Source organism: Malus sylvestris, chromosome 5 (genome assembly GCF_916048215.2).
Source record: "Malus sylvestris chromosome 5, drMalSylv7.2, whole genome shotgun sequence".
Classification (NCBI taxonomy): Eukaryota; Viridiplantae; Streptophyta; class Magnoliopsida; order Rosales; family Rosaceae; genus Malus; species Malus sylvestris.
In genome coordinates, this window is record NC_062264.1 from 19,711,613 (window position 1) to 19,853,476 (window position 141,864).

Genomic DNA, 141,864 nt, shown 5'->3' on the forward strand with positions numbered 1-141,864 from the left:
TGGCTTATCATGAACACCTCTAGAAAGTATTGTTATGTTTTTGATGATTTAGGCCATCGGTTGTGACGTTTACAAAGGTAATTTACTTATTGCTTGTGCTAAGAACTAATGTTTCTTTCTTTGTGACTTTAGGGTAAGGCGAGTGGTATCCACCTTCCAAGGCCAGGGATGAGAATCAATATGAATGCTAACATTGGGCGGGCTACCAATAGGCTAAGATGTAAGCCCTTTATTGGAGCCTGGCTCTGCAACTCAACCTATCTAGGAAGTGTGGATAACAAAATAGAAATCTCACTATCAACTGAATGTCTAGGACGCATAGCCCTCGACAAGGATAAAGAGGAGTTGTTTTGCCTTTGACTCATTAGCATGAAAGCGTCTAAGCTCCCACATAATTTCAAGAAGGTTCATTCTTACTCAAACACGAGAGATGGGTATTTAATGATAGAATTAGAATCAGTTTCAATTATAATATCAGTTGAACGAATAATTTTTGCATTTACGAATATGGATACAACTATTAGTTGATGGGGAACTTGTTACTTAGTGAGTATGATTATGAATAATCTCCGATAATTTACGATTTTGAATATAATTATTTTTTGTAGTTTTAGAGATGGATATGGCCTTTACTTCCCGAATTGTTGCCATGCCTAAATTGAGGAGTCAAGCTTCTGTTTATCCCCTGAAGTGCGTCGCTCCCCCTTCCCCAAACCTAGAACCTCTAAATCAATCTCACCTTCAGCCGCTGGCCCTTCCTCTTGGGTGAGGTCGGTAGCAACCCCATCTCCTCCTTCCTTTTTCCCCTTCTCTTTCTTCCCTAAACCCTATCTTCTTCCTTTTCTTTTTCTTTGGCCCTTGGTTTTCTGGTTGTTTTTCTTTGAGCTTGTCTCATTTTCCTTGAGTTTTGTCTCAACGTTTGGCAATCTTGTTGCAGATCTGAGTTTTATGCTTTTTCCTCCCCATATTGTTATTCCTAGCCACGAGCTTCTGCCCACTTGGTTCGGTTATTCTACCTTTCATGTTCTTCATCCATGGTTCGGTTGGAGGCATGCTTTGGGTTTTTGTGGTTGCTAAAGTGCATTTCACACTATTTGGTAGGATTATGGAAGCGCATTTTGCGCAGGGGCTTGTCCACCCCCATTTTCCGTTCACCATTTCAATTTGTTGGTTCTTCTTACCAGTGGCGGTGGTTTGGCAATGGTGGTGCAACTATTGGAAGCGGTTGATTCTTATGTCCAGATCTAGGGCTTTTGGTTTAGGCTTTATTTTGGGCTCACTTTTAGTGCTTGTTTCCCTTACTTTTGTAATGGGCCGCACTTTTACTGTGTTGTGGATTGTCTTCAGAATAGCCTTACTTTATATTAGTGTGTTTTATCTTTAGTGAAATTAGTTGTTTGACCAAAAAAAATAAAAAATAAAAACCTTCTGTTTATCCCTACCAATCTAGCGAACCAAAGTGGTCATTTTTTTAGGGCTCGTTTGGATGTTACTCTATAAAGCGCTTTTACTCACTCGCACTTTTTGATTGTTGCACTTTTAGTAGCGCTTCTATGAAGGAAGCAATTTTGTTGTTTGATATGCAACCAACTAAGTGGTTTTGTATTGTATAGAAGCGCTTTTATATTAAATAGAGTGTTTGGTTGTCAAATGAAAAAGCACTTTCATTATAATTCTCAATAATTTTTGCATAGTGCTTCCATTAGTGATGGCCATTTTAATGTTTTTTTAAGTGTAATGGTATTTTAAATATTACAAATTAAAAAGTAAGTATAATTTTGGAATTGAAAAAATGTCATTAAATGGGGCAAAGTGCTTCCCTTGTTTTCTCTGCATAGCACGTTTAGGAAGTTGCTTCTAAAAAATGCTTATTAGTACTTCTACTTCAAACTAAAAATACTTTTAAAATATTTTCCAAACGACTATTTTTAAAAAAATTGAAGCGCTTTTAATTATTAAGAAGCACTTTGGCTCTTTCAAAAACACAACCAAACAAACTAGACTTTTACAAAAACTACAAAACTACAATAAACCAAAAGGTCGAACTGTAGAGCGAAATAGCCCAGTGAAGGTAGAGGGCTTCAGTCAAGACGAGGACCCAAGAGCCCATGACGCTCGCAGCTCACCTTTGAACGAAAACACAAGCAAAACAAAGAAAGAAACAAATCAGCTCAATAAATGTGAAAAATCGCCATGAAAGTGAAAGCAAAGAGCTCCAGAGCAAAGTTGGGCTTACCCACCGTCTTCCTCCTTTGCTCCCTCTTCTTCTTCGCCGGTTTATTCATCTCCACCCTCCTCTCCCATGCCTCCGTCCCTCGCTCCGTCTCCAGAACTCTGGAATCCGAAGACGACGAAGATCACGGTCCAATGATGCCGGGCGACACCGGAGACAGCTTTATTCAGTCCATTCCATTCCAGGTGATCAGTAATCGCATTTTTTTTGCTTCATTCGATCAATTGGGGTTTTGGGTTTTTATTGGGTTTTTGGTGACATTGTTGAATTGAATCCTGCAGGTTTTGAGTTGGAGACCGCGGGCTCTGTATTTTCCGAGATTTGCAACTGCCGAGCAATGCGAAAGCGTGATTGAGATGGCGAAGACGAAGCTCCGGCCGTCCACACTGGCATTGCGAAAGGGAGAGACTGCTGAGAGCACAAAGGGGACTCGAACAAGGTATCTTTTTCTTTCGTTTTTCGTGTTGCTTATTGTCTAGATACGGTGAGCAGTTGAATATGTAAAAATTATAATGTGGTTTGTCAATCAGAAATTTTGAATCTTGTGTTTTGCAATTATGGCTATTGTTGTTTAGAAAGAGTAGAATGATTGAAAATGTAAGGGAGGAAAGAGAACGGGGCAAACTAATCCCAGCTGTTGGATAAGTTACGTTTTGGTAATCATAAAACTCTAGGGAAGAACAGCTTTTCAATTATTACTCCATTGTTGCACAATCCATAAGCATCTTCATTATCAAAAAGTATAATCTTTAGTTGTGTTCACTCGTCACGTTTTCTTTCCAAATTTGTTATTTATAGTGATTTTCCATGATAAGCAAGGCGGTTCCATTTACTCTATGTTATCACTGTTGGAGACGAATGGTGGAAAGATTGTCTACATGATTCATCTTATTCCATATAAGTTTGTCATCCTCGAATTTTATTGAAACCCGTGATCCAAATTCGTACAAGAAAATGACCTCATACTGTTTTGACAAGTGGGTACAAGGGTGATATGATGGGGTCATCATAATACTGTGATATGCATTAGATAATGCATTAATATGATTATTTTCTCCAGACAGAACTTTTTTGTACGTATTTAATAAGTTGAGATTATATGCTATTCTCCTAGTACTAATCTCAGGAGTCAGTACATGTTTTGTTCTGTAATTTGCTAAGTGAACTACAATATCATGAGTTCATGTTTTATGTTTTATCAAACTACCATTAACAATTTCAATAGTTATGCTAGAATAGCTTATTTGCAAGTATATCAAGACGGGATTGGGAAGAGGAATCTAATTTTGGATATGTCTTCTTTTTAATTTACCCTCATCAACTATTAAGGGCCTGCATCTTTGTAAAGTTTGTGAATTATCAGCTTTAAAGTTTCATGAAACCCGATCACAAGAAAAATTTCTGGCAACAAAGTTTTGGAAGATAATTGCTGAAAGGACCTTGCCACCTCACTTTCTTTACAATAACATTCTCATATCATCTTTCATCAAGTTATATGTTGTATGAATTTTTGGATATCTTATATAGCACACAATAAATCACCAGTGATTGGACTTTTTGGTGATGATCAGTGTTGTATATGCTAGTTTGAAGGTACTTTACAAAGATTTTTTTTTTCTTTTCACTTGTGAAATTAACTGTCAGTGTATACTTGATTATAGTTCAGGCACATTTATTAGTGCATCAGAAGATGATAGCGGAGTCCTGGATATTATTGAGGAAAAGATTGCCAGGGCTACAATGTTACCAAGAGTCCATGGCGAGGTATTTTTTTAATGATGTATTCTTCGGGGTAGGCATAAGTGTAAATTGGAATTTCAAAGCCATTAAGCAGATGGTTTTCATTGTCCATATAGGTTTTAAATGCTACAATTAGCAGTTTTTACAAAAAAAACCATTTATTTTCTTTTCGCACAGAGAAAATAGTGCATCTAATACTGTTTTTAGTTTCACAAATTTTTTATAATGTTAACCTTTCATTACAGGAAAATTCTAAATTAATCTGAGTAATGCGGCGATATCATCATATTGCAGGCATTCAACGTTTTGCGGTATGAGATTGGCCAGAAGTATGATTCACATTATGATGCATTCAATCCAACGGAATATGGTCAACAGAAAAGCCAAAGAGTACACACTTAACTAGCATTTCCTTCATGCAATACTTGCTGCAAATGTTTAGGGTTCTGATCGGTGTTATCATTTTCTACCCTGTTTTTTACTGGGAATTTCTTCCTGCCAATTAGAAGATCCCTGATATTTGATATGATAGTTTGCCTGTTTATGCACCTAATAATGACCCCCACCATCCAAAGAAATATACATATGTGAAAAAAGAACTAAGCAATTTTTCATCACAATTGTGGACCGGACAATAATCTATATAGTGGTATCCTGATAAGCAATATTCATGGACTTACTTGAACATTATGTCAAATTCACAACATGAATTTTTATTTGTACGAACAGTAACCTCTTTACTTCTGAAGAAATCAGTTGCGTTTGTCAACTTATGGGTTTTTTATATTCCGTCTTCGAAGGATAGATATTAGATGATATTTCTGTTAGTTCTTTTTTCTTGTTATTTCATTTGAGTACATCTGTTGCTTCAAAAATATCGGGGGAAGCACCTTGAACTGACATCCAAAATATTGAACATTTTATCATCATCTTTCTGTACTTGATTTGAGTAACTTGAAGGATGGCTGCAATTTCAGTTCTCTTTTCTTCAGCCCTTTAATAAGAACAACTTAGAAAACTTGTAGCATCATCCATTATTCTGATCACCAAGGCACCTAGCCTTCCATCATTCTATGACGGTGAAATTGCCATTTTATTTGAGCCTTGCCTTTCACAATCTCTGCCCTTATACTTACGAGAATTTGTTATAGACCCTTCTCTCGTAACCTTTACATCAGGCTAAAGCTATATGTGAAACAAATATATGATTATAGTTCAAGCAGAATTTGCAAATTGTTTTTTGAGTTCATGCTTTCATCTTTCTGTCAATGTTTTATCGCTTTTGCTTCTTTATTGAACCATTGATACTTAACTGTCACAACATCACACTCAATTTTGCAGTTTGCTTCCTTCTTGTTGTATCTATCCGATGTAGAAGAAGGTGGAGAAACCATGTTCCCTTATGAGGTAGGTTAGCAAATTTACGATATGTCTTCTATTTCTTTCAAATGTAAGTAGTATATATTGCATGTACTCATCCTATTGTTTAATTTGCAGAACGGTGCAGAGATGGGTTCGAGCTATGATTACAAGAAATGCATTGGTTTAAAAATTATGCCCAGGCAAGGGGATGGTCTTTTATTTTATTCAGTGTTTCCAAACGGCACAATTGATCCGGTAATTTACTTTATCATATCTTAAATCAAATTTCCAATGTTTATACAATTGATCTTTGTCACATACATATTATTTGAGGGAGGTGGCAGTAATTAGATATAAAGGATCAACAACTAATTAGGGCTTGAAAATTGGATGGCCATTTCGGTTTTCTTCTTTTCTGACTTGTTACTGACTTACTGGTGATTAAACAAAGAGTCTGTGGTGGTGCGTTCTCTCATCTTAAAATTATATGCAAATTGCAGACATCTCTTCACGGAAGCTGCCCGGTGATCAAAGGGGAAAAGTGGGTTGCAACAAAGTGGATTAGAAACCAAGAAGATATGGACTAAGAGTTGTTTCGGTAGCTGGTGGTTACAACCGTCCATAGCGTAGTCAATGCGGAACAGTGAACCGTGCTCTTGCCGTAGGCAGCACTAGGATTGCTCTTGGATGTACAGGCCGATGATCGGGTGCTGCTTAACTTGAAAACATGGCACTTGGGTTTTTTTGGGTCAATAACAATGGCATTTGTTATAGAAGTATGTTTGTGTAGCTTTGGAGCTAAATAATGAAAAACCTAAATGTAAAATTACTTTCTACTAAAAGCCAGCAGAAAGGCACTGCTTAATTAATGTTATTTGATGTCTACGCTTACCTCTTTCTTCCTTCTTTTCCTGCGCACAACAGCTATGAGGGTGAAAAGACCAAATTAGAATGAGGATAGTCTTTTACTGGTGAGTCATGACCAAAAGTTGCACCGATTCGGGGGGCAATTCGTGAATTTTACTAACAATACATGATTATATTTCATTCTGACATGCCATTCTTTATCTTAAGCAGCTCTACGCATCAAAAAGAAGGAAAAAGATAAGGTAATGAAAAGCACTTTGATTTGATTTTGAATTGAACAACCTTAGATTGCTTGTTTGAGTTCGAATTTAGGGGAATTCAATTTCATCATACTATCGCTTTTATTGTTCAATTATGCATGAGCTAGGATTTAACACTGCCTAATTAGGAGCTACTTATCTTTTATGCCTAAAACAAGGTTGGAGATTAAACAAAGGATTATGTCTCTCCAATAGAAAACGATGTCCTATAAACATTGCATAATATGGATTTAAGCCACATGCTAAGTTGGTTATAAGTAATTCAATTTTGATAAATGATTAAGGGTATATGTGCGATTGTATTATGTGTTTGATTAATGATTGCGGAGTTGGAAATGGTTTCTTGCTTATGTTTTTCTTTGGTATGTACTAAATTGGATGTTGGTTTGGTTATTTTCGATCTTTCCACGTGATTTTAATTTCCTTTCTTTTAATTTTCAATTCAATGTTGTCGTACAAAACAAAGAAGACGCCATTAACAGGGTTACGGATTTGGGTACTATAGTCGAACAAAACTTTATTTTTTGAACTTTGTACGTAAGTAAACATAAAACACTCTCTAGGATATGACCATAGTTTTTGAAATAAAATCCTTGAGTATTACGTACCAACATCCACAATTTTTGTCATGTAATATGTGAATATAAATAGCATCATATGGCTAAGGCATATACTAACATTCCCAATTTTGCTGACTTCTACTCCTTACACATGATTTTAAGGAACATCCGAAAACATGAATATAATATCATGTACTCTTGGCACATATATTTTTAAGAGTTTGTGCATCTTCAACAATGTGTCAAACCTCGCAGCAACGCGTAGGTACACTTGCTAGTGTACTCTAAATCATGAGTTGTTCATAAAAAATCGAAATTTTGATGTAGTGAAACCATATCAATGAGATTGCCAAGCATTTCAGTGACAATTAAAACATTAAAAAAAATAGATATAGGTCCAATAAATAACTATTTAACCCACTAATGCTATCGTTCTACTGAAATTATATATGTCGCTCAAAAATAATAAAATCATTCAAATTTTTTTCCGCTGCAACAGTGTCTTAAGAGTGAAATGTTGAAAAATCGATGTACGCTCCAACATCCATATTATGATGTGTTCGACTCATATCAACGAGACTAGAATGAAGTATTATAGCTCAAAAGTAGAGTTGTTACGTCCTTGAGTTTTAGCTCAAGTGGGGCGTGACGTGATGGGTGGTGCGAGATCAGAAATCATACATTCAAATTTCATGCAATTAACAAAAAACAAAATTGTGATTAAATGTGTGATTCCTCCACATCCAACTAGACCTAGTAGTTTTTGACATGACACGGTAACACGACACGAAAACGACACGAAAATAACGAGTTTTGGGTCAACACGATGACTTATCGGATCATTATCGGGTGACTTGTTAAGAACCTGTTAATAACGGGTTCTTAACGAGTATACACGCCGGTAACATGTGGGTAACCTGTTTCGACCTGTTAAGAAAAAAATTATTTTGATAATTTTAAAGTTTAATTATTAAAAGATTTATTATAAAATACAATAGCCATATTTATATATACAATATATTCTATTTTAAATATATAGTTTTGTATTATTATTCTATATAAGTTTAAAAAAAAAAGTTTTAGTCATTATTTATTTTTATTATGAGAGTTCCTTATTATTGGGTCATATTACCTGTTAATATTATCGGGTCGATTTCGTGTCAGGTCATTTTACCCGTTTATTTTAACGGGTGTTACACGACACGATCCGTTAAGATATTAGGTATGACACGAAAACGACACGAATACAGAAAACACGACACGAATGCCAGTTCTACATCCAACCACACACAAATACAAATAAATGACAGATTAAGGTAAAGCTGATATTAAAAGGACCGTTGGCGTTGGGGGCCAAAAGACACGCCCTGTAGACTGTAACGGCTACTTCCCATTTCGAAACAATAAACCCCTCCTCTTCGCAATCCCAAAACCAAAATCTTCACATCCATTTCTAATCGCCAAACAAAAACGCCAAAATATATTTCTCAATCTTCTCCCTGATCTCATAATTTTCTGCTCAAATTCTCGTCGGTTTCGACTCCGATTCTTGATCCCTGTTCGTCCCGGAGATCGTTGGCCATGGACCTCGGCTGCTTGGACTTGGGTTGCATCTCCGTGTCTGACAAGCACCGCGCTAAAGACGCCGTTCTTGACTCAGACAACAAAGAAAACGCCGCCGCCGAGCAGTTCTCCGCCAGCCCCAAGATCGGCAAGGTATAATTCTTCCGACTTCCCCGTTTGGATTCAAGACTCCATTACTGTCTTAGACTTGCTCCATTTTCTTGGATCCGATTGTTTCTGTCCACCGAATTCGCCCTTTGTGTTTGGAACTGAATTTTTTTTTGGATTTGAAACCCTAGAATCTTTAGCATGTAAGACTCGTGTTCGGCTTTGATTTGGGACTTTAATTGCTGGTTATCTAGAACCCTAAACCCTTGTGGGTTTTTTCTTCATTGTTGGGATTGAAGCCAATTGAATTTAAAAGCCCTAGAAATTGCTGTTTGTTTGAATTTTAGTGAATTCAAAATTTGACCCCAACCAGTGTTATTTTTTATTATCGTTGTTTTTTCCTCAGTGAAAACCAATAAATTATCCATTTCTGGTTATATTTACTTGGGTTTTTTTTTGCCAAATATTTACTTAGTTTGGCTATTTACTCCTTGTTTGGTGTCTCGGATTGGTATGGCCTAGGATAACTCACTAAATTCACTAAATCTTTAATGAAGAAACGGATGCCCACTTGCATACTTTGTCGAGGTGAAGGTAGAAGATGGATTGGCCATGAAGAAAATTCTCCATCGTAATCCTACCTTTTTGGTGGGGATTGGGTGGGACAAGATTTCTTCATGGCTAATCCATCTTCTACCTTCGCTCAGAGAAGATGTGCAACTTGGCATTCTTTTTTCATTCAACATTCATTAAATCGAATGTCCTATCGAAGCCATTCCTAGACACCAGCAAGGCATTCTGTTTTAGCCTTATTTTTATTTTTATTCAAATATCTTTACGTTCATTTGCTTAATTTCACTTGGCTTTCACTTGATAAGATATCTTTGTCATTACAATCATACCATGGATGTTGTTAAGAAAGACATAAATTTTTGTTTGGCAGAAGAGATGAAGTTGTTTTTTCATGCAGGAAAATCCTTGTAGGCTCTACCCTAATCTACATTTTGTGATGCTGAACATGCTTTTTTGTTTATTTAACTTGACATTTGAATATGTTGGCCTTTCTAGTTGGTGTTTGTGTTCTATGTTTGGATGTTCTTATGTGTTTATTTAGAGACCAAATAGCGATTTTTTATGAAGTCCTGTTGTTTTCGTTTTGTTTTGTTTTACATCCTTCTTTTCTTCATTGTTTGAATACTGCAGAATAGAAATTTGAAAGAGGCTAGCCTATCAACGCTGAATTCTGTTAACAAATCCACTGCACAAATTAAGAAGCCTTCTCATCGTAGAACCTCTCCTCTGAACTGGTTTCCGCGGAAAAAAGTGGACTCCTATCTTAAGAGGAAGATCAAAATGCTGCAGGTTTCGCTTCTCTTTCTCTCTTTAACAAACATCCGCATTTTATCTGGATTAATTTCCATGTTAATCAAAATACCGAATCATTGGCTTCTCACAGGAAGTAGATGGGATGAATTTAACTCTCGATCAGACTCTAGGTGATTCTAATCCACATTACTCAAAAGTCCTAAGGGAGAAAATGGCAGCAAAAGAAGCTGCACAAAAAGCAATGGAGGTACGAAAAGCAGCATTGGTGGAAGCATCTTGGTGTCGAATACTTAAAGCAGCAAGGTGATTGTTGGATGCATTGTAGACATGAATATTTGAACTTTAAGAGGTAGCTTCGTAATTACAACTTTTTGTATTTTGCATTTCAGGATCCAAAGCAAAGAAGCTGAAGCCCAGCTGTTGAAAGCAGATAAAGCTGCAGCTGAAGCTTTTGAAGAGGCAACTGCCGTGGGAGTTATCATGTATGACAAGCCAAATTGCCCTCGGAAGCCCTGTAAAATAGAAACATCCACTGTTAATGGCGGAGGTTCGACTACTCACACAGTCACAGCATCTTTTGAGACTGCATTTGAGGTGGATAAAGAAGTAGCTGCAGCTGTAAAGATTGCATTAGTACGGCTTGGAAACTGCCCATCTTTTGATAAAGATGAATTTAAAGAACTGCTTCGAAAGATTAGTGAGAACCCTGATACTGATATAGTTGAACTTGAAACTAATCATGAATTATCTGAGTTTACTTCAGAATGTGAATCAGAATCTGGATCAGAACTTGAAGCATTATCCCAGAAAGATAATATCATTTCCAAAGATTTGAATCAGAACGAGATGCCAGATTTAGAGGTAAGACAGAGGAAAAACAGAAGGCAGTCTTTTGGTAAGCTTAATATGGCAAAGATAGCAGACATGATGCTCGAGAGACTTCAATGTTTGCAAGAAGATGAACTCTCTTCTCTTGCCACTATAGTTGCTACTTGTGGTTTAAATGCTGCCTTAGCGGAAAGCAAGCTGCACGATCCCGGCTCTGCTGCTGAGACCCTTCCACAAAGAATAGCAGCGGCGAAGCCTGAGTACTTCAGAGATGGGCAGATCCGAAAGAAGCAACCTGTATCAGAACTCCCAAGTCTAGACAAGTTTTTGGTTAAGCACGTGACTAAGCTTGAAAGAGAAGTGCAAGAAGCCAAGAATAGAAGTAAGTCGAAGGAAGGAACTGCAGAGAATTCTAACAGAACTGCAGACGAAAAGGCCAATTCAGAAACCATTCCAGGCTTGGGAAGCATCCTTCTGAAGCATGGTTCAAAGTTTGAGAAGGAGATTGAAGAGGCGAAGAAAAATTCAAGAGGAGAATTTGAAATGCTTCAAAAGAATTCACAGAGCAACAAAATATCATCTGAAGCCATTCCTGACTTGGCAATTACACTAATTAAACATTCTTCGAAGCTTGAAAAGGAAGTTGAGGCGGCCAAGAAGAACTTTGTGAAAACATCTGCAATGAGTCACAAAAAAGAGAATGACTCAGAACTCCCCAGCCTTGATAAGTTCTTAGTGAAACATGTCTCAAGACTTGAGAAGGAAGTCCAAGAAGCAAAGAACAGAAGGCAAGCTGACCCACATGAAGGAGTTAGGTTCCCTTATTTGAAGAAGAAAGTTGAATCATCTACTTCGGTTGCACAACCAAAAGAAAAGGCTACTTCTTGTTCCGGGGAAGGATCGGTGGGGAAAGAAAATATCGACTTAAATAATGATGTCGAAGAGAATTCTACGATGGAGCAAAATGAAATTGAAGCTTCACTGCAGATTGGAGAAGTGAAACCTAGTGCAGGTGAAACAAAATCACTTCACAAGGCCGAAACTAAAGAGACTGAAGATAGTCTAGACAAGATCCTTCTCAAACCAATGCACAGGTTGGAAAGGGAGAAAATGCAAGCTTTGGAAATGGAAGACAATTATAAATTCGAAAAGAAAAAGGGAGGAAACAGCGATTCCCAATGTGAGAGCTTGGACAAAGTTTTGGTAAAACATGTTTCCAGACTGGAGAAAGAGAAGATAAAGTTCTGTGCAGAGGAAGAAGCAACTGAAGTGAAGAGAAGTAACGCAAAGCTGCAGTCACGTGCAGACGAAGCATTTGGTTTGGACCAAATTCTCATTAAACACAAATCAAGGCTCGAAAGAGAAAAGGATGCTGCTGCTCAGCAACCAGAAGACCAAGTTAGATACTCCGTCAGTCGTAAAGAAGCAATGGAGAGAGAACTGCAAGAACAATGGGGAGGTTTAAGCTTAGGAAACTCCCTGAGACCAAGAGAGAAGGCGGCTGCTGCTCAGCAACCAGAAGACCAAATTAAATTCTCTGTGGCTCGTAAAGAAGCAAGGGACCAAGAACTGCAAGAACAATGGGGTGGTTTAAGCTTAGGAAACTCCATGAGGCCACATGTTTCGAAACTAGAACGTGATAAGGTAAATTCTCCATTTCTTGTACTTATTGTGTTGTTTGCAATGCAATGCTTTGTTCCTGCAAAAAGAGAGTTTACATTCTGATTGTTTCGTGGGTATTTCCATTTCTGTGTAGGCCGCTTGGATCAAAGCTGAACAGGAGGAAAAGAGGCAAGACACGGTTTTCTCAGATTAAAGCCGGCGATTAGAAAAGGAGGGAAGATCTGAAGGAGATATTAGTAAATGCAATGTGAAATTTGTGAACCATGGTGCTCTTTATTTTCTGTTCAGTAATTTTCTTATGGCTTTCGCTATTTTGTATTGCAACGGGAGAATGAAATTTGTCTATGTAAAATGGTAAATCATTTGTTTGGTTCTTTGATTTTGGTAGATTGGAGTTGGATCCCCAAATTAAACCAACAGAATCAAGTTTCATCTATACACTCACTGATCATCCAATCTACGGTTGGATTTCATCTAAACACCGATCAACATTGGTTCCGATTGAATTTTAGAAAGTACGTGATCTCGAAACTACTGACATTGCCATAACTGATTGTCGATGACGCATCAACCATGTTCTAGTTTTGAAAGAGCAAGGAAAGAACCATTGGCAACAAAATGGACAGTAGAATCAACATTTTTAATCTTTACTGATCATAATTTGTACACGATACAGTTGAATTACAAAAGATGTTAAAAAAACACAGAGAGATGGTCATTACGGATGCTACCAAATGATCGACCAACAAACGGAATTCCGTTAGATTACTACCATTGTATTGCTCGAGTCACTAGACCCTCTCAAGCTCAGTGTTGTGCTTGTCCAATTGGTCTTTGAGCTCCTTTTTCCACCCTTGGATCAACCTTTCATGCTTCTTAATAATCTCAGTCTTTATCCTCAACTCCTCTTCCATTGCATCAATCTCCTGCAAAAATGAAAATGCGCATACATTAAGGAAACATTGATCGGTAGTCTAACAACAAGCTAAACAACATGGTCTGTAGATGACCTTTCTTAGTTGCTCAGCCTTCGTTGGCTGATCCTCACGTTGCAGACCGATGAAGTACAGTTGAAGCTTTTTGGCAGCTTCCATGAAGTCTCTGGCATGCCTCTCCACATCAACTGGAGTGGCAAAATAAACACCATTAGGAGAAATGCAAAAGAGAAAGGTAATAACCTTGGTGCACCGTCATTTTGTGTGGATTAGAAAAGATGCTTCAACTTCGTTCACTAATTTAGAGAGAGTGACAGTCATAAGGTTCGATAAAATGGATGAAATAACAAACTCTCCTTATACATTTGACTACTTGCACCTCAAACATCAGGTCATGTCAACCTGGTTACAAAAGTAAAATTAAAGATCCATGGATTTTGTAGCCAATGAAAAAGATGACTTTTTTCAGGTGGGTACACATGATTTACCGAAAACCATAACGAATAATTCTGAAACAACACAATATCAGATTAAAGGAACAGAGAGTTTCATTGAGAGAAGGATCTCAAGTACAGACAGTATTCTTGAACCTAATTTTTCCATCATAAGATATGAATTGAAGCTCTTGTGGCACTCATGAATGAATTTTACTACCTGGTACAATTATATTATGTCATCTTCAACTTCGTTCTTCCTCCATTGCTATTTCCAACTAAAAAGCAAACGCTGACACTTGGTTATCTGAGATTTGATTTCAACCATGGTTCTTAAATCGTAAACAAAATAAGAGTCTTCAAGCAAACAATTGTTCTCCATGCATCACAAATTTGAATAAACTACCTATCCTTCTCTTCCAATCACCCAACTCCTCTGTTGCAATACAACTTATGCCAAAGCTGATGCAAATAACTCCAAACCCTAGTGTGTTTAACCAGTTTAATGTTAATATTAATATATATACAATATTCTCCCCTAGGGCCAACAAAACGCATTCGATGTTATCTGATTCGGACCTGAGACATCACCACCAAGCTGATTAATGTAAAAGTGAGCTAAAACATTCAATCGAAACGAATATGAATGCACCCAAAAAGATACATTTAATCAACATAGCTTGAAAAAACCCTCAGAAGACATGTAGAGCTAGGGATTGGTACTAACTCTGATGAGAGGGGAAGGGAGAGCGGTCAATCGCTTGAAGCTCCTTAGCAGGCAAGCATGGAAGCAAAGCAGCCTCCAGCGCCATTACACACGAAACCATGTCTTCCCTCGGAGCCGTTGGAGATTGCATCTGTGCATCACTTTGCTGCTGCTGATCTACCACTTGTCTCTCAGCCATGTCAAAAAACAAAAAAACCGAAAAAATACCCAGTACCTGCAAAATACCCACAAACCAAAACATAAAGAATGAAGGAAATTGAAGCTGAATTAGATATGCAAATGCACTGATAAAAAAAAAAACCCAGAAAAAAAAATCAAATGCAAAACAATTTGAGCATCTGGATTGAACCAAACCAGCATGAAATTTCAATCTGTAGTTAAAAGTGTATGGCTTTTCCGAATCAATTAATCGTACAACTACGCTATAGTGAACTGAATCACCATAAAATAAATTCATAAACTTTAGGAAAAAAAAACCCCCAAATGCGTCTTCTCAATTAAAATTTCAGACAAATTGTTCGAAATTTGGTGTTACCTGTATAATTGGGTGAGACTGAAAGCTTCAATCAGAACTTGATACGACGAAACAGTCTCTAGTTTATGTGCTTTCCCTCCCTCCTCGGCTCCTCCTCCATTTTTCTCTGTAGCTGAAAATTTCCATCTTCTACCCTTTTTTGGGCCAAAACCCTAATTACAGATTCAGCAAGACCAGCCCAGAGAGAAAAAAAAAGTGAAAAGGCCCATCACACCAGCACTACAACCATGAGAATGTTTCGTTAAAACTTCCTAAACTAAAAGCACAAACTACAAGAGTCGAACGTTAAAAACTTCTATTTTAAAAGAAATATCACTAGATATAGTGTTAGTAACTATTCAAGTTTCACTTTTGTTTATTTCTTTTTCATTGGAATTTTACTTTAGTTACACAATGTGGCCCACTTTGGTGATTTTGTCAAATTTTTCGGTACGTTTCGATCATTTACTACACCTAACGTGATCATTTGACCCCCTAATTTGGTAGTACTAAAGCTGAGGAGTGACATAATTGGAGGACCAAAAAAGGAAAACATGGTAGAGAGAAGAGATCACATTGATGATTCCTTGTGGTTAGATCACATTGATTATCCTGGCTGAGACCATGCATCTCATAGTCATTGATCATATTGTATTTTGTCAATACCCCGTTTTCTATGGGGAACCCGTCGGACCCATAAAAATAGATGGTTGTGTCCGTTTGTCTCAAATGCGGCTGAAGCTAGCTCTTGTGGTCCTTGTTGTGAGAGGTTTTTCAATGTGTCCGTAACACGGAGTGGTACATTTATATTGTTGGTCAATCTGACTGAACGCACTAATAGGGTTTAGGGCAGTCTTTGAAACCACCCACCTTACCTCACGGTCAGGCAAACTTATTGGAACTTTGCTCAAAACAAGGGGCAGTACCAAACCAACAAATAAAGACGAAATGTCCAACTCTACTCAAGCCTTTGAGTGAAGAGGTGTTTCTGGAAGGACACTGGTCCTTAAAATCATATGCTATTTAAAGACATATTCTAAGTTTGTGACCCATAAATTATAAAAGGAAAATGCTTTATAACTCGATTATCTTTTTCTTTCTTTCCAAATTCTCACAGTGGAATTCATTTTTCTAGCCGGTCAAGATAATGAGCATATAAAACACATTGTGTCCATCTTAGACCCTTTCGTCCAAAAAAATGTGCTCATTCTCCTTTAGTTTAATCCCACGATAGAGAAGAAAGTACGACAGTTAAATTATCACCTATTATGAGGATCAAATAGTGGGTGATTACAATCTTCTTAAACCATGAGATCTAAGAGAACAAAACTGATATCAACATATAGTGTATACACTTGTGACGCGAAAGTTAACATGACGTAAGAAGGGAAATGATTTTTGCACACCTTTTTAGCCTCTTACACACCTTTGTTTAATGCTTCCGTTTGATATATTCAATCCGATGGCTTAAGTAAAAAAAACGTGTGTAAAAAATTGCGCGAAAGTCACATTTCTATTTTTGTAAAGAGATTCTTACGTGAAAGAGGTGGACAAATATAGTAAATTTGGGTTATGTAGCATTCAAAAATATAGTTACTCAAAAAGGAAAAGGAATATACTTGAAGTGTCTGTTGAAACTAGTTATTTCTAATTATCTTCAAATTACAGTTTCTACTTATGCTTTTACATTTGCGTGTGTTTAATTTTTTCTTCATATATATTGAATTGTGCAAAATTGTACTAACTCATTTGAAAGTGTTTTTACAATTGCTGAAAGCTCTTCGGTTGAAAATGTTTTTAGAATAAATTATTAGTAAAAATACAAATAAATCTCGGAAAAAAAACTTTAGTGATTTTGGAACAAAAAAAAATGCTTCATCTAAAAGCACTTCAAAATGATGCAATGGAGTAATTAGATGTGCGGTCAATGATCCAATAAACAAATATTCAACTATACACACCATTGCGTACTAGAAATAGAAAGTCTTCAAACTGTGATTTCAATAGAAAACTGATTTTTACACAACCTTTTAACTTTTTACAGAGCATTTTTATTTATCAAATAAAAACAACCAACAAAATTAAATGGAGTAATTAGGTTTTCATCCTTATTTTCACTACTCTATTGATTAAAACCTTATTACTTTTCAATTTTTTATCAAGGTCCTTTGTATTAATAATATCATTAATTATTTCAATAATAAAATATTTTTTATTTCTAAATATATTCATTTAATATTAAAAATATTACAATTAGTATATTTATATTTATGGCTAAATTTTTTATCATATATTTTTATTTTTAGTTTGTACCCATTTTTAATTTGCAACCCTTTTTTAATTTGTACCAATTTTCCTTTCAGTTTTAATTTGTACCCATATATTAATTTCTTTTTGTGCCCATATTTTTTAAAGTTTTATTTGTATTGTACCCATATTTTTTTATTTATTTGTACCCATTTTTATTTTTGCTAAATGTACCCATTTTGAAGAATGTATCCATGTTTTGATACAATAATTTTTTGGTTATTTTTTATGAATGTACCCATGTTTACACACACACACACAATAGTATATTTATATTTTAATATTTTTAATCCCACAAATTATGGTTTTTTATTTAAAATCTCATTACTATAAACAACTATAAATTTTAATTTTTAATTTAAAAAATATAGTAACGTACATAGAAATAAATTATCAATTAATTTCAGGGACTTGGATCAAAAATTGAAAACCAACAAGGTTTCAGTCAAAGACTATTCATAACTAGGGACCGCATCCAAAGTCTCCCAAATTAAATAGAGCCTATGTTCGCACACCCTTGTCAATAAGGGTTCTTCCAAGAGAAGATGCGAAGAAGTACAGCATCTAATCTTACGTGACATTCGGTTTAATAATGTATTTTTATGCGAAGAAAAACTTATACATAATGATGCATTGTTCAATAAAAACTTTAGATATCGGTAAACTCATTTTATGTAATTAATCTTCTAAAGTGACACCAGCTCAGCTAGGACTTGGTCTCACTCAATATCCCAGATTCCCGTCATGTGGACCCCACTCAACGCGGCAGGCAAGGCATTCAAAGTTTCCAAACTTTCAAGGACATCTCATCTTCCCCATTCCACAAGTCACAGACTTTCGCAGTAGTACACAAGTCAGCCATGACCATTGCATGAGTTTCCCACTTGCTTCCAATTGCCCGTCACATTTTTGGGAGTTTCTCTACTATGAATCCGCTCATAGCATAACATAAATTGCAATTTATGATCCTTGTATTATTAGTCATTTGATTCTGAACTAAAAATTCATTAACTAAGAATTTTGATTATGTTATGAGTTGGTTCATTCGTAAAATTTTACACATTTGTAAAATCTCTTATGATCTCTTCAAAAATTACACGTAGCGTGACTCGAATGATATTTCGTTACATGAAAATCTAACTCAGAACCTCTATGTTACTAGTCTAAAATTGTAAAAGACTTTAAACAGTATTATAATACTAGTCATAGCGCACACCACAAATCATATTTGACTTGACTACTTTTGGAACCAAACCCACTTCCTCTTCTTTCTCTTTGTTTTCGTTTTGTTTACTTGCCTCTCAAAGCTCTCTTCCCATTTCCTCTGCTTTTTCATTTCTCTCCAATGGCTCCTCTCTCCTTACTACCTTTCTCTCTCACCTTCCTCTTCTTTCTCTCTCCTGCGCTCTCCACAAACTCCGAAGGTACTTCCTCCTCCTACCCATCTTATAATATCTCTTCTGCGTTTCAAATTTCCCACCTTTTCCTCCACTGGGTTAATCTCTGTTTGGTTGCTGAGAAACTCTAAGGGGACAGAATCCGGGATGATTCCCCAAAACCCATGTCAGTTTTCACCTTCCAATTTCTTTTCCTGGTATTTTTCTGATTTAATTTTCTTTCAGGAAATGCTTTGCATGCCCTGAGAAGCAGATTCAACGATGTCAACAACGTTCTGCAGAGCTGGGATCCAACGCTGGTCAATCCCTGCACCTGGTTCCACGTTACCTGTGACTCCAACAACCATGTCATCCGATTGTAAGATTATTAGTTTCTTAATCTTTTTTTCTGGGTTTGTTTAAATTTTGATTTCATGATTTGGGTTTTTTTTTTTTTAATTGGCTCGATTAACTTTCTTGTTTTGGATTTCAGGGATTTGGGTAACTCTAACATTTCTGGGAGTTTGGGGCCAGAACTTGGGCAGCTGAAGCACCTGCAGTACTTGTATGCTTCCTCTTCTCATACCAAGTTTTTTCTTATGCTGTGTTTGGTTGCTCAGAAAATCTAGGAAAGAAAAAGTTTCCATGTTTGTACTGTTTTGAACTTTTAGAATTGTAGAAATTTCACTTATTAAACCTGATTAAGTGATTGTGGAAAAAAGATTGATCAAATTTTGACTTGATGAACATATTGGAGAAGTCAGAATTGATTGAGTGATTTTTTTTTAATTTCAGGGAACTTTATAGAAACGACATAAGTGGTAAAATCCCAGAGGAGTTGGGGAGCTTGAAAAGCCTTGTTAGCATGGATTTGTATGACAACAGGTTTGAAGGAGAAATCCCGAAATCTTTCGCCAATTTGAAGTCACTCAGATTTCTGTAAGTACTTTTAGATCGAGTTTCCATAACTTTTCAACATTGACTGTCTTTCACAGATTGTAACTAATTTGTATTGAATATGATTAAATTGATACGCAGGCGGCTTAACAACAACAAACTAACGGGATCTATCCCGAGGAAACTCGTTGGCCTCTCTGACCTCAAAGTTTTGTAAGTCCTAATTTTCAGAGAACTGGAAACGAAAAATCTGAAGTCTGAGTATATTGTTGTTTCTAAGATGATTTGTTTGGTATGTACTGTCTTACTAGCAGTTTTCTTATGCGATTTTATTGTGGCAGTGATGTTTCTAACAACGATCTGTGTGGAACAATTCCAGTTGATGGTCCATTTGGGGCTTTCCCAACGGAAAGGTATCACTTCTGTCACTCTCCTAGCTTTGATCCTCTCAATCATGTGCAGTAGGCACCGGGTTACATAACAAAGTGACCTAACATTGCTTGTTGCTTCCATTTTGCTAACTTACAGGAACCAATCATTGCCTGAAGAAACAAAGTATTTATAAATGAGTTTTGAGTTTCATAGTTGGTTGATATGATAGGTTTAGCCATCCGGGGGAGGCTATTGCTTCAGCCTTCGTCGAATGTGGCCATTGAAAATGTGTTGTGTGTCTAATAAGCATTACGCATTTTAGATGCTCTCTGAGAAAACCAAATATACATTAAAACCATGGCCATCGCATTCAGGTCCAAGATAATGAGACCAGATAGATGGTAAACGCTCGCCTAGACATGGTCTTAATGAGTTTGGATAATTTTAATGTTGCAGTTATATATTTATATCGCTAATCGATAGTTAGTCTTAGAGTGAGTCTGGAGTGTGGTAAGCATGATGATTTGAATGAATACTCATAAACTAAAATCTCAAACTCCACTCAAGATTATTTTACAGAAGTAGTTATATCAAGTTCTTTTCAGAAACTAAATTACTCATTTACGAATCTTGCTAGTTCTAACGTGTTTGCATCCTGATGTTCTGTTTCAGTTTTGAAAACAACAGACTTAACGGCCCCGAGCTGAAAGGGCTGGTATCCTACGACTTTGGGTGCTGAAGAAGAGGATGGAATTCGCAGATCATCCGTTAAAGAGACAGTAAACATTGTATGATAAAGAAGCAGCATCGTATCTCTAATTATGTTATGTATCTGAAAACAGTACACCCTTAATGTATGGATATGAAAGAAAACACAATTGCAAGCAAAAATAAAATGATTGTGAGATTGGAACCATCACTATTATCCCTCGTATTCATTTGTACGAAGCCACAGTATAACTTTTGGCAGAGTTTCTGTAAAGCAAAGCAGCTGCTGAGGCTATATAATACAAAAACCAATACTTGTATTGTTTAAAAGCGTTTTGGCAAGGTTTGTAGCTTAGTTGGTTAAGAATATTCTTTCTTACATTGTAAGTCCCAAGTTCAAATGTTTCTTCCTCAATATCGCTTGTATTAGGGTAACAAAATCTTGTCCTCATAATTTTCACCCTAAGCAAGAGCTGGATGAGCCACATGGGTTGTGTTCGGATTTACCAATTTATATTCATCTCGTGTCATTGCTAGTTCAAAATGCAAAACGATATGAATAAGTAATATAATAACACAGTAATTCATATTGTACATAAAAAATGGAGTTCTAATAAAAAAGACTTTCCACTATTCATTCTTAATCAAAAGAACATTTTATGTATGAAAAGTCTATAATGGGTCAAACTCTTTTCTTTATTTACTTTTATGCCATTATTTCATTATTGTTGCTATTTCATTATTGTAGCGGGGTCCACAATGATGTTGATATTTTTGTGTAACAATACATTATTTTGCATAATGCTATTCATCTTATGCTACTTTTGCTAATTTGTTGTCAGCTCTTCAAGCTTCCATCATATTGTCGATGTTATGTAGCTCTTCTTCTGTCAAATGGTTCCAGTACTGTTCATTTCCTTCTACCAGCTCTGCATCTCTCTCTCTCTATCTTCTTTTACTTTGTAGTACATTTCTGATGTTTCTTCTTTGAAATTTTAAGGCTTCCAATAGGGCTGATAATTGATCATTGTCTTGCTGTAAATATACATTTTTTCTTCTTCTGCTACTAATACCATATCATACCTAAAATCTTCAAAATCATCTAAGGCTAGCATTTGGATCCTTCGAAATTTTAGAATATTTTCATATGAAGGAGTTCACCTATGTGAGGAGATAGGGGATATTCTAAATGACTTTTCATTAATCATATTTATATGCCTAGCTTTCTCCTTATGCATATGTACATACCAATCTGGAGGACTACTAATAAAACTTATGCAAATTTCTTTCCATCTTTCTAATTGGGAGATATGGTTAATGAATATTTTATCAAGATAGCCAAACTCTAATAGTAAGGCTAGGGTAACTTCTACAACATTATGCTTTTTCTGATGCTCATAACTAAAATGTCATGGTATAAAATCTCTCATGTTAATCATGCCCACAGCTATGTTAACCTTTAGTTTACAAATACAATTCTCTGTACTATCACAAAGACATGGTGGATACATCTTTGTAATAATATCCATCATTGGTTTTAGATCAAAGATGGACTAATACAAAGTGCATTGTAACTATAATTGTAACTCTTTCATGGACTTTGATGCTCTGCTCAGGATCTCATTTTGCATATCTAGTGGCATTATTCTTAATTTTTCTTTTGAAATTTCTTTTAATAAAATATCATCTAATATTAAGTCTGAAGATATATTCCTAAGAAAACTTTCATATTTTTCTTGTTTTTCTTTGTCACTCAGAATCTGATGCTGCTCATTATTTTGATGTTGCTCCATTTCAATGTCTTCTTCTAAGAGCTCAATCTTAATTTCTTCTATGGGCTCATTAGCCTTTTGTTCTATGGGTTCAATAACCTCTTTTCCTTTATTCTTATGTTTGATCAATTTCTAAACCTATTTTCAATTTTCTTTTCAAGGTGTCACTTGCCTTTTGCTGCATTCTAAGAGATTGAAGTTCTTGGTTCATTTTGGTAAACTTACTAAGTAATGACTCATTGTCTCTAGAAATGGCTTGGAGTTTGTGTTCAAGAGAATGAATATATTGCTGGCTTTGATGGAAATTGAAGTTAAAACTATCAAACTCTTGTTCTAAGGTTCTAATTAATTTTTCATGACCTAGCCTCATGCTTGGTTGTTTGATTTGGATATTCCAAAAATTATCTAAGAGAACATGTTGCCTATCAGAAAGTCCTGGTGCTCTTGACCTATATCTCAGAGTTGGATTTCTGATTCCTTCAACAATATTGCCATTAAAGTTGAAAGTAGGTACTGGTGGTGATGCTGGTCTGCTTATGCTATTTTGGAATCCACTAAATGGTGGAGGTTGATGGTGCATCATTATGCTACTGAAATGTGCTTTTCTGCCTTGTGGTCTTGTGCTATTTGAGGATGATGGTCCACGATATTCCATACATGTTCAACAAATTAATCTTGATAAGATATCGGCTAATGTATTGTCATTACCTTTTATATGTTCAAAAATTGGTTTAAAATCATTTCCTGTAATTGAATCAACAAAATTAACCCATCTTCGGTCTGCCTGTTTATTAGCATGTATCTTGTTATAATGAGAAACTATATTTTGACAATCTGTTCTAATTGTAAATACTTCATTATGTAAAAATAAAGAGAATACTTCAAGTGAGTTAATTATTCCTAAAATTTCTAAATCTGTTGATGGTAATCTTGACTGTACATCACTAAATTTTCCTGATGAATATCTACAAACTTGCTCATCAGACTTTGGAGACTCCTTATGCTTTTTCTGGTATAATATACCTACCCATCCTAAGGATGAAGCATCTGTTTCAACTATCTTGTAACTATCATCTAATGGTAATGTTAATGGCTTAAGTTTAGTAATTTCTTCTTTTATATTTTGAACTAATTTAATATCTTCACTATTACAATATTTTTGTCCTATTTTGCTAGTTTTACTATGTAATACTGATATTTTTCTTCCTAAATCAGGGATTAAATTTCTTGCATAATTTAACAATCCTAAAAATGCTTGTAACTGTTTCTTATCTTCTAATTTGTTTGGAAATTCTAACACCGTTTTGGCTATATGATCTTGTAATTGTATTGTACCTGACTTGATATACATTCCTAAAAATTCTATATCTTACTTTTTTAATGCTATTTTATTTTTGCTAATCACAATTCCATTATTGATAAATTCTTGTAATACTATCTCTAAATAGTTCCTATGTTCATTTTTATTTTTACTATGTACTAAAATATCATCTACATAAACACTACAAAAATTATCATATTTTTTGAAAATTTGATCAATCTTTCTTTGAAAGATTGAAGGAGCATTTTTAAGTCCAAATGACATAACTAGCCACTCAAAATGTCATTCTGGACAAGTAAAAGATGTACACTCAATTGATTCTTCTGCTAATCGTATTTGCCAAAATCCTTATTTACAATCAAATTTACTAAAATATTTACTCTCTTGAATTAACTCCTTCATTATCGTTTGTCTCTGTCATTCTTTGTTGACTAAATATCTTGCCGACTCCCTTCTTGCTCGCTCTGCTTCAAGAATTCCCACCGCCTCATCAAAAGCTTCCTCCCTCTCGTCCTCCATGTCCACATCCACCTCCTCCACCCATTGGAGGTATCAGATCATTGAGATACAAATAACTAATTGGGAATTTTGGAAGCTAGAGCTAGGAGGGAGTCCGCGAGAAGAATGCATGCTTGGTTTGTTTTTTGTTTTTTTAAATTGAGGAGATAACGAGGAGTTAGCCCCATTTAAGGGTGGATAGGTGGGTGAACAACTGTTACGTTTCATGAATGACCAAAGAGAGGCCATAATATTTTCTGGGTGCAAATAATTTGAACATTTACCAATATGATTTATCATTGACTTAAAATTTACATGATGTGAAAATTATATTTTGTCTTGCGGGGTTTTCGATAATAAAAAAGTAATAATTTATTTTAGAAGTGTTTTTATATTTATTCTTAATAAATATCGTAACTATATCTTATATTCAAAACATCGAATCAAGATTGACTAGAATTTTTCTATTTCATCGTAAATTAAAATTGTTTTTCATAATCAGCTTAATTCAATCACTAAACGTATTACTTAAAAAGTTTAGCTCGCCCCAATGAAAGAACAAGTCTACTCATATCCACTCTCAAATCTCATAAACATTTACATATTCTTAAGCAGTTTCTCCAATCACTAAAAGAGTGGAAGAAGTTTGACAATGAGCGAGAATCACAAATGTACATCAACATAATATTGCACAATGTTCATAAAAATACAAAAAATAATAATAATAATAAAAATAAAACTCTAGGCCAGGAAGGCGAGTACAAACTTGATTTATAGAGTCGAGCAAACAGAATTGAGATTTGAACCCAAATAATTTCTAATATTTAAAACAAACTCCCCAAACTTGCCAACAAATTTACCAAAACGTCACTCCCTATATAACTCCCCACACGTCCCTCTTCCCTTTTTGTTAAAACCCCCTCTCTCCCTAAAACCCCCACGTCTCAGCTTCACAGGCTCCGCGGCCAAAAAAACCAACATCCGCCACCATGACGGCCGCTTTACGCCGGAGCACCAACCTCTCCCGCCTGTTACAGAAGAACTCCATCACCGACCCGATCGGAGACCCGAAGCTGCTCCAAACCCAAACGCAAACCCACTCCAAAGGCTACCTCCGCTTCCCTCATGTCTTCCGCAAAGCCAGAGACTACGACCTGTCCCCCTCTGTCTTCTCCTCCGCCTTCTCCTCCGCCAAGTCCTCCGTCGAAGCGCCGTCGGTCTCCAAGCTTGGGTTCGTGGGATGGTACCTGGGTATGATCCAGTCCCGCCCCGTTTTGACCAAGAGTGTCACCGCGGCGCTTATTTACACCGCCGCCGATTTGTCCTCCCAGGTGGGTCGAACTGTAGTTATATCTTCACTTTTGGGAATTTTGTAGTTACCCATTTCGTCAGTTTGGCTCTTGTATCTAATGAAGTAATGATCTTTATCAGACATTAGCAAAATCATCCCTTTCAGAATCTTATGATCTTGTAAGGACTGCGCGCATGGCTGGATATGGGATGCTGGTTTTGGGTCCGTCGCTGCATTTCTGGTTCAATTTCATGTCGAAATCTTACCCAAAACGGGATATGTTTTCGACATTGAAGAAAATGGCAATGGGGCAGGTGCTTTTTGGACCTACAATGACGTTTGCTTTCTTCTCCTTGAATGCTTGTCTACAAGGTATGCATAAAGCTTCTCTCTTAATGACACAATTTTTATGATGAATGATGCTTGTATGTTTGATTTTGTCGAAATATTGTATTTTTGCAAGTGTTTATGATGAATGGTGTGTGGTGTGTTAAATTTTGGGTATAACTTTGTTTAAGAAAGTTGAAGCTTCCGGGGTTGAATTAGGTGGAACTTAGACTAATTTGTCAATGATTGTGAACTAGGTTCTTTTAGATTTTATTCGGTGACAAAATCGTGATTGAGCCTGCTACACTTCGTAGTAGCAAGTTCCTTTGGTAATTGGCTCTCCGGTTCATATACTTGAGCATCACTTTGATGAAGAGTTCATCATAGGATGCTGAAACTGAAAGTAGCGGATTTTTGTAAACATATTGTGCAAGTCCAGTTATAGTTGACTATAAAAATGGTCTAGATGTACTGAGTTTCAATCTTGAGATTTTCGACATTTGAAACTTTGGGGACACAACCCCTGTTTGTAGGCAAGACTTTGATGCATAATGAATGTGTATAAACACCTCTCTATGTTAATTGATTCTTCAAAGAAAACCTTTAGTTGCTGATTAAGAAATTTACCTCTGTGAAGTTTGCAAATTAGAGTGAAGTTGTGCCTGCGGAGAGATGTGTGATACCGTTGGTGCTTCATATTAATGTCATATGGTCTAATAAGTTGTTACCATGATTGCCAATTCCAGGTGAAAATGGTGGAGAAATTGTTGCCCGCCTACAGCGAGACTTGTTCCCTACATTGTTAAATGGCGTTATGTACTGGCCAATATGTGATTTTATCACATTCAGATTCATTCCTGTCCATTTACAGGTACGTGGAAGTCTTTCTTTTGTCTTGGCCTTTATCAAATTTTTTTTGGATTTTGGATTTACGTGAAATTGAGAATACAAAACACGGGTTAAACCTGCATATTTGACAGGATCTGGAAACTAACTTGTGAACTTTGTTTCTGATGCTCACATATTGAACAGCCATTAGTGAGCAATGGATTTTCGTATCTGTGGACCATTTACATCACGTACATGGCAGGCCTGGAGAAAGCAGGCACAACGTCCTAGCTGATTGACTGTAGGCGCCTATTCTTTTTACTAGTCTCATCTTCAAGATTTAGACATGTCTCAACAAAACCTGCTTGGAAGTTGCTTGTGATGCCTTACACGGTGAACCTTCTGGATGCCTTTGCAGAAACGCAGGCATGACATCCACGGCCGAACCATGGTTGAAGCGCAGGCCATGAATCTCGCTCTCTTTATGAATTCTAGAATGAGCTACACTATTTATGAATTAGATTCATTGGTAATTACATTTAGATCGTGTTTTTCACCATACGTGTAAAACATTCAGACATTATGTATTTATGTTGTTGGGAAACTTTGAGGGTTTTGTATAAAGCAGTAGGTTGTTGAAGACGGTGGAAGTATCAATTACGAGTTTGTTTGGTCTGAAACAAACGACTGTAGGATTCAAAACTTCGGTTGGACATTACATTGGTCTTCCCGCTCTGTCAGCTGATATTATGCATGACAAGGATCTAGGGCAAGCAATTAAAGGTTTTCAGAACAGGTCGACAGACATGACGAAAGGCGTTTTTCCGGTTGGTCTTTGGTGAGTTTCTGATTCTTCATACAACTGGAGCTAAAAGAAACCCAAAACCTGAATACAGTCCTCAGCAGATTTGCTTTCAGGACTGTAAAACTAAAACCATGGGGTTAATGGAATGAGATGGGAAGATATGGAGACCAAGTAATGATAATATTGCCGTTTCCTCTGCTTAACTCGTAGTCTACTGCTGATTCCCTTGGAAATTTCTTCGATACTACGTGGCATTGAATGACACGGGAATGATAGTAGCATTGAAGCCACAACCGATTTCTTAAGTTTTTTAGACATATTTCCCCTCTACAGTCATGTATTCCCACATATTATCCAACTTTCGTTGAGATTGTTGCATTTCGAGAGAGAAAACATAACAAATAACTTTTATAACCAACACGAGACTTTTTTAGACGGAAAACTAGATGGACTAACAGAGAACATTAAGAAAGCAAAAATAACACCTATGACCGGCATGTGACCTTTTTTGACGGAAAATTGGATAGAATGTGATTAAACATGAGCGGAGGGGGGAAATTAACCATATAGTTCAAGGAGGAAACTCGACAAAATAAAAATTTAGAAGCAAATCGACAGTGCGATACAAGTTTAGAGAAGAAAGACGGTGCCTATACAGACGTGGAATGACCACAGGACAGAAGATTCAGACAGCAGATGGATTCTTACCCGATTTTGTTGCCGAAAAGTTCTTCTAAATAACAAACAAACAGATAACCAGAAGATCTTAGCATAGATCAGATTAATCATCATAGACAGCAGATATTCATTCCTAAGAATTAACAAGCGCCTTCGAAGGGAAAGGTCCCATAATCTGAGTTGGGAAACATGGTTTCTAAGCAACACATTCAAAGAGATGCATGATTTATATATAAGGCAACGAATCATGAGCTACCAGTGATGTTACAGCTTACTTCGAACAGTTTAATATGCTTGATATTCAAAACCTCACCTGCTACAAAACACAACGAGCTTGCAATCACTTTTCGATGAGCGTTCCTCGAGAAGAAGAAATTGAAGCAATCCCTCAACCAACGCAATGCCGATGAAGAGCCTTGCTGAAAAGCTGAGAGGAGCAATGATACAAGTTTGACCAAGCAGCAATGGACATAGAAGTAAGAACTACGTAACCTACATGGTCGGATTAATTCAACCTTGGTTGAGATTAATGCGATACAAACTCAAGTTGAGATTAATCAAAAACACAAGTTAAAAAAACATAAGCAAGAAAAGTAAATTATGTAGTATGTTATTTTTCCAACCGCAATAATTTGAACGCTGAATAACGCATTTTCTCATAACATGGTAATAATAAACAAGGGAGCTGAAACATTTTCCGTTGAAGAATTGTGCGAAAAATTCTTCACACTTTTGATGTCCTGCTTGTATCGAAAAGTTTACATACTATCATATTAACATGCCCCAACAATTATCAAGCCTACATCTAAACGCAACCTAAACCCAAAATTTCTCACATAATCTACAACTTATTCCCTATTCCAATGCTTCAAAAACTCCGTAAACAGGCAAAGGCTAAAAGTCGATAAGGTTAAAGAATTGACTCTAAACACTGAACTGTAAGTAAATGAGGGTGCAATTTCATGGCTCACGATCTCATCAATTGCTGATTGTGTATAAGGTTTTGCTCACTCTTCAGATGCACGCAAGACAATCTTCTCGAGCTGTATGGGCCAATCTACACCAAGCATTTTGGGATTTAGCTCCACTGATGCAGAAAAATCTGACATGGTTGCATAAGTAGATTTTGTTTCTCTTTGCATATGTCTCCCAATCAACATTCCATTTGAACCACTGTTGTACGGATATGAACCACCTAGTTGTTTTAAGTGATCACTGCCATGTCTTGTCCCGGCTAGCCGAATACAAGGTTCCATTAACCTCTTCAGATAAGCATCCAATCCATTATTCAAGAGGTTAGCACAGTCTACAGCGACAGTAATACCCTCCTTCTCCAACTTCCGCTCCAAACGACTTCTTAATGATCTGGCATCAGGTAGCTCACCACTGTTTTGACAGGTCAAAGGGTGGTAAGTGCTACATACTGATACATTAGGAAGAGCTTTACGTGATCCACCCAAATATATTCCGAGAGGAGCTGTTACTGGGCTTCTACTTTGAATAGCAGGGCTTCCTGCATCCTGTTCGACCTCTTCTCCATCTTCTACAGAGGCAACTTCAACAGGCGGCCTGCTTCCAAGAGAAAGCAATTCAGTAGCACTTTGCTGCTCTTGTGCTTTGGAAAAATGTTGGGACTTTCCATTTGGCCTCAAAGGACTTGGGCGGTCCTGAAACTTGCGTTCTCGATTAACTGGAGACAGGATATTGTGAGGGGATGGAGAAAATGCATCTGCATTAATCGAGTGAAGACCATCCTTCTGATAACCATTTGCTACTTTAACATTACGGGTACTTCCCTTTTTCCGAACACTGGTCAAGGGCGGAACTTTCGCGAGGCAGGCATTCTTGAGGATTGACTTAATAAGCAGGTTATGAAGATTGGCATTTTCCCTCCCAATAATCCGATTGCAAAACTTGTCAAATTCGCACTTACTAATCTTCGAACTAAACAATCTTCTCATCAGATCAAAGTATTTGCCAGCTCTCTGATGCCCAATCTTTTGGATAATTAGAGCTTTCAGCTCCAAAGTGTCGATACGAGAATAGCTCTGATTGGGCACCATTTTCCCCCCACTCCACTTCCCAGAATTCACCAAAACCAGATCCTCATCGAATCCTCGAATTCTCCAACAAAACCCAGATCACAGAACACATGATCTTCAATCGAAAACCTAAAACCGTAATTTTCAGACAATGCTTTCACCTGTATATTCACCAGAATTACAGCATCAGAAGCAAATTTCCCAATTTCTCAATCAAATTGAATAAGGGATATAAAATTTTGATCAAATTACTAAAATTAGAAAGAAAGAAATCATTGGGAACCAAACGTTGACCATTCAAGAGCTCACAAAAAATTACAAAAAAAAAAAAAAAAAAAAAACATTATATAGATCACAATATCTTCCTGAAATTCAAAATGTAGCAAGAAATATTAGCAGAAGCAAAAACGCAAACAAAATTAACAGATTTGAGCAACAATTTACTAAATGAAAGAAGCCCAGTTGAGATTTTGGAGTGAATTGAAAACCCAAGAAGCAAATTGACCAAAGAAGGATGAGAGAGAGAGAGAGAGAGCACCTGAGTCGAGCGTGGGTGAGGTTGGATGGAACCTGTGAGAGTTGTAGTGTGTTTTTTGGTGCTTTTGGTTTGTGTTTTCAATTTGGGAGATATTTCTGTTCTTGTTATAACAAGGACAGACCAAACAGGGACTAACAAGTAAAGGGCTTTGTGTGCTTTCCTTCCGAACCTTCTTTTCTGAAAAACAACGTGCGTTTTTCTGAGTTTGGGAACTCGGATGTGAAGAAGACTTGGTTAGGGGCTGTTTGCTTGCGCTCATTTTTGGATGTGGTAAAAGTTTGTAGGGGAATTTGGATAACTAACCATATTTTGTACCACAAAATGATTTGTAGCCTACTTTTTATTATTCTTACAAATTTAACCAAAAATGCATGCAAAAGTTCTACATTACCCCTCCCTTCTCCCTTGTATCTTAACTATCTTCCCCCTCTCTTTGACTCCCACCAGTCCACCACAGCCCCACCACCACACCGTTTCTGCTCCCAAATCCAATTAGGCTCTCAAAACTGATGCAAGGCAATATGTGCGTTGGAATGAAAAAATATGTAGAAAAACAAAAGGAGTAGCGAGAAGATTGCCCCATTATTGTCTGGTGTTAGCAATGTAAGCATATGTTTCCTTTTTCGCATAAATCGACCTTACTACATAGAAGGCTTTCCCAGGCTTGTCAAGATGCTACAAATCCAATTTTAAATAATCGAATACGAGCTTCCGGAAAAGAAGGTTTTTGTGATATACATGAATGTTAAAGAGTAGTCGTAAGGCCGTATAGGGAAGATGGGAGAATGAAAGAATTTGCAGTCCATAATTCAATACCTGAGACTGGCATTAGTCGTAGTGGGTGCGGCAGTGGTGGTGGATTTGGGAGAAGAGACGGGTGGTGTGGGAGCTAGGAAAGAGGGGGAAGAGACAAGGGAGAAGAGAGGAGGCAATTTAGAACTTTTGTATGAATTTTTGGTTAAATTTGTAAGAATAATAAAAAGTAGGCTAAAAATCATTTAGTGGTACAAAATATGGCTAGTTATCCAAATTTCTCAAGTTTGTAACCGTCGTAAAACTGAAAATTTTCGCATAAGATAAACTCATAATGAGCTTTTTCTTAACAATAAATTGTACGGAAGACTAACCAAAAATCCTCAAATACATCTATTTAATCATCAGGACATGCCACTTAGTACTACAATCTAGTATTATTTCTCTTCACTTGTTAATAAAGGGTCTTAGGCCACTTAGTACTACGATTTAGTGGTATTCTTTCTCACTTATAAGTAAGAAGTCTTATGTTCGATTTTCGCCAAAGGCAAATTTGAAACATATTATCACTAGTGTGAGGCTAAGCCCAACCCCTCTCCCTTAATGTAGATAATAGGACTGGGAAAAATCCCAAAAATCCCGAACCAAACCAAAAAAAATCCCAATCCCCAAACCAAAATTTCCAAAATTTTCTAGATGAAATACTGAACTGATCCCAAAATTTTGGTACAAGATTTGGTATTGCCTACTCCATCTTTTGGTAATCCCATGCCGAACCGAAAATAAATAAATAATATATATATATATATATATATATATATATATATATATATATATATTATACATTTGAATTGTTGCTAACTACTAGTAGCAATATAATTGGTGTGGTCTACAAGTAGTAACCATAGCCCCTTTATCATCACATCTGCTGGCACGAACCTCCGACAAATGTGTCTAATTCTTCAACACGAAAACAAAAAATTGTATTGTTAGTTTTTGTCACATCCTGGCTTGGGCCCCTACCACATCCCACGCTCGACTCCGCCGTAGCACGATATTGTCCGCTTTGGGCCCCGACCACGCCTTCACAGTTTTGTTTCTGGAAACTCACACGAGAACTTCCCAATTGGTCACCCATCATGACATTGCTCTTGCGTGAACTCACTTAACTTCGAAGTTCCGATGGAATCTGAAACCAGTGAGCTCCCAAAAAATCTTGTGCTAGGTAGATATGGAAATATGCATATAAGGCTTACATGATCCACTTCCCTGGGTAATGTGGGATGTTACAATCCATCCCCCTTAGGGCTCCGACGTCCTCGTCGGCACACATCCGGCCAGGGATTGGCTCTGATACCAAATTGTCACATCCCGACCCAGGCCCCCACCACATCCCGGGCTCGACTCCACCGTAGTACGATATTGTCCGTTTTGGGCCCCGACCACGCCCTCACGGTTTTGTTTCTGAGAACTCACACGAGAATTTCCTAGTGGGTCATCCATCATGGGATTGCTCTCGCACGAACTCGCTTAACTTCGAAGTTCCGATGGAACCTGAAGCCAGTGAGCTCCCAAAAGGCCTCGTGTTAGGTAGATATGAGAATATACATATAAGGCTTACAGGATCCACTCCCCTGAGCGATGTGGGATGTTACAGTTTTCAAACATATTTAGTTTGTAACTTATTTTTTTGCTTTTGGATTTGTTACTTATTTTATTTTGGTTGCATGTTAATTTAATTTGGTATGGATGATTGCTATTTCAATTTGTATGAAATTTAGGAATACCAAACCGTCTCAAAATACCGAAAATATTTTGGGAATCCCGAAAATTGGGAATACTGAAATTTTTGTTTGGTATTGGTCTTCAAATTCCTGTCCTGAAAATTTTCGATTTGGAATTCAGGATTCCATTTTCGGTTTGGGATCACATACCGAACCACCTCTATATAATATCGCTTGTTAAAAAAAAAAAAAATCATCAGAACATTGAAGTTTAAATATCGATTTCTTATGCCTTTATTATTGCTATAAACATTGATTTAATAGAGCGTAACCCTTAATGCTTATGTCCCAGTATGTATATTCATATCATATGGACAACGATTCAAATATGAAGCTACAATTGCACTACACGGTCCCATGCTAATCTGCCAATATATAGGTCTGTAGGTACACGGATGATCAATTTCAAGGCAAGAAGCAACTAACTCGAATTTAAAGAGAAGCAAGTGTTTTTTTTTTTTTTGGTTGAAAGCAACGATATTAGTTCATTGATAGTTCATTGATATAAGGTTCAGTACAAAATGATGATCCAAAACAGCAACAAAAACTTAGACATTGCTCTCAGCAAACAGAACATCAGTTATAACGTCTGGTGGTTCCTCGAACCACAAACAGTTGCTAGATAGTGAGCGAGAGACGGTGAGCAGCTTCATTATTCTGGCGTGTATAGGCAGCAGTAGCTTCAGTGATTGTGGACAAAAATGCTTTGGAATCTTCCACGATGTTACCAGAGATGGAGCTAGAATTTTCTTTTAGTGGGGGCAACCTGAAAATGAATTAAAAAAACCTTAGTATAGTATGACTTATAACCAATATGAAAATAGGGATGATTTCAAATGATAATGTATCACAATTCTAATGTTACAAAAATTTCAGTGTAGTAGTGAAAAGCGGCAAAGTGATAAGAAAAATATTAACACATAATTACGCAAGAGTGAGGTTTTTCGGTTTGAATGACAGAACAAGAGCACTTTTGCTCATATAATATTTGATATGGAGTATGCAGTATGAAAGTATGTTGGATACTAGGAACATATATTTTCTTCAAAAATAATACGTGCGTATTATATAATTGTAATCTGCAACTTAACAAACAAATCACTTAAGTGGGGTCATATGCCCTCAGTGAGCCTTCGTTGGCTCCGTCCTTAAATGTTACCAATTAAGGATCCATTGGCAAGGACATTGCACAATGCAGTGACAATCTGGAGTGCATCACTCTTAATAATGATGTCTTGATAGCCCCTCTTATTCGCCAGTAATAATTCAGTGTGTGTAAACGTGTGTGTGTGTATCAAAATCCATATTGAGGGTTGAAGAGCCCCTCCCTGTTCTGAATAGTTCTTCAAGTTTTACATTAAAATCCATTCCTTCAACTATAACCAGGATCAAATTTCCACCAACGGAGGCAATGACACACACACACACACACACATATATATATATATCCTGGAAGTCACATTGATTAAAGAGTTTTGTGGATTGATGTCAAGTTTCTTGTCCTTCAAGAAAAGAACCATGCTACGTACGTGAAACATCGTCTTGATTCAAGAAGGGTTTCTTCTATCAGCTTTTGTTTTTTATTTACGTGGGGGGAAGACGACACTCATAGTTCTTCAAGTTTGAGGATGTATTACCACTTATTAATCTTCACAGGAAAAGGGAAATTTTAAAGTTCAGATTCTGATCTTTTATTGTAGTCGGCGTAAAAAGTTGTTTATACATATTGCTTACACTAATTTTGTTGGAAAATATTAGTATTTAGGTTTATTTTAGTATTTGGGTTTTGCTTGTTAGTGTAGGATTTGGGCATAACCCATCCGAGTTAGGATTTCTTAGGTTTGATTCTCTATAAATAGAGCTTGTAATTTAGTTTGAGAAATAAATCATTCATAATGTAGCCTCTTGGGATTCTGTAGCCGTTTCGGCATTCTCATTTGTTTAATAATATTCATTTTATTTTGTAATTTTGTTCGTTGCGCACTTTGATATTCAACTAATTTGACTTACAATTTTCCGCGACGGGTTTTTATATTTTGCATCCCGGAATGCCAACATTAATATAAAGTTCAATCTCAAATTCAGTTTCCTTAGAAAATGTTATGTGCCCCAAGTCTTCTCTTAAAGTCTAAACCAAATACAATATGCAACTTGACACATTGTTTTTTTCATTGTATTACACACCGATTGCACTAATTAAATACACATTATATTGGTTTACGCATCGTGCTTTGACTCATGCAATCGTAAAGCTTCAAAATATATAGAGATTTACAGCTACTCTAACTTCAAGGCTTCTTCTTCGGACCTTAACTTGGAGGACTCTTGTTCTGTATCAACCGATGACAAGTCTGTGAGCAGGCCGACTGCAGCCTCGTCTGCACCTTCTTCATGCAAGTGTGAAACCGCGGAATGGCCATCCGGACAGTGAATGGGAGTCTCAGCAGGTTGTTCTCCATCGAAACGCACCCACTTTCTATCCTTTGCTTGAACTAAAAGAAGGTACAACAAAACCCCAAAGATAATTACAGCACCACTTACAAAGAAAGTCTTCAGAGAAGCCAAGCACATAACAAGAACAAGTAACAATGCAGGGGGCAGGCAAAGCATTGTTGCTCCGAATGTTTCGAAGGGAACTTTGTACGGTCTATGAAGGTCTGGCTTCTTCACTCTCAGTTTAATAAAAGCTGCGAACTCCAGAAGCATTCCTATGGCGTATAAGAAATTAAGAAATTCCAAGATTTCTTGAAAGCTCATCCACGACAAGAAGATAACTCCGGTAGCAGAGCACAAAATGCTAATGGTAGGTGTTCCATACTTTGACCTACAAGATAAGAGTTAAAGAAAACAATCAGCTCAGCGCTCATCCACTGTGCATCCAACTAAATTTGTAAGTAAAAGGTCGTTTTCTTTACAGAAGGATCCTTCAAAACAGGAGGTTGCAATTGCGATGTTCGAAAACAGCGGATTGGCTAAAACTGAACCAGTGAAGGGAGCGAAAGTGTACGAAAATGCAAACCTTGAAGCAAATATCGCAGGAAGCATTCCCATCTCACTCATCCCAAGAAGTTGAAAAGCATCACTACTCATTTCTGCTTCAAACAACCCCATGTTAGACATTGCAGCAGCGGCTTGAATCCACCACTTAAGCCAGACGCCACCTATCAACATCCCAACTTGTGCAAAATACCCATCAGTCCACTCACTAGATGCAGAGTTTAAAGCTCCAGTTCCGGCAAGAAGCGGAATCAAATACGAAGAAACAACCACAACTACAGCCCCAAGAAGCGCCTTCGGAAAAGTCTTACTGGGATTTTCGACCTCCCCTGCAAGTGTACTTGCCTTATCCCAATAATTCAGATTCCAAAACATGCTATTGAAGTATCCCCTCCATTCCACTTTCTTAAAATCTACAACTAGCCACTGCTTAACCCTTATCCTTGGAATTGAGATAATCGCCATTACAACAAATGGGCAAAGGGAGAAAACTGCAAGGGAAACAGCAGAGAACCCGACAATATGCAATCCGCGGTAATTCAAGTAAGTCAATGAGAAAGTTATCCCTAAAAGAGCTGGAATTCGAGCAACCATCCGGTTAAAAATAGGAAACGAATGCTTCAAGTAATCGAGGAACAGGACAGGGTAAAGAGCATTGTCCATAACCCCACTAAACCATTTCCAGAAACCCTCCTGGAAACCCCAGAAAGGACCAAAAGCTGCTGATATCCAAAGCACATATCCGCCATTTTCCGGGAAGCTTGTGGCCAGCTCAGCCGTCACTAAAGCTTCTGGGATGCTCCAAAGCAAAGGAAACACTAAGAAACCAAGCAGAGACAGAAGAGGGCCGCCACCGGCCCTGACGGAATCCTCCACTCCAAAAGGACCGCCAGAAACCTCATAGAAAATTAAAGCTATGAGAGGCAACAGTGTCAGCTTTGGACTTGTTTTTGCAGGTGCGTTCTTGGATTCACTGACCATTATTCCCTCTTCAGCCATCCACATACAGCAGAGGGGAAATACTTGAACTCACCCAATCTCAAACCACTTTAATTGATTCAATGAGCTGGGTTTTGCCTACAATTTGGATCTGATTACAATTCTACCAAAACCCATAACTAAAAACAATCAGATAAAGAAGTTGGATTTGATTTTTCTCAGGAAAAAGTACCTGTATTGATGGATTTTCCAATCTGGGTTTTGCATGCTTTTCACAGGTGAGGTTTCGGATCCGTATATTCTCTTCTGTTCTGCTTCTGGGAAATCAACCATGGCAGATTGGAGTCATGATGAAAATGTGGTCCTTGATTTGGGAATCCTCTCCGGATATCTTGCTTCAAAGCGCACGATAAAATGATCTGGATCTTTGAAATTTAATTTAACGGTAAAAAAAATAAAGAAATTAGTAAATAAAATTTAAAAATTATAATAATTTATTACTGTTTGATCAAATTTTAAAAGCTCAGATCACTTAAACTGTAAATTTTAAAGGAAAAGATCCGAAGATGATTTTTTTCTCTTGATTCGGGCCAAGTCAATGTTTGACTTTGGATGCGTTGCATGCGGTACGAGAGCTGTAGGGTGGGTCCCTGGCTCCAAACGCCATTGTCTAGGATTGCGTAAAGAATATGGCAAGGGAGGGAAGATACGGTGCGTGACGATGAGTGATGAACATTTGGTGTTTGGCTCCAAACGTGAGTGGAAAATGATCCTCGCCTGATCTTTTTTCTAGAAATTCTAAAGATTTCGTGATCTTTTTTATCGTATATCGTTATGATCAGTTTGTATTATATATTATTTATATTTAATATTAAATTTTGAATTTTGAAATGATTTCTGATCGCATGATATACGATGAACGGGTGAGATCACGGAATCCCTAAGATCCTTAGGAAAAGATCCAGCGAGGATCCTTTCCCAACGTGAGTTATGTTGATGTATTGTTGGGCCCTCTTAAGCGAGAGATTTTTTAGTATGATCGGCACACGAAGTAGTACATCATGTGTTATTATACAAATTGTGAGATTTGTGTGTTAAAAAATAAAATTTCTTATCACTTATATAAAAGTACGTGGTGTATCACTAGTGTTTCCGTCACAATGAAAAAATTTCTCCTCCTAAACGAAGAGGCATAGACCCCAAAGAAAGAGAAGACTTACATGACATGATCACATGATCATGGTAGCGTTTTGTATTAATAACATAAATATGTGTATTTTATTAGTAGAAATGTCACGTAGTGGTGTACTCGTTCAATATAAGTTATTTTAACAAAATAGCATAATTAGAATGTGAATGTATCAATTTCATTACCACCTTCACCAATTAGCACTACGTTTTATTTTCATCTTTACTTGTGAGTAGAAGTTTTATATTTAATTCATGATGCTTTAACATTTGAATTGAGTTCGATATTTGATACAAATTAACTACCCTATGCGGTTTGACTCTTCTACATCATCATAACTTTTATATTCGTGGTCAACAAATAAACAAACATCTTATATTTCAACAATATTGACACACATATGCTCAATTTTTTTTAACTTTCATTGTTCAAGAAAGAAATACAAATGGCTATCCAATTTGAGTTGATTTAGCACTCAAACTAATAATGTAGTTGAACGAAATAATTGTTGTTATTATCAATTCGTTTAGTCATTTTCTCATAAGTAGCAGTACTAAGCGCGTTAATTAAGTTTTTACATCGATTATATGGGAAACCAAAAACCTACCATATGGTTTGTATAAATTCGCAACTCCAATATCGTTGTATTTAGAAGAAAAATAAGGTTGGCGAACAAAAAAAAAAAAAAAAAAAAAGGGAACCCACCAAAAAAGAGCTGAAAGAAAAAGCCTACAAACAATAAGATCAACCTTATTTCCCGCCAAACATTGCCATGTCTGTGAAGATGTCGGAGCATCCATTCCATGCCCTGTTTCAAACTTTTTCAAAAGTCTCCAATTCGATTCAAACCCAACTCTATAATCTCATAGCCCAACCTCACAAGCCATCACCCACCGCCCAAAAAAGCCTTCTCTCCGCCTCTTCCTCCTCCTCCTCCAGAGTGGTAGCCTGGTCAGACAATGGCTCCGCCGATCATCCCGAAGCCAAAGACATCCTCAGCACGAAAAAGGTAATCTTGGTCGTTGGTATCCGGTACGCTCACTGATTTTGCAGCGTTTTGATTCTTAAAGACGCAGCCTTTATTGGGTTTCCTTGTTTGTGATCTTTGCTAGAGAGATGGGTAGTTCGCAAACTGTTTGATAAAAGTCCTGAAAGAGAGTCTAAAGAGTGAAATCCCATTTAAGTATGTTTTAGTTGGAGTATCATTCGGTGGATTGTGTGTGGATATTTAGGGTTCTGGTGAGGTTTTGTCTTTGCTTTCCAGCAACGTAGATTGGCTCATTTGTTGCCATGGGTAATGTGGTTTGACCTGCCCTTTTTTTTACAAGTGATATTATCTACACTAAGGGGGTGGGGGTGGGCTTAGCCTCACAATGAGTTAACAATAATGTGGTTTAAATTCACCTTTGGCAAGAATCGAACCTAAGACCTCTCACTTATAAGTGAACAAAAAAAAAATCACTAGACCGTAATACTAAGTGGCTTTTGAACATGCTGTTTAACTTGTAGCCCTTTAAATTGGAAGTGTTCTTTTATTGTTATTATCATCATTAGTTGTATAGGTTAAGCGAAAGATGTGGTTTTTTCGGAGAATGCATGCAGTTTGGGTTTGTTTATGGACCAATATCACAGTTAGGCTCTATGATATTTTCATTCCATTTTTTCTGTCAAAACCTACTTAGAATTCCAACACAAAAGCGCATTGTTCTTACATTTCAATCAATTTCTTATGTTCAGGTAAAATCTGCTGCTCCTTTGACGAAAGAAGAGCTTGGAAGATCTACTTGGACTTTTCTTCACACTCTTGCTGCTCAGGTAAAGGAAATAGTTTGTTTAGTAATTGTTTTGCAATGTTTGACGAAGTATAATTGCCACATTACTTGCTAAAAAAAACTGTTTGGCAGAAAATAACTTTTGTGTAACTGCTTCTTCTGCACTTGATCACAATGATATATTATGCTTCATGTAATTAAGTTGTTTAATGTGGATTAACTTCGGTAAGATTTTTTCAAAATTTTAGTATCCAGATAAACCGACAAGGCAACAGAAGAAGGATGTAAAGGAATTGGTAATTTACTCTCTACTCTCTCTCTCTCGTGCACACAATTAATTTCTGGCACTCCAGACTGAAGATTTATAAAAATATATGCACACTAAATCCTTAATTCTTTTGGACGGATTCTCGTCAGAATTCAAGGTAGGATGATGTAGACCGAAAAATGTTTGTCGTTTTGCAATTCAGTTTTTAAGTTTTCATTTGTAATACATGTCCTAGAGGTTGCACTTGGTGCGATGGCAAGTGCCTTCGCCCATAAGCGGTAGGTCTCGGGTTCGAGACTTGAGAGCAGCCTCTCCATAAATGGGGGTAAGGCTAGCCGACATTCACCTCTCCTAGACCCTGCGTAAAGCGGGAGCCTTGTGCACTGGGTACGACCTTTTATTTGTAATACATGTCCTGTTTTTTTTTTTTCTACGTTGGAATATCACAAGGAGCCTTGAGATAATATATTGTTTACTGGTGAAACGGATATTACACAATGTGCAAGAACTGGAGTAGGCAGTCTGAGCAGCTCATGTTGGTTGCATTTACCATGCAGATGTCAATATTATCACGAATGTACCCCTGCAAGGAATGTGCAGATCACTTTCAAGAAATTCTGAGGTTCACAATTTCATCTTTTACTCATCATCTTCGTTTTTCTCTAGTGTCCCGGAGTTCTCAACTACGTCATAGGGTAATTTCGTATCAAATATCTAAATGTGAGATTCAAATGCTGCACTCGTACAATCTCCAGATGCTCGTTTAGTATACTTTTGAACTTATAGATGTATATTTGGTGCATGTTTGGCAGATCAAATCCTGTACAGGCTGGATCACATGCCGAGTTCTCCCAATGGCTATGTCATGTGCATAATACGGTTAACAGAAGGTACGTTCTGCAGAAATCTTCCACTGTTCTGGTTCTGTAATCTGAGAAGCCTGATAATGTTGTAAATTATATTCGTTGAGATCTAATATGTGGAGATATTGATACAGCATTAACAAACCGATTTTCCCCTGTGAACGAGTTGATGCACGGTGGGGCAAGTTAGAGTGCGAACAGCGTGCTTGCGATCTGTTAGGAATTACCGGAAGTTTTGGTGACAACACATATTATTAAGTACTTTCTGGAGTAGATTTGAATGATTAGGGTTGATGCTATTCTTGCAGAAATCATTGATTGTAATCAACTTTCGTATAAAGAATTTCATGATTTGCAGATAATTTTTATATTGATATTCATAAGCAAAATCCTTCCTGCTATTATCATGCCGTGATGCGGAAAGAGTCAGACAAAGCGATATTCATCGAGCTTGATAACTTTACACGTCCAGATAAATTACAAGCTTTGTGTAATGAAGATCATCTGATACCATCTGCTCTTTCAAATAAGAAAACATAAGCAAACAAAACGAAGGTTGACTCTGAGAAGAGTACTGTGACATGCCCCGCCAGATATAAACACAGTTAGATTATGTCCCATGTCTGCTATTAAACCGTACGGAATGGTGGCGCCTCGCCGAATTTCAGAATGTAGGCAGTTTCATATACAGGCCGCAGTTGTGGGATCAGTTGCGCATCTAAATATGCATCACAGGAGAAACACCAGACAGATAGGTCACTGCACGAAATGTAAACCAAGACAGAAGAGGAATTTGTAAGAAATTAGACTATATAGAAGTAAAGAAAAAGACTTGAGGATGCCTAAGAAGAAAGGATTGGTAATTGTACCTATAGCTGAGAGCAAGACAATGGTTAGACTGCTGGTAATGCTGGAGCATGTGCTTGTTCACAAAGCGGCTGCAGAGGACGTCCTTACAGCACAAACATAACCAGTTCTCATTGGGATGCTGGCATCTAGTATAAACGAAAATTGTTCCGCAGATGTAAGATGCTAGGCATGATTCAGGAATCAGGCACTCGGACAACGTAAAGCATAAAGAATCAACCGAAGCATTCTACAGATCTTTGTAATTCAACAACTCGAAGATTCTATTGAATTAGAAAACTTAAAATGTTCTTTCGTTTGAAGTTCTCTTTCAATCAATGGCACTTACAATAAACAGAAGCATAAAGAATGATTGCTTTCGAACTAGGCCAAGATTGCTTTCGATTCCTATCACAACTAAGCAACCACGGTACAAAAAAACAAATTGGTGATATGATCTTGTATGATGTACACAAACTACAGTTGATTTAAACTAGCAGATCGTTGTGCTGTAGATGAGGCACCTCGATCAGCACACTTCCAACAATTAGCTAGGAATAACAATGCAGTTCCCTCCGCCAACCGAAACAATTAGCTAAGAATAACGATGCAACTCCCTCCGCCAACCGAAACAATTAGCTAAGAATAACGATGCAACTCCCTCCGCTAACCGATAAAAAAAGAATGTAAGATTCCTTGTGGGTAAGAATTATATAACTTTTATCTTATTTTTGCAAATCTTATGACAATCAATAGTAGCATTCATCCATATGTTTCAGAAACACCATACAAATTGAGAAAGCAGACCCTCAACCTTAAGGAGATGGATTATGTATATGCTAAGTAAAAATATTCAGTGATCAAAAGCTGAATCAAGAACTGGGTAAGATTGGCACGAATCCAACAACACACAATTAAAAAAGATTTGAATGAATTGACCAAAAAAAGAAGAAGAAGAATTGAATAGGAACCTGTTGCAGGCAGTATCAGGAGTGGGAATGTGAGCGAGATCAGACGACAGGGAAGCAAGGTGATCGCAAGATGTTCGGGCCTCGACCCAACCCGATTCAGCTCCATAAAATAAATCTTCCTCGTTTTCTAGAAATTGGTCCTCCTGATTCACATAATTGACAATAACCCTTTGTTTTAAATTTCAAAATAATCAAGATTTCGGGTTCAGCCAAAGCGTAAAGTGATCGATTTTACCTGCGCAGAAGAAGAACCAGCTTGGGCTGCCATGGATGAACACCGAGAGAGTCTCACTCTGGACAAAGTTGGGGACTTCTGCAAAATTTTTACTCCCAGGCCGCGGTTTATGTATTACCTTGGGTTAATTACAAGGGAGCTGCTGGACTCACACTATATTATAATCCCACCCCATATCTGGGGTTAATTACAAAATTTTCATCCTATTTTTTCACCCATATTATAATCTCCCTCACTATAAAGGTTAAAAAATTGAAAGGCCTAATCCGATAAATAGTCCCCGTGGTCATAAAGTATTCGGATGATAGCCCCTGTGGTAAAAAAATTCGGATTTAAACCCCTGTGGTCTAAGTCTGTTAGGATTTATGCTCTTCTGTTAAATAATGTTGACGTGACTGCCACATATATGCCACGTGGCTGCCAAATGTCTGCCACATGGCAAAAATAATAATTTTTTTTTTTTTAAAAACCTGAATTTTTACAAAAAAAAAAAAAAAAACCCAGAAGCTCCCCCCGCCCTCCGCCCGTTCCCCCCCCCCCCCCCCGCGCCGGACTTCTTCTTCTTCTTCTTCCCGCCGGAGACCAGCTCCCCCCCCCCCCCGCCGGAGCCCTCTCCCCGCGCGACCCTCCTCCCTCTCCTTCTTCCTTCTTCTTCTTCTTCCCGCCGGTCTCCCCGCGCGACTCCTCCCTCTCCCTCTTCCTTCTTCTTCTTCTTCTTCTTCTTCCCGCCGAAGACCAGCTCCCCCCTCGCCGAAGCCCTCTCCCCGCGCGACCCTCCTCCCTCTCCCTTTTCCTTCTTCTTCTTCTTCTTCTTCTTCTTCTTCTTGCATATCTGGGTTTTTTTTTTTTTTTTTGTAAAAATTCAGGTTTTAAAAAAAAAATTTAAAAATTATTATTTTTGCCACGTGGCAGACATTTGGCAGCCACGTGGCATATATGTGGCAGCCACATCAGCATTATTTAACAGAAGGGCATAAATCCTAACAGATTTAGACCACAGGAGTTTAAATCCGAATTTTTTTACCACAGGGGCTATCATCCGAATACCTTATGACCACGGGGACCATTTATCCGATTAGGCCAAATTGAAATGATATTTTCCCACTCACAATTATTCCTCAAATAATCTCTAATATAAATCTAAAGTTATAAACTTGTCTCTTAGAAAAAAGAGTATAACAAATAACATATAAAATTAAAATAAAGGACATGATCATGAGAATTTCATCTGTTTCATCAAACACAAAAAAATTTACATAATTGTTTCATAATAACATAAGAAAAATACATGATTGTTTCGTATTAAGAAAAAAGTTTTACATCACGTACTTTTTTTCCAGAGACCTAATACAAATTAAAGAAAACGTCTTGAAGCTTAAATTGCAAACAAGTCTTACAATAGATCAATCAACACATAGATAATTATAAATTGTGGACAAGCACCCCACCGACTTTAATTTTCATCAAGCTTCACGGTCTCTCTAGTTATGACAGTAAATCCTAGAATGGATATGAACTGTAGTATACGAGCAATGTACAGGGTAGTCCCTTCTAAAGACCATGGTTTACTATATCCTACCTTATTTGTGATAAATTCACTAGTAGAGTCCACTATATATGTAGATGCTAAATTTCTACCAGATTCATTTACCTGCAAGGAGAAAATGTAATAATAGGATTACATAAAAATAAAAAAGAATGAAAAAAGGAATAAGAACGACAACTTTGTTGATGAGTCCTGGTTGAAATGAGACTAATTTCCTAATTATCTTTGTTTTTTTCATACGGAGAAGTCTTCATTCAATTGAATTATCTAATCAATTTTGTAATCAAATTTCAATTGATTACCAACTTCAATGGAAAGGTAAATAAAATCTGTGCGAACAAGATTGTACTAATTTTTGTTTATTTTTCGAGATAAATATCATGAACATGCATAAGTAGACATGAAAAAGTTGAAATATATATATTGTTGTAGAACAGTGGATGTCCGCTCATGAGAATTAAATAATGGGCAAGTGGCCCTTCCATTGTCTACCAAAACTTGCTTCATACGATTCCTATTTTCTATATATATACAAAGCCCGCACAACACCAAGGTAGTTAGGAGTTCACGGGAAAGAAAGAGAGGAAGGAAGGAAGAGGAAGAGAGAGAATAGAGGAAGATGAGAGGAGATAATAGAGAGAGTTATCTTTGTACTCCTATTATTTCAAATTATAATGAAAGCACCACTGCTGCCCCGAGGACGTACTCCAGTCACACTGACTGTAGAGGAACCTCGTAAATTTTGTGTCTTGTTTCATTTATTCCACTGCACCCACAGTCGATTTTACAACATATATATGATTTTAAAATGTTTTTCTTACATCTTCAATGAAAACGACATATTCTACCTTTTCAATAGAAACATTGTTTCCTACGGAATTGGATCCTCTCCGAGGCAATGCCTCGAGATCCTCCTGACCAGACAACACGGACCATTGGATCAAAATTCAACGGCTACAAACAAGGTGGTCCCTCTAAAGTTATAATTATTGTAGCCGTTGGATTTCCTACCTCTTTCATTGTTAAGCTGTCTTCTACCAATTCAATGAAAACATCATTTTCCATCTCTTCAATGGAAACATCATCTTATATCTCTTCAATGGAAATGTCATCTTATATATCTTCCATGGAAACGTCATCTTCTACCTCTTAATGAAACCGTCATGTTCTAAGTTCATTTTCTTTTTACTTTCTTTATGTGAAAGGAGATAGAAAGATGAGGGTTTAAGAGAAGATAAATCGTTTATGAATAAAGGGCTGGAGTTAGAATCTCGCCCAACCTTTTAATTTTTTTAAAAAGATAAAGCAAAAAGATGGCGGGAGTTAGAATTGCTCCTATCCTATTTTTATTATATATCTCGAAAGGTCTTTATCAGTCATTTTACAAATGGGTGAACTTGTAATTAAAAATTGTTACGCCCCAATCCCGACATACATCCAAGATCGACACGTGACGTCACCAAGTATCTGTAAATCCAACAAACTCCGCCTCCGAGATATGTACAAAGCATAATTCAAGATTCAAATTGCGTAGTAATTTTCATATACTTTATGGCTGCATCTAACCTCCTCGTTAGACTCCCTATGTACCCTAAAAAGGGATCAAGTCATTCGTAGTTCACCATTCACTACACTCTGACGTTTATCATAGTACATTCAAGTAGAAAAGCATAGCATTCCTCAATCATTTATTAGAACTCGACAACCACGAAATTACTAGATCTAAAGCTGCATAACAAACCCACATATGACATTCCAGATTCTCATTCCATCCATCATATAAATCACTATGTTTTCAACATGATACCTCAATCCACAATGTGTAACATATTAAATAACCAACGAAGCATAGTATTATTCTCAAACCACATTGATTTACTAATCTATTCATAATAATAACAATCATATCCAACGTCACTCCACAATCACGTCAATTAATCAATTCCATGAATCAAAGATGCATGATATTAACGTCTGACTACATTAATCAATTAATGAAATAACATATCATTTCATGAATTTAATTAAAGAACTCTACATAATTCCCTACTTGGATTATAAGTAATAACATGGTAAATTTCATTTATATTCACAAGATCTAGTGTGGTTAATCCCCATTCACTCGAATCTAGGGTCGGACTAACTTTATGGAAATGAGCAAGAGTAGGGATTTCGGACCACTCAACGAATCCAACCAAAATATAATTGCCTATTGAAATGTACCAAGTACAACTAATCCTCATCACCCTTAGAATGCGTACGGTCCCCCATTGCGAATATACCAAGCAGAACCATAGGCATAATCTCACCGTATAGGCAGTGATCACCCATCATGGATATACCAAGCATGATCACCCCTGAATACGTATGGTCCCCCATCGCAAATATACCAAGCAAGACCACATCCTAATTCTAGGTAGTGATCACCCATCACGGATATACCAAGCATGATCACTCATAGAATACGTATAGTCCCTCATCGCAGATATACCAAGCATGATCACCCCTAACAGTCCCCTATTGTGGATATACCAAGCAAGACTGTATCCTATAGCTCTAGGTAGTGAACACCATTCGCAGATATACCAAGCATGATCACTCCTAGAATGCATATGGTCCCCCATCAAGGAAATACCAAACAGAACCATAAGCATAGTCTAATCGTGCATGCGGTGATCATCCATCGCGAATATACCAAGCATTATCACCCCTGAAATACGTATGGTCCCCTATCATGGATATACCAAGCAGGACCATCCATGTACCTCTGCTACATGGTGCAATTAGATCAACACACAATGCACTTACCTTTATCTTAACATCTATGATTTACATCGTAATCACTTACACTCTCAATTCCTGCTAATCACTAACTACCATGTCACACAAGCCTATATGTTCTACAGAACACTTCTAATAGGATTTTAGGCTCACAATGTCATAACAGTTAACATACATATCATTCATATTATCAAGAAGATAAATAAACACATATATAACACAATATGACGTCCCATACACGTAAACCGATGTATATACTATCTGGGATAACTCACTAACCAATATAGGCCCACTGAGTCCTACATAGTCTCTAGTAATATTTAAGATCAATTCATAGCATATTGACCAAAAGTCGAGTCTCTGTAAACAGTGGGGTACACAACCCTATACAAGTCAATCTGGAACATTCGTCCATGGATTTCCGATCCGTAATTTCCCAAGGGTCTCATTTATCTTCTAGAACAATATTCTAAAATTTTGGAACGATCCAACAGTCAGATCTCCGCCAATTGCTAGAATTTGGTTGCTATCAACGTTTGGTTTAACAAACTTAGAAATTCAATTTGGGAAGATCCGTACATCGGATTCCTAATCTGTCAGTTCATATGGTCCTCAAATATTACATACTATAACGTATTAAGGTTTGGTAACGATCCAACGGTCAGATCATCGAATCATATAATGATCAAGTGGCGGTAATATTTAATACTAGATTCAAACTATCGAACCACACCAAAGGGATATCAAAAATGAAATTAGAATGTTGAATTTTACTTAAAAAGGCAACAATGGCCCACTGACCATGCACCACCGCGGGTGGTGGTTTTCGGTGAAGGAAACCTCAAATTCCGACAAACTCTAAAATTCACCAAATTTTGCAAAAATGTACAACTCAATGAGAGGAACAATTTTCGTACCTGGGCCAAAGTCCATTTCGGCCGGGAAGACTCTTGAATTCACCTCGATCCGTCGAAACTCTAGAATTAGGTGTTCTTTGAATCGCTGCCAAATCGAACCCCGACTCTCCAACTGATGATTGGGCATGATTTACTAGAAGAGACGACCTGATTTGGCTATTTTTTCTCCTTCTCTCCTTTCCCTCCTTTTTTCTCTTTCTGATTGGTCACCCTCTCCCTTATTTTCTCTCTCGCATCTCTCATTTTCCCCTTTCTCTTGCTGCCACCTGGCAGCTTCTAATCATTTTATTTATTATTATTATTACTAGCATATGGGCACACACAAAGTGTGTAAGAAATTTTTTTATTTTTGTTTTGAAATAGAAGGAGAGAGGAAGAGAGTGAAAGAGAATGTGAGAGTGGGAAGTTTTATTTTTTTATTTTAATTTTTTTAATTAGAGATATGTTAGGATTACATGTATGTGAGGCTTTGAAAAAAAAAAGCAAAATTTGGTTGTATGAAATTACATTTCTACCCCATATTTCTTATTCATATTCTGTTTTAATTAGAGAGTTAAACTGGTAATTTCATAGGGTTTTGGTTAACAATGAGTGTTTTATTAATTAGTAGAGATTATATATATATATATATATATATATATATATATATATATTTTTTTTTTTTTCAAACACTAAAACGTCTCTAATTTCTTCATTTCAAGTCCGATTCGCAAACAGTTTTTGCATATGTGCTCGTAGGATCAAACTCTATCCAATTATACTTAGTGTGATCCCGTAAAGTCCATGATTTTTTAATGATTACTGACCAAAATTCAAACTTCGTAATTAGTTTAATTAAAATTTAAAGTTAATATAAATTCCCAAAAATAATATAAAATCTCCTTAATACAAATACGTAGTTTGCAATAGTGAAATCCAAGAACAGGATTTCACAAAAATTTTCATTAAAAATTGAGCGGGAAGATAAGACAATGAGGTGGGAATAAGAACATTCATTACACATTTGCACCTTGAAGTTTTAGAATAACTTTTGGTCTTGATATTTGATCCTTAAATATCTTTTTTCTACTCAAGTTAGTCCTTAAGCTTGTAAACACGGAAATTCCTGTGATGAACGAGACAAGCACACGTGTACAAAATAATATTTGTATTGATGATTTAGGGGTTACAATCTCTTCTACAAATTTAGCCTCTGATTCTATCTTTGTAACGGGTGGATTTGATGTTGTTGATCCAAAGGGCCGTTGGGCTTGATCTTGGGATAAACAATTGTGCGGATTTGTTGACGTCGTTGATCCAAAGGGCCGTCGGGGCTTGATCTAGGGATGAACGGATGATGAATGATGAAAACTTTCTTCAAGGGCCGTGGGGGGCTTGCTTTTGAATGAGGATTTGACGAAGAACGAAGAGAGCTTTCTTGATTCTTCGGGATTTGCTTGGGAGCTTTGGAGTTTCAAAGCTTCAAGGTTGTGGTGTGAGGTGAATTGGTTATGAATTGGTGTCCAAAAATGAATGCCTTGGCCTCCTATTTATAGAATTCCAAAACTTGATTTTCTTGGATTTAAATAATCAGATGAAATAAATCATTTCTGCCAGGTGTTGACACGTGTTCTAATTGATGACTTTTTCGATTTATTTTGATTTTTCGTTTAGTCACATGTTATGTGTAAAATTTATATGACACATAAACGTTGAAATTTTAATTATTGATCAACATTTATTTTACCGAAATTTCGATGTCTACAAATGCCCCCACTTTAAGGCGCGTCGTATACATGTGCTTGTCATGTGTAGAAGATGCGTTTTAAAGTCCTTTACTGCAGATGTTGATCCAAGGGCCGTTGAGGCTTGATTTTGAACTAGGTTGGTAATTTCTTCAAAGGCCGTTAAGGCTTGATCTTGAAGGTTGAAATTAGACCACAAGGAGCTTCATGTGGTAGATGATCTTTTACTTTGGTAGTGGGTGAATCGGCACGTATTTTGTCTTGTTGACTTTCCACAGCTTTGATCTTAAACTGGTTCGGAGGAGTTTCTGGTTTCCTCCAATTGTTGACCTTCCACAGGCTTATTCTTGAACTGGGTTGGAGGATTTTCTGGTTTCCTCCAATTGTTGACTTTCCACAGGCTTATTCTTGAACTGGGTTGGAGGATTTTTTGGTTTCCTCCAAAAGATTTTCCACCGACTTATTCTTGAACTGGATTTGATTCAAGGGTGGTGGACACTTGATCTTGAATTGGACTTGTGATTTCTTTAAGGGTTGTCGAGACTTGATCTTGACTTTGGCTGGAAGCTTCTTTAAAGGCTGTTGAGACTTTGATTCTTGAAGGTTGACTCGAACACATGGCAAGCAGTCATAAGGTGAAGGTGATGACCTGTTTCTTTGTTCAATCTTTCTAATTCACACCTGAGCAGTTTGGTCAACGATATGATCTTCAAGAGTGATGGGCACTTCTTCCAGTTGGTGACTTGATCTTTAAGGATTTTCGAGACTTTGCTCTTTGGCGATAGTGCCAGCGAAAGGTTGTTGAAGCTTCTCAAGCTCTTTGATTATAGCAACGATGGCAGGCTTGGATTTGACTTAGACCCATCCGTCTGGATTATGCAGTTCTGCCGAGAAGGGTGTTCTGCCATAATGATTTGTTCTGACTCATCGTGCTGCGTTTTTTTTTTCTTTGCTTTTTTCTTTCGCCTAGCCGAAGTGGTGTGCAACCTTTTGCCTTTAAATGGTCCTTCAGAGCATCACTTTTCAGCCACTCATCCATGCATGCTTGGCAGCTTCAGTGTAAAAAGCCAACACCATATCAACTGTTTTTTAAATATTTGCTGAGGAAATTTGAGATTCGTCAACAGTTGAAGATGAGTACTCAAGAGTAACGCTAGGTAAGCAACCAGGCAAAGGTTCCGGGCAATCAGTTCCTGATCGGACGTTTAATTTCAGGTTCCAACTGATTGCTTCCTTTCTCCTTGTTCTGCAGGCAAGAACAAGGGCAAAGGAAATGATAGGGAAAAAGCATGATATGAGATACCTTTGCTTTCAACCCCGATGATATGAGATACTTTTGCTTTTGAAGAAGTAGCGGATGATCAGCACATGTATTTGTTGAGCTTGTCTCCATATGCTTCGATGCATCATTTTCACTCGCCTCTTCTGTTCTCCCAGCAGATGTGGTATCTTCTCTAGAAACATAAGATGTTGAGATAATGGGTACTTCGAGAGCAGTGCTAGGTGAGCAATCAGGAATGGTTCCAAGCAGTCGGTTCCTTACCAGGAGCTTGAGTGGAGGTTCCAACATATTGCTTTCTTTATCCTTGTCTTTGTAGGTAAGAACAATGACAAAGGAAAGGACAGGGAGAAAGCATGCTATGAGATACTCTTGCTCTCAACCCCAGTGATATGAGATACATTTGCTCCGGTGTGACTTGGTTGAAGAGGCGTTTCCAGGGAGGAAGAAAACTGAGTGTGTCAAGAGGTTTTAGTTGAAGATGTATTCTTGGCAATGAAGAAGAGTTAGGCGTTTGTATTTTCAGGGAGGAAGAAAACTGAGTTTTGGTTGCGGATGCATTCGGCAAGGAAGAAGAGAAGTTGGATGTGTGTCTTGTTATAGAGGATGGAGGTCGAATTATATGGTGAGCTCCCAACAGCAAGTGGCAGGGTGGACGTGGCCTTGTCTCCCATGCTTTGTCGGCCAAAAGTCGGGTAGGTGGGTATGATGGACTCCACACGTTTTCAACTTTGTCAGTGCTCTCTGGCAAAGTTGCACGTGATAGCCAAAAGCTGAAACTGCGTCTGAAAAGTGTTGACGGATTTTACGCAGGAAAATCCGGGTTTTGAAATTTCGAGAGTGGCGTCTCTTCGATTTTTTTTTTTTTTTTTTGTGAACAAGTGGTTGTGTTGCCTCTTCTTTTTAAAGAGGTGTCAATTGCATTCAACATGCACACTTTGAAGATTGCCCGCCTTTGACAATTGTCTTTGCTGTATTTCTGAGATTTTACTCATTTCAACCATTTTCTTTTACCATCTTTTTGGAAATGGCTAACCCGTCTAACATTTGCTTAGATTTGAGTCTCAGCAGTGACGCAGGTGCACCGCGTCAGGGTAATATATAGCGCCCGTCCTTCTCATCTCCTAATGGCCCTTTTACAGTTAAAGACTCTGTAATGAGGGATGCGGCAACAACTACGGTTGTAGCTAAGAACCTCATCACTCCTAAATATAATAGGATACTTTCACGACGGTCTGATGAGTTAGCTGTTCGAGAGTCCCAGGCTCTCAATGTCCAGTGTGCGAACTCTGTTTCCAACATGGGTCAACGCTTACTTGTTCGAACTCACCAAGTTGAATCATTGACAGCCGAGGTGGCAGCTTTCAATCAAGTGATCAGACAGCTCAAGCACGATAATAGAGAGTTGCATGTGCTTGCAAATAATTATTCGACGAGCATGAAGAGGAAGCTTGATCAGTTGCTGGACTTCGAAGGTCGGATTCAAAGTGACAATCGGAGATTTGTGGATGTATTCTAGAGACACCTTTTGCCTTCGTCATCTAGAGTTCGACCAAGTATTGAGGCTCCAAATAATCCATCTCCAGTGCCTCCCTCTTCCAGGGTTCCGCCGAGTACTAAGGCTTCAAGTACTGAGGCTTCGCATAAGTGACATTTGTGAAGGCTCCCTTTTTTTATATATTTATTATTTAACAGTAGCTGACACTTTTTTTTAGTTGGCACTTTCTTTTTGTACATAATCATATTTTCCCAGTGCACCATTTAGGGTAGCTGGCACTTTCTTTTAGTTTGCACTTTGTAGCTGGCACTTTCTTTTAGTTGGCACTTTCTTTTTGTACACAATCATATTTTCCCAATGCACCATCCCATCACCTCTCATTTTGGTTTATCTTTTCCAGGCATGGGTGGTCGTTTGCACAATTTGCACAGTCACCTTATCACATTCTTTTGCTTATGTTGGTCAGTGATGCTTGAAAGATCATCATGGACTGCACAGTCACGGACCTGCATTTGAATAGTCACCGCATTTCATTTGCTTCTCAGAAGACCATTATTTATACATATATGGGATTGCTCATTTGCTTGTACACTCATTACACAGCTTCAGCCATTGCGTTGCTTGTTGCCTTGAATCGTCACTGCACAGATTTTTTTTATTTTTTTTTATTTATTTTAATTTTTTTTATGATATATATATATATATATATATATATATATATATATATATATATGTGCGCAGCATCGGACGAAGGGCGGCCACCTGCAGCGGGAAATGAGAAGTTGGAGGTACTGAGGCGGTGCAAAGTGTCGAGCTTCACGATCAGCTAGTCGTTTGACAGCGGTCGTTGAAGTTTTTTTATTTTTTCGATTCAAATGCAGCAGCAGAGGTAAGAAGATGAAGGAGGTATTTGGGTGTGAGTTGACAAACTTTGGTTTTGTCAATCACATTCAAAGGCAGCAGCCATGACGGAGGTGCAGAAGCAGCTAGAGCTTGAGGCAGAGTGTAAGGCGTCGAGCTTTATGACCGGCTAGTCGTTTGACGGCGGTTATTGAAGTTTCTTTGTCGATTTTGATCATGGTGGCCAAAGTGAAGATAAGGGACTCGCATGCTTGGATACATGAGCATGGAGGGCACAGACGGAAGTGCGTTGAGGGCTGAAGGAGAAGGCGAGGAGATAGAGGAAGAAGTTCCACCGTCACCACTTATGCTCCACGACTGCACAGAGTTGCTTACAATGTTTTTTTTTTTTTTTTTTTTCATTGAGACACTCTAAGCCTACTTTTCTAATTCCCAAAACAGAGAACTTGCTATGACTGCATCGTAACGTAGAAGAGGATCCCGCCATGAGTTATCTTTCTCGAAAGTCAAAACCAGTGCTGTCGTCTTCTTCTGTTCACTCAACTCAGTGGGGAAAAATTACTCATCAAGACCTTTAGGGTTGGTGATGAGGATGTTCCACAGAAAGCTGCAAGAAGAGGAACCCAGCAACCCACAGTTTCGCTTGAACTAGCTGTTTGGATTTTAAGATGCCGCCCTATTTGAACTCGCAACAGCACATCTTCACGTCAACCAGAGGTAGCACGACAAGCGGTTCCAGGCCTAACTTCATTCTCTTTCAGCACCTCGTAGCAGTGACTCACATGGACTCCAACCCCTCAAAGTTACTGAACCCTCACCAAAATCCAAATCCAGAAGAAAACAAGGTCTCTATCTTTGCATATGCGCTAATCCACCGGGCGCAGCAAAGGTTTCGAGGCTTGGAGACGGCGCAAATGATGGGTTCGAGATCTGGCTTCTGACTGCTATCAAGCACATTTTAAAACGCCAAGTGCGTCGGTTCAAGACGGAGAGTATGAAGCTTGAAGTTGTGGGTTGGGTTTAGTGGTGAGGTCTTGTCCTTGGTATGAGTGGCGGAACCGATTGGGCACAATGAGAAACACGTGATCGGGAAACAAGATTTGATCTTAGACTCGAGACGACGACGACGACTCTTTGTTGTGCTTGTTGTGGGCTGTGAATGACTCAAGTATCGAGTTGCTGGCGGTGGAGGTCGTGGTGTACCATGGCTGGTCACCTTGAAAACTTACGGCAGCCATATCGAAAGTTGCGGCAGGCAGAAGGCCCCCATGACGTTCTTGTTGGGCAAAAAGGGAGAAGGAGCTTGGCATCGAAACTCTCATGAAACTTTCGAAGCCATGGTGGTTGACAGCAGCTGTCAATTTTCCAAAGACATTTGCAGTGCTACAAAACCTAACGGAGATCCTACCAAAACGCAGCAGCTTCAGGTGCTGCGGATTTAGGGTTCGTTCTTAACCTTCTCTCTGAGAGGCGACTTAATCGCGTATAATCCGGATTTGGACGGGAACAGGGGAATCAAAGTCGTCAAATCGGACGGCTCAAATCGCTAGAATTTGATCAAGCTAGGGGTACTGGGCCGACTCGTGGCCTGTGGTGGGCTTGTTGGCGGATGAGTGCTTCTGAATCCAGATCTTGTGCGTCTGCAGGTCTTCCTTTTGTTTGTGGGTGACTCTACCACTTTCATGAGAGGAAGAAGATTGAGGTTGTGTAGGGTGTTGAGCTGCTGCGGCTGTTGTTCTCACGGCGTTGAAGAAGGATCTCGGAGAAGGTGAGAGGATGAGCATGGGAAGAAGATGTGGTGTGATGGGAGATCCAACTGGACCTAGCAGAAAGATTGAGGCCCGTGTCTTTGGAGGGACATGGCCTAGCATGGGCTTCGGCCTGGATTTGGAGGGAGAAGACCCAATTTTTGTTTTTGACGATGTTGATATCGACAAGGCTGCTGAGTGGGCTGCCTTCGGTATTTTATTTTATTTTATTTTTTCAACGGGACGGCTTCTTTTGATGGGCTTGCCACAGATTGGGTCTGGTGTTGCTTTGGGGTCCATATATATATATATATATATATTTGTTTCTCTTTTTCTTTTTCTTTTTTTTATTTTTTATAAATACATAATAACATATGTATTCATTTTTTTTTCAAAGAAACTGTAATTTAATTTTGTACAAAGAAAATTGCAAATAAATTTGTAATAAGATTGACCTTCATCAATGATACTTTAATAAAGCCTTTTTTTTTTTTGAATGTGACTGAACTCGAAATTGAATGCTCGAGTTACCTACGTACCCTTCCAAAGAAGAGATCAAGTCGAAACGTAGTTCAAATGAACGATGAATTTAGCAATGATTTTGATGATGATTTTGATGATGATTTTGCCATACACAGTTTATCCTCTTGTGGGCCATGAGCGTTTGTTGTCCCCTTTTATGCTCGTGCGGACAAGGAGCGTTTGGTGTCGGTTTGTTAAGCGATCCGGGAGAGTCCCTCGCAATCTTCATAGCAAGGAGCCTTGACCGAGTAGTTGAAGAAGTCTTCTGGGAAGAGGGCACGCATTGCGATGGGAATGGATGATCTTTGTGTCAAAGTTTCGTTATCTCCAACACTTTCACATTGTTCTGGAGGTTGACAGGAGCTGCTTTGCCCCCTTTCCCATTGGTGAACTTGTGGAAGAGACGGCTGCTGCTTGGAGAGGAGTTCCTAACAATCTTTATAGTAATGAGCCTTGACCGAGTGGCTGAATAATTTCTGAGGAATAAGAGATCGCGCATGGTCGATCTTTGTGTCAAAATTTCCTCATCTTCAACACTTTCACATTGCTTTGGAGGTTGACGAAAGTTGCTTGGCCCATTTTCCGATTGGTGCACTTGTGGAGAAGACATGTGCTTCTTGTGCCGTTTCTTCGGAGTGACATGAGTCCATCCTTCTTCATCACTTGGCTTGGAGCATGCCCCCAACGTTCGAGGTGAATACTTTGAGTCGAAAGAGCCAAAAGTGACGTCTTCCTGAGGGATTTCATATCCTTTGTCTTTTTGGATTTGTTGGCGTGAAGATTGGCCGGTGTGGATGATGGTGCGCCTTTTTACTTTCAGTGGTCCATTTGTGTCAACCTTCAAAGTTGCTTGGCGCTTCATCCTTGAAAGAATTGAGCTTCGAATATCGCCTTTTTCTGCTAGCCTGTCAAGCTTTTCTTCCTTTGATGTTGTTTCCCTATTTCCAGAAAACTTCATGTTGTCTTCAAGTCTTTCCAAAGCTGACTGACGAGGAGGAGAGCTAGCCGTGTTCCTTTGCTTCTTAGGTTTTGACAACCTTTCAAAAACAAAGCTTTGGGATGTTGGCCTGGTAAGCCTTTTGAAGACGGAGGTTCGGTTTTGACCACCAATGCGATCTAGTGCTGACGTTCTGGGTCTTGAACGATTCATCATATCGAAGACTGACGTCCGAGGGGCGGACTTAGGCTCCTCTTGATCTTGTTCGATGCTCACGCTGATGTGTTGAGTGCTAGCATTTTTTGCTTTGCTTGAAATCTTCACGAGTGCATTTGGTGGGAAGCCAAGTCCAGCTTTGTCATTGTCAACTCTGTAACCATGCTTCTTCAACTTCTTTTGAGTCTCAGTGAGGTCACGTTCTTTATTGTTGACAGCGTTTGAAACCTTCTTCCCAAGATTCGAAGAAAAAGCGAAGTCGTACCCAGCTTTTGACATGAGTTTGTAGGCGTTTGGATTAAAACCTTATTCGGTCCTCTTGGTTGGGAGAAAGCTTGGTTCCACCCCCTTTGGTAGAGCTTTTACGAAGCCTTGTGGTAATCTTGCAACCTTAGCGTTGCTTAGCTGTGTCAGAGGTAAACAACATTCGTCTTGAGCAACTTTACATTATCCATGTACCGTTGTGCATCGGCTTTGCTTGCTTCAGTTTCGAATGGGGATTGACCATTCTTTCTTCTTGACATCGGGATGTATTGGAAAATGGGTGTGTTTAGTCCATTTGAGGGCGTCCTACTCCCTTTGGTTGTTGCATGTTTAGCAAGCTCATCATCGTTCTTGCTTGAAGACGACATGGCTTCTTTTTCTTGCTTCTTGGGCATGGCTTGCCACTCCTGTTTTTTAGGTGTTACTTTGCCCGTGGATTTGATCTCTTTTGGAAGAGCTTCGATCACTATGTCTTCATCCATGTAGAACTTGGCGTCTGCGAAATGTGATTCGGCTTCGATGAATGGTTTGGTGTCGCCATAGATCACCTTCACTCATTCTCGGTAGAATTTCAAGCATTGGTGAAGGGTGGACGGTACTACTCCATTTGCATGGATCTAAGGCATTCCTAAGAGCAAGCCGTAAGAAGTTCTTGCATCAATCACGTGGAATATCGTGCTTGACTTGAGTTCACCAATAGTCATCTCCACTCGGATCATGCCCATCGCTTTTTGTCCTCCTTGATTAAAACCTTGGATTAGTAGACGACTTAGGGACAGTTCATCCGCCTTGATGCCGATTGTAGTCATTATTGACTTTGGCATGATGTTTATGGCTGATCCACCATCCACAAGCATGCGGTTGACTTTGTGCTCCCTTACGTACCCAGAGACGAAGAGAGGACGGTTGTGAGGCTTGGATCCTAGCAGCAAGTCTTCGTTGGTGAAATGGATTGCATCCTCGATGGCACAACATGTGGCACATTCATGTGACCGAAGCTTGAAGCCTTCGTTCTTGCTTTCTTGCACTTCGTGGTCATTGGGACTTTCCAAGATCGCTGCTAATGCTATTCGCATCTTCTTTGGTAATTGTAGCGTTTCCTCAATGCTAAAGTGTGTTGGCAGACCTTCTTCGAGCGTGAGAGTTTTTTCTCCCTCAGTGGTGATATTTTTGCCTTTTGAAGGTTCTTCTATTTCTACTTCGACCATGTGGCATGCAGCGATAGTGCACTGTTGGAAGAAGTCATTTGGGAAGTACTCGTGCAATGAGACAGGAATGCGTGGCTCTTGCTCCATAGGTTCCCCAGCATACGTTGGCTTATCAACTTTTACGTTTCTTTTGGGCTTCCTACTGTTGCGGCGATGGTGCTTTCTCACTTGTTCCACCTTCTGTCTTATGGCTTGTGGTTTTGGTTTCCTTGTTTTTTTGTAGGTCACCAATGTCCATCATTCTTCATCATCGGTATGTGCATCTTGTTCGTTTACCCCCGGCGATGGTTGCGCAGAAGGTATCGTGCAACTTGAGCATTGATAGGAATGGTCAGGTGCTGCTTGGAGAGGCATGGGATCGAAAGATCCAAATGCAATTGTAATAGTATGTGTTGCGACCGTGTCTTCGAGGTCGAGCTTGATTCGCCCTTGTTGTGCTAGCTTCATGATGAGCTCTTTGAGGATGAAGCATTTACCCACATGATGGCTCACAATTCGATGGTACTTGCAGTATTTAGGATCGTTTATGCGATTCATTTCTTCAGGCCGCTTGCATTCGGGTAGCTCGATTACCTTCTTTTCTAGCAAGTCGTCTAACATTGCATCCATGTCTGAGTCAGGAAAAGGGTATACCTTCTGCTCCAATTCCCTCAAGGTGCTTTTGTACCTTTCTTGGGTGCGAGGAGGCTCACTTTTCTTTATCTCATTTGCTTTGGTTTTGGAGGAGATCTTGATAGGCGCGGAGGCGGTCTTGACGGGCGCAGTGCTGACGGTGAACGCTTCCTTAGGGGGTTTCTTCCCAGTTTTGTCTACATTTGGGGAGAACACTTTATCCTTCTTGAAGTCGGTGATCGGCTCTTTCTTCCCGTGATGGGCAATACTTAGCTCCATGTCATGGGCACGGGTGGCTAACTCTTCAAATGTCCGTGGTTTGATGCCTTGAAGGATATAGTGTAACCCCCATTGCATACCTTGGACGCACATCTCGATCGAAGAGATCTCCGAGAGCCTGTCCTTGCAGTCGAGGCTCAGATTGCGCCATCGGTTGATGTAGTCCACGACTGACTCATCCCTCTATTGCTTCGTGCTTGTCATCTCTAACATGCTCACGGTGCGGCGGGTGCTGTAGAAGCGGTTGAGGAATTCCTTTTCCAATTGCTCCCAACTATTGATGGATTCAGGCTCTAGGTCCGTGTACCACTTAAAGGCATTTCCTTTCAACGAGCGTACAAACTGCTTAGCGAGGTAATCTCCTTCTGTCCCCGCGTTGTTGCAAGTCTCAATGAAATGGGCGACATGTTGCTTCGGGTTTCCTTTTCCATCGAACTGCATGAACTTTGGTGGCTGATAACCCTTTGGCATCTTCAAAGCGTCAATTTTCTTGGAGTAGGGTTTTGAGTATAGTACGGAGTCATGTGAACTTCCTTCATAATGTGCCTTAATGGTGCTGGCGATCATCTCTTGCAGCTGTTGGATAGAAAGAGGTCCCGTGAGTGCCGTTGCTTGGCCTGGTTCCGGCTTCACATCGATTTTCTCCACCGGAGGCCCTTCATCCTCGTCGTTTTCTTTCTTTACTGAATCATCCCCTTGCTTGATTTTCACGTCGAGCTTTACATCTAGTTGGTTGACGAGTGCGGCGATTTGCTGGTCTTTTTCTTCCACAATCCGTGTTAGCCTTGCGATCGCTTCATTCATATGAGCCAGCTGCTCATCTATTGAAGTAGCTCCAATAGTCATGACTTGCATGGCTGAGCTGCCTCTTGAGTTGACATCGGAAAGAGTGGAACCAGAGTACTTCCTTGGGCTTTCCTTCCTTGGCGCCCTTAGCGAGGCCAGGGTAATCACAGGTTCGTGCCTCGGGTGCTCTTGTTCCTTTAGCGGAGTTGATGTAGGGGTAGAAGAGGCAGCAGAAAGAGCTCTTGCCTTGCTTCGAGTTATGACGCCCGAAGTGACACCACATGCGGTGATGATGCTCTTGTTCCTTGCATTGGCTGCGAGAACAACTTAAGCCTTATTTGATGCCATTTGTGCTTTTGCGGATTCAAAGATAGAGATGAGAGGTAGAGATTATCCCACTGGGCGTGCTAAATTTGTAAACACGGAAATTCCTGCGATGAACGAGACAAGAACACGTGTACAAAATAATATTTGTATTGATGATTTAGGGGTTACAATCTCTTCTACAAATTTAGCCTCTGATTCTATCTTTGTAACGGGTGGATTTGATGTTGTTGATCCAAAGGGTCGTTGGGCTTGATCTTGGGATAAACAATTGTGCAGATTTGTTGACGTCGTTGATCCAAAGGGCCGTCGGGGCTTGATCTAGGGATGAACGAATGATGAATGATGAACACTTTCTTCAAGGGCCATGGGGGGCTTGCTTTTGAATGAGGATTTGACGAAGAACGAAGAAAGCTTTCTTGATTCTTCGGGATTTGCTTGGGAGCTTTGGAGTTTCAAAGCTTCAAGGTTGGGGTGTGAGGTGAATTGGTTATGAATTGGTGTCCAAAAATGAATGTCTTGGCCTCCTATTTATAGAATTCTAAAACTTGATTTTCTTGGATTTAAATAATCAGATGAAATAAATCATTTCTGCTAGGTGTTGACACGTGTCCTGTTTGATGACTTTTCCGATTTATTTTGATTTTTCATATAGTCACATGTTATGTGTAAAATTTATATGACACATAAACGTTGAAATTTTAATTATTGATCAACATTTATTTTACCGAAATTTCGATGTCTACAAAGCTGTTTAGAAGTGTTTTTAATGAGGAAATAATGGTGTTTGCTACAAAAGTTGATATGCTCGATCACGAGAAGGTCTTCCATAATGAAGTCAAATTAGGAGGGTTGTGAAAGGAAGGTGGGGTCAAAAGTGGGTTAGAGTGAGCATGACAAATTTGGGGGTGGAGTACGTGAGTGAATTTTGTGTCTAGAGTCGCACAAAAACGTGGTCCAGTTGCTGGACCACATAATTTCTCCCTGATCACATGCCTAACTCTTATGGACATTGTATGACTTGGCTAGGGGTTATGGTAAAGCTGCACATTTCATCAGACTATCTATTTGAGGATTTTTAAGACGGACAATCAATAATCGACAATGTAAATGCATTAGTTATAGAGAGATAGAGTGATTTAGGAAACCCCATTGGATTAGTTCGAATTTAAGCAACTTATCAATTATTGCAATCAAAATAATAAACTATATTAATCGGTTCTCAACTCTTCTCAAGCAAACGTTGATCTGAGAAGGAAGAAAAACCCATTCCAATAGGTTTGAATTGGACAGGTTTTCAATTTTTAAGGATCTAAACTTTATGTCCACTTTTGTAATGAAAGTCTTTAATTGGCCTCAACTCAAGAGTTTAATTGACAAATTTTGGATAAAATATGTTGGCTTTTTAGCCAAAATGATCTGTGAAATTTGTATAACTCTTCACCTTGGTCTCTGAAATTTGAAATCAATACAAGTGGTCTGTGAGATTGCCTACCATCTATCATTATGGTCATTCCTGAATAGTTATGTTAAATAAAGATTTGAATGACAAAACTATCTGCAATTTAATAAACAATAGACGAAAATGATTTGACAAAAAATTAAAGGTATTTTTGTCATTTTATTCTTATTTAATGAAGATTTTTCACGAAATGAGCAAAATGATTGATTGTGGACAAACTAATGAACAAATTTTATCGATTTCAAATCTCAAAGATCCAAATGAAGAGTTATGCAAATTTAAGGACCATTTTGGATTAAAAAAAAACCAAATATGTTTTAAGGACGAAAGTGAAAAAAATCCCTCAGTTTCGGATTGTCGACCATTTGTAAGTAGACCATTCGTCTACAACTACAAGGGCCGGTTCGGATTGTTTAAATTTGGGTTGCCCGAGCTCTGACCCGCCCAGATAACCCCGGAGCATTCTGAAGGCTAGGGTTTTGACTCTCTCCCTACTATATATACCAACTGCAAAGCAAAATTCCTCCTCGTCCTAAACGGCCCCCGAGTGAATCAGCTGGTACCGCCATAGCTTCTGCTTCCGCCGACTAAATCATGGGGCACTCAAACGTCTGGAATTCTCACCCTAAGAACTACGGCCCTGGATCCCGCACCTGGTGACTCATTTTTCTATTTCTTTGTTAGTTTATTGCGATGTATCTGTGTTACTGCTACCTTTTCAGATTCTGAAAAGATTGTGTTTTTCTGCTTTGAACGTTGTTTGTGTATCTACATTTGGGATTGAGTTCCGATTCGATGCATTGTTTTGTATTCGGGTGTTGAGTATGCTTGCTTTGGTTCCTTTGTGCAGTCGCGTGTGTGGAAACCCTCATGGGTTGATCAGGAAGTACGGCCTCATGTGCTGCAGGCAGTGCTTCCGCAGCAATGCCAAGGAGATCGGCTTCATTAAGGTAAAGGCTTCGAGAACCCTTTGCCACCGATCATTTTATGATTCCATTTACGGAGCTGAGCTTTCACCATTTCCACTATGTAATCTGGTTTCATTTTTCAAACTTTATGGTTGCAGTACCGTTAAATGGCAGACATTCAACATTCCAGGACTCGATGTTTTGGACCAAGAAGAGTAGTATTGGTTTCTGAGTTCTCCTCAACTTTTAAGAAATATTTTTTTTTTAGTTGATCTGCTGTTGAACTTGAATTGGTCGTCAGACTAAGAATACTGTGTTATTAATGAATTAAAGTTTGATTTATGTCCTCTTTCTTGTGGCTGTTTGATGTTTCTCTCGTCCTCGTCTTGGTTATCTCAAGTGACATGTATATATCTCGTTCTTGCTTAGCATTCCTTGGGTCCGAATAAGTTCTTGCTTAACAATCAATCGAATGTCGAACAGAAAAAGTGAACGTGAAACTGGCTGGCAGTGTGTCATCCACTATCTATCTGTAGTGTTTGTTTTGAAGCCGATGTACCATGTTCTCGCTATGTTAGTTATGATGCAGACTAAAGTTGCTTCACCAGATCGGAAGCTTGAGGCGACTTATGAGGATTTGCCAGAGGATTACCCCTGGCACTTGCTTCACTTGCAGATAAGTTTTAAGTGTTTGTTTATTCATGTCATCGGTTTTTGTTGTGTTGTCGGTACGGATCAGAATTCATAGCTTCTATGATTGCCTCCACCACAATTAGTTATCTGTCAACCGTGCTAAGATGATTGAACATTTTCTTGCCAGATTATTTGTTTGAAATTTGAAATATTTTGTAGATTTTGTCAAGATTTGTAGTGGTCGATAAATGAATGCTATGAGAACTGAAATTGAAAAAATGGTATGTGGTCTATAGACTTTGCCCATAAAATGTTTGATTAACTAGCGAACCCGGTGGTAGATCATTGGATGTTAAAAAAATTCCATTGTGAAATGGTTTATTTTTTTTGACATGTTAAAAGAGTTTGTATGGGATGTTAAAAGCAGGCTCGTCAATTTTTTTGAATCACTCGTTAACTTGACAAGAAATGTTACGAAAATAACAGGTTTCGAATCAACGAGTTGGGTCATTGTCAAGTCACTTGTTAAGAACTCGATAATATATTATTTGCCAGATTTAGACATTAAGCTTGTTAATTTCTTGCGTGACTTGTTAACTGGACATGAACAACAAGATTCTTTAACTTATTGGGTCAATATTGAGTTATTAGTTAAAGTTTTTTTTTTTTTTTTTTTTCAGATAACGAGTTTAACACGACACGGTCCATTAAGATAGATAAGATTTGACAAACATGATCCGTTTACCAAACTTCATTATAAGCACTCTAAATATGTCGTCCTAATTAAAGAAATGTGTGCGCATGAATTTTTCTGGGATTGTCGATGGTAGTTTTCTTTATGTATTTGCAGACTATCATAGGCACTCTATACTTGTTTATCTTGCTGTCCTAAGAAATGTGCTTTAGTAAATTCGAGTGTAGAATTATATCATAAACAAATCCGCTTCCACAAAACTTGTATGCAGCATCAAACGCATAGGGAATAGACTAACCTTTGTTTGCATTGAAATTGAAAGAATTCATGTCTTGCATATATTTAAAAGGATAATTCTCACTTTACTGCTTTAAATTATTGTGGTTTTCGAACTTTCATACATCAAGTGTTTTTTTTTTTTTTTTTTCATTCCAGTATCGTACTTAAAATGAGAATTGTGACACTTTCATACATCTGTTAAGTTTTTTCGTAAAAACTTCCTTTAACTCGTGATGTGGCTCTTACGTGAATACTGATTGAACGTCACATGTCATATCGCTCCATGTGGACATTAACAAATTAAAAAATAACCCCATAAATAAACATATAATATTTTTGTTTGTACCATACTTAGGGCCTCTGCATTTAGATCTCGTATAAATACTCGGGGGACTCAAATGTAATTATGTAATAAATGAATGGGCAAATATGTAAAAAGGGGAAGAACCCTTAGTCTATAAAAGGACCTCATCACCCTCACAATCCTCAAGCTCTGAGACCAGAGCAAGGCCTCACTGTCATATTCCAAGGGCTCTCACCCTCATATTCCAAGGGCTCTCACCCTTACAATCATCTTACAAACAAAGAAATACAATATCAGTGTGGACGTAGCCCAAACATTGGGGTGAACCACGATACATCTTGTGTTCTTTACATTTCTTGTAGATTCACGGTTGGATTTACGTTGTTCCAAGACCTCTGGTTTTGTGCATCAACATTTGGTGCCGTCTGTGGGAATCGACACAAAAAACTATGTCGGTTCTCTCTCAATTTTCATCTCACCACCGTGAGACCTCACCACACTCCACTATGAATCTGCAGAAACCCAGAACCTCCCTCGTTGGGCTTTTCCAAAAAACCCCCACAAACACAAAACCGCTCGTCCCTCCCTCTTACTTTCTCTCTCTAAAAACTCCAGATTCAGAAAAGCTCTCTCTAAACTAAGCTTTCTCTCTCTAGAATCTGCAGCAATGATAGACAGTATGTTGAGGCTCTCTTTCCTCTGACCCCAAGCTCCTCTTCAGCTACACCACCAACTCCTCCAGTGTTAACCACTTAGGCTTCAACTGTGAACGGCCACTCACCCGCCTCATGCACCACGGATTCATCACCGCCAATCCTACCGTTGTTCAGCATATCCTGAAGACCAACTTCCCCAACTACCAAAAAGGACAAAGAGCACCTGGATTCGAACTGACCTCTTCGGCGATGGCATTTTCAACATCGATGGAGATAACTAGAAGTTCCAGCGCCAAGTCTCTAACCACGAGTTCAACACCAAGTCTCTGCGTAAATTTTTCGAACAGGTGGTCGACACCGAGCTTTCCGACCGCTTTATTCTAATTCTCTCTGCCGCCCTCGAGCCTCCAAACCTACCACCATCTCAATCTGCTCCTCAAACACAACACGACCGTGACTTTCGTGTTCGCAAACTCGGATCCAAAACTCGAGAACCACGAACTCAGTCGTGCCTGGACTTTCTGACGAGTTTTCCGTCGTTGTCTGGGCTAATAGCAAAAGAGAAGTCCACTGCAGGACTCCGACGAGTTGCAGAGAGAAACACCACCGGAGACTACGTCAACGGGTTGTCATCTTATTATGAGGGGGTCTTTCTCGCTCAAGGCAAGACCATGAGCGTTTGCCTCGGGTCAAACAATTACACCGACCCGACCCGACCCGACCCGACTTCTCCGTTCCCTTCGACACTCGATGTTACAGAAGATACTAGAGAACGAGATATACTCCAAAGACGATCTCCGGGAGCTTCTCAACTGTTTCCTGCAGCTTAACTCTCCCTGCAACCATGGCATTATTATCAGGGTTTTCACTGAGATCTGGAATGCTGTTTTCTCTGTCCGGTCTGGAGGTTCGACGTTGCTGCACTTTGCGAGCAACAAGTCATGTGACTACGAGCTAAAGCTATATCTTGTGCACGTGCAACGGAGTTGGGAGACTGAGTTTCCATTTACATGTTGAGTTAAGAAGAAAACAATGAGATTAAATCAAGTTACTTTGCCGTCTGTGGCCACGTCATCCACTCCGGGCTTGTTCAAGCCGTTTAGCCTGAGATCCGTGGACGGAAAGACTTCATGCTCGGCCGTGGACGATGGTCTTGTGATGAACAACCTGACAGTGGCGGCTGTTACGCACATGCTCAACAACAAGCGCGACTTCCCCTCCGTCAACGGCAGCATATTGGGACAACAAGCAATAACTCAAAGAGCTCAATGGCCCATGCCTTGCATCTTCTTTGCAGGGTGGTAGCCATGTGAAATATTTTCTGAGAAAGCAAAAGATGACCTTGGGTGGACATAGAATGAGCGGGGAGATCAAGAAAAGCAAAAGATAAATTTCTTATTATTATTATTCTATCATGATTCCTTTTGTCTGTCAGGTGAAGAGACATGGAGAGTGCAGTGGAAAAGCAAAAGCAAAGCAAAAAAAACAAAAGCAAAGCAGAAAAACAAAAGCAAAAGCAGAAAAACAAAAGCAAAAGCAGGAAAGCAAAAGCAAATCAGAAAAACAAAAGCAAAAGTAGAAAGCAAAAACAGATAAAAAAATCAGACATAATTGCGGTGGTGATGGCATGCAGAATAGGGAATTATGGGCGTGACCCATTGAGCAGAGGGTTAGATTTATTTTTGAACGATGTGATTTATTTTTCTTATCATTCGGAGACATCTGTATAACCCCATTAGAGGGTAATAATCATACAAAAAAAATAACACATCATCCTAATAACAATCATACACATCATACTGATCATACATATCTAACCACATTTCATAAACGTTTCCAAGCTACAGTCGAATCACAATTAATAAACATAGATCGATGCTAAAAATAAAATAACACTACAATAGAAAGCATATTTAATTAACAAGTATAACTCAATATGATGCCACTAATACATATATCGAGACACACGTCAACCGAGAATGGCACGCCATCGTGATGAGCCAACTAAGTTCCATCAAGCCTCAACAACAAACTAGAGATAAACGACACTTTAGAGTATAGCATGTTGACTAGAACGTCAACTATCGATAAGGTAGGTCCATTAAGATCAACAATCTAAGGTTATTCAAATTGGAAGATCCTCACATCGGATTTCCAATCCGTAAGTTCTCAAAGGTCCAACAACTGATACGACGATCCAACGATCGGATTGTCGTCAATCATACAAACAAATGGTGGTCCAATTTGATCACCACATCAAACAATTGAATTTTGGGAAACCGAGCTAGACATAGGTTCATAGGGTCACTAGAAGGTATTTAGTGCTTAGACAACACTTGTGGACGGTCCCACGCACCGCCACACGCGATGGTAGCCATGGTGAAGGGTTTGAAAACCCAAATTTTCAACCTTAACCAAAAAGGCTCAAATTTACGTGGTACCTAGAGCTCAACAAGGGAAACATTATTCACAACTAGGCCAACGACAAATTCTAACCAGAAACCATCCAAATTCATTGGGGAAAAACCGGGTTTCTAGGGTTCTAAATACCCAACTCTAAAACAAATACGAAAGCACAAACCAAGCATACCATCATGAAGATTATGAAGAGTAGATGAAGTTTAATACCTCACTCGAAAGAAATGGTTGCCGAAATCACTGGAAAAATAATAAAATCGCCGGAAACCCATGGAACTTTGCTGCCTCGAACTGGAAAATGGATAAGAAAATGGGAAATCTAATACTGCAGAGATGTAGGGCTCGTCAAGAGCTTTCCATGGACACCAAGATCACCCAAAACGGAGATCGGATGAAGGAGATATGAGCGGATCAAGTTTGCGGGTTAACAGATCTAATTCGCCCCAAAACGGGTTAGAATCAGACCCCCTCTGCCTTTTTTTTTTTTTTTTTTGTTCTTCTTCTTTTCTCTCGCCACCCTGTGGCTTTTCTTTCCTTCTCTCTTTTGGCCACTCCTGTGGCTTTTTCTTCTGTTTTCATTTTTTTTAGCAACAACTTCAAATGTCCGTAACTATACCGTTATAATCCAAATTCGCAAACGTCTTTCGCCTATGCATTTGTGATCTCGATATCTATTCAACAATATAAATTGTGAACTCGAATGGTCTATGAATTTTAAATAATTAATTTCCCGAAAAATAATATAAAATCTCTATAATACCAATACGTAGATTATTATAATGAAATCCAGGAACGGGATTTCACAATCGCAACAAACCGCGGTTATGAAGTGGCTGTAGATCGGAGCAGAGATGAGCAAGGAGTAACACCAATTGGGGTATGAAGAAATGGGCAGATTGCAAAGGAGAGCAAGGGAAAAACAGCAACAAGGAAGACAACATAACAGAGAAAGCACAACCACTGACCCTAACAACAACTAGGGTCAGTGGCATCGGAGTTGATCGAAAGTGGAACCCTCACATAAGCGGTGGTGAGAAAGGTCTCTCAAGCAGAGAGAAAGTCTCTCACAAGGAGAGAAAGAAGATCACCGCCCACTTGAGTTTGGCTTCAACCCTTTCAAAACTTAAATCTCTTCAACCGCAAGAAATTGTCTCGAATTTTATACAATCTAGGATATGAAGCGAAACAAACAGGACACCAAATGAAATGGTTAGCTCAACTGTGCTACTAATGTATGGCCTAAATATTGGTATGGAATACGGACTAGAACACAGGTATAGACAATGATATGATTTTGTTACATGTTCGAAGATTTATTGAGGATTATTGTTGGGTATGAAAAACAACTCTAAGACGTTAGCAGCTCTTAACAGTCATTTGATCATTGTGTATTGTGGTTCATTTCTCAGACTTAATTATTTGGGATCTTGGAACACTGTAGGGGTAAATTATCAACTTTAAGTTCCATATTAGTTAGGTAATGTAAGATGAAAAGATTTCCCGGATGATTTACTTACTATACTATGTTGATGACCAGGAGGTAATTCATGTATACTTTTTCTTCAAAGAAAATTGTAGCAATGGTTTATCAACTTAAATTCTATTGGAGCAATGGTCCCTCAGCTAAATATTCATGACCATTGGTCCCTTAACTCATCAAAACGTATCGCTATCGTCATTTTCATGAACTCCGTCAAAATAAGTCATGTTGGAAGGACCATTGCTACATTTGGGTTCAAGTTGAGGGATCATTGCTCAAATTGGGTTAAAGTTGAGTGACCATTTCTCCAATTGAGTTAAAGTTGAGGGACCAGTGCAACAAATTTTTCTCATTTGGTTTTCCATATTTACCTCTTCATTCAGCCTCTCGTGCATAACACATGATTTATTTTGAAGGAAGTTGTAACGAAGTTGACAAAAAGGACCATAGCTGCACGTTTTGACGAGTTAGGGGACCAATGACCATAAATTTTTAGTTAAGGGACCATTACTCCAGTTGAGTTAAAGTTAATGAATCATTGCTACAATTTCATTTTTTCTTCAAGATCTCTATGTAAAAAGGAATTTTTTTTCATCCATTTGATACAATGGCCACTCATGGTTGACAGCCATTGACAAGAGAACCCTTACGGTGTTCATTTTGGCATCTGGATCAAATGTCTTCTAGTAATCAACCCCAAAAGTTTAAGTAAACCCTCAAGCCACCAATCTAACCTTGTGTCTTTCAGTTGACCCATTTGAGTGAAACTTGGTCTTGTAAATCCATCTACTGCCCACAACCTTTTTACCCCTTGGAAGTTCAACTACACTCCAATTTTTATTGTCATCTAGAAATGCTATGGAAATGCTTATACGGTAATACGATTGACCTTTGACCTCTTTGATGAGAGATTTTTTATGTGCACGAAACATGAGATGATACACTATCTATATGAGTGGTGAGATACTTGTAATAAAAAAATTAACAAAATAAATAAAAATTTCAACTACTTATATAATAACACATGATGTATCACTCGTGTTTCTGAGCACAATGAAAAATTTGTCCTCTTTGAGCCACCGTGTAAATGCTTCCTTGACCCGAAAGATGCATTAGGTTAGCATTCTATATAAGATGGTTGAGAATGGATGTAAAGTAGTGATGCAAGACTATACAAACTAGAATTTGTGTTTAAATTTTGAACAATAGTATTAATAACCGGGAGATTTACGATTTTTGGTGTTGCTTGTGTCACAACATCCATCCAATGTCCCTTCCAATGGTAGCTACTCTTAAAGAACTTTGAGGATATTAAATATCATTTCAAGCTTAGGGGAGAGGATTGATAAACCATATTGTATATACGACTAGCTAGCTTATTTGATGAACTTGGACCATAGAAACCTGTCCTACTTGTCGATCGAGGAACATATCACAGTTTAATTGATAAACTATTTTTTATGAATCTTATCACAATGTCACACACGAGCTGGATCAAAGTGCTTGATGAATGTGGCAATGACTTGGAGTTACGTTCTAGCTTTGGATACATAAATAATTATTGTTTATGATTTATGTTGGAATTTAGGATTATTTTATTGTTTGAATTTGGACTTAGCCCATTAGTATTAGGATTTTGTTTTCTTGCTTATTAGGGTTATGTTAGTTCTTTATATATATAATGTTTTGTAGCTCGTAGAATAATATGTTAGTCACAATGTAGCCTCTTAGGGTTTTGTAGTCGTTCTGACATTCTCATTTGTTTAATAATATTTTTATTATTTTGTTAGTCTTGTTCGTTGCGCACTCTGATATTCAACTTAGTATTAGAGCAGTTTCAATCTTCGGGATTTAATTTGCTTGTGTCTGGTATCGGTCTGTCCGTCACTCCCTTATCTCTTCCGCTTCTTTGTTGTCGGTTTGCTTTATTGTGGTGCCTAGAAGTTGTTTAGGATTTGTGTTTCTATTAAAAAAAGGAAAAAAAGAAGTATGTAGAAGATGAGAAATTTGAAGCCTAGTCACTGGAGTCGAGCTTCCAGAGCCTCGTTGCGCTGGAGACAACACGACCACCCCCGCTGTGACTCCCGTCCACCTGAACAGTACTCGTACACCCATATTTGCACCACACCTTCACCTTTCAGTAGTCTCGAATCCGCTGGACCCGCATCGATTCCACGCACCACCACCTGCCATCGAACTCAGATCGTCAAATCTGGTGACTTGTTGCCTCAGCTGGAACATGTGTGCTACTGCACTCGCATAATGAACAACCGTTGCTGCTGCTTGAATCAACTCGTTGAATCTAGTCATATCCACACCGCGTCACCATCAGGTTAAATCCAGAAAGTTTGTTTGAAGAAACTGTTGAGGATATTGTGCCAACATTATTGCCATGGTTTGAAGAATGATTATGGTTGCTGTATTTCAAAGTTGTTGGGAAAGAAGAAAATTACATGTTTGTTGGGCCACTTGTGTTTGAGGCCTACTGGTTGAAGGGCCTGTTAAGCTATATCTGATTGTTTTTAAGAAAGGTTGCGCCATATAGTGTTTGTTGTTGCCCACCACAATAATTGTTCGAGTGCTTGAACTTGTGACCACCCGAATTTGCTTGTTTGTCTGGATTGTTCGTTTACTTGCTTGATTGCTCGCTTGCTTGCCTTGTCGTGTCCGCCTAACAGAGCTTGCCTTGTCGTGTCCGCGAAACAGAGCTTGCCTTGTCGTGTCCGCCTAACGTAGCTTGCATCCGCATCTGCTTGTTGGCAAACTCATGACTTGTACCGCCATGAGTTTGACCGGGGTGTTGGAATTTAGGATTATTTTATTGTTTGAATTTGGGCTTAGCCCATTAGTATTAAGGTTTTGTTCTTGCTTATTAGGGTTAGGTTAGTTCTCTATATATATGATGCTTTGTAGCTCGTAGAATAATATGTTAGTCACAATGTAGCCTCTTAGGGTTTTGTAGCCATTCCGGCATTCTCATTTGTTTAATAATATTCTTATTATTTTGTTAGTCTTGTTCGTTACGCACTCTGATATTCAACTATGCATTGTATAGGGATATCATTTACGGAATGACGACGAACTGCCTATACATGATTTTGTGAACTACACATGATACGAGAATGTGCCAAGTTGTTGTTGATGAAATTATGGAATTATGGTAGTGGTTAAGATCTTTTGCGTAGTTGAGCTAGAGTGTTGGATGTATCAGGTCTCAGGTCAACTTAAAGTGCACGGGTTATTTATCGGGTAATTTGGAACTGGCAACAAAAAGTTAGACAGGACGACTAACAAAATAATGGGGTTGGGATGTTTTGGGAACGGGTTTAGTTTGTAAAGTTGAGCATTACATATCACAACTATCATGGTAAAATGTATGATATAGGACATGCATATCATTTCATATGTGTTTTTAAGTATTCATTGATAATTGAATTTTGTCAATTATATATGTGAAGGTATAAGTCCCTACTGAGCTTTTCAAGCTCATCCTAACTATATTTTGCAGGTATATGAACTAGGCAATTCAAAAGGGTAGGCAAGATGAGATGAAATTGGAAAGGAGGCTTGAGCTGTTCTTGTTATTGTAAGAAATAAGAGTTTTATTATTTCTTTGTAACCTTGTAAAGAATTTTTGGTTAATTTTATAAGAGGAATTATTTTCACACAATTGGCTTTCTTTTATTTGTTTATTTCTTAAGACCTGGATCCGGAGCGTGACATAAAAGGATTCTTAGATATCGAAAGGGCAACATGGATTTTGATACTCATTTTCAAATTGGTACTTTAGATTTGAGATAGGAGATCAATTTCTGGTTTTGTTATTCTTCTTGGTCCAAAAAACAACATACCGTCTCTTGGCCCTCCACAGAGGCAGAGTATGGGACTATGACAACTACCACTCTTGAAGTTGTGTGGATACTTCAGTTGTTATCAGACTTGCATGTGTCTATTCCTCATGCTTCTGTTTTACATTGTGATCGTAATCGGCGGGGACTCTTGGAAAACAATGATCAACCACTAGAACTATAATTTGCCAATTCATAACTTGTATTTTGATCCTTGTATTAGCATCATATTTTGTATCCCAACTCCTGAACTACTTTGTGCATTACAACATCTTCAATGCTTGAGAAGATCACCTAAACTAAAAAAGCACAAAAGTAAGTACCTGCATAATAATCTACTTCACCAACCCACTTAACTAAAATTTCTTCTCCTCCAAGTTATTTTCCAAATCCTCTTTTCCAGATGCCTTTTTTCAACATCAATCAATTCTCTAGCTATCATTCAGGTAAAAGTTTCTGCAAGTCATTCGATTACTCAATCTCATTAATACTCACCATTGCCAATCCAAAAGCCATGCACCTTAACCGCACTTGTTCTAATGGTTTATCTCTTCTTAATGGTGAAAAATGTTCCAATCGACGTCAAAACTCCCCTTCACCTTGGATTATAAAACTATAGAATGTTAAGATTGCATATAGGTCACCCAACGACGTCCCACTACTAACTACTCCAACACTGATATTATCTCTAACTTAATGACTTGCACAGCTCGTACTCATCACATTCGTATTTTAGGGTAAAATTAGTCACATTTTTTTTTTAATTTGGAAAAGAAATGGTCACACTCGTTTCATTGTGGGGTTGGAGAGGAAAGGAGAAGCAATGTTATTGAAAATCTATGGGGGTGGTGCAGACAAAATCATTCTTCTAGTTTATAATCACTTTCAAAACAAACTAACTAATACACAATTAAACAAACATCTAGTGGGTGTGTTACTTTTAAACTAATTATTCAACTGGAGTGTACCTTAAGGCACATGGCTGCAACAAAAATCCAAAGCTATCATCATTTCAGGACATATATTAGCCTTAACTAAAACCAAAAGATGTCATTCCATAATTGGTGAATCCATAATATAGGGTGATAAGGGGTTCTTAACAGATTTGTATTATAAGACTTGTAGTTCAAGTAGTTAAGAGTGTTTATTCACGCACTCGAAATTATGTGTTTGATTCTTTTTCCAATATCCTGTGTATTCAAATAAAAAAAATTCAATATGCTAAAGTTACAAACCCCTCTTAGTATCTTTATATATAAAGCCAATGGCCTAATGAACAATGTTTTTTGGTGTCACAAGCTTCATAAAAAATAATTGGACAAAAATACCCCTCAAACGAGAAACTTGAAAAGCAATCCAAAATAATGCATCAAATATGACATGAGTATTTTCATCATTTTTATTGAGTAGATGACGAAGTCCATGCTTGGAATAAAAAAATAATAGGAAACTAATTAAAAAGGTTTCAAATCCTTGCATTTTAATAAAAAATCAACCACAGATTTTATTTAATGATAATGGACAAAATAATATATAAATAAAAAACACCACATGCTCTGGCGCGCATACACCCCAATCCACCCCCCATTTCCACACTGTGTTTCTCCTCATTGTCAGCTATCATTAAGACATTATTATTATTATTATTTATTTATTTATTATTTTGCTTAGAATAAGAGAAAGACTTCAAATTGAATTAGATTTTCCCAGTTTTATTTTTATGGTGTTGTTTCCCAATAGTATTCAAGATGACAAAAGATTTTTCAATGTGCTCGGGATACGGAGTGATACACCACGTCTCTATACAAGTGATGAGATTCTTGTGTTAAAAAATAAAATTTCCTACCACTTATATAATAACACGTGGTGCAGAAAGTTAAGATTGTAGGTGGAGAAGAAGAGGAAGCCGCAGATGGGCGGAAAATAGAATAAAATTATGTAATTGGTGTAGAAAGTTAAGAAATTGAAGAGATACAAAGAAAATTAGAAGAAGAAAATGTGTTTGGAAGGTTAGAATGTTCCAAGAAAATTCGAGGAGAGAGAAGAATGTAGTACCGTTAAGTTTCATAAATAGTGTAGTACTGTTAAATTTCATAAATAGTGCAGCACCATTAAATTTCATAAACAGTGTAGTACCGTTAAGTTTCATAGACAATGTAGTAAGTTTTATAAACAGTGTCGTAAGTTTTCATAAACAATGTAGTAAGTTTCATAAACAGTGTCGTAAGTTTCATAAACAATGTAGTACCGTTAAGTTTCATAAACAGTGTAGAAAATTTCATAAACAGTTTGTGTGAGAACGTGTGGGTTCGCGCGTCATTTTTTTAAATATTAAAATTACGTCTTTTTCATTAAAATTTAAGTTTTTTGTCATTTTTATTAAAATTTAAGGGGTTTTCATTAAAATTTAAGTGTTTTTAATTAAATAAAGTTATTGCATGATTTTTTTTATTAAAATAAACTTAGCTCAAATCCTTTTCATAAAAATTTTCAAAAATAATATTACAAATGTGCTACATTTTCTATATATATATATATATATAAAACAGAGAGTGGGAGGTGTTCAGAGAAGGTAACAATGGAGTAAAATTACGATTTGTTTTGGAATGTTTTTCAAAAGGCTAAAAGTGTTTTTTAACACAAGGTATTTTTACATAATTAAAAGAAATTTTGACCAATAAAAAGCTAACTAAAAGTGCTTTTGAATTAATTATATATATATGTGTGTGTGTGTGTGTGTGTGTGTGTGTATTATAGGACACACTTACTTAGAGCCCACTCCATAAAATATATCAACTATCTAACCATCTATTTTATTGATCTTTCTTCAAAGATCATCTCTGTAAAAAAATCACCAAAAAATGAAAGGATATGATCGTCAAATTTAGTGATAGTTGTTTTAATGTTTATTCATCTATTTTCTTCACTATAAATAAATGTTTTAATGGTTTTTTATTTGTCTAAGTTTTTGCAAGGAGTCAATGACGGTGTATGTGTCACAGCCCGTTCCAAAATATTACATTCGTGGCTGTGAATGGACGAAATTGCCCTTAAGAAATACTAAGTATGAGAAGCTCAAGTTGTTAATTATCTAGGTTCCTAAGTTTTGAAAATAAAATGGAATTTATTAAGGATGGAACTTAGATTTTTAGGTTAAAATTTTGTGGTTTGGAGTCGGGGATTGGAAAAGGACCACGAGGGATCCCCACATCCCTCAATCCTCTCCCTATTTTCTGCATACTGTCTCTCTCTCTCCTCCCTCACGAAACTCTCAGTTCTCTCTCCCTCTCCTTCGAACTCACACGGACCACCACAAAACCACCTTAAACTTCCACCAACGACGGAGTTAAGACCACCATCAAACTCCTGGAACCTCCACGATCACGATGGTATCCATTTCAGGTAAGTTTTGCTTCGGAAAACCCTAGTTTCAAAGTTCCCGTGAAGAACACTGTTCATGATCTTCGAATTGACTTTGTTTTAGGTGAAACCAAGCTCACAGTGAGCTTAAGGAAGTCCCAAGGAAGCTCGGAGTGCTTCGTTGGCATGAATTGGACGTCGAGATCACCTAGTTCGAAGGTAGGCCGATTTCTTGAATTTTTGAAAGTTTGATCCCGTTGTTTTTAGACCCTAAAACTAGTCCAACGTGATAGTAGATGTTTAGGGCTTCAATTTGGTATAATCTACGTGAAAAATGGATGAAAAACGAAGGAGAATAGCAAGTTTGAAATTTTTCCAGAAACCGGCGAACAGTCGCCGGCGACCGGCGAATCGCCGGAGAAGACAGGGAATATTCCGTCAGTTTTGACGGAATATGCTAACGGCGTTGACTGACGCCGTTAATTATTAACGGAATATGCTAGGATTTAACGGAATATTCCCTAACTGCCGTTTACTGTGCCGTCAGTGTACACGACACGTGGCCGTGCGTGGGGGCGCGTAGGTCCGTGCCACGTCAGGCGCGTGGGGGCGCGTGAGGACTCCAAAAATTATTTTAAAAATATGGGGATGATCCTGAGGTTGTGTAGGTCACGGTGGTATATTCATATACCCAATTTGAGCATTATATGAGGAGTTATTAACTAAGATTTGGGTTAGGCGTTAAATAACGTCAAATTGGTTACTCTTGTATAGGTGAGGTTTATGCGGGCATCGGGCATGGCCAAGGGATGCTCAGGGACTTACGAGACGTCGATGTATTCTGTGAGTGGGCAGTTTTGTTTTCCGTATATATATATACTTGACGTTTCCCAGAAATTGAATTGAAATGAAAATATGTTTAAAATGAAATGCATATGAGTTATGTGGAAAAACGGGAAGTGAAATACCATGCATAGAATTGATATGAAAAGTATATAGAAATGTGAGTTGAAATGCCATGCATGAATTAATATATGATGCATATGTATGAATTAGTGCGGTGGACGCACAGGTAAGAATTGATTTATGATGCATATGCATGAATTGGTGCGGTGGACGCACGGGTAAGAATTGATTTATGATGCATATGTATGAAATGGTGCGGTGGACGCACATGTGAGTATTTATTTCTGTTATGATGATGTTGATGTATATTGAGCTCAAATCCTGCACCATAGTTTAGTGCTTATAGTATTCACCGCATCGCACGCTCGTCTTGGATCCAAGTAGATGCTAGTCGTACAGTCCACGCGGAGTGGGTACGACAGGCCAGTCGCGAGAGTGTTAGTGAGATTCCGACTGGTGGGTGACCTTAGATTATGTGCACAGATGATTTATGAGAAGCACTAGAGCGTAACTTATGTGCAGAAGGCCGGACAGGTCACGCGGAGTGACTCCGGCAGAGTGTGAGAGTGATAGATTTTGAGCTCTAGGTTCAACCGTGCAGGGCTATTAGAGGGCCTCCGGTTGATTACTTTCTTGCACCTGATATGATTATTGTTGATGCATCCATACTTAACTGTTGAATTAGACATGGCATGGCATGATTGATAAAGAAAAATGTTGAGATAGTAAAAAATGAAGTTTGAGAATATATATGTATATTTATATTTTACATTTCTGGGAAAGTATACAGGTTTTACGGAGAGGGGTTACAACGTTTTGAGAAATGTTTGGATTTGGAAAAGAATTGTTTTACTGACCCACTCAATTTTGGTTTTGCGCCCCTCCAGGTTCAGGAATCACAAAGGTGTGGTGACTACGAGGAATTCGACGGTGTTCTGACAGATTGGACAAAATTAGGACTCACCTTCGGGTGTATCAAATTATAAATTGTATCTTTAAAGCTTCCGTACTGTGCAAATGGTTACGTCACTCTCACGTGACGGCCAGCATGCCCTCCTTCGGGACGGGGTGTGTCAGTATGAATGATAAACGGTTGGATCATTGAAAAAACAATTATGGAGTGAGCCCTAAGAAAGTGTGTCAACATGTATGCCAAAAAATATGCGTCCTTGATCCAATATATATTGTTGTGTTTGTAATTAAATCATTTCGAGCCTAAACGTTTACGAACAGACGTGATGTTCTTCCATGGACAATCTCAAAAGGCCTTAGCAAACTACAGCAAAGTTACCAAATGCAACTTAACTTCTTGAACAAAAGCCAAAAGGCTTTTAGGGTTAATGGCTTCGTGGCCTAAATAATTCTGCATATAGCTACACACCCAAACTATATTAGTTTTCATAACTAGAGTAAGAATATCGATCGTATCTTTTATCCTACATTCAGTTTTGTAGTCCTATTCTTCCACATTTGTAGCAAATAAGGGGTTTTCTTTTCCCAAAAGTCCTAACCCTTCAGCACAAACTTCAGAAGTTATTTCTCCGTAGGTAATACCTATCATCAGGTATAACTCCACCAAATTTACTCTTAATTCTACTGCACACCTTTAAAAAAAAAAGAAAAAAAGAAGACAATCCAGAAAGAAATTTCTCTTTCCAAAAATCAGCATAGCAATCTGGCCTAGTGAATACCTTAGCATAAAACGCATATTTGGACCATCTAAAATGAGACAAAGTTGGACACTTTAGATTCATCAGGAGGTCTCCAAATCAGTCTTGTTGGAGCTCAATAGTTCCAACAAAATGGGGGATAATAGTAATATATTAGAGTGTTAACTGCATCTTCTTGGTATATTGGTTCACCATTATAGTCTCCTGTCTCCTACTACACTTGTAGCTGCAAATATTTGTTCTTTTGCTTGATCGCTAGATGGAAATCTCACCATCCACAAAGTTGATGTCACATCCTGGCCCAGGCCTCCACCACATCCCGGGCTCAACTTTTCCATAACACGATATTGTCCGTTTTGAGCCCCGACCACGCCCTCACGGTTTTGTTTCTGGGAACTCATACAAGAACTTCCCAATGGATCACCCATCATGGGATTGCTCTCGCGCGAACTTGCTTAACTTCGGAGTTCCGATGGAACCCGAAGCCAGTGAGCTCTCAAAAGGCCTCGTGCTAGGTAGAGATGATAATATACATATAAGGCTTAGATGATCCACTCCCTTGGACGATGTGAGATGTAACAGTTGACCTATAAATCCTGCAACTATGGCCTGAGCAATTCCCTTATCACAATTTCCATTCAACTTACTCGCATATGAGAACTTCATCATATGCCTCATGGTATTGACTATTTGATATTCAGTATGTCCATCATGTTCCAACAATTGATTTTCCATCATACTAGACTTTATCATCCATGTCATTTTCTTCAAATTATAAATATATTGGTGATGGCCTTAGATAAGAATTTTTTATTAGAGTTGTTCCTTCAACTTTTCTACCAAATTTTATCCTATAGTCCCGGTTTAGGCACTGTCTCAGTAGATTGCTCTTCTAAATTTGGGAGTTGGGTTTCAAACTTTCAACGATCACCGAATCTTTTAAGTTAGGAAGATATGATGGTTTAAACAAGGGAACTTTAACGAAAAGCATCCGGTACTGTTCACTTTAACGAAAAACCACATTTTTACACTAAAAAGTCAATCCTGGTACTATTCACTTTACCCTTTATTTTGTCCTTATCATTAAAACTCAAAGTTTTCAAGCCTTTTTCATTAGTTTTCCTTTTAAACAAAGCTTGGCCGTGTTTATCTTCTTTTTTCTTCTTGTTATCAATGGAACTAGAAGTCGAACCCATCCACCTTGGTTCCCTAGGCTCCCATTTTTCAGAATTAAGAGGATCGCTATCTTTTCATGAATTATCAAATTCTAGATGTTTGCCTTCCAAAGGATTGGAGAAAAATGATGGTGTAATTATTTTGTTGTATAAGAGCAGAAACTCCATCATTTAAAAAAGTGGTAGTTGTTTGACTATCCTGTTGTACATTAGGTACTTCTTTATATGGAGTGGTTCCTTTTTGATTCACTTATTCTTTTCTGGCGGGTGGATTGCCTCTTCTTCTTTTCCCTCTTTAGTGACATAAGTTTTGAAGGCTTTTTCAACAACACTTGTACGCATATTCAAGGACTTCCATTTCATAAATTGAAAATGAGCTTTTATGAAGGAATGCGTGTTTTCCACAACTATAAGTTTTCTTAAACCATTCTCTTTTTAGTGTTCTTCACACTATAATCTATTTCATGATTTTTTTTTATCAATTTCAAACTTAGGTATGACACAGACGTTAAATTCAACATCTGACCATGATGGTTTGGGTTAAGGGGGGTTTCTTAACGGAGCAATACTTTCTAAGGATTCTACCTTATATAACGGGATTTGAACTTCTGCACGAGTTTGCCTAAGACCTTCAAGAACAATTCTCTCATGATCTTGCTCATAAGAGTTTGACCTTGTTGTTCGCCTTCTAAACGCATTTGTTCGAAAAGAGGGGTCTTGGCGCGTTTAAAGAATCAACGTTTAATTGAGAAACCAACGCTTAATCTAGCCATCCTATCCGTAGAAAATTGTGCTTCAACGTCTCTATCTTCGTATTGATTTATATGGCTAGGTTCTCTTTTTGGAATTGGTTGAGATGGAGCTGCATCTTGCAATCTCTATCTTTTAGGTAGAGTAACTTCATTCCACTTTATCATTTTAGGATTGTATCAACTAGTGCTAATTTATTTTAAATGAGAAGAAAGCGAATGTGAAATAGCAGTTCTTGAAGATGAGAGAAAAGTTGGTTACACTGTTCATATTTTGTTTGTTGCTTTTTCACTTGAAAGGGAAATTATTAGGTAGATGGGATAATTTAACCACAAGTTATTAACTAATTTTCCTCTGGACCATCCAATTTCTTCTGAGATCTAATGCAGTGGTGATTTGGGATATCAATATTTACCCACAGAAAAGTCTAGGGTTTATAAGAAGAGAGGGAATATGTTGAAAGCAAGGGCATAACTATAAAAACTGAGAGTGACTGAAAATGATGTGGCATCTCTCTCTCTCTCTCTCTCTCTATACAAAACTAATGCAATATAATTAGAATGGGTTAAATGACTTAGCTTGCAAAAATGACACACTGCAATTTGGTCATCCTTTAGCTTAAGTTTAAGGATCATTAATTGATGTCATCAACCACTTTGTTTTTTGCTTGAATGCTGTTTTCATGGAGGTTAGCTAGCTCATTCCTATTTGTATGTATTTACCACATATAGAGGATTGTGCAACTATATAATCATTATACATTATTATTAATTGACCATTATGAAACTTATTTTGCTCCACAAATAGAGTAGAATTAGATACTATTACTAACTAATTATTTTGTGCAGTTCCATGAATAACTATGGGAGGTTTTGTTTAGTAGAATTAAAGGCATCGGGTGCAAATGAAGGATCCTTTACACCAATTTATCATGTTTGTGAGTTTTTTTTTTTTTTTTTTTTTGAAAAAAGGTACAATATTCATTGCAAACGAAAATAATACGTTCATTATTGAAGATATGATGTATATAATGGACCTCAATAAAAATCTTAACGAGAATTTCAACCCAATCAAAGAGAAAATGAGTGTCCCGCCCCAATAAAATACTAAGAATTATTATCTTCAAAGAGGTGGTCTAGAATAGTAGAAGTAAACCCCATAAGTAAAACTAACAAAATTGAAACCACAAATTCTAAAGCAACAATGAGTAATCATACCATACAAATTTCGACGAGCAACTAATATCGTTGTATAAAAAAAAAAAAAACCAATTTCGAAAATTTTGGCCTTGAACAAAATCCCATAAATCTCACATGTGGAGAAAATTGTACTCATAAAAATCAATAAAAAATAAAAAGTCTAAAACGTAATTAAATGAACATAAACACATAACGTTAACGTCCCTCCAAAGTTTCTCAGAAAAAAATTTCCCAAACCCGGAAAAGAAAAAGCCCCACCTCCTCAACTCTCTCATTTTTCTCCCGGACGCACACTCACTCCACCATACTCTCTCATACACTCCCAAATCTCACCTCTCCCCTTACCTACTCTCTCTCTCTCTCTCTCTCAACCCACAACTCAGAGATAGCAAAGCTCACTGCTTTTCCTCTCAGAATTTACCCTTCTCCTGCAACTTTATAAATCTGCATTGCTATATTTGGGGAATTTACATGGTGGGTTCACAAAAATTCATTCTCTGAGAGGCAATGTGAGGAGGATTTGAACTGTCCCTATGATGGTGGTTGCCATTTCCGAAGCAGCTTCGACAGACCCGCCGCCGAACCCCAAAACCTCATCGAACCACCGCTCACGGCCCCATCTCCAAAACCCATCAAGGCCTCCTCTCTTACCTTCAGAGAAAGACAATGGCTTCGTTCAGAGGCGACCCAGAGGCCGCCAAGTCTCGTCGAAATACATGTCTCCTTCGCCTTCTTCTTCTTCGACCTCGACCTCGACTTCTACGGTCTCGTCCTCTGCGTCTTCCAGAAGATGCCAATCTCCGTTGCTCTCAAGGTCCATAAACTCGGCTTCGAACTCGACCCCCGTTCCGGCTCAGAAACGGGCTCAATCGGCGGACCGGCGGCGACCCATTACTCCTCGGACCTCCGCTGGCCTCCCCGAGGCTCGGGTGAGCAATGCCGGTTCCGAAGTCTCTGCTGCAACTCGGCTTTTGGTCACTTCCACTCGGAGCTTGTCGGTTTCGTTCCAAGGTGAGGCCTTTTCGCTTCCGATTAGCAAGACTAAGACTCCAGCCTCGCCGAGTGGGACTGCCGCGAGGAAGGCCACGCCTGAGAGACGCCGGTCGACCCCTGTGAGAGGAGATCAAGCTGAGAATTCTAAGCCGTCTGATCAGCACCGGTGGCCGGCCAGGACTAGACAGTTGAGCTCGGGTGGGACTAATAACTTGTCCAGGAGCATGGACTGCAGTTCGGACAACAGGAAGCTCAGTGGGATTGGATCTGGGATTGTGGGTCGAGCACTGCAGCAATCCATGATTGATGAGAGCAGAAGAGCGTCTTTCGATGGTAGATTGAGCTTGGATTTGGGGAATGCTGAGCTTTTGAAGGATGCTAGGCAAAACCCAGATGCTAATTCTGCCCATGAATCCTCTGTGCCGTCTGATCTCACTGCTTCTGATACAGACAGTGTTTCTTCTGGTAGCACTTCAGGTGTGCAGGATGCTGGTGGTGCCGAAAAGGGTCGAACCTTACCCCGTGGCATTGCAGTGTCAGCAAGGTTTTGGCAGGAGACTAATAGCCGGTTGAGGCGGTTGCAGGGTCCTGGTTCGCCTTTATCAACAAGCCCTGTGTCTAGAGCAGGGGCAAAATTCGTTCAATCTCAATCGAAAAGGCTTAATGGTGATGTCCCATTATCATCATCTCCCCGGACAATGGCTTCCCCCACTAGGGGACCAACTAGGCCTGCTTCGCCGGGTAAGCTTTGGACTTCTTCATCAATGTCACCATCAAGGGGTTATAGTCCTTCTCGGAGAAGTAGTGTTGAAAGTACCTTGAATAGGAGTTATTCTGGTCCTGCACCTTCAATCCTTAGTTTTTCTGTTGATACTCGGAGAGGGAAGATGGGGGAAGATAGGATTGTTGATGCACACATGCTCAGGCTTCTGTATAACCGTTATCTGCAATGGCGGTTTGTAAATGCAAGATCAGATGCTACCTTCATGGTGCAGAGACGAAATGCCGAGGTATGATCTCAGTGCTATAAATTGCATTGCTTTCTATCTTTTTATTTCAGTAGTGTTTGTCCATGAATTTGTTTTTTTGTTGGATGGTCATATGACTCCTATATATTGTTATCCATGTATGCTTCACCTCGTTATGTACTAATATCCATTTCTATCTAAGTAGCACGGTTGATGTTTGTGGTCTATGTATTCCATATTAGAATGTGAGCATCCAATTAAAAACCAATTGGCAACTATCTACTTAGTATGGTTGATGTTTGTGGTCTATGTATTCCATATTAGAATGTGAAAGCATCCAACCCAAACCAACTGGGAATAGGAGGGAGAGGCTTAAGTCATTAAACTTTAGGCAAGGCTTTAATTCCCCCATGTGAAATTCACACTCTCAAGCACACCCCCGCAAGTGTGGGGTCTTCAAGTCTAGGACGTGGACAACACATATTAGGTGACGTGGGCTGTTTGGCTTAACATATGGTACCCTGGTTTGGTACCAGATTAGAATGTGAGCATTTAACCCAAAGCCAATTGGCATTAGGAGAGAAATGCCCAGATCATTTAAACTGTTTGGCAAGGGTTTGATTCCCCAATGTGGTATTTACACTCTCAACATTGTATATACACACTCTCAACATTGTATATACTTCTGACTAGTGGTTCGTTTCCCTAATAATTACAATGAGAAGGCTAACTTCTCTTTCAGCTTAATTATTTTGTGGCAGGTTCCTTTTGGTTTTTTTTTATTTTTCCTTTTTCTTCTTGAAGAGGATGTCTCTTTGTTCAGCTTGAGCGTGCCATTATATTAGTTCATTTCTGAGCTTTAATTAAGCATGGGAGATACAAATAAAAGGATATGTAATATTAATACAGATGGAGTCTGGGTAACACAAGGCAAATCTTAAATGAAGGGTGTCACTGTCATTGGTTATTACTTAAAAGAAAAAAAAACTGTGCGGCTGCAATTGGGAGCTTGTGGAGTGAATAGTTTCGGAAAGTGAAAATCGAAAGGTGATCTGTGAAGTCTTTGAAGTGATTTTTATTGACCAATTTGTCTAGAATGGAGATAAAAACCATGGATGGCTTTGCCTTGGATGCATTGAAGAATTCTTTTCTCTTTCAGTTTCATAGACTCCGTTAATTGGAGTATTGTCATGTTTTAGGGCTTCATTGGTGTTTTTAGTACTTTTGACTAGATTGATTCATATTCTAAATTCACATCAAATAAATATCTGAACTCATGGCGTCAGTTTCCCAAGTGCTTTCTTATACAGTGAAACTTGAAAAAAATTCTGTATGATGAAGTCAAATGAAGCACTTACCTGATGATTTGTTATGCAAGACATTATAAGCTTTACTTCTTGGCATGGTCATGCAAACCAATTTAGAACCAATGTCTTGTTAATAATTTTGGTTTCGGAGAATGTCTCACTTGATTACTTCATTCTTGTAAAAGTCACTGTGGAATTGAAGACTCAATATTAGGAGCGGAGAATAAGGTTATGGGGTTGTTTTTAATAGTTTCCTATGCACCAGTTCTTGTTGATGCTGAGAACTCGTTCGGAAGTGATTGATGCTGGTTTATGTATGTAAAGCAGATACATTTAAAGAGGGATGATAAGAACTGTATGATTCATGTGAGAAAAGTGAAGTTAATGTATCAAATTAATGGGCATCTGTCATATTGCATCTCAACTCAATTTAGAAACCAATAAAGTGTGATCTATTTTTGAAATGGTTTGATTTTGGAAATTTAGATCTCTGTCCTTTGCCCTCATCACATTATATTTATTAGAATAACTTCTACAGTTTTCATTTTTTATTTTGTCTTTGGTTCTCTTTTGGATTAGGTCCCTCGTCTAATTATCTGTCTGCCAATTTTATGGTTTCTTGTACGTTTGTTTGAAAATGCTGCTCATACCCTTACATGTTGAAGTATTTTTCTTTTCTGTAACTTTTTTTACTTCAACTTGTCTGAAAGTTTGAACTTTTCAAATGTTTGATCTTGGCTGAATGTAAGATTCTACAAGCCAGTATGCTTTTTCACTTACATTTGGTGATTTCTTTGTTTCTATATGAACCATCCATATATACAAAGTGACTTTTTACGTTGTGTCTGGTTTTGATTTTTTTTTTTTTTTTGACAGTTTGCATGTGTCTTTTGATGAAATAAGTTAGTTGCAAAATGGTCAGGTTGGTTACTGTTTATGTAAATTATCTTATCTAAATTTGCATTTTCTTGGGTGCCAGAAAAACATGTGGAATGCATGGGTAACAACTTCAGAGCTCCGACATTCTGTCACACTCAAAAAGATCAAGTTACTCTTGTTGAGGCAAAAATTGAAGTTAACTTCCATCCTCAGAGGACAAGTAAGTTTCAGAGATTAATTATCTTGATAGCACTTACTTTCTGCTCCAATCTAACATATGTCATTGACTGGCATCCGCAATGTAATAGTACATAATATGGTGCTGGTGGCAAATTTTTTTCTAATGCTAAACTCATTTCTCTAATAGATTCATGTTTCTGAGATGTAACTAAGTTTTCTGCTGGCTGGCCTTCAATCAACCAAAACCTGTCTTCCACTTTGTTGTCTCCTTGTTAGAACTTTTCCCCCTTCTGGATTAGTGCCACTCTCTTTCTTTCGTTAATCTGTGCGGATGTCCAAAAAGCACTATCAAGACAGTGTTGATAAGATTGCCTCTAATAAATCCTTACTAACTTGTACCTTGATTAGTGCAAGTTCAATGCTTTGTATTTAGGCATCCAATAAAAGGAATAATTTTGAAAAGAATCATCCGCCAAGTCCAAGTTTCTTTTTCCTACTACATGAAGTAGCTGTTTGGTTAGAGCTAACTTGGTGTTTATATGGAACCTTTTTGTATGTGTTAGCTTCCAGATTTCTGATAACCAAGCAGGAGGATCAAAATTTCTAAAAAATGCTCTTGTTTTTATAATTTTATAATCATAATAGTATTCCTAAGGATGTATGCTCATTGTAATGGGAATGAGTTATTCTTTATTGACATTGGTGATGGTAGAGGGTGTTATCTTATTTTTTTTTGTTACTCAAGACCTTTTATTGTAAAACGCCTGTTGATGAACTTTACTTCTGGCTAGCTTAGGGTCAATTAGGTCTCTCATATAAGAGGAGCTTATTTCCGGTAAAAACAGAGGTGTTTAGGAGTTGGGGCATACTATAGAAGAGGGAAAGTTATTAGTGAAATAATATGTTTTCTGTCAAGACAGTGTGCTACATCTTGAAATCTTTTGTAGGAAGACATGCAAATATCGTCTGCAAAGGCAATGTGAAATATCAGAAAGAAGGGAGACTAGACTGTTTTGGGATAACAAGGGCTTGCATAATTACTAACATTAACCTTGGTTGAGGTCCCGTTAGCCTCAATTGATTGCCATTAAATGATGCTTATATGCTCTAGACCTTGCATTCTTGCCAGAGCTACAGAGTTTGAAATGTCAATCTCAAATCTGGTCCATCGAATGCAGAAGGACAAAAATAACTCAACCCACTACTGTCAATGTAGGTGCTGATGAAGGAGCATCCGAAGTTCCTCAGGGATGTTCCCTGTGGGCGCGTGTCTGCATGTATAATAGTTATTGTCTTTCCAAATAAAGCTTATCTACCTGAGTTTGTATGTTATCATGAAATACTATTTCTTTTGTACCAAATTATTTTCTTGTTAATATTACAACTGAATACACTTGGTAAACCTATGATAGCTATATAATATAGTCACACCATGATTTTGCGAGTGTTTTATTAAATACATACAGCCTCTTTTTTTTTAAGGCATCTACTGTTTTTTTTGTTATTTATCCTGTCCTTGATAATGAATGAAGTTTTGTTGTGGTTGGTGAATGTAGATTAGTTGTTTGGAAGAATGGGGTCTTCTGGAAAAAGATCACTTTAGTTCTTTGCTAGGAGCAACTGAAGCTTTGCAGGCCAGTACTCTCCGTCTTCCAGTTGTGGGAAAAGCAATAGTATGTGGCTTCTTTTTACCCTTAATTTAATCAAGGGCACATCAAGGGACTAAAGGAGCCATTACTGTTCAAAAGACTGACAATGCTCATTTTATGCTAGGTTGACTTTCAAAATCTGAAAGAAGCTGTGGGTTCAGCAGCTGATGTGATGCAGACAATGGTATCCTCGATATGCTATCTTTCGTCAAAGGTAATCTATTTGTCTCTCTTGAATCTTACTTTCCTTGGTTGATGTCACTGTTCATGTAAAACATTTCACAAAAACATAACATTAACATCCTGGTCCTAAAGTAGGTTCATTTGCTTATAAGTTCTAAGTTTAGAAGTAAAATGGTGATTAATAAGTCACTGTTTCTGAACATTAGCCCAGGTTATAACCAAGTTTTGCATTTTGGTGAAACAAAATGGTATTGAGGTATAATATCCTTTTAGCTAAAGGGGTAATTTGATTGAGGTCACTAAATTTTCTCAACATTAGGATTGAGTCAATCAACATTTTGTGCTTTTTAGGTCAATGAAGAAAGTTTAGCAAGTGGTATTGCCTTTTGTTGGAGACGAAAATTTTTTTTAGTACCTTAGTTGAAGAGGAAAATTGTTTCAGTTGACCTATGCTAGAAAATGAAGTGACCAGACCTATGCCGAAATATTAGTTGAAGAGGAAAATTGTTGCAGTTGACCTATGCTAGAAAATGAAATGACCATTGACCTATGCCGAAATATGAAATTATTATTGACCTAAACCAAATTTCTTATTAAATAAAGCCATTAAAAGTCTCTTCTCCATTGCAACACCTAGGTCATTTATGTTGTTTTTTAGATTACAAAACGTAGGCAATTGGATTGAGCTACAACAGTCGCTTCCTGATCTGATAGCAAGTTATTGGCGTCCACACCCCCAGCCGGATCACTCTTGTTTTTTGACAGCATGTGAGGTTTGATTCTGGCATGTCACCTAGCCTCTATGCATGTTGTCTATTGATTCCTGGTAGATGTGTCTTTGTAACCTCTTTATGAATAGCTTAACAATCTGCAAAGAAGTCGAAACTGTTTTAAGGAAGTTTCTGAAGCACTTTCCCTTTTACAGGTGGAGGAAATGAATTCCTTGTTGTGTGAACTTATGAAGGTTACTGCAACAGAACGGGTTGTGCTTGAACAATGCAAAGATTTTTTGTCCACATTATCCGCCATGCAGGTAATCTGCCCATAGTTTTCATTTTGGTTCTCCTTCCAATCTCTCACATTTATCCACCTGGTTTTTGAATTGCTTTCGTATCCAATGTAATAGGTCAAGGATTGTAGCTTGAGAACACATATAATACAATTGCAACGTGTACCAACTATCCGAAGCCTGACAACACGCGTGTAGAACTGATCTTATTTGACTACTCACTCCTAATGCTAACACATTACACGAACCTTTCCTTTTCCACCGGGTGGAGGCAGCAGAGGTAATAAGGATCGATCAAGTAGCTAGTTTTGGCTTCCGACATTGGCATTTGGCATTTTTGGAACCTGTTTGTGGTCTTCTGCGTCAAGTATCTCGTCTCATGTGTCTTTGTATCTGAAGAATATAGAAAAGGGTTTTTTTTCCTCTCACTAATTAGCTGTATACAAGCACTCTTTTCTTTCCTTTGGGCCAAAAGGAAATGTATGTGTGTATATATGTAATGTTCTGCTAATTACACTTAAGTAGTTTGTGGTAATTCTTCCTTCTACCCTCTCTACGTGCCTCTTATTTTGCTCGTTCATTCGTTATTTTGCCAATGCCATCATTATATGTCGCGCGTATGAGTTGATCTTAATTATTCATGTTTGTGAGATCAAGTAAGAATGATTGTGATTAACTTAAACGATCATACGCGACTGATCCTATCATTCCTCTTTATGACTATTAATTAAGCCAATGCACCAACTGACCTCGTCGTATCCCAGGCTCGAGATCACCCACATGCTAACCACCGTGCTCACAAAGCTTCCAATGGGAGGATAGGAGTCATCTGGGAAGAAGACGTTTGACTTAGTTTGACTATTCGGGTCAACGACAGCCCACGTTAAAGTTCCAGCACACGCGGATGTGATCATGTGACGGCCACCATTAACACCCAATTGCCTCATTAGCTATTTTGGACTCCTAGCCCTTCTCCTACAAAAGACAAACTGAAACTGTCGGTTTTAAAACCTCGTATAAGGGGTGCAATTTGGATAAGAAAATACTATTTCCAACCGACTATGAGCTGAAAAGTTTTAAAATATTTCGTCCGATTCAATTTCGAAATCAAAATATTGAAATTCAAAACACTCATAAAAGCATTTGATAGAATTGTAATGAATTTGCACATTTCGAATCCGATCTAAAAAATTCGAGACTTGCTTAACTGCCTCACATACACTTAATTAGGTACTTATTAGCTTTGAATATGTTTCGTTTGTTATTTGTTATACAACATGCTCAAATATGATTATATTTTTTTCATTACAAATATATTAAATTCGGTTCTTGTTCTAACTTCTATTCTATTGCATTTTAGGTTTAACTATATTTTACGCTCTAGTGTTTTGGATTATTTTCATAATTGATATTTGAAAATCAGAGTATCAAACGGACAAACAAATATAAATTACGAATATTATTTAAGTAATAAAAAAACAAATAATGAGAATTGCCGAGACGGCTAGAAATTGAAGACTATATTTTTATTGACTTATCTTTTACAAGTTACAAAACATCATATTCTATATCGAAAATCTACCTCCTACATTGTTGATTGGGCCAGAAATAATAGCTTGGGCCAAGATGGGTTGACATGAGGACATCGATTCTCGGTCCAATGAGTATCCTTTAGGCTAATTGGCTTGTAGTCCATGAATATGATCAGTTCGACCGAGTCCTTGTGAAGATAGGAATGTGAAGAGATTAAGTATAGGCTGGCTTTGCAACATTGAAGCCCCCTTCAACTCAACAAAAAAACTCAAAACACACTACGCAAAAAACTCTCGCTCTACGTGAAACTCTTCTCACACATTTGAGAAAAACACTAACTATCCTAACTTCCCTTTCAACACATCTTCAATTTTGATAAGTGCACATCATTGTGTTTGCAGCCAGTGACACCTTCAATTTGGATAAATGAATTGCACTGGAGCCGTAGAACCAGGTGATTTAGGAGTATCTTCAGTTCGGACAAGTGAACAACACCGCTTCTAGTTGGTTGGTTATCGTCTCAGTTGGTGAAGAGTTTCTAACTTTTTCACCTAAAGAGGTCATCTCAAGAGTCACGAAACGGCATTATGCTGGTTCAAAGCTTGGTCAAGTTCCTTTCCAGCCTGCAGAGCTTTGAACTTTCAGAAAAAAACTTAGTTTTCTCTAGCAAGGCTAGAAGATGGTTCATGTCTTCTGATTTATGGACTTTTTTGATTAGTAGGTCATGCAAGTATTTCCAACCAGGTCGAGATATGCACCATTGATGGCATCTTTATCTAAGCAGCTTACTATCTCTTTGAGGATGAGTAGAGCATTAGGATCTTGTGATGTCTTAGAAGTGCTGGTCATCTAGGATGAACTAGCAAGAAGTATAAACGTCCAAAGGAAATAGTAAATTGCTGAAAACACAAACAAAGGAGATTGGTGTCCTTTATTCCCTGGCAATGAGGCACCCTCTAGTGAGGCTTCATTTTACAAAAGTTGATCTCTCTGAGAAATCATATGGGGAGTAGTAATGGTCTCGACTTGGAATGAGAAGGGATTAGATAGCGGGCCAATTTATTGATCAGTGCGATTTGGCCAGATGCCTTGTTTATCCAAAATATTTATTGTCAAGTTTTGATTCGGCCGAGCCGATGGCCTTTGTCGTTTGGGTACTAGTTCATGACGTTTGAATGACGAGGTTGCTTTTGTTTCCTCGGTTCCTTTCGCATTCGAAGGGAGGAGAGCAAATGAGGGATCAATGGGCCTTTTTCGGCACAAAGTGCTTTGACTTGCCATTGGAGAATGACGCTTGGGCATTTTTTTTTGCGAATTGCCTATCATAGTTTAATGAGTAGGATTAATAGCAGGAATAATGACCAAAAGAATAAAGGTTGGTCAAACATACCATCTCTAGACTTTTGGAATGACCATTCTTGTAGATTGTTGGTTGATATTTCTGCAACAAGAGCTCCGAATAGATCACCAAGGTATTGTGTCCACCATTCTGTGAAAAGATGAACATTACCTACATGGTGGGAGCATGGCCAAGCTCAAGCCCTTGAACATTGGTCCTTGAGATTTGTTTTGTCTTTAGAAAATTGACTACTATCGGGCTTTACCTGGAACGACCAAGACTATTACATGGGGAAACCAACGAAATTGGACTAGCTTCGTAATAGCCAAGTTGATAGGCAAAGAAGTTCAGTATGTACAATTCAAACCCTGAGCTCCATAGTTTGCCTGCAAAAGAGACATCACGCATAAGGAGAAATGAACCCCATATTAGTTAGAGTTCGGCATTTGTCTATTTATCCTAGAGAAAGGCTACAAACTGAAAGTAATAGGCATATGGCCTTGAGCAATAGACTGTCCACTCGCCCCTTTAGATTTCGTGGTAGTGAACAAATGACCAAATGTTTCTGTTGCATGACGACTTGTCGGTTTAAGTTGTGCTAACTGGAACCCCATGGCTGTATCAGCTTGAAAAAGTGGACTGGCTAGTCGAAAGGCCTGAAAGTAAGACTGGAGCCATCATTGGAAAAACTAGAGTGGGCCATGTTGGTGTGATTCCATCCCTTCCACAACAACGTCATGAAGGCACCGAAAAATATGTGAAAGGATTTAGGGGTTAAGGGCAAGTTCTTGGCCATTCACCAATGCTTCTGCCACATACATGTTTTCGATTAAGCATTTGATGTATTTTGGGAAGAAAATGAACTTGTACCATAGAAAAGGAATGTTTCATGTTCCCTTGTTTTCAGTTATCTATCATCTTTTCCAGCAATATTGTCAAGTAAGGTCTTGTAACTAAGGAAATATTTTACAAGCTTGGTAATGTGTTTTTGCTGCCAGTTTTTGTTATTGTCTTTGGTCTATAAAATTTCTAGTGCTTTATTGTCAAAGAGGGTTTTCGCACTAGTCTCACGTGTTTGTGACAACAGAGAGATGTCAATTGATGAATAGGTTAAAGTGGTGCCAAGAAATGCGGTAATATCCAACACCTTGGGTGCCATAGGGCCAGGGGGTAGGATTATCATATTAAAAGTCAGGCACCTAAATTTAATGGCAGCAATCAGAAGTTTCCGATCCACGACGATCTTGATAGTTGAGAGTTTGATGGCATCATAGATGCCTAGTCATTTCCAAGAATCGCTAAAGAATCTTTCCATTCTTTCATCTCAATTAGCCTAGGTTGTGGGAACTGATGGCCAAGCAACTTGATGCTCGGCGAATTCTCATTTCAACCAATCGTTGCCTTTTTTAAAATTATTCAAGAAGATTGGTTATGCCTCAAGGACTATACCTGTGAAACATAGATCTAGGATTTGAGTAAAAGGTTTTGAAGCAATGAAAGGTCTAGTGACGAAGTAATTAGTGGAACGTTTAGCTAATTTAAGCACGATAGAGAGTTTCTCACATAAATCAAAGCTGAGTTGATTAAGAGCCATTATGATTAAGAAAGAATAAATAGTGAGGCGGAAGAAATTGAAAAGTTTCAAGGTTTAGTGTTCTAGGTTTTTGAACTCAAAATGAGATAAGGGATTTTGGATTTCATATGGCCAAGGCTGGCACAGATAAAATTTGTTTAGCCTTGGAAGAAATCAAGAAGTCTTGGGGTCTGTTTTTCAATCATTGCAGCTAGGGAAATTGAAATGTCATAGACTGAATTTCACACTGCACGATCCAACTAAGGGATTGGTGATTATTCAGACTGGACCTTTGGTTGATTAAATTGTCTGGAAAATAGTGGTGTGTGAGTAGCCAAATTCGAAGAGCCATCATATGAGCCTGACGTGTGGCATAAGAAAGGAAAAACATATCAGTCGAGGCAAAATTTGAGTGTAAATTGGAATTGAGGCATTTAATGCAAGAAAGTGGGCAATTTAAAGAATATTTGATTTTTAAAAACCTTCAACCTAAGTGTCTATGGTTGAGAGTTTCAGAAGCAATATGGCAATGTTTGGGCCTGAAATAATAGATTGGGCCGAGTGGGTTGACTTGAGTACCACGATTCTCGACCTAATTAGTATCTTTCAGGCCAGTGGCTAAGATTGGGTCGACCAAGTTGATATAGATACCAGGTGGATTAACCTGCACTAAAAATCTGTATATGTACTTGTCTGACTAGTCAGCAACACCAGTCAACTAAGTTCAAACGATTAGATTAATAATAGCGGAAACAATCAATATAAAACCCTGAAATACTGAGGACATCCCAACTAACTTAAATATACTTCAATATAGATTCTAATGTTGATTATCTTAGTTGCAAGGATAGGTTATGGTGAACACATATCATCTAGAATTATTGAAGTATAAAAGCTAATAAACACAATAATCAACACAAGATGTTTTTGGCCGAAAAAACCCATCTCTGGGTTAAAAAACTAGTGACTCACCACTGAATCTAATCCACTAATGTAAACAAAGGTTCATACAAAGACCACACAAGCTCAATTCATAGATCTTTATCCATGGAGCAGCTTTACCTTTGTGCAGCTTTGCCTTACATGAAATGAACTCCTACAATCTTCACGAAGTGGCAGCTCCTCCTAAGCTCATCACCTTCTGGCATCGAGAACCAAGATGATCAATGTAAATGATATGATGATGATGGACAGTCATATTCTGCAATCAAACATTTGAAGGAAGAACCGACTATAATCACAACTTGCTCTAATTGCAAAAACAATTCACAAACTAGATCAAGAATACAACATAAAACTTAACAACTAATGCAACCTAGATACATATCGATCTTAAAGTAAAATGCAGAAGAACAGTTTTGTGGTTGGGCAACTAGACGAGAAGGCACAAAGCTCAAACTCAATTTTTGAAGACAATAAAATGTTCTAGCCAAAGAGACAAGGAAGGTAGCTAGGGTTTTAACATTGGAGCTGCCAGATTTTCTATCCAAACAAGGATAAAAGACACTTGTCGATGTAGAGCTCAATCTGAGCAAACCTAAGGCTGAGATTTCAACTTAGAACAAAGCTGTTAGAAAATCCATGTGGGCTGACTTAAAAAGCGTGTCCAGACATCTGGACAACAGTGACTTTCTGACTAGACAACAAGACTAGACAAAAGGAACATAGGTTTATGCATGAAATGTATATGAATGATCAAACCTTTTGGGATGATACATTGTCTTTGATCAAAGCCTTTGGACTCAATATCCAGCAAGATGAACCCATATTAGAGTTGTAAAAAACCAGAGACAATCTAAGAGCTTGTGTGGTAATATTTACACAATTTGACACGGAAAGCCAAATAACTAAAGCTAGACTTCATAATCTCCCCATTTGGCTTTCCTTGACAAAATATTCCCAAAAACCTACAACTAAAATCACACAATCCCACACTCAAAAGAACATTAATCAACAGGAGAAGACCAAGTAACAACTCCTACAAAAAAAAAAAATTAAATAAATAAAATTTTGGCAAGAAACAAAGTGAAATTTTATCATGGGTTAGGGAATAGAATATATGAAATTACCACATTTACCGCAAGGTTTTTGCATGTTTTTTCTTCCCCATTTTATCATGGCAAGACAAAGTGAAGGGCAAGATAAAGTGTGAAGATTTAAGGCACTTTATGACAATGATTATACTCCCTATATAATTATACTCCCCTAGAATACTAAAATTTCTAGAGGCAAATAACTTTAATCACCTTTTGTAAACCTTAATGAATGGTTCCAAAACTAAATTATTTCTTCCTTAAGATTTTGTAGTATCCACTAGTGTAAATATTTTAAATTGAAGATCAAATTCGTTCAATGTATTCATATAGAGTCAAGGAGTGTAGCAATAAAAAATCATCAAAATCCGAGTTAAAACTACCGTTAAATCATGATTTTTTGTTTATAACTGTATAAAAGTTTTGTCCCATTACTTGATCTCTAAATGTGTTTTTTTTTTCGATTTTTGGCGTATACGATCTCAAAGTCTAAATAAACAAGTCTGATGGTTTGATTGTTGAAACTAGTTTCTTAGAATGCGTATCTCATCAAGTTCAATGGTATATATATTTATTAAGTAGCTTTAAATTTATTTATTTTGTTATAGCACTTAAGAAATTGAATGGTATATATGTTTACTAAGTAGCTTTAAATTTATTATTGTAGTTCGGAACGGGTTTTTGTTAGAAAAATATATTATTGTGTTTTATGTAAAAAAAAAAAAGAATTTGAAAGGAGTAAGGTCACATTTTTCAGTAAATTTTATAATAATTTTTTTTTATATATAACTTGTGCAACGTCACAATGGGGTCGTTGCGCAAACATATTTTGCGCAATGCAGAAACCAATGAGTTCCGCAAAGGCCGTTTGCACGACGCACAAACCAATGTGTCACGTAAAAGGTGTTTGCGCGGCGAACAAACTGCGCCGTGCAAAGGGTTTTTGTGGTCCACTTGTGTAAATATTTTAAATTGACGATCAAATTAGTTCATTGTATTCGTATAAGATCAAGGAATGTAGTTGTAAAAACTCATCAAAATCAGAGTTAAAATAACCTTAAATTGTGATTTTTCGTTTATAATCGTCGAAAAGTTTTGTTCCATTACTTGATCTCTGATTTTTTTTTTCGATTTTTGGCGTATGCGATCTCGAAGAGTATACAAACAAGTTTGACGGTTCGATCGTTGAAACTAGTTTCGTAGAATGCGTATCCCATCAAGTTCAATGGTATATATATTTATTATGTAGCTTTAAATTTATTTATTTTGTTATAACACTTAAGAAATTGAATGGTATATGTTTATACCATACTTAGGGCCTCCGTATTTAGATCTCATATAAACACTCGGGGGACTCAAATATAATTATGTAATAAATGAATGGGCAAATATGTAATAAGTGAGGAGCCCTTATTCTATAAAAGGACCCCTCACTCTCCTCATTAAGGGAGGCCAATTCTTAGGCCATACCTTCACCCTCTCAGAGCACTCATCCTCACAAAGAAGCTCTCTTTATCCTCTTCAACATCTTAGAGAAATACAGTATTAGTGTGGACGTAGCCCAAACATTGGGGTGAACCATGATACATCTTGTGTTATTTACTTTCTTATGGATTCACGATCGGATTTACGTTGTTCCAAGACCCCTCCGGTTTTGTGCATCAACATTTGGCGCCGTCTGTGGGAATCGATACGAAAATTTGTGTCAGTTCTCTTTCATTTTTTTCACCTCTGCCATGAATCTGCAAAAACCCAGAAACCCAAAGCTTTCCCAGATAACCCACGGAGCCACCTCCTCTCTCACTCAGTCTCTCTCTCTGCAACTGCAATACAAAATCCCATAACCTCTCTCTCTCCCTTCCTCTCTTTCTCTCTAAGCTATTATTTACGTAAGGAACGATATGGTATATTATAAGAGATACCAGCAAAAATGGTGAGTTGACTCGTTCTTGCGTTCGCACTCAACGCTCTCCTCTTCTTCTCCCACTCGATTTTTTGCAAGGAATCGCACCCCATCGACAACGACGATGAGGATCTCAGCTTCCTAGAGGAGCCCACCGACCACGGCGACGACACGCCGCACTATCCAGATCCAGATCACTACGACGAGGGAAATTACAACGATCTCGAGAACTACTCCGATTTTGACGAGGGCGGCGATCATGAGTACTCGTACAAGGAGCCGGAGGTGGATGAGAAGGACGTTGCCATTTTGAAGGCGGTGAATTTCAACGATGTGGTGAAGAAGAACAGGTTCGTCATGGTCGAGTTCTACGCGCCGCACCGTGGTGAAAACACTTCCAGGCCGTGAAATCGGAATACGCGAAGGCAGATACCGAGCTCAAGGGGGAAGATGTAATTTTGGCCAAGGTCGACGCCATGGAGGAGAACGAGTTGTCGCAGGAGTACGGCATCGAGGGTTTCCCGACTATCTTCTTCTTCATTGATGGCGTTCACAAGCCTTAGCAGGCCAAAGGACTAAGAATGAGATTGTAACCTGAATTAAGAAGAAGATTGGACCTGGTACCAAAACGTGACCACATTGGAGGATGCGGAACGCATATTGACTGCTAAAATCAAAGTCATCTTGGGCTACCTCAACTCTTTGGTGGGTCCTGAGAGTGACAAGCTTGTTGCTGTTTCAAGACTTGAAAATGAGGTGTCATTTTACCAAACTGTAGATCCTAAGGTGGCAAAAACTTTTCCATCTTGACGCTGAAGTTAAGCGCCCTGCTTTGGTTCTGCTAAAGAAGGAGGCTGAGAAACTAAGCTATTTCGATATGAGAATAATGGACAGGAAGTAGAAAGCAAGCATGGCTGCCCACTCCATTGTCTAAAAAGAGGGCGCGCTGTCGACCACCCACATGCAAAAGCAAGGAATAAGGGGAAACTTTGCTCTGCGAGAGCACATGGGAAAGCAAAAGCAAAGCAGAAAAACAAAAGCAAAGCAGAAAAGCAAAAGCAAAGCAAAAAAAAAAAAAAAAAAAAACCGAGAAAAAGCAGAAAGCAAAAGGGAGGCTTTTCTCTGCGAAAGCACATGGGGACACTGCAAAAGTAAGGAATAAACACCCCACCAGAATGATGTGATTTACTTTCCTTACTTTAACTTAACAACGTCTCTGTTTGAACTATGGATGTAATTTATTTTTCTTATCTTTCAGAGACATCTGTATAAACCCTATCAGAGGGTAATAAAAAAAAAAAACGGCAAGCCCAAAATAATGGGTTGAAATGTTATGTGGAGGGCGAAAGCCCATATGCCCAAAAGAACCAGGTCCTCTATTATCATCAACCAGGTGATCAAAAGTACGTCCAGTGCTACAAAAAAAATTATTCGGCAGCCTGCCGCTATTACTACCAACCAGGTGATCAAAAGTATGCCCAGTACTCCAAAATTATTCGGCAGCCTGCCGCTATTATCACCAACCAGGTGATCAAAAGTACGTCCAGTACTCCAAAATTATACATGAGCATCACTCATGTCAAACATACATAAACATTCATGAGCATCACTCATGTCAATCATACATAAACATTCATGACTATCATTCATGTCAACATTCATGAGCATCACTCATGTTAACATTCATAAGCATCACTCATGTCAACATCAAGAGCATCACTCATGTCAATCAACATAAACATTTATGAGCATCACTCATGTCAATCTAGCTTCAAAAGCTTCATTTGCAGAGCTCTAGCTTCAAAAGCTTCATTTACAAAAGCTCTAGCTTCAAAAGCCTCATTTACAAAGCTCTAGTTTCGAAAGCTTCATTTACATAACTCTAGCTTCAAAAGCTTCATTTACAAAAGCTCCAACTTCGAAAGCTTCATTTACAGAGCTCTAGCTTCAAAGCTTCACTTGCAAAGCTTCACCTACAAAGCTTTAGTGCAGGGTATACAAATACCGCATCTGAACAACCGCCACTTCGGCCCATACATGGAGTCGATTTGAAGTCTCCAGCCAACATACTCTATTGACCGAAGACTTGGGGGACTACATTATGTACCATATATTGGGCCTCAACTGGGCCTCATGAAAAATACTTGGGGGACTTAGCCCATTATTTATGTACTGAGGAGCGAACCCTTATTCTATAAAAGGGACTCCATCACCATCATTAGAGAGCATCACCGCCTCCTGAGTAACCGCCTCGCCGCGAGCATCACTCCTAACCCATCACTTATGTTTTGAGGAGCGATCCCTTATTCTATAAAAAGGACTCCCTCACCATCATTAGAGAGCATCGCCGCCTGCTGAGCAACCGCCTCGCTGCGAGCATCAACTCTAGCCCATCATTTATGTATTAAGGAGCGAGCCTTTATTCTATAAAAGGGACTCTTTCACCTTCAACGCCACAAGCTGAGCCAACCAAGGCAACATAAGCCACAAGCCGAGCAGCCTTGCAACATGTGCTACTTCTAGTTAAACATCATTTCAGATTGAGCACCGCCTCATATCGAGTATCAGTCTTAAACGACATCTAGTTACTTCGGCCCACACATGGACTGAATTTCAAGTCTCCAGCCATAAGACTCTTTTGACTGAAGACTTGGGGGACTACTGTTTATACCATACTTAGGGCTTCCGTATTTAGATCTCATATAAACACTCAGGAGACTCAAATGTAATTATGTAATAAATGAAGGGGCAAATATGTAATTAAGTGAGGAGCCCTTATTCTATAAAAGGACCCCTCACTCTTTTCATTAAGGGAGGCCAATTCTTAGGCCATACCATCACCCTCTCAGAGCTCTCATCCTCACAGAGAAGCTCTCTCTATCCTCTTCAACATCTCAGAGAAATACAATATCAGTGTAGACGTAGCCCAAACATTGGGGTGAACCGCGATACATCTTATGTTATTTACTTTCTTGCGGATTCACGGTCAGATTTACGCTGTTCCAAGACCCCTCCGGTTTTGTGCATCAACAATATATATATTTATTAAGTAACTTTAAATTTATTATTGTAGTTCGGATCAGGGTTTTGTTAGAAAAATATATTATTGTGTTTTATGTAAAAAAAAAAAGAATTTGAAAGGAGTAAAGTCACATTTTTAGTAAATTTTATAATAATATTTTTTTTTTAAATATAACTTGCCCGACATCACAATGGGGTCGTTGCGCAAACATACTTTGTGCGATGCAGTAACCAATGTGTTACACAAAGGCTGTTTGCACGACATACCAACCAATGCGTCACGCAAAGCGTGCTTGCACAACGAACAAACTGCGTCGCGTAAAGGGTTTTTGTAGTCTACTTGTGTAAATATTTTAAATTGATGATTGAAATAGTTCATTGTATTCATATAGGATCAAGGAGTGTAGCTGTAAAAAAATTATCAAAATCAGAGTTAAAATATCCATTAAATCATGATTTTTCGTTTATAACCGTCGAAAAGTTTTGTCCCGTTACTTGGTCTTTGAATGTTTTTTTTTCTTTGCGATTATTGGTGTATGCGATCTCGAAGCATATACAAACAAGTTTAACAGTTGGATCGTTGAAATTAGTTTCGTAGAATCCGTATCCCATCAAAACAATAGATTCACTAACACTTAAGAGTTTATTTATACTTTCATTAAGTACAACATAAGATTTTGTAGTATCCACTAGTATAAATATTTTAAATTGAAGATCAAGTTCATTCATTGTATTCATATAGGGTCAGGGAGTGTCGCTGTAAAAAAACCATCAAAATTGGAGTTAAAATAACTGTAAATCGTGATTTTTTATTTATAACAATCGAAAAGTTTTGTCCCGTTACTTGATCTCTGAATGTTTGTTTTTTTCGATTTTTGGCGTATGCGATCTTGAAGTATATATAAACATGTTTGACGGTTGGATCGTTGAAACTAGTTTCGTAAAATATGTATCCTATAAAAACAATAGATTCACTAACACTTAAGAGTTTATTTATACTTTCATTAAGTATAACATAAGATTTTGTGGTATCCACTAGTGTGAATATTTTAAATTGAAGATTGAGTTCATTCATTGTATTCATATAGGGTCAAGGAGTGTGGCTGTAAAAAAAAACATTAAAATCAAAGTTAAAATAACTGTTCAATCGTGATTTTTTGTTTATAATCGTCGAAAAGTTTTGTCCCGTTATTTGATCTCTGAATGTTTGTTTTTTGCAATTTTTGACATATGCGATCTCAAAGTATATACAAACATGTTTGATGGTTGGATCGTTAAAAGTAGTTTCGTAGAATGCATATCCCATCAAAATAATATATTCACTAACACTTAGGAGCTTATTTATACTTTCATTAAGTATAACATAAGATTTTGTGGTATCCACTAGTGTAAATATTTTAAATTGAAGATCGAGTTCATTCACTGTATTCATATAGGGTCAAGGAGTATAGTTGAAAAACAACATCAAAATCGGAGTTAAAATAACCGTTAAATCGTGATTTTCCGTTTATAACCGTCGAAAATTTTTGCCCCGTTACTTGATCTTTGAATGTTTGTTTTTTGTGATTTTTGGCATATGTGATCTCAAAACATATACTAACACACCCCAACCTAGAATATCCACTAGGACTCTGAATCGAGCTGTGCTGGCCGACACCTAGAAGGTGACGAAGCCAAAAAAATGTGATGATAAAAAAATGTGAATACATTTGAACCTAAAAGTGCCTAAATACCAGAGTGCATTGGTGAGCAGGCATGAACCCATTCACACGCGATACAAAGCACAAGTAAAGTACAATAAGGTAAGAGAATGATTATACCATCATAAGAAGACAGCTACACTAGAAAGTGCCACGAATCCTTGTTGATACAGAAACTTTGCTACTAGAACCTGGAGGAGTGCAAATTAGAACTTGTGAGTGGCGAAAACAAAGCTTTTGAAAACATCATTCCTCTTCTCAAATAATAACCCCTCGCCATAAACCATGTATACCTTCCCAGAAAAATAGCATGCATATATATATATATATATATCTACATCTCAAACCATATTCAACAAAACCACACTATGCCATATCAAACATCTCAGCAAAGAATAAGTAAATCAGGTGAATTAAATCAATATGAAATGGTATGCCAACCGGAGTCACCTAACATGACCTGTACGGTTGGGCCTATAGCTCATCAAATATCCCTATACAAGAGTCGGAACCACCTCTAGTGGTCTGTACAACTGAATCCATAACTTATCACATATCTCTGCACACAAGTCAGTCGGAACCACCTCTAGTGGTCTGTACGACTGGCTAGGTGTAAATGAATATGCTCAAGTGCTACGATCACATGAGGGCTATGCGAAGTATCGCAAGTCACCTACGAGTTGGAACCATCTAATGTGGTATGTACGATAAGCTGGCACTAACCTTGGAATCCAAGGTGAGCGTGTGGTGCGGGAGATGAACGAAGTGAAGGCTAGGCCCTATCTTCGACTGAGAGTATGAACACCGGGGTGCAGGTTTATGAGTTCTAGCTGCATCTCATATGACATTGACGACTTATGGGCAAACTGTACGACAATATCGGAGTTGCCTATTATTGCAACCTGTAGGATAATGTCGAAATTGCCTAAAACATAACTATAGTCATGACATAACTCAACCATTTCCATTAACACCATAAATTCACCTGAACTTACTTGTGCGTCCTGCGTTCCTCTTCGCACTTCAAAGCATCCACAATGATTAAGTTCAAGTAATATACATATGAATATGCCATGATGCAATCTAAAACTCAACCATTTCATAGTATTTCCAAATATATATTACCGCGTACTAACTATTAACTACCAAAACATAAAGTTAAAACTCACATGATTCATGACCAACAATCAACCACACATGACTTATGACCAATAATTACCCATCAAATCATAAAACTAAAACTTACCTTTTTACCAATTTCCTTAACATTGCCCAATTTCCCAAACAAGGCTTTTGTCTCAATTATTGTATGGATGCATCTAACATCTCGTTAGACTGCCTACGTACCTTAAACAGGGATCAAGCCATTCGTAATTCACATTTCCAAGGTTCAAACCAAATTTGAATATATTCATTTAATCCAACATATACTACAATTGTATTAATATTCAAACCACATCAATTATATCTCAAAATCATAATTAGAATATGGAATTCATATAAAAACACAAACATGGCTCCCTGGCTGTGCGTCGCCGCACCAGCCGCCGCGGGTGGCGGTCGGCTGGTGGCCTTGGCTCGTCGAAAAAACTCAACTATTTCTAAAAATTCTCAAAAATTACAAAAATGAAGATCTCAAAGAGCAGAGCAAACTTTATACTTGTGGCCAAGTCCAATTTGGCCTGGAAAGGCTCCAATTTGCCTCGAACCCGCCGGGAACCCTCGAAATGGGTGTTCTTGATTCGTCCTCAATTTGACTCTGACGCTCCAACCAATGATTGGGCATTGTTCTTGGCCTCAAGGGAAATCTAATGGTGGTGGATATTGATTGTAATTCATTCAAAAATGGCGGATTTCCACCATAGAAGCTTTTGGGTATCCCGCCATAAAACGCTATAATTTGGTCCAATTTCCGTCCAATCTTGAATGAATGATGAAGGAGAAGGGGTATGGGGGTGATTACCGGTGATATTTGGGTGAAATTCGCCTGAATATTGGCTAGGAACCACTGGAATCTAACCGGGTCGAACGGGTTGGGTGTGCGGGTCGATGGGATCCGGTATGGTCACACCTCTCTCCCTTCTCTCCCTTCTCTTGTTTCTGATTGGATCTCCTCCTTCCTCTCTCTTCTCCCCATTCGGCCACTCTCTCCTTTTCTCTCATGTTCCCTCTTCTTCTCCCCTGTTTTCTTTCTTTTTTGTTTTTTCTACTTCCCCCACACCCACACACCAATATTCTATAATTCAATTAGTAATAATAAAAAATATAGTGTAAAATAATTAAAATAGTATTTCATTCCAAATACTTTCGGGTTCATAACTCAAAATAAAACTTTAACCGTAACTCCAAAATCACTTCTACCTGTGCCTACGCGTCCGTAAGATCTAGCTGTATCCGAATATGTCAAGAAACATGACAAAATATACGAGAATCACATACGTCCTCGAAAAATCACGCTTTGCCCGTAAGGCATTTCCGTAATTTCACGCATTAAAATTATAAAAACCATAATTTTTAGGGACGAGCTGTCACATAAACAGACAAGTTTGATGGTTGGATCATTGAAACTAGTTTTGTAGAATGTGTATTCCTTCAAAACGATAGATTCAACAAACGCTTGGAGTTTATTTTATACTTCCATTAAGTAGAACATAATATTTTGTGGTATCCACTAGTGCAAATATTTTAAATTGAAGATCGAATTCATTCATCGTACTCTTATAGGTTACACACACACACACACACACACATTTTTTGCACTTCTACAACAACGGTTAAATTTTAATCTATGATTTATGAGATTATAGTGACAAATTTCAGAATTGACCTCTTCACAAAAGTTGTCGAGCTTGATATTACGAGCATTTGTATATTTTTTTGTACTTTTACATTAATTAAAAAAATATTAAAATCTTAACTACAATAATAGCCGTAAGATTTAATCTTACATATGTGAGATTAAATCCTTACTGTTGAATTTAATCTAGCAATTAAATTATAAAAGTGTTTTTGGTGGGCTGCCAAAATTTTGGCATGGCGCCCAAAAACTAAACTGTATTTCCAAAGAGAATGCCATTTAGCGCTCCCTCCTCATTTTCATTTCTCTCTCACAACTTCTCTGCCTTTCCTCTTTCAGACACAAAACCCTAGCCTCCATCCTTCATTTCTTAAAATCTCTCGCAGCTTCTTTCTCGCCTTTGCTCTATCGCAATCCATGGCCTCCTCTCCATGTCGCTTGCTGCCCACCACCGAAAATTCAAGAACCCAAGAGATCATTTCCAACAAAACTCAAATCCACACCTAATCCTCATCTCCTAGACTCACGAGACCACCGTTTTTCAGCCAATGTTCTAAGGTTGAATGTTTTTCATATTTTTATCATTTTTCTTTATAAATTTGGTTTTGAATTTGCAGGTACTTGCCTCTTACAGTCATCCACCTGCACATCCGCACTCCACAACCTATAATTTGGGTAAACTTTGGTTCTAACTTTTCTAGATTGATATGTATTTGTCTCTTCAAAACTGCATAAAAAGCTTTGTTTTTGGAGCAAATTTCCCCAATTTCGTTGAAAACATTATAAATTCAGCCTTGGTTTCGCTCTCTTTCTCACCTTCGTCGCTCACTCCATTGATTTGTTTATCTATTGCCCAGTAAGCCTTGGTAAGGGTTTTCAGGAAGGCGGCATAGGACAACGCCGGTGAAGTAGAAAAGGGTAATAGTGGCGGAGGTGGCTCGGTGTGTTGTAGGTTGTGATGGTGATGAGCAACCAGATTGGTTGTGTGCTTAAAGAGGGGGCAAGATTGTGGAGAAGATTAGGCAGGAGAGTGGAGCCCACGTTAGGATTTTGCCCATAGACCATATTCCGTCGTGTGCATCCCCTGCAGATGAGTTGATTCAGGTAAAGAATGCTTCTTTTTTTTTTTGTTTAGATTGCTTTCGTTTACTTGCATTGGAGATGATAGAAATGTTGGTACTTTGTAATTGTGTGCTTTTTAGGTAGCTTATTTCAAAGTTATTGGTTTAGTATCTTAATCTGAAGAAATGAATTTCTTTGAGTGATTAGCCTCGTCATGTTTGCATAATGACTTGGTGTGATGTGTATGTCCCATCGTAGTTCTTCTGATTACAATGATGTACTAGGTATGTCAGCGAGTGCTCTTCATATCTTATTAAAAATATGCATAAATGAGGAAGACCACATTATGAATTTTCGGTAAAACTATAGAGACATGATTTCCATTATTAGATGTTTTCATCCAAGTAAAGATGGTAGGACTTTAACTCAAAACCTGCCTAAGGGTAGAGAAAAGGGTTAATAACTACAAACAGGACAATGATTGTTAACATTATGAGGGGAGTATGCTTACCTACTGTGGGGATGCAAATAACATGTTTTGGTTTTGTTGTGCTAATGCATTACTCAGGGCTATATTCCTGTTGGTTTGATATGCAAATAACAAGAGACTTTTCATCTGTGAAGAAAGCACTTCTGTCTGTTTCAGGTTGTCTTCAGGATAACCCTAAGGTAGATGTAGATAACTTTGGTGCTACCAAACTTTCAGGGGGATCGAGTCACGTAACTAGTATACCTGCACAAGTTAACCCTATTGCTCATCGGGGCTTTGGGCCTGGCTTTAATGCATCATATAATCACTCAAGGAATTATTCTTCTAATCTCGAGCCTGAAAATATTGGAAGCGGTAACATGATGGCATCTATTTGGTAGTCAAGTTGTTATGTCATGTTGATAAGGTTGGTATTCAAGTTGTTATGTCATGTTCATAAGGTTGGTAGTTTGATAGGGAAGGGTGGAAGCTCAGAGTACAATGCTAGTGAGTACAGGGGCATCTATTTGGATGCACTTCTCGCCACATCCACTGATGAGATCGTCAAGCTCTTCCTTGCCAAAGCTCACAGAAGGTAATAAACAAATTTCTCGATTCGATTTCTTGGTTTGATTTTTGGTGGATTTCTTGGTATAGATTGGTGGTTGCTTTGCTCACACCTTGAGCTAAAATTATGTTCATTAGAGCTTATGTTTATTTCAGATTTTCATTGTTTGAGTTTCTTGCCAATGGACAATTATATTGTGCTTGATATAAGTTATCTTTTTTTCTTTTTTTTTTTTTTTTTTTTTTTTGCAAATAAAGATAATAATTGTGGATCAATGTTCGTAGCACTACATTCGAACTCCTTGACAGTTGGTTAAAGTGGACATGGAAAAACTAGCGTTATAAGACATCTCATAGGATTGTAACAAGTACTTGTAAAAAATTTACATTGATTTTTTTGTATATGTAGTTGAATATATGATTATTAATATAAAACAATTCTTTCAATAAAAATTGGCAGTGAAAATATTATTAAATTAAAAAAAATTGTATTTTTATCCTTTTATTTTTGCCGATGAAGTAGGATCAACGGAAATGTATAATTCCAACGACTCTTGACCCTCACAAATATATTTTTGTGCGTATTTTCGACAATTCTTAATTGTCGGTAATTGTAATTGCAACGATTGTGCGCTCTTGTAAACAACATTTTACTGTTGGAAAATCATTTTTCGACATAATGTTTTGGTCGTAAGAAAATCATCGCAAAAACTAGATGTGGTCATTGGGAAAGTATATTCGACAGCCATACAAGTATTTGCGACCACACAGACGTGTTGAAAATAAAATAATTTTGTCATTTTGAAAAATGGCTGCCATGAAATTGTGATCTAAAATTGATGCATTCCATAGATAATGATAAGATAAGGACATGCCTGGCATGCAACCTATCATCTTTAATTTGACATTTGTTTTGACAGACAGACACATATATATTTTTTGAATTGTTCTGATATTTGTATCATAATTAAACTTGTGGTTGTGTGGTTTTGGTGTAGTGAGATATGAGGAGTGATGAAGGAGCTACATAAATTGTAGCGAGCTGCATGAAGTAGAGAGATACATGAAGGAGTTATATGGAGTGATGAAGGAGCTACATACATTATATGTACAAAAGGGAAGATGCTTTTATTTGCACGTCTTCGAAAGAATTCAAGTTTGTATTTTCGGAGTTTGAGGACTTGTGTTATGTTCAAACACATATCTTAGGTTTGTAATGAATGCATTGGCTGTACCACATTAATCTTATATACGTTTGTTTTTATTAATGATAATACAAAATATTATTTAACCAATGCTCAGTGAAAATTTTACCAAAAAGCATATTTCCATTGGTTTATTAATTATTGTTTATAATTTAATTACAATATTTACAAAAACTTAAATAAAAAATATTTTGTCAAAAAAAAAAAAAAGGGTTTGCACGACAAAAAAGTAACAAGCATTGCGCAAAGACTTTTTATGCGACGCAGGTACTGTCGTCCTGCAAAGACCTTTTGCGCGACGTAGGTGCTGTCGTCATACAAAGACCTTTTGTGCAACATAGGTGCTGTCGTCGCGTAAAGACCTTTTGCGCGATGCAAATTGTCTCTTCGTCACGCAAACCTTGATTTCACTGCCCTTGTGTGACAGTTGGTGTGTGATGAAGGTTTTGTTGAGCTAATTTTCAGGTAACGTTTTTTAACGTTGTGCGACGAAAGTACATGCGTTGCACAAACGGTTTTATATCCTAATGAAGGCTTGCATGTATAAACACTCAGCGTTATTAAGCTTCACGTTATACACGTCAATAAGAATGCCCTTATGTTGCAAGACTTAATAGTATCAATTGCTGGTCAAATTTAAAACATCGTTACATTTTAATGAACTTGTAACACTACGTCCGCAGGCGCATGCCTAATTGTTTGGAATCACTAGATTAGATTATACAGTTCATATATTATGATATATACGTGTGTGTGTATTCTGTAAAAGTGTAAATGTGCCTCTTGAAGCTACTCAAAGGCCAACCATTACTACTCAAAGGCCAATGCCTACCCGATTACTTTCAATTTTCCATCACTAAAACTAAGACAACCCTTACACATTAAACAATCACAGATGTCCGTGCATGTATTTCATCTTGAAATCATGGCCTCTGAATATGCAATTTGCACATTGATTGCCTAAAAAAGGAGTGAATATTGACAATTAATATACAAGATTTATTTTCCATTTAATTTCCAAGTCAAAACAAAACATGCATGGTAAAATAAAAGAATTTTTTTCTGATTAAATCTTTAAAGGGTCAAAAATCAAAGCAATACAAGAGTGCTTTCATGCTTATACAACCCAATATTTTTTAATAATTTGTGGAAATATTTTCTTCCCCGCATTATTTACTCGGCAACTACAAAAAAGAGAAAAAAGTTTCAAATGAATAACCTCAGAAGCTTTGTTCTCTCTAAATTACCAGCAGTACAATTATTCTCCGGTGAAGAACTCCTCAACGTCGTCGTTTCCGAGTCTTCAACTGACGGCGTTGCCGCTCTACAATCCCTACGTTTCGTCCTCGACGTCAACCCAGTTGCAGATGTCAAGCTAAGATTGAGATCGGGCGATCGGAAATTCTCCACGTAATCATCATTACCATTGACATCAAAATTAGGCCTCTTCTTCTTGGTAGACTGCCTTTGTACTTCTCGAACCTGATGTTCACGAACATAATGGATGTCACGACTATACTCGGGAAGTGGCTCCAACGAGCCGCCACGTAACACAGTCTCCATCGCCGCCTGGCACACCTCCCACTTCCCACTCAAAAGAAGGCCCGTCGCCCCATTTACCGGATTCATAGTCCGCCCCACCGCCTCAAATAATAACGACTGAAACAAAGCTAAAAGCAACAAAACGTAATCCTCATCAGCGATCTTAGATATCTTTAGAATTTGTTTATATATATATATATATATAGGCCGCAATCAGACGTCCACACTCCATATTTACTATTTTTGCATCGTTGATTGATCATCATGCAAAAACAACATATTACAGTGTGGACGTCTCAACCAATACCGTATGCACATACTTTGATTTTGATTTGATAGCCAAAAATGTTATCTATACCGGGTCGTTGGGACTCAGAGACGGCGTTGATGAAGGAGAAGAGGCCGGCGCGTCCAAAGAACTTGGCCACAAAAACGGTGGCGTGGGCTTGAGCTTGGGGATCTTCCATCCATTGTAGGCATTGCCTAAGGATGCAGTTATCACTGCAACCCTTTCTTAGAACTCGGCATCCATTGCAACTCATTTTTCACGCATTAATATATTTTAACAGATCGAACTCTGATGTTGGACGACGACGTCGACGACAACAACAGGACTAGATGATCTAACCCTCAGGGACTAGCCTGCGTTTAAGTAATATTGGAAATGTGGGAGGGCGTTGTAATTTGCATCATGACTTGTATATATATAGAGAATGAGAGTGGGAAGTGTTATCTTATTGTAAGACCTGGCGTATATATTAAATTAGCTTTTAAAATTTAAAAAGAAATATGGGGAGGGTAGTTATTCATTATCGTGCCCGAGGAGTAATTCGTGATATCAACCAGCATTTGATTTGATTAACTAAGGTTAAGTTATAGGAGGTAAAGTTGTGTACATGGTTGACTCGACTGTATAATCGAGGGTTTTTGGGTTGGTTCCAAACTTCCAAGGAACTTGGTGAGGGACGGTTGCGGGTCTCCGCACAACGGTTTAGTTCACATAATTTCATTCTTCCACCGTTGGATGTACCTCTGCATGGATATTATCTAACATCTGTGACCAGATTCTTTTTCTGTTTCTTTCTATTACTGGTTGTTTCTGGTTGTACTGTAGCTTGTACTATTCAAGAAATTTTTAATTGTGACGAGAGGACAAGTGGTACATCATGTGTTTTAATAGGTGTGGTGAAAATTTTTATTTTTTAAGTTTTTAAGTTTTTAGCACACATATTCCACCATTTCTATAGTGACATGTGGTGTACCACCCCTTTTACCGGTCACATTGAAAAATCTCTCGTACTACTCATGCGACTCTTGCATGCAAGACTAAAATATGTTTAGAGTAATGCTAGGGAGACTAAATTTTAGAAATTAAAAGACATGGAAGTTGATGGTTGGTTTATTACTTAAGTATTGATAAACATGTTCATTTTTATTGGTGACACATCATTTAGTTTGCTAATTTTGTCTTCAAATTTAGTCTTCTTAGCATTACCCATATGTTTAGTGTTTTTTTCTTTTTCTTTTGGTTGGAGGCTTGGAGCAAATTGCCTCAACAAAATTCCAACAAACCAAGGAGTTCATCAACTGAAAAGGTTATATTTCGGAACATATCCATATACATATCGTAAAAAATATCGACAATATCAACGATAATATCGGAAAATATCGATGTTGATAATTTCGCTCACACTTCAACAATATTTTGTCAAAATATCGGTGTAATATCGCTAAAATATCGAAAATATCGATGTAAAGGAAGGAAAAAAAAAAAAGAAGAAAAAAACGGGGAAAAAGGGAGGAAAAAAAACACAAAGGGGATTTGAACCCCTCCCATTTTACTCCTCCAACACTGTAACCACCATATATCACTTATGTTTTAGTGATAATATGCTAAAATATTTATATTTATATGAGTGGCATGTTAACAATTACATGCAAAACTATTTTGGGGATTTATCATTTGATGAATACTCTTCACAATAAACTTACTCTACACATAGAGATGATGAAGATAGTGAAAATTTTGAACCTCATAAGAACTTTATGTGGTACTAAATCACTCATGTATCTTATCATGCAATGTATAAAGTGTAAAATATTGTAGTAAATCATTATATATAAATGATTATGGTGTGTTTAATCCTTTTTTCATTAATTACTACATATTTTCTACACTCATAGTGTTTGCCAGCTCGCTGTATAATCAACTTAAATCAGTTAAATTCATCATGTAATGCATTTCCTTCTAATTTTTTTTGATAAACTAATAGATAATTGACTAAATAAACATTCTCCAAAGTTTCAATAAAAATTTCCAAGTTTTTCTTACAATTTCCGTGGTTTTTATTCAATTTTTATCGATATTGATAATATCCCGATATTTCCATCGAAATTTCCATATTTTTGGACTACCGATATTTCCGATATCATCGATATTTTATACCATGGTTACAATATATGTGAACCCTCCAGCCAAAAGTTAGTGCTACTGGGATGATTACCATCTCTAGTTAAGCATTATTTAGAACATACAAGGGAGTGAGGAGTCTACTTGTATTGAATTTGACAGCCAATTAAGTTGGGTGTAAATGTGCATTCTAGCAACTATCCATTATTGCTTTTGCAACTAATGGTAGAAGAATCCATGACTTTCTCTCTTCCTTTCTTTTTTCAAAGAAAAATAATCCCTTTACAGGACAAAAGGGTATCACATTTTATACTTAATTACTATAAATAGAAGGTTCACATTGTATTATTTTGACTAAATTTAAGAAAATTCTTCAAAGAATCACATAATTAATTAATTAGATTAATTTTTCTTCTTCCTGTTGATGACATCATTACTTATTTGGAATAGGTCGGAAGTTATGAAATGAGGAAGTCAAGAATAAGGAGAAAATGAATGTGCATTAGATTATGAATTGTATTGTGGAATCAGTATTTTGATTCCGTAAGTTAGAAATCCAAATAATTTTCAAGAGTAACTTTAGGTAAACAAGCAATAAAATTAGACTCTATGTGATTAATTTTCCATATTAAAATTGTTCGTCTGGAGGAATATCCAGTGGGGATGTTTCCTGGCCAACGAGCACACAGCTCCCCGAGAGGTTGGCACCGGTTGATATCGTCTGTTAGGCTTCTACTTATTGGTGGGCTGTAAGAGAAGGACAGAGTTAATTCTGAAAGGTACCTTTGTAGGGCCTTAGGTGTAGGCCTTGAGGCTCGCAATCAAAATTAAGTTTAAGTATTCAGGCGTGCCACTGCCATCTTTAGCATGACAGATGTAAAACCGATGTTCAGTTGTTTGATTATATATGCCCGAGAGACCAAGTTAATTCTGACAGGTGCCTTTGTGGAGCCTTAGGTGTAGGCCTTGAGGCTTCTAACCAGATTTAACCAAGTACTCGAACATATATTGGTTGTTTCATTGTTGCGGAAGTATTACAACCGTTATACTTTAATCGCCCGAGCCCGCAGAGCAGAACGAATTCAGAGAGGTGCCTTTGTCGGGCCTTAGGTGTAGGCCTTGAGGCTTCCCATCAGAATTAATTATATACGCAAGCGTTCTGTGGTAATCATGATATAACAGAAGTAAAACTAAGAAAATAGGCTAATTGCTTGCGCCCCAAGTAACTTCAGACTTCTTGTTATCAAGGACTATCGTGGATGGGTTAAGTTCACATAAAGTTCTTTTTTATGCCTTGAGACCAAGGACTTTTAATTGATCAATCTTGTCTGCCCGAATGGTTAGAACTTAGAAATCTTTTAATCATAAATTGGCTAGAAATAACTTGGATGGAGATGGAAATATACATCATATTACTAGATTTATAAATGAAACGACTAAAACAAAGGAGGTTGGGCAAGGTTTCACCTTGTCGGGCAAGGCTGATCGTCTTGCAACTTCCTCTCTTTGTGATTTACAAAGGGTTTGAAGGCTAGAAGGGGAGATTGGGAGATGAGTTTATAGGAGAGAATTGATACTACATCAAGATTTAAACAGGGTAGTAGAGCTTTTACAAAGGCTTTTCTGGTGAAGATTGATCCCGAAAAGGATGAAGGCTTGGTGCTGACTACAGCTTCGTATGCAAATCTGGTTTGAGCAGAGTTTGTGTATTTGTTTGTTTGATTGAGTGTCCTCATCTCTGATTTTTCTTTCTCCTTTTATAGACGATTTAGCTTGGCTGCTTGCAGTATTGATCTTGCCCGAATGCCTCTGAAGGGTAGTGACTCATTAGCTTTTTACTTGTCCTGCCATTGTAAAGTACTTTTGGGCTGATTAGCTGGCTAGTCTACACCACTTGACCCCTAGATAGGTGAGCAGGTGGCTTGAGTGATATGCACTTAGTCGGGAAAAAGGCCTCTTCCGCCTTCTGGGATTTGGCTGAGCCTCGGGCTTCCTTTCTTCTGGACCTCCTTTTGGGCTAACTCCCTTTCAAGTCCAAAGTTCAAGTTTTAACCCAAACAAAAATAATTCGAAAAAATAAGATGTTATACAATATGATAAGTAAAAGAACATTATTATACATAATCATATATGTATTTTATTAGACGAATGATTTAGACAAGTTAATTTCACTTAAAGAGTTAGTGAGTGGCTATATTTACAAGGCGCAGAAGTTGGGAAGAAAGTGGCACGCATGGGACTAATGATAACGATGACGATATAGACAAAGTAAAGGCATTGAAGTTATAGTCGCGACTCGGGTAGGTGGCATATATTTATCTTATTAGGACCACAATTCATTATCTAATCTCACATAAAATATGTTTAATTTATTGTTAATTAAGTGATGTTCCAACAAAATGAAGTTTGTGGAGAATGGGATTCCAATACAATTAAATTTTCACAGCTCACTTTGATTTGGATTTCACATGCTTCCGAATGTAAGGCCGCTCCGGTCATTATGGACTATGGTGGTACATATTGTGGGTGGTGCTATCCACACTCTCGTTTTTACTTCTCACACACCTCTTTTGATTTCCAGTCGTCAAATCGAATTAATTGAAGAAAATTAATGGACAAAAGTTACAAGAATGATGGAACATCACTTGGCCGTACATACGATGCCAAAAAGTGGATTCATAAGATTAATTGAAAGACAAGGATGTGGTATAGGATGTTTCCATTTGCGATTGAAGCTATTCCAAAACGTCCCTTCTGTGAGCTAGAAGGACACACATACTTTTCGGGAGAATTCAAGACATGAATTTCAGCTAATATATGAATGTTCTTTAACTATTTGAACTTTAAGAAGTCTCCCATAATTTACATTTTACTTTTAGTTTTGCCCGCATAATCTCAAAACCTTTTTTTTGTGAAGCTCTCTATATATTGAGATTCTTAGAGCTGCACTTTTTAAATTTTAGAATCTTTCATCAATTAGTTTCACAATCAAATGGTGAAGCTCTCTTTATCATGATAGGGAAAGGTGCGTCAATAAAGAGTAATGTTTACCACATTTGGCGATTATATCTTTATAAACGTAAAGTTAAAACCCACTTGGATGAATAAATCTCACTTTATTGGATTTCGGATGAGTGAGAAACGTAATGTAATCGCTAAATATAATATTATCTGACTAAAACCTTTTTTTTTTTCGATGACAGAAAGAATAACCCTGATGATCCAGATCTATAAGCAACTACAAGGCTTTAAGATAAAATCTAGATATGTGTAATCAATCATTTGCAAACGACAAATGTTAAGTAAACTCATGCGTTTACACCCGATTCTGTGAAGGTTTAAACCTAGGACATCGGAAATTACGACTTGTTCTTACTCACCTATGCCGACCATTCGGGTTAAGGGTAATGCACTAAATGTTTTTGTAAACTAAATGACATGAAAATCGATGATTGGATTATTACTTAAGTGTTAATTAATGTGTTTATTTCTTATTGGTGACACATCATTTATTTTCAAAATTTAGTCTACCTAGCATTACTCTTCGGGTTTAATTAAATAGTTTAATCTTTTAAGGGTCGGTTTTCCTTCAAATAAAAAGAATTCAGGTTTAGCAAATAAAACACATTGTGATTACTTGGGATTGTACTCTTGTGACGGCAAATCCTTCGTAATGTACGCTCCACAGGTAAAGATAAACTTGGTTTCATGCATGGCCTGTCTTTTATTCCCCCTGTGAGCCGTATACCAAGCCTGTGTGTGTGCATTGAGTTGTCTTTGTCAGAAACAAAGCGCACAAACATACAAACCCTATCGATTTGAATACAACTAAAGGAAGTTAACAGCAACTTATTTTAAGCAAATATCTGCGTAATTTAGTAATATATCATGGATAACTGCTAGCCGCGGCACACAGTATGTGACCTTTAACCTTATCTGTGATTTTTCTTCTTGTTTTTAACTGAAAATTTGTCACCTCAAAGAAACGAAATCCAGATGTGGAAAATGGGTTCCGGAGAAAGCTAATGTGAATGTGATGATGACGATTATTTCCAAGATTGTGGGTGGCTTGTAAGAGTGACTTCAGGTTTTGAGCGGTTTCTTTTATGCAGGAGTGATTGACTTTTGCGTCAATGGTTCCCTATCATTCTAGCTATTAATTTTTTAACAAATAATAATGAAAATTATATATCCTTGAAATTCGTGTGTCAGAATTAGGGTTGATTTGGGATTGTAATACTTTTAGAAAGGAAAAATTGACATAAATAACCTATTTTCTTAATCTTGGAACCAAAATAGGATTTTTCGAATATGCACAGAACATGCATACGACATGCACAACAATAGAACAGAAATTGGATTTTTCCTATCCTTAAAATGACATAATTGCCCTCGTATATAAATAGATTATTTCTTCCAACCCAATCAGCATTTTCATCTTTCTCCGAAAATCTCTCTCGCCCAATTCCTATCTCAAAGAACCCTAACCACCAAATCGTGGGGAAATGGCGAATGAGGCTATTGCTCAAGTTGGAGATTTCTTCTCAAATCATCATCTTCTTCCCCAAATTTGAAATCTCATTCAAAACCCATATGGGTCCATCTAGTTGTATTTTGCAAAATCTCATTGTATTTTGTGAAATCCCATCCAAATCCGAAACCCCAAATTCGAAATCCCATTATATCCCTTTGTCTTCTTCTCCGTTGATTTCGTCGGATTCGGGCTCGTCGTCAACAGTTTGGGAAGAGGGAATGTCATTGGAAAAGACAATTTCTTACAGAAAATGACTCATTTATAGGGCTCGTCGTCTTCTTCTGTGTGTTTAGTGAATGATTTAGGGAATGTCGTCGTCTTATTCCTGCCGCCGGCCTCTAGCTTCTGCTTGGGGTCGGTGGCAGCAACCTTTTCAAACATGTTTTCCTCCTCCTCCTCCGTCTCTTTAACCTTCTCTTCTTGCCCAACACCTACAATGGCTTCCCTTTTCCTTTTGGAATTTGGGGATCTACAATTGTTCTCTGGAAGTGTTGGAAATTTGAATAGTTTGAGTAGAAATTTCTTTGTCCCACATTGGCCATTCCCAAAAGATTTTATCACTTTATAAGGCTTTGTCCTTTATAGAAAGTGATTGGAGTAATAGGCCTAAAGAATAAAATTGGGCTCACTCTTGGGGTTGGGCCTTGGGGTGCACTAATTAATTGGTAATTAATTATAATTAATATATATATATATAATTAATTATCAAAAGATGGGTCTTGGGCCTTGGGGCTCTTGGGCTCGGGCTTTAATAATTAAATTATTTAATTAATTATTTTCTGATTTAATTAATTATTTTTAATTAATTTCGAATTTAATTAATTATATATTTTTTACCAACAGACTCATCATTTTAGATGAAGTCTAAAGAGTTCAGAAAGAACATAGAGCAAAACACCCCTTTGGAGAAGATGTCTCCCAACAGACACATCCCATTCTCATACCTGTTGCGAACAAGCATCCTTCTATTATGTATACATCCATCTGCATGGCATTTAGTATACAGAAAATCAATATTCTTCTTCTACAATCTCAAACATCCTTTCTGAAAGAACCACACAGAAGTTCGCCAGAAGTTAAGTTTTCCGGTACTGGAATTCTAACTTGATCGTTGAATCCTGGTGAAGCAGACGTCCGTAGAACTACAAGCACTGAGTAGAGACGAATTTCTGTTTCAAGGACATTGCGGTACGCAAGCCTCGATCTTCAATCTTTGTGTTTTAAATTATTTTGTTGTTCATACTCTGTTCAATATTTATTCGTATTTATTATTTATTAGCATATATAAAATTATCATAGATTGTTGACATATATCCAACAGGAAGGAGTGGATGAAGCATGATCTTTAGGTCTTTTGTCTTTCTCCGCACCTGCGGTAGCCTCGTTTCCTATCAAGGAACGGTGGAGCAACCCACCATCTATGGGTGGTGTGGATGGAGTACTATCTCCGGGATGTTTGCCCATGGATCATGGTAATCTGATTTGGAGCCTTTGGGCTATGATTTAGGGCTCTGCGCTCAAGATCTTCCAGAACTTCGAATCAAATTCCAAATTTGGTGGATCTCACCTCAACACTTACTTGCTGCTTCTTTCGTACTTCTCTCCGGTCAAAGACAACTTTATGTTGTCACCCCTACAAAGGTCTGGTATCTCTTCAGAATGGTGTTTACACCACATGACCTTTTTTGTGACTGCTTGGTTCTAGGTATTTAGTTGCCCATTGTGTACTTGGTATTGGCTAAGGACTAGAAACGTGGCGATTGGTATTGATGTGGTTTCATTGGATCTGCAGGTTTGGCACCTTTTCCTCGACACTGTAACTATGATGGGTTTGAGATGTGCTCCATGCGGTGGTTCTTCTTGGTTTTTTGGTCTGCTGGCTGTCTTCACTGTTTTGGCCGTGTACGTGGCTAGGGAAGCTATGTTTAGGGTTATTAGGCGTTTTTGTGTGGTCACTTTTGGGCCTTAGCTTTTGGGCTCCTATGTAATTTTTGCCTTAGGTATAGATAGGAACCTTTACTGATGCATTGTGTGCATATGTGGTGTCCTGTCTGTACCGACCCCTTTTTTTGGGGGCTATTTTTATTTCTCACTTTCACCTGCAGAGTCTTTGTAATTTGTCCTTCTGGACTTTGTTATAAAAATTCCCATCGACCAAAAAAAAAAATAGATGAATGCTAAAAAGTTACTGTATGTACATGACACGCATATGACATGCTCACATATATGAATGCTAAAAAGTTACTGCATGACACGCATATGCAATGAGCTGAGAGTTTTTAGAATTTATTTGTGGTTATTTAAGTAATTTTGAGTTTGTGGATGGTGTACATGGCATGTGAATGACCGATTTGTCCTATTTTAGTTCCAAAATTAAGAAAATGAGTTATTTCTGTCAATTTCTCTTTAAAAAAAGTTTTTTTTAAACTGCTGCCAATGACAGTTAAAAAAGCGTAGAGAAATAGAAGTAGGGTCTATTATGCTTCTAAAAAAATGTTTGTTTTTTTTTTCAAAGCATAATAATGTGTGCCCACATAATGAAATTTTCAAATGGCAAACATAACTCACATGTTTTGCAAAATTATAATCTTTGTCTCTACATTATTCTCTTGACAATTATTATATCATATTAAATACCATATCTTTTTAAGTCATTTGACATATTCACAACAATTTATATAAAAGTTTACCAAATACTCAAACACCTTTTTTTTTTCTTTTTTTTCCTAAAAGCACTTTTCCAAAAAAAGTATTACGAAACACTCAACAACTTTATTTTACAGCAGTTTATTTGCACAATACAACAGAAACAGTTTTTTTTTTTAATTTTTTAAGTACGACAATATCAAACTAGCCCCTAGTATTATTCTAAAATAAAATACTTGCAACTTTGCATGATTTGCTAGGTTTTACCTGGAATAATGATTAAATAGGTCCTTCTTATTCCATCCATTGCGTTTTATGTACCTTCCCCTCTCTTTAGTCTAGTTTTGAGTAGCGATATTACCAGTAAAACACAAGATGCATATGAAACACCTTATTATTAACTCATTATGAGGCTAAGTCCACTCCCTCCCTTCAGTATAGATAATAACGTTTGTTCAAAAAATAAAAAATAATAAACACAAGAGGCATATAGTACGTGAAAAATACATAAATGTATTATTTGGTGTCATGTAGCATTAAAAGCTATGGGCATTAGATGCCCTGGATTCACAGGACTCCAATAAAATCAATAATCTAATACTTGTAGCATTTAATACTACATATAGCATAGAAAACATTTTCCAAAAATAATATGAAAAATCAACCATTATTTTAAATTTTAAAATTTATTTATTTAAAGTGTTTACCATTTTCATTTGTTTAATAATATATTAAAAATTTGTAGAATACGTAAATTTTATATCTTGTTAGAAAAAGTATGGAAATTGTGTGTATTAACTATTAAGTGTGAAGACGAGTACATACACATGTATATTTAAGTGTATAGTAGAGTTAATCTTAAAAATGAATGTATTTTAGTGAATCATTCATGGAAAATAAGTTTTTTTTCTTTCAAAAATATGTATATAAAACGTAGTATACTCTAAGTTACTAAATTATTAACAAATTATATACAAATTAACTGTCTAGTATGTTAATTTTGTTTTATACTGAAAAAGAATAGAATGTATTCAATTGAAATTTTGAGGAATTTTAATGGATCTATAAATCCATGGATTTTGATGGAGTTTAATTGATTTGTAGAGAATTCAAGTAAAATTTTGATTCAATTCCCTCGAAATCTCAGTGAAAATGAGAGATTTGTGAATGCTAAAAATACAATACAAAATCTCTCAAATTCCCTAAATTCCTCAACTTTCTAATGTGGGAGTATTCAATTTGAATTTTGAGAGAGTTTTAGAGAATTTAATTTCATGGAATTTGAGAGAATCTGAAAGGGAAAAAAAATCAATTTCCAAGGATTTTGAGTTAAGTTTCATAGAATTCACATGAATTGTGAGATTACATGGGCTTAGAGAATTTCAAAGAGTCTATTCATGGATTTCAAAAGATTTGTTTGAATTCCCATGAAATCATAGTGATTATTTTATTTCAAGAAAAGCCAAATTGATTGGTACAATTGGGTTGTCCCAAAGGCAAAAGGAAGAAGCAAAATAATAACCCAATCACAACACATGAATACGCATCTAGCTTCTGCTTACAAAATATATTTTAACTGGGGTTATCACCAGTCACAAATGTTGGTGCCACTGCTGGCCTTGAATGTGAGCTGTTAGAAATTATATATTATAATATGAAATAGTGTAATATATAATTTTAATAATTGAATGAAAAATAGTGTTAACCAATTTCTTAGAAATGTTATGTTGTTTAGGTGTATTCCCTTGATAAGTGATGTATACTTATAGATGAAAAGTTACATCTCTTTAATAAGTAGAAGTTGGATTCTATATAAACCCATGAAATCATTGGTATTACATATAGAAAATTAGAGTTAATTTTTACTCTTGAGAAATAGGGTTTCCCCACTTTGTTTCTCAAATGATTCGTGTGTTAAATTCCGAGTCGTGTCTTGAGAGTACAGAATATATAAAGTTCACTAGAGTCCGAAGATTGAAGTGTTTTGACTTCGGATTATAGATTGTTGAATCCTGAGAGATGGATGCCTATCGAACTACAAGCACAAGAGTAGAGACGAAATTCTATCTTTAGGCCATTGCATTTATGCAAGCCTCAATCTCCAAGTTTGTCAGTTTTTCTAACTTTATCTCTAATTGTTTATATTAATCTCATACATAATTGATGTTGTGATTTTCTTTATGAATACTTTCATTGAAATTCTTTTATTATTTTCATATTTTCTAATATTGCTCCAACAATCTAAAGATAGAAACACTTATTCAATAATTAGAAAATATGAAAAGTATATGATTATATGAGAACAGATGCATGAAGGCAAGAGATGCCATCTTTCCAAAACATTCGAAGGTCATGATGAATTATGGGTCTTTTGCCAGACAGTAACCATTGCGTTTTTACAAAAATGGTGTGATTATGAATTTGATCCTTTTCAGACTAACCAAAGATATCAATGGTGTTGTATGAGTGGCATCTGTTTGTTTTGTTGCATGTGTGAAAAGCCACTATATGGAAGTTACTGTCCAAACTGTAAAAGGTTTTTAATATCATCTTTATATCATCTTTATGCTAAAGATGCAAACGGTGGTGCATCAGACTCATAACTGTTCGTGAAATAACGTGTTGTGTGTATATACTTATTTGTTTAAATTTAAACTTATATTTTTTTTGGATTTGTTAACTAACTCATGCATTAAAATTTGGGCCATGGTTGATGGTAAGTGAAGTGATATACATGGTGTTCACACCGTTCTGTGAATGCACAGTCTCGTGTTCCATATCGATTTAACAGATGCAACGATTCGAAGCATGGAACTAAAGAGATCCTTGGTCCTGCCTAAAGACAATCTCTCTTTCAAATGGAAAATGATTAAATTTCCAAGGTTGGATGTAGAGGACCAAAGGACAAGATTGGCGGTTTTTTTAAATTGGCAGAAAGGCACGATCACTTTGTCTGCATCATTTAGTTCTTTTCCAGACTGCAACTATTGGCTTATAGAGATGGTGTTGTCTAGGAAGAGCTTTGATATTTTAGGTTCTGTGAACATCCACTGGAGCAAGCAGGGCAATTCAATAAAGCAATGATGCAATCCTTATGAACGGCCATTCTATTTCGAAACGAAAATTAAGTCGTTTTGTTTTGGATGTATGTTACTCTAGATCGCAGTGCCATCATAAGATGTCTGTTGCAGAACCAAAAGACGTCCACAAATGCTTGAAAGCGGTGCTTCATGCATATAGATGTTCTGATGTAACATGATCACAATCATCAATTCGTGAGTGATAGTCATCACAAGGCAATGAGTTGGCCAACTTACAAGCCTACGCATGGAAAATGTGAGTGTGCAAGACGAGAACAATTTTGACCGTTATTTGCCACGAGGAAAGATGTGGTCTGCATCCTTGTTATAGCCACTATGATTAACAAAAAACAAAAAAAAAAGTCTTTCCTCTTTCACCGAATTGTGTCTTTGGGGTAGTTGAGACGATGCACCGCTTGGCATCATCTGATGAAAAGGCACTGGAATTTGGTTTAGCAGATAGACATACAAAGAGGCCATGATTGAGAAGCCTTGCAATTATTTAAACGAGAAACAACGTCAGTGTTTGGATAGTCAGCGTATCGACCTCAATAAAAGTGGACATACTTTCATGCTGCTCTAAATAAGTGTGCATTTCCGAGAAGAGGGAAATGTCATGGCCACCAATAAGTTAAAGTGTGGGGGTCTTTCATAAAAGGAATGACGAGACACTACAAAAGAGGCTTATTGAGTAAGCATGCATAGTTGAATTAGACAAGATCATGCTTATTAAGTAAGCATATGAATGGACATGGCCATTGGGTCATGCATGTTGGTCATAGTAAAGAAAGAATGAAAGTCAAGAAGTGAGTTTCTCATAATTTCTAGTGAGGCATGAAGGCCTAAAAAGATAGATAGAGTCTATCTTAGCTATTCCTTACTTCTTAAGGTGGAAAATGTGATCGATTTAATGATAGCATTAAAAGAAACTAAAATTATGAAAGAATTGTGGGGGTTGGTTAAAAGTAATTTGCTAATTGAACGACATTTAAGATGTCATCTCTTGTAATGAGTACTTGTTTAAGGTATGACAAGATTAGAGATCTTCTTACAAATACCTTAAATGTGGGGGAGTTTACCCAAGTGCTTAGTTTTAGCAAATTACTTAGTAATTAAGTCCTAATATAATTTTGAGGACTTGACATTTCAAATAATGTCAAACAACTACTCTCGTATGAAATATAATTTCATAAGATGGATTGTGCACACCATTAAAGATAGTCAACCTAAATGGTACCAAATATTAAAGGTTTGACTAGAGAGTAAGTTGATCATCGAGGGGAATGAGGCTAAAGCCAAACATAACTAATGAATTAGCCGGGCGGAAACCTAACTTAGTTGATTGGAGATCCCATGGTCTAAGTTCAATAGGCAAACTAGTTGGGCATGATTCAAAGAAGTTAACACACTATATACCTCATTCCTATGATGGAAGAAGTGTGTTGTTTGCAGAAGTTTTAGGGTGTATATTTATACTTAATGACAATGATATCTTATAAATAAGAGGAATAGAGCAGACTATTATTAATCAATGGTCACCTATGTGAGAGTAGAAATGGGTCGCTTCTATGAGAATGAGATGGCTAAATTCTCTAAAGCTCTCATGAATCCGGGATTTGTTCAGGATCAAAATGAACACAACCGTATGAACCGTAATATATTAGGATTAGTGATGTGTGTTGCTTATTGTCTCGGTTTACTGTTGCGGTGAACAGTTCAAGATCTTCTACATCCACTGCGTCACCAAGTAAACCCGATAAGTATTCACTAGGGTAGGTTTAAGTCCAAAAGACACCTCTCCCGATGCATCTCCTGTCCGCCTGTACTCTCAAATTCTTCCTAATTTTTCATTCATGTGGGGGATTGTTAGAAATTATATATTATAATATGAAATAGTGTAATATATAATTTTAATAATTGAATGAAAAATAGTGTTAACCAATTTCTTAGAAAGGTTATGTTGTTTAGGTGTATTCCCTTGATAAGTGATGTATACTTAAAGATGAAAAGTTACATCTCTTTAATAAGTAGAAGTTGGATTCTATATAAACCTATGAAATCATTGGTATTACATATAGAAAATTAGAGTTAATTTTTACTCTTGAGAAATAGGGTTTCCCCATTTTGTTTCTCAAATGATTCGTGTGTCAAATTCCGAGTCGTGTCTTGAGAGTACAGAATATATAAAGTTTGCCAGAATCCGAAGATTGAAGTGCTTTGACTTCGGATTATAGATTGTTGAATCCTGGGAGAAAGATGCCAATCGAACTACAAGCACAAGAGTATGGGCGAAATTCTATCTTTAGGACATTGCATTTATGCAAGCCTCAATCTCCAAGTTTGTCAGTTTTTCTAACTTTATCTCTAATTGTTTATACTAGTCTCATACATAATTGATGTTGTGATTTTCTTTATGAATACTTTCATTGAAATTCTTTTATTATTTTCATATTTTCTAATATTACTCCAACATAAACGAACCACCTACTGCAAACATTGCTTATGGGCTTGACAAATTTTAACAAATTGACTTACATGTAAGAAATAGAGACCAACCTGCAAATTTTGCTCAACTCAATCAATAAAATTACTAGCCGAATGGAATTTTACCAAACAGTTCTTTTGAACAAGAAAAATAAACATTTTTCAAACTTAACATATGCCAATGGTCCTCAAGCCTCTTATTCTACCACCATCCTAAAATCCGAGAGATTAAGAATAGAAATTAAAAAAAAAAAACCCTGTAAAATCAAATAATTCCCTCTATTTCTCATCTTTGAATCCTATCATTCACGCATTTGTCCACATATTTGTAGCGATACCAGCTCTCAATCTGTCGTTTGTTGCTCTTGAGTGTGATTACTTGGTTCATCGTCATTTTCTTCATCTTCATATTTATCGTCTTCTAATTCAATTGGAAATTCATCAGAACGACACTCCTTGCGAAGAAGGTTGTGCAACTCTGCACAACCTAACACAAACTCTGCTTGTGTTTTAATTGGAAATGGAGGTGTTAACTTAAAAATTGTGAATCGAAATTTAAATTGTTCAAATACAAAATAAAATCGAGGTAGTAACATAATAAAATTGTTAAAATACAAAATCTATAAAAGTGAAATATCATCATGTAAATAATATATTCTATAAGAAAAATAACTCTCCCTAAGGAAGCCTTCCCATACTTCATAACTAGCCGTGAACTTCTTTGTGACGGGGTCCCAACCAAATCGAAAACTATGCCTAAAAAGTTGACATTGATTGATATCGACCCCTCAAAGTTTTCATATGGTTCTTAATTAACATGATCTTGAGTTTTTTGACACCCAAGTTTTTCATTGAGCACGAGAACAATTTTGGCTCTATAGTTTGCTTGCTTATTATGCCATTAGCATCAGGCCATCCATTTTTTTACGACCTGAACAAGTCGTTGCAACAACATGTTGTTCTCTTCCACGGACATTGATTATAGTTTCATTTTCCCTTTTCTTGTTGTGAATCTCCCATTTATAATATTAGATGATACATTATAATTATTTTATTAGTCATACATCTTCTATATAACGAATCAATGCACAAATAAAGACTAAACTACATGCATAGGATTGCAAAGAAGACAAATTGAACAAAATAAATTGAACAACAGACCAGTCAAGTCTCACCCTAGTTACATTGACATTTTGATCGAATGCTAAAATCTCACCCTTATTTGACATAAAATCAACGGATGCTAAAAGCATGATAAACAAACACATTCCTTGCAAACAGAAACAAAAAAATTAGGCCAAGTTTTAAAAAACTGCTTCATAAAAAAGAAGGCAATGAAACAAATAATGGAGCGATACTGGAATACGAGACTAAAGGGACATGGCAGGCAATGAACAATGGACCCCAAAACCATGTTTGTGGATTCCAGTTGATCTTTTGACAATCAAAAGCACAAAATATTTCAACAAAACACCAAATCATAAACCCACACGCATATTCAATAATAGGGTTTCAAATCCTAATAAACCCTAAACTAGAAAACCCTAACCCTAGAACAAGATTGTAGTATCCAAACAAGAAAAATCATGAGAAAACATGTACAAGGTAAAAAGTTTTACCTTCAAGCTGCTCTGTTTTTGGAGGAGAATATGCCATCTCTGGAGAGGAGAGAGCAGCACACATAGTTGCTCAAAATTTCTACAGATCTCACTTTGAAATCCACCAATTCACAAATTTCTTCAAATTCAATTCATTTTCCAATACACCTAAATTTTTAGAGACTTTCAAAAAGTCACAATTGAATACACCGATTTATAGGATTTTTTTTTTTTAAACAATTGATATTATCTACACTAAAGGGGAGAGGGTAGGCTTAGTCTCACAATGGGCTAGCAATATTGTGCTTCAAATTCGGGTTTGGCGATAATCAAACCTAAGACCTCTCACTTACAAATGAAGAAGAATATCACTAAACCGTAGTACTAAGTGGTAGATTTATAGAAAATTTTAAAAAGTCTCTAGAAATCTCAATTGAATACACCTAAACTTTTATGAAGTCTTTTAAATTCCAAATTGAATACCCTAGAAATTATTAGTTCCCTAAAACTCTCTCAGAATTCCAATTAAATACACCCCCCTCAAATTCCTTAAAACAAATTCCTAATTGAATACACCTAGATTTTTATAAACTTCTTTAAAATCCTAATTGAATACACCTGAATTTCTAAGAATTTTAATAATCTATCTTAAAATCTTGATTGAATATAGGTTGAATTTTAATGAATCACTTAAAATCCTAATTAAATACCCCTATAATCATTAAAAAAACTAAAATCCTTCAAAATCTCAATTGAATAGACGTCCTTAAAAATGAGAAGTGTTAAAGCTTTTTCTCATCCTAGCTAGCCTAGGTAATCAAGTATCTCTATGCATGAAAGTAATCAATTTGGCTAAGATAAAGGTTTCTCTCGACTCAAACAGAGATTGGCCGTCATTAACAATTCACTTGAAAATAAGCAAAATGTATTTCTTAGGAAGATGCGCAGTAACTATACTGCATATATTATACATTAAATATAATGTATCTTATGGATTAAGGGCATGTTTGATTGAAAGGAAGGAAATTGTAAGAAATAGTTATCATTCTTATTTATGCGTTTACTAAGACCTTGAAAATGTGTACTAAAAAAGACCTATAAAGTGAATAAATAAGTGGATCCCATATTGATTATGGTATGACATGACATACTCGAAATGTCAAGGTATGGTGTTGGAACTAAATTCGAGCACTGCCGCATGTGGTGGAAGATGCACAAATTTGTTTACTTGTATAAGAACAAACAATCGTTAACAGCCAAAGATGGGGGGATGTGTGTTGGTCAAAGATTTTCCGATAGTCAAGTTAGTAAGCAATATTATGAGACTCAAGCAGTAGGCAAGAGAATAAGTGTACGATAAATACGTTACTAGAGATGAACCCTAGATGACTGGTTTTACACCAGTCAAGAATGAGACCTTTTAGGTTAAGGAATTTGCATGAAACCGAGATAATCCAGAGGAGATCTAGAAAATAAATATTGTATCCTCTTAGGAGTGTGATTACTTGCAACGCACGTCAATCTTGATAAACATCTTCGGATCTCCTTCTTTGTCCTTGCCAAAACTCCCAAATCTTTTACTCAGGAAAAAGTTTAGATACTTTTATGGATTACTTTGCTTCTTCAACCTTTCTCTCTTCGATTCATTAATCTCTCTCAATATGAGCCCCCGATGGCCAGAGTACGCAGCGAGGAAGAAGGAGAAACCTTTGCTCACAGTTGCCAGCATTTTCTGATTGATGCACCGTTCGGTGGGAAGCTAGCCACAACGTCGGAACTGCCTTGCCTACCCCTTCTAACCCTGAACGTCCATGTACCAGGATTCACCCTTGGTACTTGGATTTGGGGCTAAAATTTCCTCTTTCCCCTTTTCTGAAACAAGTCTTGAATTGCTACATGGTTGGCATCTGCAACCTTACGCTTGCATCCTTTTGCATTATCACCTGCTTCGAACTCTTGAACAAGTGGTATGGAGCAGACCTCGGTATCCTAGAATTTCGTATGCTTTACACCATGTGGAAGAGTGTCAATCCTCATTCGTTCTTTCAATCTCGGGCAAGTGTTAGATGGCCTGCCTACATCTCTGACTTGCCTCGCCATGACAAATGCTGGTACAAAGATGTCTTGGTTGTCGAAGGTGAATGGGAGGGTGACATTTTTGGGCCCCGAGTTTGAAATATTCCCTCCGTCTGTCTTCGATGTAATAGTGATTTAGAAGGTATTTTCAGTGCCATCCTCAGCTGATTAACAAGGCCTTAAGGTCATTCCAGTTGATCATCATAACTGGAAGTGGCTTATTGCTCCAGAAAGGCTCAGAGAGCATGGAAGGGATGTCATGTAGACCACTGCTCCAACCACCCATATTTCGGATTTAGCATTGGTTGATGCAAGGGCAGCCAAGGATGGGAGAGACATGGTGAAGACTCCAAAAGTTCTTAAAACCGAGAAAAAGCTTAACATTGTGGGGAGTTCTGGCGTTTCTCAGAGGTAAATTGATAAAGTGCTTGAGATCCAGGATCCACCCCATTCGGGCTAGAATTGATTGATGCAGAGTAGTAGCAGGTGTCAATTATCAGTGAGGAAAAGGAAAGAAGACTTTATATAGGTGATGGCGAGGGCTTTGTTGAGGCCCCTGGAATCCAGGTTCCTTTGGCCGTTGAGCAAGAGGTGAAGCACTCTTTGGACGCCGAGTGGAACAGCATGGTTGAGTAATTGCACCGCGAGGAGAGCGGATGCTGGCAGCGGAACAGAGCACATGGCAAATTTTGTAATTAGTTTCCAATCTTGTAGTTTCAACATAATGCAAGATAGCAGTGGCAAGAGTGTTTTATTGCACATCTGCAATGAACGCAAACACGATTGATTAATCTAATCCGACAAGAGAAAAATGACGACTTTTAATTAATCTAATCCTATAATAGAAGCGTGAACTCATCAATCAAACGGATTTTGATTAAATGTAACTGTGTTTGCGACCGTGTCAACCTAACAGCTACAACTGTGCTACAAACTGCGTTAGCATCACATTGTAGAAAGACTCTTTTCATCTTCTTAGATTAGGATATGACTTGCCAGATCAAGCCAACCTCTAAACCCTAGATATAAAGGTCGTACCCAGTGCACAAGGCTCCCACTTTACGCAGGGTCTGGAAGAGGTGAATGTCGGCTAGCCTTACCCCCATTTATGGAGAGGCTGCTCCCAAGTCTCGAACCCGAGACCTACCGCTCATGGGCGAAGGCACTTGCCATCGCACCAAGTGCGACCTCTAAACCCTAGATATAGATAGAGAAATGCTTTTCTTGCAAGACAAGTCATATACCATGCAAAAATATCTAACAAAAGATTTGACGAGCACAATTACGTATGAGAGTTGGAACTCTTGACAATTGGATCACCACCGCAGTTAAATTCTTTAGCTAAATCTCTCATTTTCTCACAGCCCCTGAATTTTTCTGCAAGTACAACAAAAACCCTTCTTCCAAACTATATGTACTCCACTTTTGCTCAGGTAATACACAACCAGTTTTTCTTTTTAGTTGCTAAGATCATAAAAGATCAGGAGAAACTCGAAAATTCCCAACCTATTTGCTTGTCAATTAGTTCTACTAAGAAACCGAATGCCTCCTATTTCTGGAATGTGTGGATTTCGCCTCTTCAGGATTAGCAGAACCAAGACTCTCGGATGAATCGGAGCCACTGTTCTCACCTTGTACCCCTTTGCTTGACCAAAGCTTTGCAAAAATCTTCTTCTTCGACTTGAGCAACCCTCTCATTTTACTTACTGCCGCCTTGTCAACACTGCTTTTGCCGTCTCCGTTCCTGTTGCACGCTCCCACACTGCTGCTCAGCCTTAACGAAGCTAGCTCTCCCTTTAGGGCCCTAAGCTCCTCAGCCGACGCTACTGCATCCCAATCCTCCTCCGTGTTGGTTGTTGCAGATCTTGAGCTCCCATGGGACCCACTGTTTAAATCCTTCATTCCTTTAGGTAGGTCTGGAGTGCTGTTGCCTGATGAAGCAGCAGCCCTGACTTGTTCAAATAAGAGTACTTGCACAACTACACGCAACGGGAGTCTCTCATTTTGCACCGCATGCATGCACGCATCAACTGACAGCTTTTTGCAGTCCATCAGCTTGCAAATCCTCTTCCTCTCACTCTTGCTGATCCCTGGGTGCTCCTGCAACAAATATGGCCAAAGTGTGAAACGCATATCCCCTCCAACACTAACAAGATACATCACAGACGCACACTGGAAAACAAAAATTTTATGGCATGAACATATTCCAGCATCGACTAAAATACAACAGAACAGAAAATTGGAAGCCACTTGTTTGCACCGTAACATGAAAAACTTGCATGACATCATGGAAGGCACCAACTTTTCGTCAATCAAATAAAATGTACAATAGCCCTTACCTTAAGGTACATGTCAATGGCTCGGTAAAGTCCATCATGAGAAGGTAGAGAGAAACCTCTCACCATCTCCGCAAGATCAACAAACTTCGACAAGGGGAGGTTGGGATCCTTTGATATTTCAGCAAGATACCCATCTATCAGTTTTGCCACCATCAGCTTGGAAGCATCCGACAAAATTCCTGGCCTTCTCACTTCCTGAAGTTGATTGCCCTCTTCTAGTGATTCAATCTCTGGACTTTGACCTTGCCTTAGAAACTCTTCTACTATTTTTTGGACTACAGTAACATCATAAACTATTGGTTCTCCTTCCGCTGCTCGTATCATAAGATCATTTACAGAAGCCTCCTCCAGTTGCTGCCCTATTCTCCTTACCAGCTCTCCCTTAGTCGTGTCTCCAGAATCCACAAATATAGCTGCTTTCAACATTTTGAGCAAGAAACTACAAGAGACAGTGCCTTTCTCTTCAGGCAACAGCCAGACAATTGCATCCACTGCTGATCGATGCTTTGTCATATCTCCACCCTGGATCATACCTTTGCTGAAACCTGGCAGCCTTCTGTAAGCATAAGCTTTCAAGGCCTCTCCTATTACTTCACCAGATAGTACCCCTTTGGTTTTAATATTTGCTAGAACACGCTTGTATAAATCAATCTCAAGCTCACACAATTCTTCAACCCACCAGTCTTTTGGAACTGGACGATTTCTTACACCATTCCAATTTGGATCATTCCCATTTTCCTCTTGGATCTTCTTCCGGTTATAGGTATAGGACCAGTCAACTTTTGAAATATCCATGCAGGCCTTAGTAGCGATAGAGTCAATGCCATGGCTGACCAACTTCAGTTCCTCAGATATTGGTAAAAGAGACTTCGTAGTCTGAAGAACAATAATGGAATCCTTCCAGCTCCGGAAAATGCTAGAGCTAAGGAAGACATCAATCTTGTATATGAGATTTCCTTTCTCGATAGACTCATGCATCCCCAGATACTCAGCAGCACAGCGAGACACAACAACATTGTAAGCATTGAGGGTGACAGTCATGCCATAACAAAACTTCGCACATATCTCAAAGGCAGCAGGGCCACCAGGAATGTCAGAAATGTAAATTTCACCAGTGTTTGATTCATTAGAGTTTGCAACCCACTTCTGTAAGCGGGCACTCTTTGATAGAAGAGGAAACTGCATAAAACATTATTACTTTGATCAGTATCACAAAACATGTATCTGTAGATATACAGCAGATTTTCACATAAAATTTGAAAATGAAAAGAGTTGTCTTGAGAATCGAGATAAGTTTGCCAAGACTCTAGCATCTATTGAATTTAAAAGCTATATCTATAAAGATCAGCATCTATATTTATCAATGCTCCGTTGGTCTCTGGAAAATAATAATAATTCCTCAAGTGATAAGGAATTTGTCGAGTATCAACAAAGTGGTCCTTAATTAATGTTAACTAGTCATATCCCGTAAGTGTTCAGTTTATTTATATGAAACAAGTTGAGCACATGCAAATTGCTTATAAGCATTACACCTCTTTTATCAATATCATAATCATTATAGCTAAACGTATCTGGATTTGTTCTGGTTGCTTTAAAACATGAGTACTATAAAAAATTCTCGGCTATAGATCCCTCCACTTGAAAATGTAACATGAAAAGTAACTGGGGACCTGTTTATTTCACCAAGAAATGAAAAATACAAGAGGAAACAGTTATTGGCAATCCTGATACAAGATACCATACACAGAAAAATGGACCAGATGATTACCTTATGTAGGTAAAACTTTGAATCTCCAACATTAACAATGATGTCTGTTGCCAAATCAGTTGCGACATACCTTGCATATAAGAATATTTTTGTAGTGTTAGTAAGGACTCTGAATATAAAAGAGTACTAATAAGAAGACCTGCATACTAACACATTAAGAACTCGCAATGAGCAATTGGAAATCAACCTTTTTTTTCTTTTCGAAACATTTTCTTTCCGGAAACCCAAAAATTTCTCCTATAGGATTTAAGATTGGCTTGAAAATCCCTCATTCAAAAGACTGATAGGCTATGGTGCAGCGACCTCATTATACAAAAATACAACTCATACCCTGCATCCATCTTTCTTTTATTATAACATCGCTTTAGCAAGAGATTTAATTTGATTAGCATTTCTACATTTTGTTTACATTAGACACAACTTTGTCATTTCTTACAATATTATCCTGGTTTAGTATAACTTATAAGCTCACAGCCTCTTGCATCCTTAAATTAACAAACAATAGTTTATGTAGATGTGAATAACAAATGATGTGTGGTGATCTACTAATAAGAGCTACAATAGCACCAATAAATACTAGATTGACAACAGCTCAGATTTGATAATGTCAATGATTCAGAGATTCCAAAAGAATTGATCATAAACCAAGTGACACACTGAGAGATTCAATAAAGGTTTTCTTGAGGAGGCCGCAGAAAGAGAACTAAGTTTTCGTGAACCAAAAAAGAAAAAAATAAAGTGTCAGCAAGTTTGATACCAAGTCATAGAACAAGAATCATTTTAATCAAGAGTGTGGGGAAATGACGAGAATCGAAAAAAGGAAAAACTTACAGCCCAATTTTAAAAACCAAGATTGTTACTAAAACTTAGTGGTCATAGGCATTGTCCATGAGAGGAAATACCCAAAATTCTCTAATTAACAGAAAACCATTTAAAAGTTATGCAAAGGAACCATACTTTGAGGTTTATGCAATCGGAATTACTATGCATGAAACACAATAGCGAAAAACATGATTCAAATGAATAACTGAGGTAAGAGGTAGAACACAGTTTACAAAGAAGGGGATACAAGATCTCACCTAACATTATTTTCATCAGTTTGAAAAGAATCCGGCTTCGATCCAAGTTTCATAAACTTCATCTTGACAACCAACGGTCTGCTCCTCTACTTCCTTGAAACAAAACTACCCCACTGCTTGATCAAATACTTCACACCAAGACCACCACACAAACCCAATAAGAATGCATCTCTATCGAGGAAGAGTTGCTCGAAATGGAAAGGAAGACTCCACAAGTGGGGACCAGAGAATCCAACTTCCTGAGCTCCAAGAGAGAAAAGAAGGATCTCAAAGAGTGGGGGGAGGTTATATCTATGAAAGGCGGGGTATGACCGAATCTTGACAGGGACCAAGGCAGTCTAAGAGAGAGAAAGAAAGGGAAAGAGAAGATGGGGTTTGTGCAATTATTTAAGAAAAGGTTCTCTTGAATGGCAAGAGAGCCAAAGAAGAGGGTGTTTCCTTGGTCGGCGGCAAAGCCCAAGGAGTCCGGGCGCACCAAGTCAGCGGAGGGGACATAACCAACAGACTCTTAAACACTAAACAATTATCATACACCAGAGACACTCACAAGCACAAATCTGACTCCACCACACTCCCCCACTATTTCTTAATCTTTCTCTTCTGATTACTCTGTTTCTTTGTTTTCCTTTTTTAAAAGCTAATTAAAGATTCATGCCACCAAGACCTCTTTGGACGCCTTTAAAGCTTCAAGTTCCAAACCTAACATGTACACATCAACAACACCTATTTTCTAGATTATTTTTTTACCCTTCAAGTTTGAAAACCTGCAACTGAAACAGCATCTCGGTATCAGTTGAAGAAACCACCAAAACGGTAGACAACAAGCATCTCTTTTTATTTGGGCAAAGCATGGGAATAAATGAGCAAAAGATCACACACAAAATATAAAGTTATTATAGTAATGGACAACCAAACATCAACTTACCAACAAAAATAAAATCATTACAAAATTGGGCTCAAATCTGAGGAATCTACCAGAATATTATCATGGAAAATCTAGTTAAATAACGAGGCAAAAGATCATATATTATGCTGCTAAAGTACAAAGCTTTAAAACCCCACATGAAGAAATAAGCAAAGAATCTCAAAGGGCATAAAGAAATAGGGAAATAATCAAAAGGAAAGACCCCCCAAAATCCACTCCCCGTGTAAAACCTCACAAAAACCAAGACCCCATTTCATCAAATCTACAGAGCTATACAAAAACTACCAACAAATATCACCCACTTGCAATTTGAAAACCGAAAAAAACCCAGTTCATGTTTGAGTGCAATCAGCCAACACCAAGCCTAAAAACCCAAAAGAAAAACCAGAACCACAGAAAGTGGAGAGAGAGAGAGAGAGAGGGACTCACCCAAAATCTTACGCCATCTATTCAAGTTTTTTGCTTGAGGAATCAGGAGGAGTTTTCAGCGCTCAGAGGAACAGTAACAAGAGACCAAAGGGCGAGGCTTTTGTATGCTGCTGCTGCTGCACAAGCATTCAAGTCTTGAGAACCAAACCCACCACCAAACAAACTTCACGCAAGTCAGGAAAACAAAAACCAAAAGGGCAAAAAAAAAAAGATAACACGAAACTCAAAAGCACCCAGCTGTTGAGTACTACTGAGTTCCAAAATCTAAAGTTTCCCCATCTCCCAAAATACTGAAATAAAACTACCCAAGTGCGAAAAAAGCAAACTTGACAATACCAAATGCATGATTCAATCATCAGGAGCAAGTTATAAAATGTCGATGATATCAGAAATATCGATAGTCCAAAAATACAGAAATTTCGATAGAAATGTCAGGATATTATCGATATCGATAAAAATTAAATAAAAACCACGGAAATTGTAAGAAAAACTTGAAAATTTTTATTGAAACTTTGCAGGATGTTTATTTAGTCAATTATCTATTAGTTTATCACAAAAAAAAATTGGAAGGAAATGCATTAAATGATGGATTTAACTGATTTAAGTTAATTATATAGCGAGCTGGCAAATATTGTGAGTGTAGAAAATATGTAGTAATTAATGAAAGAAGTTTAAACACACCATAATCATTTATATATAGAGAATTAGTACAATATTTTACCATTTATACATTGCATGGTAAAATACATGAGTGACTTAGTACCACATAGAGTTCCTATCAAGGTCTAAAATATCGATGATATCGAAAATATCAGTAATTTAAAAATACAGAAATTTCAATAAAAATATCAAAATAATATCGATATTTTAGACCTTACTAAGGAGTATACTACCACTTTTCCTTTTAGTACGCAGAAAATGTTTTTCCTTTTCCCGTTCTTTTCAGTTTTGCCCCACTTTAATTTTAATGAGAAAAAAAGGTAGAGAGAGAGATTCATTGAGTTTGGGGGTTGCATAATTAACACACTCACTCACTTACCTCGCTCGTTCACTCACCACCTTGCACAGTAAAGCACGCCAAAACTGACAACTCTCTCTGCTTTTTTTGCTGCCCCCATAACGCGGACTCCTCTTTATTAAATGACCCTTGCGCCCTAAAACTAAACCCGCAAAGGCCATAACTTGCATAGTGGCACGGTGTATCCGTACCATACAATTTTCTTTATGCGTTCATGTCTATATCATACAATTTCTTTTGTTCATCATGCGTTGGTGTTCATGGTGAATGTGATGGTGATTGCATTAGAAATTCAATGGTCATGTTCTAAAGGTAGCTTGTTACATGTCACTATTTAATTTGGATAAACTTTATGTTGTTAGACAACTAAAAATTTCTTTTAATTAAATGGAAATAAATTTTCACACTTTACCAAAAATAGTGGATGTGTGTGGTCCGTCATGGTGTATCCATACCATACAATTTTCTTTATGTGTTCATGTCTATATGATACAATTTCTTTTGTTCATCATGAGTTGGTGTTCATGGTGAATGTGATGGTGATTGCATTAGAAATCCAATGGTCATGTTCTAAAGGTAGCTTGTTACATGTCACTATTTAATTTGGCTAAACTTTATTTTGTTAGACAACTAAAAATGTCTTTTAATTAAATGGAAATAAATTTTCACACTTTACCAAAAAATACAGAATGGCATTCTAGGATTCATACCGCTAACCCCACTTAATTAATGGAAAAAGGCTTTGGGGTCGTTTGGATGTGCTTTTAAAATGAATGAAAGCGTTTTTAGAAAAAATATTTTTGGGTTTCAAAAGCACTTTAAGTGCTTTCTGCAAAAAGCATCAATTATGTGCTTCTTCCAAGAAGCATTTTAAGTGCTTTTTCAGGATTTACTTGCATATTTACTAATGATTGGTTCTAAAAATATTTTCACTAAAAGCGCTTTCAGTCATTTCAAAAGCACATCCAAACAAGTTCTTTGTTGTTGTACCAAAAAAAATGAGAATGGATTATACTTATCTTGCTAATTGGAAATTAATTATATACTTATCTTGTTATTTAAATTCTCAATTCCAGGGGGTGCTTTGCACATATAAGTTAAGTAAATTACAAGTTTGTCCTGCAATGCGAACAATATCAAAGTTTTGGAAAACTGGTGTGGCGTGAGCTAAAGAGCCTCTAATGGATTAGTGAATGAAAGCTTAATGGCGTGTTTACTAATCCGCAATCAAATTAGGAGGAATTGAATTGAGGAGGAAATGAAATGAGGTGGAATCAGAATCGGATTCCTGTTGAAGTTGTTTACTAAAACTGTCTAGAATTGGAATAAAATTTCATAAAGCTGTTTACTAATTCAGCAGAATCGGAATATAAATCAGTATGATTACTAAAATGCCCTTGTTCCAAGTAATGTAAATACTAAATTGTCCTTGTTGAAAATAAATGATTTTTATGCTATAATTATTGAAAATTAAGTTTATTTATATAAAATTAAATTTATCTTTACAAACTTGAATTTTCTTCCTCCCATCCTCTTATCCCCATCTTTCCTGCACCTTCTTCCACATAGCCCCCAGTCGACCTCTCATGCCTCTCCGTTTCCTCTCATCCCCATCTTTTCTTCACCTTCTTCCAGAGCACCCCCAGTCTCCCACGCCTCTTCGTTTCATCCTTGCTGCCTTCTTCTTTCCCAGCCCGCACAGCCCTTCCCACCACCCATCATACTCACAGGTCCTCCACGCTCTCCAATCCTCCATATCCTCTTCTTCCCCAGCCCCCACAACCTCCCATATTCACAGATCCTCCCACTGCCTCCCATATTCACATGTCCTCCCACCACCCATGCGACCTCCCAATTTGGGTGGATTTGCAGAAGACGAATTTAGAGGGTAATTTAGGAACAAAAGTCTAATTCCTGGAGGACAGCAATACAAGGAATTCAATTACCACCTGTTGCTAGAGAATCCGACTCCGGGAAATTCCGGAGTGTGATTCCGGAATTCAACTGGGCCCCACACGATTTTTTATTCCTCTCACGTTAGTTAACTCCGGTGTAAGCCGTAATCGAAATTCAATTCCGTTTCTTGATTCCTATTACCCTTACGTAAACGCGCCCTAAGAAGAAATATGAGTGCCAAAGAACTTATGTATGATTTATAGGTTACTTGTAGATACCTTTAATAATGATTGAGTTTGGTTTCTTATTTTGTTTTTAGTTAATTCGTCGAATTCGGTACAATTATTCAAAATTTAAGTGAAAGACTAGATTTATTATCTCATGTTTGCTTTTCATGGAAAAATACCAAATTGGAAGCGAAGTGTTTCTTCAAACAATAAGGAGTTGGATCAACTATTTAATTAAATTAATTAAAAGGTGGTGCTATTCGCAAATCCTTTATTATATTTCACACACTTCTATGTTAATTTTTGTCCTTTAGTCTTTTTTAATTCATTCGATCTAATGGTAGGAACTTAAGAGGGTGTGTGAAAGTTAAAAAGAGATGTAGGGATAGCACCACGCTAAATGAAATTGAGCATGTTTCCCAACTCTTCTCGAGAAACAAGTAGGCTATGCAAAATTGTGCTCAAATCCATATGCGACAATTCCGCCGAGATCTGTTCTTTAGTTGGGAGAAAAATCCGAACAAATTGGATTTCTTAAGGAACATATCGAGAGAGAATTTGTGAGACAATGTGTGATCGTTAAATCGATTTTTAGCAATGTACGACAAATTTCATGTCATTGTTCAACATTGATGTAAAAAACTAGCAATATGTGCGAATTTTTTTATCTTCAATTATGTTTGTTATGTAAACAAATTTTGAGAATTTATGAGAAAATTACTAACATTTTTTCAAGTCATTGTTGGATAGTGATCTTGAGACTGAAAAAATTTATTGTTCGGTTGAAGAACGTGACAGGAAGTTTTTCAAGTCATTGTTGGAAAGTGACCTTAAGACTGAAAAAATTTATTGCTGGATTGGAGAACGTGATAGGATTGAGTAGCAATCATATAATCATTTTGAATTACAATAGTAGTTATTGAATTCTTTTGATTGACTTTTTTATTTGTACCTAAACTAAACATATTTACATAATTTAGTTTAGCTAAAAGTTTTTGTAGAGTTGATATTTAAATGAAAAAAAAAATCAATTTAATAGAAAATGTTAGGGATATCATATTTTTAGACCATATCTTGTAGATCAAATGGTGTGGTGGCTGGTGGTTGGATTCGTTCTCTAATGATTCAAAGAAAAATCCAATGATCAACTGCAACATCATGTGGTTTACAAGTTACGGTTCAAGTATGGTCTCTCCCAAATTTAAAATGAGTAATGATAGGGAAACCACGTATTTACATACCACATAATATGGCAAGTGATATGTATAAGTCATGTCTATTAATCAATTCATCTAATTGGATAGTGATAAAAATTCATTAATTGATGTGACATGTATTATACAAATGTAGTCTCCCTAACATTTTTCATGTAAAATACAAAAACTTTATAAAAGAAATTGTGATAAAAATTAAACTTTTATGTGGGAAATGGAGATCCAAATTAACTTGGGGACTGTTACAACCAAGTAAGAGAAATACCAACTGATCACTAGGAAAATATATATTTTTGGATTTGTAAGATGTTAATTATATATAGAATTTCCATCTCTTGAGGAATTATTCTACCATCCCACTTGTATTTTAATATTTCTTTTGGGGTCTTGATAGTGTGTTTCATTTGTATACATGTTCACGCAGGTGCTACCAACTAAGTTCCATGTGAGCAAAAGATTAAAGGAATCAACTCAGTCTCTGATAGGTTTCACGCCAAGGTCATATTCAATGAAACTACGTGCGTATATAAGTAGAGTAATGTGATGTTCTACCATCAGACTTATCTCGTCATACAAATTTTCATATCGTGATATTGTAATCTGAGTCATCAATGTTTGTGTTTGGAATAATGTTATCAGAAAGTAATGTTATATCTTCTTTTTTATATATCATGAGAAGAATATTATATTGTAAGCTGTGTATTTTGTTGATGCACAAAATCAGCGAGGACTTTGGTACAACAGAAAGTGTCAGGTTTGTGACCTTCGCTTGGTTGCTTCGATCACTAGTGAAGATAAGTACGTAAATGAATAGGGACAGGGAAGCAAACACAAGATGTACATGGTTCACCCAGATCGGCTACGTCCACGGAGTAGAGGAGTTCTCATTAATTGTGAAAGGTTTACACAAATACATAGGTTCAAGCTCTCATTTCGTGAGTTCTAGTGAATAGTTTAGTACAAAATGACATTAGAGATTATTGTGTGAGAATGATCCCTATTTATAGAAGAGAGTTTTTAGTTTTGTTCTAACATTGACACGTGTCGTGTTGTGATTGGCTTCTGATGTTGACACGTGTCGCGCTGTGATTGGCTTCTGATGTCGACACGTGTCGCATTGTGATTGGCCTCCTGGTTGAAGGGAAGCTCTTCTGGGTCCTTGACGGTATAACGTTGACCGGTGCTCATTAGTTTCGGGATTGGTCAAGTATGGTACAAACATATTTAATTACAGCTTCAGACAAAAAATCAATCAAAAATTTTGTGTGTATAAAAATGTATATAACAAATCCTATGAGTTCTTAGCACAATTTGCAGACACATGTAGCTGGTATTTGGCAATCTGTATGATCTTTTGGTCGTCAATATTTAAGGAATCACATTACCATGTGAAGAAACTAAGAATTTCTAATAGAAAGTAGTATATTTACAGCGACGATCCTCATCCTTTTACAAATGGTGTTTTTGAGGAAATGATAAAACAGAAGATGTCCATGCCCGTACTGTTCTTTATTGGATACTAGCCAAA

General features: G+C 37.5%; 13 protein-coding genes and 1 long non-coding RNA gene across 19 annotated transcripts; 8 read left to right on the top strand and 6 right to left on the bottom strand.

Annotated features, from left to right (window-relative positions):
* Nucleotides 1–2,065: 2,065 nt before the first annotated feature.
* Nucleotides 2,066–6,226, top strand: LOC126624703 (probable prolyl 4-hydroxylase 9). The gene is made up of 7 exons (XM_050293795.1): nucleotides 2,066–2,418; nucleotides 2,515–2,672; nucleotides 3,895–3,997; nucleotides 4,268–4,363; nucleotides 5,315–5,380; nucleotides 5,471–5,590; nucleotides 5,836–6,226. The coding sequence occupies exons 1-7, from the start codon at nucleotides 2,194–2,196 to the stop codon at nucleotides 5,920–5,922; spliced, it is 855 nt and encodes a 284-aa protein (XP_050149752.1). The 5' UTR covers nucleotides 2,066–2,193; the 3' UTR covers nucleotides 5,923–6,226.
* Nucleotides 6,227–8,371: 2,145 nt separating this feature from the next.
* On the top strand, nucleotides 8,372–12,857 carry LOC126624398 (spindle pole body component 110). The gene is made up of 5 exons (XM_050293454.1): nucleotides 8,372–8,738; nucleotides 9,897–10,055; nucleotides 10,150–10,322; nucleotides 10,409–12,491; nucleotides 12,604–12,857. Exons 1-5 carry the CDS (start codon nucleotides 8,604–8,606, stop codon nucleotides 12,661–12,663), a joined length of 2,610 nt encoding a protein of 869 aa, XP_050149411.1. The 5' UTR covers nucleotides 8,372–8,603; the 3' UTR covers nucleotides 12,664–12,857.
* Nucleotides 12,858–13,091: 234 nt separating this feature from the next.
* Nucleotides 13,092–15,259, bottom strand: LOC126624399 (mediator of RNA polymerase II transcription subunit 28-like). Its single transcript, XM_050293455.1, has 4 exons — nucleotides 15,102–15,259; nucleotides 14,567–14,780; nucleotides 13,481–13,593; nucleotides 13,092–13,396 (listed from the first exon to the last, which is right to left on the bottom strand). Exons 2-4 carry the CDS (start codon nucleotides 14,742–14,744, stop codon nucleotides 13,262–13,264), a joined length of 426 nt encoding a protein of 141 aa, XP_050149412.1. The 5' UTR covers nucleotides 14,745–14,780; nucleotides 15,102–15,259; the 3' UTR covers nucleotides 13,092–13,261.
* Nucleotides 15,260–18,637: 3,378 nt separating this feature from the next.
* Nucleotides 18,638–20,951, top strand: LOC126623669 (leucine-rich repeat protein 2-like). The gene is made up of 7 exons (XM_050292622.1): nucleotides 18,638–18,811; nucleotides 19,010–19,142; nucleotides 19,257–19,328; nucleotides 19,559–19,702; nucleotides 19,802–19,873; nucleotides 20,002–20,073; nucleotides 20,705–20,951. The coding sequence occupies exons 1-7, from the start codon at nucleotides 18,733–18,735 to the stop codon at nucleotides 20,769–20,771; spliced, it is 639 nt and encodes a 212-aa protein (XP_050148579.1). The 5' UTR covers nucleotides 18,638–18,732; the 3' UTR covers nucleotides 20,772–20,951.
* Nucleotides 20,952–25,227: 4,276 nt separating this feature from the next.
* LOC126624208 (protein SYM1-like) lies at nucleotides 25,228–27,417 on the top strand. The gene is made up of 4 exons (XM_050293245.1): nucleotides 25,228–25,662; nucleotides 25,763–25,994; nucleotides 26,696–26,820; nucleotides 26,982–27,417. The coding sequence occupies exons 1-4, from the start codon at nucleotides 25,321–25,323 to the stop codon at nucleotides 27,066–27,068; spliced, it is 786 nt and encodes a 261-aa protein (XP_050149202.1). The 5' UTR covers nucleotides 25,228–25,320; the 3' UTR covers nucleotides 27,069–27,417.
* A 1,474-nt stretch (nucleotides 27,418–28,891) lies between these two features.
* LOC126624206 (uncharacterized) lies at nucleotides 28,892–31,087 on the bottom strand. Its single transcript, XM_050293244.1, has 2 exons — nucleotides 30,841–31,087; nucleotides 28,892–30,463 (listed from the first exon to the last, which is right to left on the bottom strand). Exon 2 carries the CDS (start codon nucleotides 30,321–30,323, stop codon nucleotides 29,268–29,270), a length of 1,056 nt encoding a protein of 351 aa, XP_050149201.1. The 5' UTR covers nucleotides 30,324–30,463; nucleotides 30,841–31,087; the 3' UTR covers nucleotides 28,892–29,267.
* Nucleotides 31,088–35,493: 4,406 nt separating this feature from the next.
* LOC126623618 (probable polyamine transporter At3g19553) lies at nucleotides 35,494–37,731 on the bottom strand. 2 transcript variants are annotated; one of them, XM_050292569.1, is made up of 3 exons: nucleotides 37,546–37,731; nucleotides 36,397–37,451; nucleotides 35,494–36,201 (listed from the first exon to the last, which is right to left on the bottom strand). In XM_050292569.1, the coding sequence occupies exons 2-3, from the start codon at nucleotides 37,377–37,379 to the stop codon at nucleotides 35,655–35,657; spliced, it is 1,530 nt and encodes a 509-aa protein (XP_050148526.1). In that variant the 5' UTR covers nucleotides 37,380–37,451; nucleotides 37,546–37,731; the 3' UTR covers nucleotides 35,494–35,654. The 2 variants fall into 2 exon arrangements, with proteins under 2 accessions (XP_050148526.1, XP_050148525.1); XM_050292568.1 differs by having other exon boundaries at nucleotides 36,397–37,731.
* Nucleotides 37,732–39,120: 1,389 nt separating this feature from the next.
* Nucleotides 39,121–41,767, top strand: LOC126623525 (FAD-linked sulfhydryl oxidase ERV1-like). 2 transcript variants are annotated; one of them, XM_050292433.1, is made up of 6 exons: nucleotides 39,121–39,511; nucleotides 40,240–40,317; nucleotides 40,523–40,570; nucleotides 41,100–41,262; nucleotides 41,355–41,432; nucleotides 41,540–41,767. In XM_050292433.1, exons 1-6 carry the CDS (start codon nucleotides 39,275–39,277, stop codon nucleotides 41,593–41,595), a joined length of 660 nt encoding a protein of 219 aa, XP_050148390.1. In that variant the 5' UTR covers nucleotides 39,121–39,274; the 3' UTR covers nucleotides 41,596–41,767. The 2 variants fall into 2 exon arrangements, with proteins under 2 accessions (XP_050148390.1, XP_050148391.1); XM_050292434.1 differs by having other exon boundaries at nucleotides 39,128–39,511; nucleotides 41,100–41,164.
* LOC126623526 (uncharacterized) lies at nucleotides 41,757–43,624 on the bottom strand. The gene is made up of 4 exons (XM_050292435.1): nucleotides 43,458–43,624; nucleotides 43,223–43,365; nucleotides 42,275–42,400; nucleotides 41,757–42,164 (listed from the first exon to the last, which is right to left on the bottom strand). Exons 1-4 carry the CDS (start codon nucleotides 43,488–43,490, stop codon nucleotides 42,035–42,037), a joined length of 432 nt encoding a protein of 143 aa, XP_050148392.1. The 5' UTR covers nucleotides 43,491–43,624; the 3' UTR covers nucleotides 41,757–42,034.
* A 19,270-nt stretch (nucleotides 43,625–62,894) lies between these two features.
* On the top strand, nucleotides 62,895–63,671 carry LOC126623527 (40S ribosomal protein S29). The gene is made up of 3 exons (XM_050292436.1): nucleotides 62,895–63,077; nucleotides 63,272–63,371; nucleotides 63,488–63,671. The coding sequence occupies exons 1-3, from the start codon at nucleotides 63,016–63,018 to the stop codon at nucleotides 63,494–63,496; spliced, it is 171 nt and encodes a 56-aa protein (XP_050148393.1). The 5' UTR covers nucleotides 62,895–63,015; the 3' UTR covers nucleotides 63,497–63,671.
* Nucleotides 63,672–71,639: 7,968 nt separating this feature from the next.
* LOC126621686 (uncharacterized) lies at nucleotides 71,640–73,463 on the top strand. The gene is made up of 2 exons (XR_007623135.1): nucleotides 71,640–72,125; nucleotides 73,302–73,463. It is a non-coding gene; the product is annotated as an uncharacterized LOC126621686 (long non-coding RNA).
* A 9,443-nt stretch (nucleotides 73,464–82,906) lies between these two features.
* Nucleotides 82,907–90,421, top strand: LOC126624664 (QWRF motif-containing protein 2-like). Of its 2 annotated transcripts, none has more exons than XR_007624184.1 (6): nucleotides 82,907–84,704; nucleotides 86,949–87,068; nucleotides 88,585–88,701; nucleotides 88,802–88,891; nucleotides 89,519–89,633; nucleotides 89,786–89,893. XR_007624184.1 is itself a non-coding variant. In XM_050293748.1 (6 exons), the coding sequence occupies exons 1-6, from the start codon at nucleotides 83,235–83,237 to the stop codon at nucleotides 90,065–90,067; spliced, it is 1,986 nt and encodes a 661-aa protein (XP_050149705.1). In that variant the 5' UTR covers nucleotides 82,912–83,234; the 3' UTR covers nucleotides 90,068–90,421. The 2 variants fall into 2 exon arrangements, 1 of the variants encoding a protein (XP_050149705.1); XM_050293748.1 differs by lacking the exon at nucleotides 89,519–89,633 and adding an exon at nucleotides 89,987–90,421 and having other exon boundaries at nucleotides 82,912–84,704.
* Nucleotides 90,422–110,230: 19,809 nt separating this feature from the next.
* LOC126624810 (LOB domain-containing protein 37-like) lies at nucleotides 110,231–111,155 on the bottom strand. Its single transcript, XM_050293921.1, has 2 exons — nucleotides 110,972–111,155; nucleotides 110,231–110,741 (listed from the first exon to the last, which is right to left on the bottom strand). Exons 1-2 carry the CDS (start codon nucleotides 111,153–111,155, stop codon nucleotides 110,278–110,280), a joined length of 648 nt encoding a protein of 215 aa, XP_050149878.1. The 3' UTR covers nucleotides 110,231–110,277.
* Nucleotides 111,156–130,660: 19,505 nt separating this feature from the next.
* Nucleotides 130,661–136,282, bottom strand: LOC126623554 (BTB/POZ domain-containing protein NPY2-like). Of its 3 annotated transcripts, none has more exons than XM_050292468.1 (5): nucleotides 135,982–136,282; nucleotides 134,628–135,391; nucleotides 133,549–133,618; nucleotides 131,781–132,959; nucleotides 130,661–131,541 (listed from the first exon to the last, which is right to left on the bottom strand). In XM_050292468.1, the coding sequence occupies exons 2-5, from the start codon at nucleotides 134,687–134,689 to the stop codon at nucleotides 130,972–130,974; spliced, it is 1,881 nt and encodes a 626-aa protein (XP_050148425.1). In that variant the 5' UTR covers nucleotides 134,690–135,391; nucleotides 135,982–136,282; the 3' UTR covers nucleotides 130,661–130,971. The 3 variants fall into 3 exon arrangements, with proteins under 3 accessions (XP_050148425.1, XP_050148424.1, XP_050148426.1); XM_050292467.1 differs by having other exon boundaries at nucleotides 134,628–135,397; XM_050292469.1 differs by lacking the exon at nucleotides 134,628–135,391 and having other exon boundaries at nucleotides 135,982–136,280.
* Nucleotides 136,283–141,864: the final 5,582 nt, after the last annotated feature.

Coding starts and splice junctions, on each gene's coding strand:
- LOC126624703 (XM_050293795.1), top strand. CDS start 2,194: ATGAAAGTGAAAGCAAAGAGCTCCAGAGCAAAGTTGGGCTTACCCACC. Junction 4,364..5,314: donor GTCAACAGAAAAGCCAAAGA/GTACACACTTAA, acceptor TCAATTTTGCAG/TTTGCTTCCTTCTTGTTGTA. Junction 5,591..5,835: donor CAAACGGCACAATTGATCCG/GTAATTTACTTT, acceptor TGCAAATTGCAG/ACATCTCTTCACGGAAGCTG.
- LOC126624398 (XM_050293454.1), top strand. CDS start 8,604: ATGGACCTCGGCTGCTTGGACTTGGGTTGCATCTCCGTGTCTGACAAG. Junction 8,739..9,896: donor CCAGCCCCAAGATCGGCAAG/GTATAATTCTTC, acceptor TGAATACTGCAG/AATAGAAATTTGAAAGAGGC. Junction 10,056..10,149: donor GGAAGATCAAAATGCTGCAG/GTTTCGCTTCTC, acceptor GGCTTCTCACAG/GAAGTAGATGGGATGAATTT.
- LOC126624399 (XM_050293455.1), bottom strand. CDS start 14,744: ATGGCTGAGAGACAAGTGGTAGATCAGCAGCAGCAAAGTGATGCACAG. Junction 13,594..14,566: donor TCCCTTCCCCTCTCATCAGA/GTTAGTACCAAT, acceptor TTGCCACTCCAG/TTGATGTGGAGAGGCATGCC. Junction 13,397..13,480: donor AGGCTGAGCAACTAAGAAAG/GTCATCTACAGA, acceptor TCATTTTTGCAG/GAGATTGATGCAATGGAAGA.
- LOC126623669 (XM_050292622.1), top strand. CDS start 18,733: ATGGCTCCTCTCTCCTTACTACCTTTCTCTCTCACCTTCCTCTTCTTT. Junction 18,812..19,009: donor GCTCTCCACAAACTCCGAAG/GTACTTCCTCCT, acceptor ATTTTCTTTCAG/GAAATGCTTTGCATGCCCTG. Junction 19,703..19,801: donor TTGAAGTCACTCAGATTTCT/GTAAGTACTTTT, acceptor ATTGATACGCAG/GCGGCTTAACAACAACAAAC.
- LOC126624208 (XM_050293245.1), top strand. CDS start 25,321: ATGACGGCCGCTTTACGCCGGAGCACCAACCTCTCCCGCCTGTTACAG. Junction 25,663..25,762: donor CCGCCGATTTGTCCTCCCAG/GTGGGTCGAACT, acceptor GATCTTTATCAG/ACATTAGCAAAATCATCCCT. Junction 25,995..26,695: donor CTTGAATGCTTGTCTACAAG/GTATGCATAAAG, acceptor TGCCAATTCCAG/GTGAAAATGGTGGAGAAATT.
- LOC126624206 (XM_050293244.1), bottom strand. CDS start 30,323: ATGGTGCCCAATCAGAGCTATTCTCGTATCGACACTTTGGAGCTGAAA.
- LOC126623618 (XM_050292569.1), bottom strand. CDS start 37,379: ATGTGGATGGCTGAAGAGGGAATAATGGTCAGTGAATCCAAGAACGCA. Junction 36,202..36,396: donor CCTGCGATATTTGCTTCAAG/GTTTGCATTTTC, acceptor CTTATCTTGTAG/GTCAAAGTATGGAACACCTA.
- LOC126623525 (XM_050292433.1), top strand. CDS start 39,275: ATGTCTGTGAAGATGTCGGAGCATCCATTCCATGCCCTGTTTCAAACT. Junction 39,512..40,239: donor ACATCCTCAGCACGAAAAAG/GTAATCTTGGTC, acceptor TCTTATGTTCAG/GTAAAATCTGCTGCTCCTTT. Junction 41,263..41,354: donor TTCGTATCAAATATCTAAAT/GTGAGATTCAAA, acceptor CATGTTTGGCAG/ATCAAATCCTGTACAGGCTG.
- LOC126623526 (XM_050292435.1), bottom strand. CDS start 43,490: ATGGCAGCCCAAGCTGGTTCTTCTTCTGCGCAG. Junction 43,366..43,457: donor CTGGTTCTTCTTCTGCGCAG/GTAAAATCGATC, acceptor TATGTGAATCAG/GAGGACCAATTTCTAGAAAA. Junction 42,401..43,222: donor CCTGATACTGCCTGCAACAG/GTTCCTATTCAA, acceptor CGTTTATACTAG/ATGCCAGCATCCCAATGAGA.
- LOC126623527 (XM_050292436.1), top strand. CDS start 63,016: ATGGGGCACTCAAACGTCTGGAATTCTCACCCTAAGAACTACGGCCCT. Junction 63,078..63,271: donor GGCCCTGGATCCCGCACCTG/GTGACTCATTTT, acceptor TCCTTTGTGCAG/TCGCGTGTGTGGAAACCCTC.
- LOC126624664 (XM_050293748.1), top strand. CDS start 83,235: ATGATGGTGGTTGCCATTTCCGAAGCAGCTTCGACAGACCCGCCGCCG. Junction 88,702..88,801: donor CAGTTGTGGGAAAAGCAATA/GTATGTGGCTTC, acceptor ATTTTATGCTAG/GTTGACTTTCAAAATCTGAA. Junction 88,892..89,785: donor TATGCTATCTTTCGTCAAAG/GTAATCTATTTG, acceptor TCCCTTTTACAG/GTGGAGGAAATGAATTCCTT.
- LOC126624810 (XM_050293921.1), bottom strand. CDS start 111,155: ATGAGTTGCAATGGATGCCGAGTTCTAAGAAAGGGTTGCAGTGATAAC. Junction 110,742..110,971: donor CTCTGAGTCCCAACGACCCG/GTATAGATAACA, acceptor TGTTGCTTTTAG/CTTTGTTTCAGTCGTTATTA.
- LOC126623554 (XM_050292468.1), bottom strand. CDS start 134,689: ATGAAGTTTATGAAACTTGGATCGAAGCCGGATTCTTTTCAAACTGAT. Junction 133,619..134,627: donor ACTGATGAAAATAATGTTAG/GTGAGATCTTGT, acceptor CTTATATGCAAG/GTATGTCGCAACTGATTTGG. Junction 132,960..133,548: donor CAAAGTTTTACCTACATAAG/GTAATCATCTGG, acceptor TGTTTTATGCAG/TTTCCTCTTCTATCAAAGAG.